This window comes from Zootoca vivipara, chromosome Z2 (genome assembly GCF_965207765.1).
Source record: "Zootoca vivipara chromosome Z2, rZooViv2.hap1.1, whole genome shotgun sequence".
Lineage (NCBI taxonomy): Eukaryota > Metazoa > Chordata > Lepidosauria > Squamata > Lacertidae > Zootoca > Zootoca vivipara.
Genome location: NC_142585.1, coordinates 628401 through 764946, shown reverse-complemented (window position 1 = coordinate 764946; position 136546 = coordinate 628401). Strand labels below are relative to the sequence as shown.

At 47.3% G+C, this 136546-nt stretch overlaps 1 protein-coding gene across 7 annotated transcripts; it reads right to left on the bottom strand.

Moving 5' to 3' along the window:
- Positions 1 to 15199: 15199 nt before the first annotated feature.
- On the bottom strand, positions 15200 to 94572 carry NLGN3 (neuroligin 3). Of its 7 annotated transcripts, XM_088664391.1 has the most exons (8): positions 94297 to 94539; positions 58295 to 59005; positions 56972 to 57031; positions 49967 to 50029; positions 45973 to 46122; positions 42745 to 42930; positions 19511 to 20300; positions 15200 to 18146 (listed from the first exon to the last, which is right to left on the bottom strand). In XM_088664391.1, the coding sequence occupies exons 2-8, from the start codon at positions 58773 to 58775 to the stop codon at positions 17300 to 17302; spliced, it is 2577 nt and encodes an 858-aa protein (XP_088520517.1). In that variant the 5' UTR covers positions 58776 to 59005; positions 94297 to 94539; the 3' UTR covers positions 15200 to 17299. The 7 variants fall into 7 exon arrangements, with proteins under 7 accessions (XP_088520517.1, XP_088520518.1, XP_088520521.1 ...); XM_088664392.1 differs by lacking the exon at positions 56972 to 57031 and having other exon boundaries at positions 16600 to 18146; positions 94297 to 94557; XM_088664395.1 differs by lacking the exon at positions 45973 to 46122 and having other exon boundaries at positions 16600 to 18146.
- Between the last annotated feature and the right edge of the window lie 41974 nt (positions 94573 to 136546).

Sequence of the window (136546 nt, the reverse complement as noted above, 5' to 3'; positions counted from 1 at the left end):
GGGGTGGCCACTGCAAATATCTGAGGACTTAAACTGGGGAGAGAAAGTGAATGGTTTTTTAAAAAAAGAAAAACACACACAGAGGCTTACAATCAGTTGTTTCTTCTAAAATAAGACATACCCATAAAATAAGCCATAGCAGGATGTCTAAGCATTTGTGCAATATAAGCCATACCCCAAAAATAAGACATAGTTATAGGCGCAGTTCTGGATTTCCCCAAGGAAGAGGCAAGGCTGGACGCGTAATAAAAAATAAGACATCCCTTGAAAATAAGCCAATGTGGTTTTTTTTTTAGGAATAATAAATATAAGACGGTGTCTTATTTTTGGAGAAACACGGTAAAGCCTAAGTTAAAAGTGGCACGACTGCCCTTACTTAAAATGGCCGCCGGAGCCTCGCATGTGACACAACGCCCACTAAATTATAAAGCGAAAACCCCTTGCTGTGCCCCCAAGTGCGTGTTAGGAGAAATGATGAACGACTGCCTAATGCTGCCAGGCGTTTATTAATGCAGCCGCCGGGAGAGGCTTTGGGCTTGGGGTGGAATAGCTGTTTTGGTGGTTGCAATGCCTCCTGTTTTACAGGATCTCGTGGCAGAGGCGGGGTTTGTGGGTGTGGTGTGTTGTTGTGCCTAATCCCTGTGACTGGCCACATGTGTCCCGATCCATGATCTATTCAGTTTGCCCCCCCCCCATGACTGGCATATCTCAGGACGTTTTGAAGGATGGTATTTATTTTTGTCTTGTGGATTTTGGGGTGGGGGGGGGTAAAGTAAAAACCCTTGCTGTGCCCCCAAGTGCGTTGATGTGGGTTATCTAACCCCCCACCCTACATCAGCCCATGACCTATTTGGGCTCCTCCTCCCCCCACCTCCCACCCAGGGCTCCATTTGGGATAGTATTTAATGGGCTGTAGACCTGAGGCCTAGTATGTAAAATGGAGCCAAGGCCTCCTGTTTTACAGGATCTCGTGGCAGAGGCGGGGTTTGTGGGTGTGGTGTGTTGTGGCTATTCCCTGTGAATGGCCCCATGTGTCCCGATCCATGATCTATTCAGTTTGTTCCCCTCCCCATGACCGGTGTGGTAGTGTTGCTAAATGGTAAAGTAAAAACCCCTTGGCATGCAGGGGCCTACATAAATCAAAGGCTGTGCTGTGGCCTGTGCCACCCCCCCCCCCAAGGCAGGCCCCGACCTTCACTTGGCAATGTTGGTTTTTTGGTGGGGGGGGTTTTGGGGGGAGGGTTAGTGGTGCTAAATGGTAAAGTAAAAAGCCCTTGCCATGCCCCCAAGTGTGTTGTTGTGGGTCCCCCCCCCGGGCCTGTCAGGGGCCTACATTAAACAAAGGCCTAATGGCCGCCTTGGGGGATTTCAAGTTGCTTGGTTGATGATGATGTCATTTGTTTTGTGGGTGTGGCTTAGATTTCACAGGAAGGGAGGGGGTGGAGGAGGGTACTACGCCACTTGAGGGCGCTGTTTGACTTGGTGGAAAAGCAGGTCTGCACCTGGGCAGGTGTGCGATTTGAGGGATTTTTGCCCCCAACAACGCTCTAGGAGTGGCCCGGATCGTTGTGTCAAAATTTCAGGACGATCGGTCAAGCGGTTACGGAGAAAAGTGTCAAATGGAATTTCACGATTTTTACATTTTTATATATATAGACTAGCTGGCCCTGCCACATGTTGCTGTGGCTCAGTTTGTTAAATGGAGTCTCAAAGTCCCCCTTCAGACTCCCCTGAACATCAGAGTCCCCCTGGTTTTTTGTGTGTTATGTTTACATAGGGGTATCCCTGTGTCTCCCTCCACTCTGTATCGACCCAGTAGGTATCCCTGTCTCGTATTCAGTCCCATCCCACCCATGCAAGGCCTTACCTATCCCTGCCCCCTATTTTGACCCCCGAAGCCCACCCAGTGAAGGACTTACCTATCCCTGTCCCCTATTTCCACCCTCCACCCCACGGGTGTCAAACACAAGGCCCGGGGGCCTAATCCGGCCCGCCAGACCTCATCATGTGGCCCGCGTAGCCACTGCCGACAGTAGCCGCTGACAGTAGTTCTGGAGCCTGCGATTGGCCGAGGGTCAAAACCGGGGGCGGGGCTGCAGGCAGAGGCCGGGGCGCTGGAGCCGCACTGACGGCCTTGGCCAGGGAATTTCAATTTCGAATGAGGCTGAGGGAGGCGGTGGCACAGCGGCCAGACGGGGAAGTGAGATGCAGGAGGAGGAGGAGGAAGCCTGCCGAGGAGGTAGGAAAGCCCTACAGGCGCCGCCGGCAAAGTTGGTGCCGGGACGGAGCAGCGCTGGATTTTTTTTGGCGGGCTTTGCTGTTGTCTCCGAGAGCGAGTGAGGCGGCACTGGGGAGCCGCCGCCCGCCGCTTCCCTTCCTCTCCTCGGCTGCATCCGGGAGGTGGGCGAGCGAGCGGGCGAAAGGGACGCGGAGTGAGCCTGAGGGGGAAGTAGGCGAAGTGCAACAGCCGCTCTCTTGATGGAGCCGGGTTTCTCTTCCCTCTTCCCCCGTTTTCTCCTCATAGACACTCGGGAGGGTGCCTGGCTTTTGCTCTGCCCCCCACCCCCAAGCCGCCCTTTGGCTTCTCAGTTCCGGCGGAGCTGCTCCCCGGGGGGCGGCCGGGAGGGAGGAGGCGGCGACAGCACGGGTTCCTGCTCTTCCCGCTCTGCCGCCGCCTCCTCTCAGCCCCTCGTGATGTAGGGCTCCAGATGGAGTCGTCTCGCGGTTTGAGTAGGTGGGAGGGGAATTTTTTTTTGGGGGGGGGGAGGTTTTCAAGCCTCCTCTGCCTGCAGTCCCGGTAGGGAGAGGCAGCGGCGAAGATGACAACAGCGTGGGTGGGGGGAAGAGCAGCTCTGAGGCGAAGATGCACGTCCGCTGGGGCTGCCGCCGCCTTCCTCCTCGGGAAATCCGCTGCCCTCCCTCAGCGTGAGGGGAAGGGACTCTGGCGCTGAGGAGGGAGGATGCAAAAGCAAAGCAGGGAGTTGGCGCTGCACCGCATGTTCCTGCCCCTCTCCAAAGCATGGGGTGGGTTGCAGCGTGTGGCATCCTGCCTAGCGGGGTTTGGGTGTGCACAGGGCGGGAGAGGGAAGCCCTCTTTCCATCTGCAGGTTTTTAATCCCAGCAGTGGCTTTCTCCTTCCTGCCGAACGTTTAGTTGAGCCCCCCCCTCCGGAAGCCATCGATCCCCACCTTTTGTTCAAATTTCCCTCGTTTACATCCCCTCCCACACACGCGCCACGATGCAGGAATGTGATCCGCGTGGGGGCGGGAATGAGCTTACATTATTACAAAAAACAGTAATAATTGAATGCAGTGACAATAATTTATGATAATAAAGAGTGGACACATAGTCCTACAGACACAACCGGCCCTTTGAGGGTGACCAGACTGCTGATGCGGCCCCCGATGAATTTGAGTTTGACACCCCTGCTCCACCCCATGGAGGCAAGGCCTTACCTATCCCTGCCCCTGGCTCCAGGGGTGGGTGCCTCTCAGTGGGCGGCGGTGGCTTCTGGGCAAGCGGCCTGGTCCAAGGCGGCCTGGATTTTGGCGGAGTGGTGTCTGGAAAGGTATGGATCCAATGACTCCAGGGGTTGATTTTGGTTCGGTGGATGGCAGGGTGGGGTGGATATCACTGAGGTATGTTGATATCGGGCGGCATGGTGGGGTCTTCGGAGTTTGAGCTTGGTGGGGTGGTTGGGGGGTTTGGATCTACAGGGCTGGCTGGATCGTGGGGTGGGTTTGATCAGAGTGGGTTTGGTTGGATCATGGGGTGGGTTTATTTTGGTGCGGTGGATGGTGGAGCAGGGTGGATCTGGGTGAGATGTGTGGATCTCGGGGTCGGGGCTGTCTGGATCGTGGACTGGGTTTTTGGTCTAAATTTCGTTGGTCGGTCTGGATCTCGGCAGACTGCCTGGATCTCATGGGAGTATGCTCCTATTCCGCCTATTCCTTTGATGTCCACTGGAGGTCGCTATTTATTTTGGCACAAAATCAGGTTCTATGAAGACTTACAACACCTTCTAGAAATGACACCAAAGAAGGATGTTCTTCTCATTACAGGGGATTGGAATGCTAAAGTAGGGGAGCAAGAGATAAAAGGAACAACTCGCAAGTTTGGCCTTGGAGTTCAAAATGAAGCAGGGCAAAGGCTAATAGAGTTCTGTCAAGAGAACAAGCTGGTCATCACAAACACTCTTTTCCAACAACACAAGAGACGACTCTACACATGGATATCACCAAATGGGCAGCATCGAAATCAGATTGATTATATTCTCTGCAGCCAAAGATGGAGAAGCTCTATACGGTCAGCAAAAACAAGACCTGGAGCTGACTGTAACTCAGATCATCAGCTTCTTATAGCAAAATTCCAGCTTAAACTGAAGAAAGTAGGAAAAACCACTGGGCCAGTAAGATACAATCTAAATCAAATCCCTTATGAATACACAGTGGAAGTGAGGAACAGGTTTAAGGATTTAGATTTGGTGGACAGAGTGCCTGAAGAACTATGGATGGAGGCTCGTAACATTATACAGGAGGCAGCAATGAAAACCATCCCAAGCAAAAGGAAATGCAAGAAGGCAAAATGGCTGTCCAACGAGGCCTTACGAATAGCGGAGGAGAGGAGGCAAGCAAAATGCAAGGGAGAAAGGGAAAGATACAGGAAACTGAATGCAGATTTCCAAAAAACAGCAAGGAGAGATAAGAGGGTCTTCTTAAATGAGCAATGAAAAGAAATAGAGGAAAACAATAGAATGGGGAAAACCAGAGATCTGTTCAAGAAAATTGGAGATATGAAAGGAACATTTCGTACAAAGATTACCATAATAAAGGACAAAAGTGGTAAGGACCTAACAGAGGCAGAAGACATCAAGAAGAGGTGGCAAGAATACACAGAGGAATTATACCAGAAAGATATGGAGGTCTCGTACACCTCAGGTAGTGTGGTTGCTGACCTTGAGCCAGACATCTTGGAGAGTGAAGTCAAATGGGCCTTAGAAAGCATTGCTAATAACAAGGCCAGTGGAAGTGATGATATTCCAGTTGAACTATTTAAAATTTTAAAAGATGATGCTGTTAAGGTGCTACACCCAATATGCCAGCAAGTTTGGAAAACTCAGCAATGGCCAGAGGATTGGAGAAGATCAGTCTACATCCCAATTCCAAAGAAGGGGAGTGCCAAAGAATGCTCCAACTACCGCACAATTGCGCTCATTTCACACGCTAGCAAGGTTATGCTTAAAATCCTACAAGGCAGGCTTAGGCAGTATGTGGACCGAGAACTCCCAGAAGTGCAAGCTGGATTTCGAAGGGGCAGAGGAACCAGAGACCAAATAGCAAACATGCGCTGGATTATGGAGAAAGCTAGAGAGTTCCAGAAAAACGTCTACTTCTGCTTCATTGACTATGCAAAAGCCTTTGACTGTGTCGACCACAGCAAACTATGGCAAGTTCTTAAAGAAATGGGAGTGCCTGATCACCTCATCTGTCTCCTGAGAAATCTCTATGTGGGACAAGAAGCTACAGTTAGAACTGGATATGGAACAACTGAGTGGTTCAAAATTGGGAAAGGAGTACGACAAGGTTGTATATTGTCTCCCTGCTTATTTAACTTATATGCAGAATTCATCATGCGAAAGGCTGGACTAGATGAATCCCAAGCCGGAATTAAGATTGCCAGAAGAAATATCAACAACCTCAGATATGCAGATGACACAACCTTGATGGCAGAAAGTGAGGAGGAATTAAAGAACCTTTTAATGAGGGTGAAAGAGGAGAGCGCAAAATATGGTCTGAAGCTCAACATCAAAAAAACCAAGATCATGGCCACTGGTCCCATCACCTCCTGGCAAATAGAAGGGGAAGAAATGGAGGCAGTGAGAGATTTTACTTTCTTGGGCTCCTTGATCACTGCAGATGGTGACAGCAGTCACGAAATTAAAAGACGCCTGCTTCTTGGGAGAAAAGCAATGACAAACCTAGACAGCATCTTAAAAAGCAGAGACATCACCTTGCCGACAAAGGTCCGTATAGTTAAAGCTATGGTTTTCCCAGTAGTGATGTATGGAAGTGAGAGCTGGACCATAAAGAAGGCTGATCGCCGAAGAATTGATGCTTTTGAATTATGGTGCTGGAGGAGACTCTTGAGAGTCCCATGGACTGCAAGAAGATCAAACCTATCCATTCTTAAGGAAATCAGCCCTGAGTGCTCACTGGAAGGACAGATCGTGAAGCTGAGGCTCCAATACTTTGGCCACCTCATGAGAAGAGAAGAATCCTTGGAAAAGACCTTGATGTTGGGAAAGATGGAGGGCACTAGGAGAAGAGGACGACAGAGGACGAGATGGTTGGACAGTGTTCTCGAAGCTACGAACATGAGTCTTACCAAACTGCGGGAGGCAGTGCAAGACAGGAGTGCCTGGCGTGCTATGGTCCATGGGGTCACGAAGGGTCGGACACGACTAAACGACTAAACAACAACAACAACCTGCCAGAGGTGTGCAATCTGTCCAATCTAAGTCATCCGCATGTGACGCTGTGGCCAAATTTGATCGCAATCGGGCAAGCAGTTTCGGAGAAAGGTGGGCTTTAACAAAATTTTCTACATTTATATATAGAGAGATTTTATGTTTTTATATTGTGATTTTATCTTGTGGTTGCTGAGATACAAGTTGCTGAATACAAATGTAATAAATAATAATAATAAACGCGGGAGCAGGGATTATTGGTTTGTTTGTGTTCTTATTTTTATTATGTATTTCGTGTGTGTGTGGTGATTTTATGTTGCGAACTGCTGTTAGATCTACAGATGAAGGGTGGCCTACGAATTCAAGAAATAATAATAATAATAATAATAATAATAATAATAATAAGAAGAAGAAGAAGAAGAAGAAGAAGAAAACAATTCCTGCTAAAGGGACCACTGTCCTGCCGGGGGGGGGGGGGGGGGGGCTGGGGCGGGAGAGTCAGATTACATACTGTCTGTGTTCCAGTGTAATTAATGCTTCTTACTCTATCCTCTATCTTGTAACCTGGTGAAGTTTCATAAGAACATGAGAAAAGCAGGCCAAGGGCTCATCCAGCCCACCAACCAGATGCCCTAATGGGAAGCCTGCAAGCAGAATCTGAGCTTGACAGCACTCCACCCCCCATTTGAGATTCCCAGCAACTGACATTCAGAGGCACATTAACTCCGATAGTGGAGGTAGAAGAAAGCCATTGTGTATCTGGTGGCCATGGACAGCCTAATTCCACTTCCTCTGTGAATTTGTCTCACCCTCTTTTAAAGCTGTCCACTTTGGTGGTCATCGTTCCCTTTTGTGGGAGCAAATTCCAGTGTTTAACGGTGCTCTGTGTGAAGAAGCGCTCTCTTTTGTCTGTCCTGCATCTCCGTGGACTGCAGGGGAAGAAATAGCACAGTCATTGTGCCTTTGGGAGCAAGGTGACCGTGGGATTCTGCAGCCGTGTGTGTGTGTGTGTGTGTCCCTAGTATAGAAAGCGGGCCTAGAAGAATATGCAGGATAGAAACACCTGTCCCAAGCTCTTGCCCTGCATGCTCATCGCTCCAAAAATAAGCATTTTAGGATCTTAGTCATGACTGTACATTAAAATTCCCTGTCTAATCACAAAGACACCTTGAAGAGGCAGAAAAAACCCCAATTTGTTCACCACTCTTAAATTGCCATATTGACTGTGAGGCTGCTAAAAGGTTGTTAAGGCTAACTGTTAAGTGATATTGTATATGCAGATTGTGCATGGGGTGTATGGAGTGTAAAGGGGGAGGGGTAGTACCTCTCGTGGGGAACATATTGTGCTCCTTCTGGGGGTAGTTTGTGCACCTTTGGTCCCCACCCTACAATCTGCTTTCACCTGGGGCTCCTAGGTGTCAGCATGAGACAGCGGCCACACCCCAGGAAACAGCTTCAACTGGCCAGTTAAACCAGGCGAGGGGAACAGATGGGTCTTAAACCATTGGTGAGTTAGGGACTTCCCCTGCATGTGAAGGCAGGTTGGATTGAACAAACAAGACCAAGAGTGGGTCCAAAGGTCAAGAAGGAGGTTTTTGCATGTGTTGTAGAGGGAAGTGAGGGGCAGATGGGGCTCGTCCACCTGGGAAGGGAGCCCAACTAGGAGAAGGAAAAGTCTGATCCTAAACCTCTGCTGCCTTGTGGAATATCTTTGGGAGAAGAAGATGCTCAGGAGTAAACCCTACACAAATCCAAAGTCCCTAAGGCAGTTGGATGACACCTTGACCTTGACCGAAGAATGGTACACTCCTTCTATCTGGGATGGTCGTCCTCTTCCACCGAGTGCACAGCTTCGGGAGGGACGCACATGGAGCGGTGACGGAGGAAGGGGATACCCGCCTAGCCAGCCAGATCAGCCAAATCAACCCTGGCGATCAATGGGGTGACAGATGTCGCAGCCAGATCACCCTCACATCCAGATACAATCTACCCGAGTTTAATACTCTCAAACTGTGGAACCCTGATAAAGTTCGGGAATGGATCTTTGAAAAAGACGCCTTTTTAGACACCACGAAGATAAAAAATTATGGGTTTCCTACTGGTTTCCCCGAGTAAAGGCAGTCAAAATCTGTGCCAACTACTTGGTGGATATCACTGATCCCACCCTTCAGAGAGCTTTCACTATGGCCCGGTTTCAAACATTGCCAACTGCATACCTGACCGGTAGATTCACAAAAATCCCAGCAGAACACCGTTTATGCCCTTGCTTCATGAAAATTAAAGATCTTATACATTACCTCCTCTATTGCCCCATTTACTAGAGTAAAATTTTTGTTAGTTGATGCTAACCCACGAATTACCCATGTGGTAGCGGTCTTAGTGATGAAGGCCATGGAAGCCAGGGAAAGATTTATGGATGATAAAGTAAAGACCCCTTCATCGTCTGTTTAACTCATTGCTTGTTTTCTTTCTCTTCCTGTTTTGTGGGATGAAGGTTTTGTTAGGATAGTATGCAATGAATTTTAATATTTTTAATTATTGTTGTGTTGATATTTGTGTGCAGGCATGGTCCTCACAATAAACGGATTTGTTGTTGACAGTTTGTATACCTCCTTCTGGCAACTCTTGCACCCAGGCTGGCGCCAAATGTGTGGCTCCTCTTTCCTTTGGACAACATCAGTGAGGCCAAGGGGTGTGTCTTGTTGTTGTCTGGGCAGCTCAGGACCTCCATTCAAACTGCCCAGGCTTGCGCCTTGAGGTGATCATTTTGGGGCTGCTAAGACAGCGGTTTGAGTTTGACTTCATCCTATTGTCTCTCAGGATAGATGGATGCCAACAGCATTTGCAGATTGACACACATACTGTAGGGGGGGATGTGCCCCCTCATCTTAATATCTACAGAAATGGGGAAGGAGAGTGGCACCCCAGCAGAAGGTTGGCTGAGCCAGTAGCTTCCAAGCATCACAGCTGCTATGGCAACTGCATCAGAAATAGACTGTCAATCTCCATCCAAGTTTGCCTCAGGGCTGGTGGACCACATTACTCACATGGGAATTCTCCATGCTCAGCTGAAAAGCTTAGCTACTGCCAAACCCCCTCATGTGGGGGGGTCCCTTGATCTGTGTGGCAGAGGCTCCTGGGAACAACTGTCTGCTGGCGTGGAAATTCTCCATTTCACTGGGATGGCAAGAGGAGGACCCCATGTCAGTAATGTCAGGGAAAATACATAGGCCACCTCTAAACCGTGGGAAACAGTCTACTCTCAGAATAAGGCACCCACTGGGCCCTTCTGCCTCTGAGAAAACCGGAAGAGTCATGGAGAAGTTGCCAAAATAAATAAATGAGGGGACAGGAGAGGGTTGCTGAAGCAGTCATGGCAGAACATTTGAAGAGCTCCCTTCTCATATGAAAGGTGCATCAAGTCAGAAGCTGAGCATTGTATTATCCCCGCTACCCCCCCATTTATCTTTCTTCTGTCATGGAATGCAAGGCAGTATATGTGTGCTTGCAAGATGGTCTCCCATCCAGACACTGACCAAATTTACACCTGCTTAGCTTCAACACATTGGTTGCAGGCCTTTAGGGCACTTGTTCTCGAGCTTTTTTCTCTGGGCCACACTTTCAGAATAAAAATTTGCACGGGCCTTAAGAAATTTATCCCTTGATGCTCTGGCTCTCAGTATTACTTGATGCTGTTCCTCTCATCTTGAAAATATTTCTACCTGTATTCTGCAAATTATATATATATATATATATATATATATATATATATATATATATATATATAAAACATTACACAGAAATGTTTAAATGATTCTTTGATTGTCCTTTAATCTTTCTGCTACACTTGCTATCCTCTGCTGCCACACCAGGGTGGCATGCCGCAACCTTGGAGAACCACTGCTTTGGGGTCTGGATGGGGCTGGAGACTCTTGGGTCTTCCTGAGCCAGCAGCACCTCTGCACATGCATGCATATTTGGCAGAATGATGCTTGCTTTTGCAACAACAAAAAAAGAGATTCTGGAGTGCAGGAAGCTGCCTTATATAGACTCAGAACATGAGTCTATCTAGAGTGGTGTTACCTACACTGGTTGGCAGCAGCTTACTAGGGTTTCAGACAAGGGACATTGGAGATTCTGGGGGTTGAACCAGGAAGCTTCTGCATGCAAAGCAGAGGTTCAACAGCAAAACTACAGCCTGGCTTCCTATTGGGAACAGAAGAGCAGAAGCAAATAACTGCTGGAATTTCTCCATAGGTAGCATCCCCACAAGAGGAGTTCAGGAAATGTGCTTATATTTCCTCCACACACTTCTTAGCAACCTTTCAAGACTACGCAGGCTTCTCAAGGCAGCTTGCATAAGGACAACTTCACAATATGCAGAGAGCTCTGCAAGTGTTGTAAAAATCTAGCTCTGAAATGCTTTGCTCTTTCACAGTTTGTTAATATTAGACTGTTTAGCACATTTCTAGTTGAAGAAGCTGGGCTATTTTCATTGGCTGCCAGATGGGTGAAACCTGGAAGGGCTGTTATTATTAGGTACAAACTGAGTACACACCAGGGACTGGAACGCCTTGTGAGAAAAATAGACGAACACCCCCCCCAAGAGGAGTACAGTTAGAGGATACATAATATCAAGTCAGGGGAGAGGGAAGCATCTCAATATTGTTCACTCCTCCTGCCCTCCAAAGTGACCGAACAATTCTCAGAGCTGGTGGTCGTAGGATCTATTCTAAAGAGAAGTGCCAGAGCTCAATGGCAGAGCAGCTGCTTTGCATGCAGAAGGTCCCCAATAGTTCAAGTAGGAACTGGCAATGACCCAGATACACCCAGTGGTCTGGCTAGTCTTTCCCTTCCCTCTCTTCTGCACTGAAGGACTCGGCGAAAGCTTAGCCAGTCCTGGAGACAACACAGAGAGCTCCATAACCTGAACTTGTTTCAGAACTCAGAAGGCCATCAGCTTCCATTTGAGCTTGTTGTGAATTCCTGCTGGAGGTCCATTACTTGCCTGGAGAAGGTCCCGGGTTCAATCCTTACCATCTCATGGTGGGTCTGAGAGAAACCCTTGCCAGAAACCTGAGAGCTGCTGCCAGTCAGGGTGGAACCAGTGGCTTGGCTCAGGATAAGGCTGTTTCCTGCATTCTCGCCATCTTCCTAGTGGATTCTCAAGGATGCTGCTCCAGGGCCAGCCCTCAACCTCAACCTCTTGGCCTCGGTTTGGTTTTTTGTGGCAGGATTTGACCACGAGTCTCCGGATGGAGTGTTGGAAGCTACCAGAGGTCTGGACTCTTCAAGAGCCACTGCTGAAGCTTTGTCCTTTTTGTCTTGTTTGCTACCTTTCTGCTTCTGGCCTTCACCTGCTTTGGCTGCAAGCCCCCCCCCCCCAGTTTGTTTGGGCCAAAGTCATATGCAGGGACCTCTACCACACAAAGACTAAATTAGGCGGTGCACTTCTTTCTGAGTCCGTGTGCTGCTCTCCCCTCCTCTGCCGAGGCCGCTGCCTCATGGCTGTGCTGAGAACGTCAGCAATAAGCACATCGATATAACCACAGGGGTCCTCACTGAGCTGTTATTTGGGGGGACAGGTGGCTACTGAGAACAGGGCTTCCTTCAGTCAATTGCATCGTCTCTCAATTGGATTTCAAAGAAAGCTCCCCCACCCCGTCTGTCCATGCCTGGTGTGCCCTGCGCAATGTAGGCCTCCCTGTTAGGACGCTTTGATCTATGCATGTTGGAGTGAGGGGTCTGGTGCCCGTGGGTCACCTTGGCAGGTGTAGACTCCAGCTCCGTGAAGCTGGGAGCTTGTTGTTGCTCACCTGTTGTTTGTGGTGGTCTGGCAAGGGACAACATTGATGCCAAAATCCAGCATCGCCTGAGCTCTGCGAGTGCGGCTTTCTCCCGATTGAAGTGCAGAGTGTTTGAGGACGAGTACATTCGCAGGGAAACCATAATGTTTGTTTACAAAGCTATTGTATTACTGTATGCTTGTGAAACATGGACCATTATCAACGCCATCTCCAACTCCTGAAAGATTCCATCAACAGTGTCTCTGAAAAATTTTACACATCACTTGGGAAGACAGACGAACTAATATCAGTGTACTGGAAGAAGCAACGATCACCAGTGTTGAAGCAATGATTCTTCAACATCAACATCTTTGGACTGGTCATGTTGTGTGGATGCCTGATTATCTTCTTCCAAAGCAACTACTCTATTCCGAACTTAAAAATGGAATGCATAATGCTGGTGGTCAACAAAAGAGGTTTAAAGACTGTCTCAAGGCAAATCTTTAAAAATGTAGTATAAACACTGACAACTGGGAAACACTGGCCTGCAAGCGCTCCAGTTGGAGAACAGCCTTTACCAAAGGTGTCATGGACTTTGAAGAAACTCGTACTCAGGACGCAAGGGAGAAACATGCTAAAAGGAAGGCATGCTTGGCAAATCCACACCGTGATCAACTCCCGCCCGGAAACCAATGTCCCCACTGTGGAAGGATGTGTAGATCCAGAATTGGCCTCCATAGTCACCCATGGACTCATTGTTAAAAGCATGTTTATGGAAGACAATCTTACGCGGCTACGAGTGATTGCCAAAGAAGAATGTGGTTCCTGGGAGCAGGGTTGCCTTCAATGCACAATCAGTTGATCTCTTCAAATTGGTACAAGGGAATGTGTGGGGCAGGGGTGCCTACTTGAATAAAATATTAGGGTGGGGCAGGTAAGGCTCGCTCCACATAAGCAATCACAAGATGCAGCACATGCATACCATATGAATGGCAGAATGGCAGTGCCCATCAACCTGGGAGGGGGCAGTCCCCTCAAATATTTTATTGGGGGGGGCAAAAGGAGCTTGGCCCCCTAGGACATGGCTCCTACAGTGTTGGTTAAGACCTGCAGCTCAGCAGCAGAGCTTTTGCTTTGCATGCAGATGGTCCCAGGTTCAATTCTTAATGGCATCTCCAGGCAGGTCTGGAGAGACTCCCATTTCATTATTTTTTTAAAAAAATCTTATTAATTTCTCACAAAAATACATTTACATATTTTGACATAAACCGTAAATTGCTTTATCTGTTGACTTCTCGTGCTCCCCTTCCATGGCTTCCATATTTACCCCTACGGTAAATGCTGCACATTTCGCCTATACTATTCAATATATCCAATTTAACCTATTTGAATTAGAGAGACTCCTGTCTCAAACCCTGAAGAGCTGCTGCCAGCCAGTGCATGAAATACTGAGCTAGAGGGCCAATGGGCTTGGAATGAAGGCAGCTTCCTATCCCATGAGGTGCCCTTGCAGCAGTAGGTACGGTAGTTGGCAGAACCTAGGGCCTGGGCTGCCCCCAAAGATGCCTGCCTGCAATCCTTTCCCTATCCTGGCCCCCTTGCTCTTGAGAATCAGGGGCCACTCCTTCTGCCCTCTGGGGCTCCCCCTTCCCCAAGTCATGTAGGCAAGTGCCATTCCACCCATGTGCAGAGTGTGCGCCCGGCTCCCTGCCTCTTCCCCCACCCCACGCCACTCGCCTGGTGCAATGGACCATGTGCTCACTGGGAGAGGACTCAGCCCTCAATTCCTGGTTGCCATGGAAACACCATTAGAAATTGCATTAAAAAGAAATGAAACCAGGAGCTCCTTGGCTGGGCACGAAAGGAGATCAGGGAAAGAGCATCTGTGCGTGCATGTGCTGAGGGACCCGGGAGCCCCTTTCGCTTGGGCTGATGCAAGAACAGAGGGATGCAATGCTTCTACCCACCCCCCTGCTCCTAGACAGGCCCAACTGCACATGCCCAGATACATGCAGAATCACCACGTTTGCTCTCAGGGATGTTTTGGTGTAGATGGATCTCCTGCAAGAAAACACAACAGCAGTGGGCTAGTGCTGCTTTACTAAAGTGCAGTAGCTTTAATAGCTGTGGGGTAGGCAGAAACTCAACAGGTGAAGCTTTGCCCTAGGCTTGAAGGGGTAAAAAATGGGTGTTGCCATTTATTTCAGAGTGGAAGGAGTGATAATGTGGGGTCACGCCTGGAGTATGTGGAAGCGTTTGGGTCAGGGCCTTGAAAACTGAAATGTCTCTTTTCTCCCATCCATGCAACAAAGTGGAGCATCTCTCACTTCTCATCCTCTGTGTGCTTTTAGGCAAGGAGTAATCTCTGGTCATTTTTGTGCTTGATGGGACATGGGGGGGGGGATGTTGGGGTGGTTACTAGGCAACCACAGGGCGCAAGGTATCCTCATGTTTCTTGCACTTTTATATATTAAAAAAAACTTTTAAAAAGGTGCTTCCTATTTCAGGGCTATGTTGTCACCGTCTTGCTGGGTGGTGGTGGTCCTCCTCGAATAGGTTGTTTTTAGAGCATATTGCTCAGTGGCACACCATCTGTGTGCAGGAAGGTCCCAGGGGTTCAATTCCCAATGAAAGCTGCCCTCTAGGTGGAAACCTGGGCAGCCTCTACAAGGCAGGGCAGGCGATGCTCACTAGGTGGACTAATTTGGCCTAAGGTGGCTTTCTCTGTTCTCAGTTCAGTCAAAATGGTCTTCTGACACCCTGACAAGGATGTGGGGCAATTCTGGCGAGCGGGAGTTGTTCTCTGGGGGTCCAGATGGACCCTGCTGCACTGCTCTCCCACCCTTTTACCACAACAAGGAGCACGGGGAGCCATGGTCCCCACCCCCACCCACTGCTGTGCCACTCCCCACGCCCACCCCAAGAAGCAGACAGGACAGCAGACGGCTAAAAATACCCCTTCCACTTTATTTGGATTTCTTTTCCTCTGCACAGGTGATTGACAGGGCCACGTAAATACATTCTCAGCCAGAACCGCTCACCTGCACCCCACCTCCCACTGCTGGCTCTGAAAGGTACCCTCTGAAGCAGGTCAGCTCTAGAGCCCTCTTAAATGCCCTCTGCACCCTGCACCCTGAAGTTGACTTTGCAGCTTCCGGGGGGGGGGGGGGCGGCGGCAAACAAGCTGCATCAAACCACCCCAGCTCAGTCCCTACGTGGGTGATTCCTGCAGCCTCCCCAGCCTTGGTGTCCATCTGACCCCATCTGGCTCCTGCCTCTCCCTTATTCCTGCGCAGCCCCCCCCCCCATTGCCACAAGCTGGGCCCAGCTCCTGCTGCCCAATGGCCACCAGAGGACCCCCGCCCCCCCAGACCTCCAAGACCCCACCCCACCGAATGACCAAGCCCCGGTCCAACCATATTTGGACTGTCTGCATCTTAGTCCCTCAGATTGGCCGGTGGCTGAGTTTCTGCCAGCTCTCAAGAAGCAACCCCCCAATAGAGCCCTCTGTGCCTTCCTCCTGCCCTTGAGCACCTGGGTTTTGCAGTGGGTGAAGAAAGCCAATTGTGCGTGAATGCAGCACCCCTGCCATCTCCCTGGGCATGCTGCATTTACACTGTGCTGCCCTGCAGCAGTATTCCCTCCCCCTGCCCAACCCTCCCTGTTGCTCCTCTCTGTGCCCAGCCTGCCCTTGGCCTTCTCCTGCTCCATCTAATGCCACTGAGGTCCATTTGCCTGATCCAACCCAAGAAGGCAAGGTGCTGGGGAGGCCAGGATAGGTGTGTCCGGCTGGCATGGAGCAGGGGGGGGTGAAAGGGCGGGCTTGGCCGAGCTCCAAAAGGGGTTTGAAAACTACGGGAGGTTTGGCACAGCGGGTGAGGAGGGGAACGGGGCAGGCTGGCCAATGCAATGGGGGGGGGGAAGCAGCATGGAGAGGCAGGAGGCGGAGGGAAGTAGGTGATCCCTTGGTTGCCTCTGGGCCACAGGTTGGTTGGTTGACACGCACAGGGATGAATGGCTGCAGAAGGGCATATCAAAAGTACAAAATGACCTGGGGGCCTGCTGGGGGCCACTGCTGCCCCGAGGGAAGTCTTGCTGGTTTCTCGGTTTGGCACAGGTCAGTGCTGGCAGGGCCACGGGGGAGGGCAGAAGGGGGCTGCAGCACAGATGGGGTTGTCAGGTGCATGTCTGTGTTTCCAAGTGTATGGGGAGGGGGTCTCTCTCTCTCTCTCTTTCTGTGTGTGTGTGTGTTTGTGTGTTTGTGGTGTGTATGTGTGTCTAACTGGCTTTTTTATATCAAGAACACTTAAGTTTAAAATCTTTACAAAGGACAAAACACGGCGTCTTCCGTTAGTGTTTTAAAGAACTAAAGATCTGCTTAAAAAACGTCTCTTGGAAAGAAACAGACGGACAGGAAAAAAGTTTTCTCCACGACACGAAGGAGAGGCGTGAGGGTTGCGGGGGGGGGGGGGGAGGAGAGCCACCTGGACAGCATCTGTTTGGGCCCAGGACCAAGCACAGGTTAAATATCCAGGACACAACACTGGGGCTTTCGGCACCGGACTGCACCTGCCCAGGGCTCCCTGGCATGCGGTACCAAGCCGCTGTCTTGACATGGCAACTCAGCCCACGAGCGTTGTTTTCCCATGGAGACCAGTAAATCTCTAGTGGTAAGGAGGAAACGGCAGGCAGGAACCACCCCGAGGCCCACAGTTGGGGTTCCCCAGGAAGTGCCCTGTGGCTCTGGGGAGGTGTTGTTGGGAGAGGGGCCTCCAGCAGGCTCAGAGGGTTCCCCAATCCCCTCCTGCACAGTGTCTGGACTTGGGAGCAGGGAGTGAAGCGGCTCTGGTCGCAGTTTTGGCCTCCTTCTGCTCGGCCAAGACCCTTGCCTGGCCTCCAGGAGAGTCAAAGCACTTGATACAAACGAAATCCCCAAAGGGCGAATAGTCTGGGGACCCTCGCCACACCTTGCTGCCACTCCCCCCTCCCTCCAGCAGTGCCAGGTCCGGCGAGGGCACACGGGGAGTGCACGGGTGCTTGGGGCAGGCTATACCCGGGTGGTGGAGTGTGAGTGCGGGAGCCCAGTACTGGTGAAGCTGGCGGCGAAGGTGTTGTAGGGGTGCAGGGTCTGCAGCCCCACAAGGGAGTTGGGGATCATCGTGATGGTGTTGGGCGTCATGAGTGGGATGTCGTCTGGTGAGCGGCGAAGGGTGAGCGTGTAGTCCGGCAAGGTGGCAAGGCGCAGGGCGTCATGGGGGGCCTCGCAGTCGCCGTGGTGCACCTGGTTCGCCTGCAGTGATGGCATCTCCTCCTCTGGGGTGTGGCCGATGTCGTTGGCGGCGCTGGCGGCACGCTGCGGGCTGGGCTGGCGGTGCGTGTCCTGCCGGCGCTTGTCCTTGCGGTAGTAGAGGGCGGCAAAGGCCAGGACGTTGAGGAAGAGCAGCGAGGCACCCACGGCAATGGTGACGCTCAGCTCGGTGGAGTAGTCCCGGGGATTCTCCACCAGCAAGGTCCCCGCTCCGTCCTGCTCCGGATTCCACTTCTCCTGCGAGCCCTCGCTAGTGTAGGCAGTGGAGATGGCCGGGCGCTTGGTGCTCCAGGCCTTGCCGTTGGGCCGGCGGGTGATGTGGGAGTTCTGGGTGGTGTCGGGAGGCGGCACCTTGGTGGTGGTGGAGGTGTAGTGGAACATGTCGTGCAAGTTGTACAGGTGCGGCACCAGGTGCTTCCAGAAGGCAACCTTGGTGGCGCGGTAGTGGTCTCGCACGCGCGGCTTGAGGCCAATGTGCAGGTAGAGCTGGTCGCGGGGGTTGTATTTCGACCACGCCACCTCCTCGAAGCGGTTGGCCTTGGTGTGGATGAACTTGGTGTCCTGAGGCACCGGCTTGTTGGGGTCCCTGGAAGTGTGAGAGCAAGAGGGAACATAAAGTCAGCAACATGACTTTGGGCAACCTTATTATTATTATTATTAGTTTATTAATAGTTTATTAATATTTTATTATTAGATGAAATTTATATACTGCCCTTCATAAATGGATCCCAGGGTGGTTCACAGAATAAAATACAAGCTAAAACACAAATAAATAATTAAACCAAAACAATAATACACACCCCTCCCACAGATACATTTAAAAAGTCTGTAGGATTTTTATTTATCACATGCCACTTTTTTCTCCTAGGAACCTCAAGACGGGATACGTGGTGCTCCTTCTCCTCTGCACCTCATCCTCACAACAACCCTGTGAGGTAGGCTAACGTAAAAGATGCCCAAGGTTGCACCCAGTGAGCTTGACGGCTGAGTGGGGATTCAAACCCTGCCCTCCCAGATCCTAGTCCAACACTCTAACCACTATACCAGCCGGGCCCGCGAAGGAGAAAGAACCACTATGCCAGCCACAGAGGCCTTAGAAAGACAAGTGGCCTATCCGGGGTAGTTAACATCAAAGCAGAAGCAACAAGCTATTAAAACATAGGCAGTTGATTTAAATGGCAGGCCCTGGAATTCTGGTTCTGTACGGTAAATCTGAGCTAAGTCTAGAGCAGGGATGGGGAAACTTTTTCAGGCCATGTTCCTGCCTAGGCAAACGTCTGAGGAAAACATGCCACTCATGGGTGGGGCCAGAGGTGAAGTGGGCGGAGCAACATGTGTAATTCTAACCTCTGTCCAGTAGGCTGTGCATTCACTTCCCCAACCTCCATCTAAACAAGGACACGTGCCAGCCAATCAGAAGTACTAGGGGTGAGAGGGAAGGCCATAGAGGGGTGTGAGATGGAGAGAGAGTCCCAGGGGCCAGGTGGAGAGCCCTAAGGGCCACATCTTAGCCCAAGGTTCCCCACCCCTGGTCTGGCAGATGGAGACGAGGCTTTTCTTGAGGAACAACCTTTTGATTAGCCTGATGGTTGTTCCTTCTTATTCTGTACTGCCCACTCCAATGGGAAGTGGCCCTCTTTGACTTGAAACCCTTTTAAATGAAGGAGCTGGGGATCAGACCTAGGACCCTCATGCCTACACGGCCTAATGAGCTACAGCCTTTGTCTCAACCTTCTACCCCATCACCAAAAACAACCAATCTGTTTAATGCGCAACTTTGCACAAGGAGGCAGCAAAGTGTCTACAGCTTGCAAGTAACACAGCCCCTGCAAACATTACATATCCCTGTCCTGCAACCCCTCACCTCTTTTTCTGCTTGAGGTCCGTCCACTAGGGAGATGACTGGTACCCCCACCCATTTGGGCCCGGTGTGTGTGTGTGGAAACCTACCCAGTCTTGGCAAAGTTTGTCCAGTAGGTCATGACCACAGCACTCAGCATGACATCGTTCTTGGAGAAGTTGCAGGGGAAGAGGTCAGTGGGCCCGATCATGGGGATCCCGAAGACGTAAGGCACCTCGTCCCCATGGGCGGCGTCGGACCAGGGCGGCTTCATGAGGCTCTGACAGTGGTGGTAGAAGGCGTAAAAGTATGTGGGGGAGCCATAGCGAGCGTGCAGGTCGGCGGTCACCACTGAGGGCTCCACCCACTGGTGGTCAGTGAAGAGGGCCACCAGCGTCTTGCGGCGCGTCTCGGGGTTGTCCCGATCAGCCCAGTCTGTGTACATGAACTTGATGGTCTCGCGGAGCGTGTCCTTGCCCTCTGGGTAGCCATACAGGTTGTCCACGAAGTTGGAGACGGAGTAGTCAAAGTCGCTGCCTGAGACACCATCCTCCGGGTCCACCACGCCCTCCACGAACTTGAGCCCCTCGCCTTGGTTGACGCCCAGCATGATGTCGTAGTTGAGGAACTCGCCCTGCTCCATCAGGATCTCTGGGTCATCGGGGATGACGTCCCCGTCGATGACGGGCCCGAAGGCCACATGGTAGCGCGCTGGCTGGATGTCCTGCTCCACCAGCTCCTTGGCACTCTTCTGCCGCAGGCAGTCCACCATGTCCACTGTGTCCAGCACGTTGCAACCAACCTTGTCAGCCAGCAGGCTGGTGTACTTCACCGGCTGGTAGTTGACAGCCCAACTAGAGAGGGCAGAGCCGCTCTGGATGATGGCCCTCTGGAAGAGGCCTGCAGGGGGAGATACAGAGGTGAGCAGAAAAGGCCTGAGCATCAACATCAACCTTCTCTCTCTCTCTCTCTCTCTCTCTCTCTCTCTCTCTCTCTCTCTCTCTCTCTCTCTCTCTCTCTCTCTCTCCTGCCTGGGCTGAGGAACCCCTTAGGATGCCACCCTGCCAAATGTGCTGAAATGGCAGAATTGACTGCTGAATTAAGAGGATGTCATGACAAAAGTGCTTACGGTGGAACAGAAACCCCTGACAGATCACATACCAAAATACCAGCCATCAATGAAGTTGCGGGCAGGATTTGGCATATGAGCAGCAGATCAATGAAAGATCGAATGGTAGCGAGCTTTAGATAATGAAAATACGTATGTTACGAAACAGCTTATAAAAAGGAGTATAAACCAAACATCAGGAAAGGAAGGGGTGTGAGAAGTCAGGAAGGAACTTTGCATTTTTTAATAAAATGTATAAGATAATTATTATTATTATTATTATTATTATTATTATTATTATTATTATTATTATTATTTATACCCCGCCCTCCCCAGTCGAAACTGGGCTCAGGGCAGCTGACACCAGTAAAATTACAATAAGACATAAAGAAAGAAAAACAATTAGTTAAAATACAGGTTAAAATACAATTTACATTTAAATTTTTAAATGCAGCCTCATTTTTAAAAAGGCCCGTCAAAAACCATAAGGGAGGTAAACATAGGGGTCAGACTAAGTCCAGGCCAAAGGCCAGTCGGAACAGCTCCATCTTGGAGGCCCTGCGGAAAGATGTCAAATCCCACAGGGCCCTAGTCTCCTGTGAGAGAGCGTTCCACCAAGTTGGGGCCAATATTGAAAAGGCCCTGGCCCTAGGTGAGCACAATCTAACCACCTTATGGCTCGGGATCTCCAACGTGTTGTTATTTGTGGACCTTATGGTCCTCTGCAGGGCATACCAGGAGAGGTGGTCTCATAGGTATGAGGGTCCTAGGCCACATTGGGCTTTAATGGTCAAAACCAGCACCTTAAATCTGATCCTGTACTCCACCGGGAACCAGTGCAACTGGTAAAGCACTGGATGAATATGGTCCCATGGCAGGGACCCCGTAAGGAGCCTCGCTGTGGCATTCTGCACCCACTGGAGTTTCTGGGTCAGTTTCAAGGGCAGCCCTGCATAAAGCAAGTTACAATAATCAAGCCTGGAGGTGACCATCACATGGATCACTGTGGCCAGATCAGGGTGAGAAAGGTAAGGGACCAACTGCTTAATGCGGTGGAGATGGTAAAATGCCACCTTAGCTGTGGCTGCAACCTGCGCCTCAATGGAAAGGGAGGCGTCGAAGGTTACACCCAAACTCTTGACAGAAGGCGCTGGCACTAATTGAGCCCCTGCAAGAGATGGGAGTTGGCCCCCCAACCGCATGTTGTCCCGACCCAGCCAGAGGACCTCTGTCATTGAAGGATTTAACTTCAACTGGCTCCCACATAGCCATCCACCATTTATAAGGACACAGGTGGCTTGCTGATCTAGGGCTTGCTGGTCAGAAGGTCGGTGGTTCGAATCCCTGCAACGGGGTGAGCTCCTGTTGCTCGGTCCCAGCTCCTGCCCACCTAGCAGTTCGAAAGCACATCAAAGTGCAAGTAGATAAATAGGGACCGCTCCGGCGGGAAGGTAAACGGCGTTTCCATGCGCTGCTCTGGTTCGCCAGAAGCGGCTTTGTCAGGCTGGCAACATGACCCGGAAGCTGTCTGCGGACAAACGTTGGCTCCCTCGGCCTATAGAGCGAGATGAGCGCCGCAACCCCAGGGTCAGACACGACTGGACCTGATGGTTAGGGGCCCCTTTACCTTTAAATGCTTTGAAACATTGCTGGAGACTTAATAAAAATGATATATGTACACATACAAAGACACAAACAACAAGCCACCCTGTTTTCCTGCCCACAACAATGTGGCAGCCATCAGCCTCTGCGAGTAGCTAGCTCTGAAGGGAGAGAACAGCATAGCTGCCAAGTTCTCCCTTTTTAAAAGGGATTTTCCCTTATGCTGAATAGGCTTCCTCACGAGAAAAGGGAAAACTTGGCAGCTATGGAACAGTTGATGCTGCCCTCTCCTGAACTATTTCTTGGAAACACAAGTAGCCACAAGACACACCCAACAGCCCCTCTTTCTGTTGCTGGGCTCCAGAAATGGGCAGAAACGGTGCCACTTTATTCTTAGATCCTGACCTGGCTGCAGAGTGTGGGGCACCCTGGGGCATTGGCTTAAGCCCCCCCCCTCCAGTGTTCACTAACCCATCGCCAGCAGCCTCTGGCAGGATGCTCAGGCAGGGCTAAGTGTGGCTCTGTCCTGCCCCGCCCGCCACAATAAGCAGTACAGGGAGGGGGTGTTGGCAGCGGCGCCTCTCCTGCATCCTCCTGCCCCAAACCCTGCAGGCAGGGCTCTTGGAGGCTGCAGGCTGGCAGATTGGGGGTTAAAGCCCCACACCACTTAACCCTGTGCATCCTACTGGGAGCAGCCCTTGCTTCCTGCCCAGCTGGGCCCCACTCCGTGCCAATGCCCAGTGGCACAAAGAAGCCTTTTTGCTGGAGGGAACAGAAGCGGCAGGGTTGGGGGGGGCAGCGATGGCGACACAGAGCCTAGGAAGCAGGCCCACAAAGGGCCTGGGGCTGGCAGAGGAATGCTGGGCTGGGTGCCAAGGCCCCTTCCATGCAGCTTGTCCTCTGAATACAAAAAGGCCCCAGGAAACGGCAGCCTCTGCAGCTGAGACAGGGGGAAGGGGCCAGAGGGCAGCATTCCCTCTGCGGCAACAGAAGCGCTCAGCACTTGGCCTGGGCTCCCCAAAAGAGCAATGCCACACGGGGAACCGAGGCCAGGCCTCGTCTCTCTGGATGGAGGAGGGAGAAGCCCCCTGGCTCCCGACTTGGGGGGGGGGGTAGATGTCTATTTATAATCGCATTCTCTCTCTTCGTGCAAAATAGCCCCTCAACCAGCTGCATACCTCGTCAGCGTTAATTGCCTCTCGCCTACATTTTCTGTCGGTATTTTAACAACCGTTGCAAGGCTTTTACCAAAGCTTCCCAGGACATCTGCCGAGTGGAGGTCTTGAATCAGCCACTCAAGCACAGTTGGGCATGCTTGGAAGGCATCCTAGCTCCTGCAAGGCGGGGGCAGCTAAAGAGACCGTGCTATGAGCTGGGGGAAATCCCTGGTTTGACTCTTGCCCCAGCCATGAGAATGTAGTGAGGGCCTGACCACTAGATTGGGCCAAAGTCCAGCACCCTGACTTCACAGTGGCCAGCCGGGGGCCTCGATTGGAAGCCCATACACCGGGCCTGAGCACAACAGACAGCACTCTCCCCACCTGCAATTCCCAGGTATTCAGAGGCACAGTGCCTCTGACCAAGGGAAAGAACACAGCCAGATACTCGGGGATTTGTCTAATCCTCTCTCAAAGCTGTCCAATTTAGTGGCCATTGCTGCATCGCAAGAGAGCAAAACTACATGCTGAGAAGTTTTTCCTTTTGTCTCTTCTGAACATTCTAACATTCAGCTTCATGAGATGGCCTCAAGTTCAAGTTCTAGGGTCACTGAGAGGAAGGAAAAAACTTCCTCTTTTTTCCCTTTCACACCAGGTGTAATTGTATACACCTCTGCCATGTCCCCTCTCACTCATTTTTCTTCTTCTAAACTTATTCACACACCCTCTGTCTTTTTTCTTCTGTAAGCCTCTAGCCACTGTGTTACACAGCGATAACGATGCTCCTCTACCTTACAGAGTTGTTGTAAGGAAGAGCTTTCTAGACTGTGTGTTGCGACATGTTAGCATGTCGGGTGCAGTGTGTAGGTGTGTTGCATGAACTCTACCTGCGCTGCTGCTGGGGCTGGAAAGGGGTTCGTTTAACTTCCGGTTTGCTAGTGAAACTGAATTACTGTGTCACGAAATGACACAGTCTTTTGTTTCATGCTGGCCTTGAACATGGTTTGAACTGTGGAAAAACATACAAATAAAACTACATATGCATGCATGTATGCCATGAGAAGAGGACCATGGGTCCATTCCTTTCACAGATCATATCAGCAAAGTGATAGCTACTGTTTGAGGGCTTTGTTTCTTTAACAAAAGCAGCAAGTTGAAACTTCGGAAGCCCATTAACAACAGAAGGAAACACACAGACACTTTCCTATCAATGGGGGGGGGCAAGCTAGGTGGGCACATATTCTGACCTACAATAAGATATTCCAGTGCCTTTTCGGGAGGAGGGTGGAATAGGGAGCAGCTGCACTGGGGGAAAGTAGTTGTTTTTTAAAAACCCTCCCCTCCCACTTCACAGGCCCAATATAAAATCCACTCCTCCTCCCCTACCAGGAGCTATTATGGAAAACACAATATAGGTATCTGCACGCCCCCTCTCGGGAACTGCAGGTTTGTCGGGTGTGTGTGTGTGTGTGTTAAACCCGGTTGGCAGTGGCCGCGGAAGAAAGGGGAGGGACCCCTTCTTACAGGGCTCTATCCTCAGTTGACACATCTCTTTCTCAGATACAAACACACAGGCTAGCTCTCTCCCCGTATTTGTGCACACACACGTGGTGTGTGTGTGTGTGTGTCTGTTTTTAACCAAAGAAAAAGTCACTGTGAGCTCTCATCGCATCACTGTGTAGTTCTGGCCCCCAGCACTTAACACGTCTCTCTCTGTGCTCCCAAACCAACGCCATTTGTTCACTGTGACTCATCTTGGGCCTTGTTGGATGCAGTCCTGAAAGTTTTGTGCTTTCCTTCTCCTTAGTCACACGTCCTGCCTCCCGTTTCCTGTAAGTTCTGCTTTTATAAAATCTCCAGGCTGCTAGGAAATCTCCTTGTGCAGCCACACCAATCTGCTGGGGAATCGTTCCAGGTTGTCCTTCGCATTGGCAAGCCACAAGGGTGTGCCTCTCCCGTATTGCCCTTCTGAAGAACTACCAGCTCCCTCCTTTCCCCAGAATCAGAACCAAACTTTATTCGCATAGCCGACAGGCCATAGCATCAAAGAATACAAATGGAACAAATAAAAACACTAGGAAAAGAGGCCAATCAGATAAGCAAACATACAATTCACAAATAAAACCAAACAGGAACCCTAAATAGGCAGAAAAATCGTTCGAATAGTGGCCCTCGATCTCATTGCCCTCTCGAAGAGTCTGACGGCCTTGGCCGCAAGTGAGCGGCCTGATAGGGTAAATAGGGGTGATAAGATACTCTCATTCCTCAGAGCTATACAGAATTACAAATAGAGACAAATATAAGCCCTAAATGAAAGGGCCAATCAAGTAGGCAGAATTATCATTCAGATTGTGGCCCTTAGTCTCATTGCCCTCTCAATGAATCTGGCGACCTTCTCTGTTTTCTGGATATTCTGGTCAAATAAAAGGAAAAACAATGTGGCCGCTGGTGACCGACCTGGAATGGTAAGTAAGAGTGGGGTGATAATCTCATTCCTCAGGTCTTTGTAAAGGCAGTAGGCCAGAAGGACATGTGACACAGTCTACAAGTTACCATCTCCACAGGCGCAGAGTCAATTCTCCATTGGTTGTTTTTTTTATATCGGCCTTCAAGCACGGCAGAAGGGAACACATCCAATCTTGCCTAAGTAAAGGCACGTCTATATTTTGGAATAGTTAGTGTTATGCATTAGTGTACGGTACAGTGGTACCTCGACTTACAAAGATGATCCGTTCCGCAGCGCTCTTTGTAAGTCGAAGTCTTCAGTTGCCGAAGTGCCTGTTCTACGCATGCGCGAAGCGCGATTTTGCTCTTCTGCACATGCACCGACCGCGCCCCCTGCTTCTGCACAGGCGCAGAACACGCGCGTGGTGAAAAGACTTCTGGGTTTGTCGACTTCGGAAGTCGAAACCTTCGGAAGTCGACTCATTCGGATGTCGAGGTATGACTGTATATAGTTTTACCTCAGGTCCTTGGCAGTTGTTAATAGATGCTGTGTGTGCAGACTACATGAAATAAGTTTGTGGTGCACAATTTTAAGCCACACGCTTTTATGGTCATCCCGTATTACTCAGGGCAATAGCCCAGATGGATTTATGTTTAGACGGAGCCAATAGTTAAGAGTTCTTTGCCAGATCCGGGTTTCCATGGATGGGAGACTGGCCTCGAGACGTAGTGCTGCATTTGGTACGCATGACAGGATGGCAAAGATTCAGGGGCGTAGCCAGGATCAGAACTAGGGGGGGGCAAGCCATGGTCGTTCAGGGGCGGGGCCAAGGCACGGGAGAGGAGGGGCCGTTAAGTGGGAATGTGGGCGGGGCTACAGGGCCAGCGGGCCTGATGACATCGTGGCGGCGGCAGCAACGGCCACCTTGTGCTTCTGGGGCTGGCAGCAGCGGCGGCTACCCTGCTTGGCTGGAAAGGACGGGAGGGTCGGGCAGGCGAGAGGGGGTGGCAGGGCGGGCGAGGGCGAGGCAAGGCATGGCCGCAGCCACGACGGCTCCGAGGCGTTGCTGCATATCAGCATAATATATAATATTTCAACCATGGTTCAAGCCCCACCTTAGGAAAAAAATTCCTGCATTGCAGCGGGTTGGACTAGATGACCCTTGTGGTCCCTTCCGACTACAATTCTATGATTCTATTGATATATTACCATAGCAAATGCATCATTCTGCTTTCTTGAATTGTCCTACTCCTAGGCATAGCAGCCAACTCGTAGAGGCCTAGGTGCCTCTCCGCCCCCCCCCCCCAATTACTGGTAAATACCGTATTTGAAAGAGTCATCCCCCCATGTTGATGGGCTTTCTATGTGGGGCTTATCTGCCCCCCCCGTATTTTATTAAGGATGGAAGATGGAGGGAAGAAAGGAAGAAATAGAGAGAGGGATAACTCATATTTGTGGGTGCCTCTGGGTGACGCTGTGATGCTGGAACTCTGCATGTACAGGAGCCTTGTAAGCAGCTTTCTCTCTGCTTGATTTACAGCAGGCACGTCCAACAGGTAGATTGTGATCTACCAGTAGATCACTGGATGTCTGTGGTAGATCACTGGTAGGTCACTGACACCCCTAAAAAAAGCTCACCCAAAATTTTCCTCCTCCCTAAAAAAAGTTGAACTATGACCTGAAGCCCTAAACAAAAACAGGCCTCCCTCCCTCCTAAAAGAAGCTCAACAAGTTTGACCTAAACCCCCCAAAACAGGGCTTCCCTTCCTTAAAAAAACTCAACAGCTTTGACCTGAACCCCCCAAAAGGGGGTAGATCACCCCCAGTTTTAAACTCTGTGAGTAGATCAGAGTCTCTTGGGAGGTGGCCACCCCTGATTTACAGTATACAGATGCAGGAGGAGGGGCAGACTGGAACACCACTGCTTTTTATAAACATCACTGTGTCTGTCAGAGCTACAGCCTCCTCCCTTTCTTATTCACTTCTTTTTAGCCTTGCAGAGCCACCTTAGTCAAATTGAATCCTCTGAGTCTGCACCCTCATTAAATCACCAATAGAACTCTTAATGCTCCTGAATGCTCATTAACAACTCCCACTTAAGAACAATAGGGTGAAATGGTCAGCTATCGAAACTTGCCTGGGTATGTCTGCTCCATTGTCTTAACTGCTTAACTACTGGTAGCCACTTCGCTTTATTTATTTGATGTGTTTTTGTTACAGCTGTCCCCCCCCCCCAGCAAACGGAGACTTAGCTGCTCTTGCTAAAGCAAAGCCCTTTCCACTTCAGTTTTTGGAGGGGAAAAGTGCTGGTTATGGTCTGTAAAATACATTAATTTTTTGCTTCTAGGGGGGGCAGCTGCCCCCTCCTGCCCCCCTGCCTACGCCCATGCAAAGATTTGTCTTAAAAATTTGGATTGGACCGTTTCAAGGAAACTACAATGAGTCCCCATCCAGATTTAGGCCCCATATAGTAACTGCGTCAAGGGTTTTTCTTGAAAAACTTCTATGGCTGCTGGGATGTACTTGCCGCCCTTTGTATAAAAAAAGCGGGACAATATCTTGGCGCTTTGAGTTGCTTTTTCTCTGGCACATTTTTGGTGTGTGACCCATTACCCCGTTGACTGCAAGACAATGCCCAGATATTTGAAGGCTTTGACCTGTTTGATTGGCTGATTATCCATTCTTCAGCTATGTGGTCTGTGTTTCCTTGCGAAAACCATAACTTTAGTTTTCTGGTAGTTAACCACCAACTGCTCTCTCCTGCAGTATGCTGAAAATTCTTCTAGCAACCTTTTAAGGCTAATTTTTGTTCGTGATAGGAGAACCACGTCATCTGCATATAGGAGCGCTGAAATTGCAGCCAAATTGGGGGCATGAAATTCCGGAGATGTTAGACATTTAATCACGTCGTTGATATATAGGTTAAATAAGGCCGGGGCTAGAATGCAGCCTTGCTTAACCCCTTTAGTGACTGGAATTGGGCCAATGAGTTGCCCATTAATGGTGGATCTTACAAACAGCTTAGTATCTTTATATAAACCATTGATCAGAAATAATATCCTTTTATCTATACTAGATGTGTTCAATTTGGCCCAGTCTTACTCGTGAAATTGAATCAAAAGCGGCCTTCAAGTCAATGAAGGCAGCATATAACACCCCACAAGTTTTCTTGGCATATTTGTCTATGAGGTGTGCTAAAACAAAACAATGATCTGTTGTTGATCTGCCTTGTCTGAATCCAGCTTGCTCCTCCGCCAATATAGCCTCAGAATCCATCCAACTGATTAATTTGATATAGAGATGTTTAGCATATAATTTGCTGGGTATCGGTAGAAAGCTGATGGGGTCTGTAGTTCGCCGGGTCCGACGTGGGGCCCTTCTTGTAGATTGGAATAATTATCGCCTCAGCCCAACAATCAGGAAATCTCCTTTTCCCACTTCTGTGCCTAGGACCAGATTTGCTGGTATGCTGAAGCCCATGCTATTGAACTTCACATCCTTCACTTGCCAAGCATTGCTCCCACCCCCAACACACACCCTGCCACCACTGCAGGAAAATGCAGAATTATGTGATTTTTATTGACATGTGAAATGTAGGCAATCATTTCAACCTCTCCTGTATACACATTGGCTGGAACCAGAGGGAGCACTGTGCCTCCTGAATTCAGGTTTGGAAGCTGCTGACAGCCCACTAATTAAAGAGGAACCCATAGCCTGCAACCTAGTAGCCACTAATACTGAGCTCCCAGGGCAGAGATGAGGGGAGCCCTCCACATGTTCCTAGGCAACAAACATGGAACATGGAAACTGGTGTTGAGTGACATTTGGAGGGTCAAAAGTTCCACACACCTCCCCTTGAGACACACCGAAAGTTTATGTGCCGTGATTTAAAAACAAACAAACAACCTCCTTGAGCAGGTGTGACCATGAAACCATCTCTCAAATGCTTTCTTTGAATATTTATTGCATTTATTACTATCATTATCATTGCATGTACGGTATGTACCACCCTTCGTCCAATGATCACAGAGCGTTTACAACATAAAAACACAAAATTCATAAGTAATAATTTTAACCCCTTCATGGATCAATGCCTTGTCGTGGCGAAGGGGCTTGAATAACTCAGAGAAGCTATGAGCTATGCCATGCAGGGCCACCCAAGATGGACAGGTCATAGTGGAGAGTTTTGACTAAATGTGATCCACCTGGAGAAGGAACTGGCAAGCCACTCCAGTATCCCTGCCAAGAAAACTCCATGGACAAAGACAACAGGCATATAAAAGTTATGACGCTGGAAGATGAGCCCCTCAGGTCGGAAGGCGTCCAACATGCTACTGAGGAAGAGCGGAGGACAAGTACAAGTAGATTCAGAGCTGATGAAGTGGCTGGGCCAAAGCCGAAAGGACGCTCAGTTGCGGATATGCCTGGAAGCGAAAGGAAAGTCCGATGCTGTAAAGAAAAATATTGCATAGGAACCTGGAATGTAAGAACCATGAATGGAGGTAAGCTGGATGTGGTCAAAAATGAGATGACAAGAATAAATATCGACATCCTGGGCATCAGTGAACTAAAATGGAAGGGAATGGGCGAATTCAGTTCGGGTGACTATCATATCTACTACTGTGGGCAAGAATCCCGTAGTAGAAATGGAGTGGCCCTCATAGTCAACAAAAGAGTGGCAAAAGCTGTAATGGGATGCAATTTCAAAAATAACAGAATGATCTCGATACGAATCCAAGGCAGACCTTTTAACATCACAGTAATCCAAGTTTATGCACCAACTACCGGAGCTGAAGAAAGTGAAATTGACCAATTCTATGAAGACCTACAACACCTTCTAGAAATGACACCAAAGAAGGATGTTCTTGTCATTACAGGGGATTGGAATGCTAAAGTAGGGAATCAAGAGATAAAAGGAACAACTGGCAAGTTTGGCCTGGGAGTTCAAAATGAAGCAGGGCAAAGGCTAATAGAGTTCTGTCAAGAGAACAAGCTGGTCATCACAAACACTCTCTTCCAACAACACAAGAGACGACTCTACACATGGATATCACCAAATGGGCAGCATCGAAATCAGATTGATTATATTCTCTGCAGCCAAAGATGGAGAAGCTCTATACAGTCAGCAAAAACAAGACCTGGAGCTGACTGTAACTCAGATCATCAGCTTCTTATAGCAAAATTCCAGCTTAAACTGAAGAAAGTAGGAAAAACCACTGGGCCAGTAAGATACAATCTGAATCAAATCCCTTATGAATACACAGTGGAAGTAAGGAACAGGTTTAAGGATTTAGATTTGGTGGACAGAGTGCCTGAAGAACTATGGATGGAGGCTCGTAACATTATACAGGAGGCAGCAATGAAAACCATCCCAAGGAAAAGGAAATGCAAGAAAGCAAAATGGCTGTCCAACGAGGCCTTACAAATAGCGGAGGAGAGGAGGCAAGCAAAATGCAAGGGAGAAAGGGAAAGATACAGGAAACTGAATGCAGATTTCCAAAAAAACAGCAAGGAGAGACAAGAGGGTCTTCTTAAATGAGCAATGCAAAGAAATAGAGGAAAACAATAGAATGGGGAAAACCAGAGATCTGTTCAAGAAAATTGGAGACATGAAAGGAACATTTCGTACAAAGATTACCATAATCAAGGACAAAAGTGGTAAGGACCTAACAGAAGCAGAAGACATCAAGAAGAGGTGGCAAGAATACACAGAGGAATTTGGGGTGAGAGTGGGGAAAAAACAATACAAGCTAAAAGCCTTTGCAGACGACCTAGTTTTGACTTTGCAAGATCCAGAAGTTAGTGCAATTAATGCACTAAATATGATTCAGGAATATGGAAGTGTGGCAGGTTTTAAACTAAATAAAAGTAAAACCAAAGTATTGGACAAGAACTTAACAGCAGAGGAGAAAAAGCGGTTGGAGGAGGCCACTGGTCTGCCGTTTGTCAAGAGGGTGAAGTACTTAGGGGTGAATTTGACTTCGAAGAATTTAAATTTGTTTAAAGATAATTATGTAAAGGTTTGGAATGAAATTAAGAGAGACATGGATAGATGGTCTGATTTAAAATTGTCCTTATCAGGTCGAATTTCTGTGGTGAAAATGAATATATTGCCAAAAATGTTATTTTTGTTCCAGTCATTGCCAATTATAGATAAGTTGGAATGTTTCAAAGAATGGCAGAAGGCACTTTCAAAGTTCATATGGCAAGGGAAAAAGCCTAGAATTAAATATAAGTTGTTGACAGAAAGTAAGGATAGAGGAGGCTTTTCCATGCCAGACCTCAGAATTTATTATGAAGCAGCTGCCTTCTGCTGGTTGAAGGAATGGTGTTTGTTAGAAAATGCAGATATATTAGACTTGGAAGGGTTCAACAATGTGTATGGATGGCATGCGTACTTATGGTATGATAAGGTTAAGAGTCATAAAGGTTTTAAGAACCATGTAATCAGAAAATCGCTGTTGAATGTTTGGAACAAATATAAAGATTTATTAGAGAGGAAAACACCTCTTTGGATTTCACCGTTGGAAGCGAAAGCGCGAAAGAGAACAAATTTAGAGACCAAATGGCCTAAATATAGAGAAATTCTGGTGGAGGAAGGAGACCAGTTAAGATTAAAGACATATGAGCAGTTAAAAGGTAATATTGATGACTGGCTCCAATACCACCAGATAAATGAAATGTTTAAAATAGATAAGAAGATTGGTTTTGGACTAGAGAAATCTAAGCTAGAGACAGAAATGTTAGATCCAAAGACAAAAAATCTTTCCAGAATGTATGATTTATTGCTACAGTGGCATTTGAAAGATGAACAGACAAAAAAAGTGATGATAGATTGGGCGAAGGATGTGGGACATAATATTATGATGGAAGACTGGGAAAGATTGTGGGGGAAAAATATGAAATTTACCGCTTGTACTGTGTTAAGAGAGAATATGATGAAAATGATGTATAGATGGTATTTAACGCCAGTGAAACTTGCTAAGATTTACCACAAACAGGACAATAAGTGTTGGAAATGCCAAAAAGCAGAGGGAACATTCTACCATATGTGGTGGACCTGTCCACTAGTCAAGGATTTCTGGGAAAAGATTTATAACGAGTTGAAGAGAGTGTTCAAGAACACATTCATTAAAAAACCAGAATCCTTTCTACTGGGCATGGTAGGAAAAGAAATACCTTTAAAGGATGTGAATTTGTTTTTGTATGCCACAACAGCTGCTAGAATATTAATAGCAATGTACTGGAAAACACCAAAAATGCCTACAGTGGAAGAATGGCAAATGAAGATGATAGATTACATGGAACTTGCTGATCTGACCGGAAGACTACGCAACCGGGGAGAAGAGAAGATGGAGGAAGAGTGGAAGAAATTTCGAATCTATTATGAAAAATATTGTAAAATTGATATTTGAAGAGTAATTTAAGCAAATATGGATGCTGCAGGTTAATGATTTAGAAATTGTGTTTTGGAAATTTAGAGTGATAAACGGACTTTAATAGTAAAATACAAGGGAAATTGAAAAATGTATATAGGGAAAGAAAATAGGATTAGAATCTGTGAGGTTTGATATACAATGAACCGGTAGAGGGGGACCTCGAGGAGGTCCATTATAGTTAAGATAGAAAATTTGAAATATGATCAGTGGATTTTTCTTTCTTTTTTGGTCTTTTTTTTCCTTTCTTTTTCTGTGGTGTTTTTGATGCTTTTGATGTTGTGATTTTTTCTCTTTGTGTATTTTTCTGTATTTAAATTTTGAAAAAGCTAATAAAAACGAATTTAAAAAAGAATACACAGAGGAATTATACCAGAAAGATATGGAGGTCTCGTACACCCCAGGTAGTGTGGTTGCTGACCTTGAGCCAGACATCTTGGAGAGTGAAGTCAAATGGGCCTTAGAAAGCATTGCTAATAACAAGGCCAGTGGAAGTGATGATATTCCAGCTGAACTATTTAAAATTTTAAAAGATGATGCTGTTAAGGTGCTACACCCAATATGCCAGCAAGTTTGGAAAACTCAGCAATGGCCAGAGGATTGGAGAAGATCAGTCTACATCCCAATTCCAAAGAAGGGCAGTGCCAAAGAATGCTCCAACTACCGCACAATTGCGCTCATTTCACACGCTAGCAAGGTTATGCTTAAAATTCTACAAGGCAGGCTTAGGCAGTATGTGGACCGAGAACTCCCAGAAGTGCAAGCTGGATTTCAAAAGGGCAGAGGAACCAGAGACCCAAATAGCAAACATGCGCTGGATTATGGAGAAAGCTAGAGAGTTCCAGAAAAACGTCTACTTCTGCTTCATTGACTATGCAAAAGCCTTTGACTGTGTCGACCACAGCAAACTATGGCAAGTTCTTAAAGAAATGGGAGTGCCTGATCACCTCATCTGTCTCCTGAGAAATCTCTATGTGGGACAAGAAGCTACAGTTAGAACTGGATATGGAACAACTGAGTGGTTCAAAATTGGGAAAGGAGTACGACAAGGTTGTATATTGTCTCCCTGCTTATTTAACTTATATGCAGAATTCATCATGCGAAAGGCTGGACTAGATGAATCCCAAGCCGGAATAAAGATTGCCGGAAGAAATATCAACAACCTCAGATATGCAGATGACACAACCTTGATGGCAGAAAGCGAGGAGGAATTAAAGAACCTTTTAATCAGGGTGAAAGAGGAGAGCGCAAAATATGGTCTGAAGCTCAACATCCAAAAAACCAAGATCATGGCCACTGGTCCCATCACCTCCTGGCAAATAGAAGGGGAAGAAATGGAGGCAGTGAGAGATTTCACCCTCTTGGGCTCCTTGATCACTGCAGATGGTGACAGCAGTCACGAAATTAAAAGACGCCTGCTTCTTGGGAGAAAAGCAATGACAAACCTAGACAGCATCTTAAAAAGCAGAGACATCACCTTGCCGACAAAGGTCCGTATAGTTAAAGCTATGGTTTTCCCAGTAGTGATGTATGGAAGCGAGAGCTGGACCATAAAAAAGGCTGATCGCTGAAGAATTGATGCTTTTGAATTGTGGTGCTGGAGGAGACTCTTGAGAGTCCCATGGACTGCAAGAAGATCAAACCTATCCATTCTGAAGGAAATCAGCCCTGAGTGCTCCCTGGAAGGACAGATCGTGAAGCTGAGGCTCCAACACTTTGGCCACCTCATGAGAAGAGAAGAATCCTTGGAAAAGACCCTGATGTTGGGAAAGATTGAGGGCACTAGGAGAAGGGGACGACAGAGGACAAGATGGTTGGACAGTGTTCTCGAAGCTACGAACATGAGTTTGACCAAACTGCGGGAGGCAGTGCAAGACAGGAGTGCCTGGCGTGCTGTGGTCCATGGAGTCACGAAGAGTCGGACACGACTAAACGACTAAACAACAACAATAATTTTAAAAACACACACAGAAAAAAGCATGTTTAAAAGGCCATAGATTGTCTAACAGCCAAAGGCCTGGTTGAAGAGAAATGATTACACCATGTTCAGCTGTGGATCGTGGTTGTGACATCTGTGATGAAGCCAGTGAGCAATACGAACAGATGAAGCAAAAACAAACAAACAAACAAACAAACAAACCCCACAAGCTTTTCTATATCCTCAGCATACAAGGATGCTAACAGAAACCAACTGCCGGCTGCCCAAATGGAAAGTTTGTACAAGTGGGACACTGACTGTCTCCACCAAAGGGACAGCCTACCAGCAGCCGACTTGCCCCCTTTCTCAGGAATGGCAAAGGTTTGTGTCTATTCAGCTGCAGAACAGAGAAACCGAAAGGTCCCTGAGAAAAGGGCCAAGCCTGTAGCTATTTCTGAAAGAGGGTGGTGGTGACAATAGTTTTGTGGGGCTCATTAAACTGCATCGACATCTCTCCCGCCCATTCTCTTGGTTGGCCCTGAAAGGATCACTTCAAGGATCCCAGGGCAAGGAAGTGTTCACTATGCAGTAGTTTGGTCACCTCTGTGCGCTCATTAAATTAAAGGTGGGGAAGCTCAGGGCCCTGGTAGTTAGGCAGCCCTCCAGGTCCCTAGGACTTTCCCTAGGACACATTCCTCACTGCCCCTGCTTTGCACCTTCCTCCTCGGGTGCTTTTGCCTGGCTGGAATGTGTCCCTGGACTCTTGATTGCCTGCATGGAGGACAGAGAGGAATGCGCGTGCATGCGCGTGCAAGCTACCCAACTACACAAAGGTAAACCTGGCATTCATTGCTCTGCGCACTTTTGCCTCCAGCCCTGCTCGCCACTGGCTTGTGGCACCTGGAAAGCAGCACAGAAAGGAATGTGGTCCTCAAATTGAGCATTATTCCCCATCCCTGTAGCATGTGCAATAAGAGCAGACGTACTAAAACTGTCCATTGTATCTGCCCACCTTGTGCTCACCACTAAGCTGCATGTTGGCCCCTTTTTTTTGCTTCCGATACATTTCTCCAGCATTGGGACACGGGTGGCGCTGTGGGTTAAACCACAGAGCCTAGGGCTTGCCGATCAGAAGGTTGACGGTTCGAATCCCTGTGACAGGATGAGCTCCCATTCCTTGGTTCCTGTTCCTGCCAACCTAGCAGTTCGGAAGCACCTCAAAGCGCAAGTAGATAAATAGGTACCACTCCGACGGGAAGGTAAACGGCGTTTCCATGCGCTGCTCTGGTTTGCCAGAAGCAGCTTAGTCATGTAGCCACATGATCTGGAAGCTGTACACTGGCTCCCTTGGCCAATAAAGCGAGATGAGCGCCGCAATGCCAGAGTCGGTCAACTGGACCTAATGGTCAGGGATCCCTTTACCTTTACCTTACATTTCTCCAGCACGGTTTCATTGGGTTCCAATGGCCACAGGGGCATCCTTTGCCTTCCCAGCTCAACGGATAACAGATATTGCCTTTCACTGATGTAATATCCACAAGGAAACGTTCTCCCCGGTGCAAGCACTGGTAGGGGGAGGCACACCACACCTGCTGCCATGCCATTAGCAAATGGTCTGCTAGCTCCCTCCTGTCTGGTCCTGGTCCCCTCCCCTGGCTGGCTCAAAGAGGCCTGTTTATTCCCCGAGTCTGGCATATTCCTGCCAGCTTGTTTGCTAGCAAAGGATGGTACCACCTCTAGCTTGAGTGACAAGTTTTTCAGTAGCTGAACGACAGCAGCAGAGGACCCAGTGGCAGAGACCCTTTCTGTGTCTGCTGGTTTATGACCCTAGGTAAAGAGTGAAGAGGTTCCACCACAGACGTACAAGAGCCTGTTTGGAATCAGTTCCCTGCAGGCAGGAGTGAGGAAGCCCAGGGTGAGGAGAGGTGTATTGCTGGCTCCTGACAGAACCATCAACGGGCCAGAGAGTGATGGAGGCAGCCTCTCACCGAGCCCCACAAACGCCGCAACCACCCCACTAGCCAACTCCCCCGTTGCCACCGCCACAAACCAGACCTTCGCCGCAAACACCCTACTACCCAAACCACCACTCCTCCCACAAACTGGACCTCTGCCACAAACACCCCACTAGCCAACCCACCCCCCGTCGCCACCCCCACAAACCGGACCTCCACTGCAAACACCCCACTAACCAAACCACCACCCCTTGCCGCCCCCACAAACTGCACCTCACCATACCAACAGAAATCCCAACAAGGCAGGCCAGGCCCCACGGCCCCTGCTGCCACCGCCTACACAGCCTGGACACCACCCCCTACACACCAACCCCGCGCCGCTCGCCAACGACGCCAAAAAGCGCACCTCCCCACCGCTGACAAAACAACTTCAGGCAGACCAGGACCCTCGGCCTCTGCTGCCACTACCACCACCACTTGAAGCAGGACCTCACCCTCAAAGTAGCAACCCTGCAGCAGGCCATGGCCCACGCCCATCGCTGCCGCCGCTGCCACCATCACCCGGACCTCGCTGCCAAAGCACCAACCCCTCAGCAGGCCAGGACCCGCTCCTGCCGCTGCCCCCACCGCCGCCACCAAAAGCTGAACCTCACCGCCTCACCAACAACCCCGCGAGGCAGACCAAACCCTGAAGGCACCACCACAGGCAAACCACAGGACAGGACAGCCCCTGCCACCGCTGCCACTGCCAAAACAAAACGGACCCCACCACCCCCACACTAACCCTGTGAGACGAAGCACCCTAGGTCCCGCCAACACCAATGACAAATCCAATGAGGACATCTAAGGTAGGCCACACCCCCAAACCACCAACTTCAACATGACAGCCACCCCAGCTACCCACCACCACCAAAGCCAAAACCCACAAAAACAACACTCTAAACACAACACCAACACCAACCCCCACAACCCCCCAAAAATATTCCAATCCACAGAGAAGAAACCACCTAAAACACAACATCTCAAAACCATTTAACAGACTAAACCACAGCAACAAATACCTGACATACAGGCTGGGATACACCACCATCGCAACCGGGGAAATCACAGGGATCTGCCGTGGAAACGGGCAGGGGTGGTGGTGGGAGGAGTCACAGGGATAAGCTGAGGAGTGGGGGGGGAGGGGGTACAGGGAGGGGACTGGGACCAGTCACAGGGATGTGATGGGGGAGGAGGGGGAGTGATGCCTCATGTGTCAGGACAGGGTGGGGATAGTCACAGGGATGAACAGGGTGGGTGGGTGGAGGGGACAGAATAGGTCATGGGTTGGGACAGAGTGGGGGGAGTCACAGGGATGAGCCACAGCAACACGTGGCTGGCTAGACAACAACAACAACAACACCCTTTATCCAAAGATCCCAGGGTGGTATACAACATTTAAAAAATAATTTAAAGGTAAAGGTACCGCTGACCATTAGGTCCAGTCGTGGACGACTCTGGGGTTGCAGCGCTCATCTTGCTCTATAGGCTGAGGGAGCCGGCGTTTGTCCGCAGACAGCTTCCGGGTCTTGTGGCCGGCATGACTAAGCCGCTTCTGACAAACCAGAGCAGCACATGGAAATGCCATTTACCTTCCTGCCGGAGTGGTACCTATTTATCTACTTGCACTTTGACGTGCTTTCAAACTGCTAGGTTGGCAGGAGCAGGGACCAAACAACAGGAGCTCACCCCGTTACAGGGATTCGAACTGCTGACCTTCCGATCGGCAAGCCCTAGGCTCTGTGGTTTAGACCAGTGTTTCTCAACCAGTGTGCCTCCAGATGTTTTGGGACTACAACTCCCATCATTCCTGACCACTGGTCTTGCTAGCTAGGGATGATGGGAGTTGTAGTCCCAAAACATCTGGAGGCACACTGGTTGAGAAACACTGGTTTAGACCACAGCGCCACCCGCGTCCCATAAAAACATAATTTACACAGCATAATAATATTGACCAAAGGTCTAGGTAAAGAGGAAAGTTTTCACCTGGCGCCTAAAGTCCTGCAATGATGGTGCCAGGTGAGCCTTTCTAGAGAGAGCATTCCACAGATGGGGAGCCACTGCAGAAAAGACCCACTATTGTGTTGTCACCCTCTTAACCTCTTAGGGAGGGGAGGACACAGAGAAGAGTCTCAGATGATGAGCACAGGGTCTGGGCCAATTTGCAAGGGGAGAGTTAATATGAACTACCTGCCCTTGCCCCACTCCCGTCTTGCTAATTCAGTTTCTATTTACATATTCAATTAACACACACACACACCTCTGAAGATCCATGCAGTGAAAAGCAAACAATCATGGATCATGAAAGACTCATTAATGCTTCTCCTTATTTACATAACTGGTGCTAAAACATAAATACTGCATAAGGACATATGAAACTGCCTTATTTCAAGGTCACCTGCATTGGATCAGTCCTGTCATCTCTGACAATGGCTCTCAGAGGTCAACTTGGACAAAGGTGTTTCCTAGCTCTGTTGCCCAAGAATATTTTAACTAGGGTAGACTGATTCTGAGATTTTAGTCACGCAAATGATATGCTTTCCATTAAGCTATGAGCCTTTTCCATAAGTCAGCCTCTTCTGTAGTGCAAGCTCACAGACATAAATGACTGACAGCCTCCATCATGCCCTATCTCTTTTAGCAGCAGCCAGTTTGGGTTTTTCTTCTGGAAAATAGCACAGGCCATTCCACACATGCATCCAGAGACTCATGCATACATGAGTCACATTCCAGAAGACCAACAGCAACCCTGCAAATTCAAATTCCTAGCAGAATTTCTGATTCTGCATTGCAGCTGTTTCCTAGTCCCAAACAAGTTAATGGAAAGATGAAATTAACTACACCAGAGTCAAGCAGCTTCTGGTCTAGTTAATTGCAGCCCAATTAAAATAGCTCTTAAATTGTGAGACAGCGCTGAGAAGGAAAGTGGCATGGCATTACTTTCTTCAATCTGTAAAAACAGATCATATGATTGCTTAGTCAGTTAATACATGGACCCAACACCCTTCTAAGAAAGTTGTGCAAAGCACTGGTGTATCTGCTATGTTACCCATCTTTGGTGATATCACAGCCACTGCCCAATATGGTCTGCTGACAACTGTTCACACACGAACAACAGCAGTACCAATAGCGCCACCGGAGCTGTACTGGTGCCTGTGATGTTCTTGATGTTGGCACCCATCTGTCTCAAGACAGAATGTTCTTGATGACCCAGCCTTGAATCAGCTCTGATGGATTGCAAGGACAGTTTACTAACCTCATTCTGCCCAACCTCTGCTTCAATTGTAAGATACTCTCTCTGCAACCTGGTCAGCCAGGATTTAGCGTAAGTGAGAGCGTGAAGCCTTTGACCTAATTAAACCGCTTGAGTATAGCATTAGTCAGCTCTACAGGTTTTGTAAAATAAAAATAAAAATAAAAGACTAAGCAGGTATTTTGTTCACAGCTTCGTTATACATGGCAAGCTTCCAGACCTGTTTTACAAGGTCACTTGGAATGGATGGATGGGCAGTTCTGGTTCTTTGCCGATGCTGAGCAGAAACATCTCACAACAGACCTGACCTGCTGCAGCTGTTCTTTTTAGACTTGAAAAATGCCTCTACAGCAGGCATGTCAAACCTGCGGCCCTCCAGATGTTTTGGACTACAATTCCCATCTTCCCCAACCACTGGTCCTGCTAGCTAGGGATCATGGGAGTTGTAGGCCAAAACATCTGGAGGGCCGCAGGTTTGACATGCCTGCTCTACAGCACTTTTAACCCCTATCGGCCTTGACTATTTCATGGGCTATCAAGCTGTTTCCCCCTCACTGCAGCTGATTTCCCCTTTAGGCCCATTATAGAGCCAACATTTCTTTTAGCATGGCTCCCTCTGGGGCTTGGGAGTTTCGCATGCCTCTGTTCAACTCCTCATGCCTGGTATGAACCTGACCCTAGGAAGGTCCTCAGACCATCTTCAGTCCACCCAACTCCTTTTTTCTTCTTCTGACAGGAATAGTTCCTTCTGCCACATTTGAACTCTACCCCCAAACCATTCCACACCAGCAAGTGTTTTCATTTCTTTGCAAGTGTGCAAAGCACAGCACAGGGCACCAAACTAAGGCACCCTGAGAATCATCCTCATTACAGAGATTTTCTAAGAGAAATATCAAATGTAGAATGCTAACCCTCTTTCCAAACCATTCCAAACAGGAGTTTTTAACTTGGTTAAAATATATTACAAACGTGCAGAAGAACTTAAGAAGAACCAGCTGCCTGTAGGAAATCCGCGAGCAGGAGCCTGATGTTTCTAGCAACTGGCATTACTGCCTCTGACAGCGGAGGCAGGGCAGAGCCATAATGGCTAGTGGCCACTGATGGTCTTATTTTCCATGACTTTGTCTAAGCATCTTTGAAAGCCATCCAAGTTGGTAGCTATCCCTGCTTCCTTTGGGAGCAAGACCTGCAGTTTAACTATGCACTGCACGAAGAAATACTTTGTCTGCCCTCTGCCTCTCACACATATATGTGGATTTGCACTGTTGTACCTATGCACCACTTTAGCTAATGGGGCCTCCTGCTGCATGATTTCTATTCTCATCCTGAAGCAAAGTTCTTAACCCAAGGTACTATTTCTGGGTTAGCGGAGTCTGTAACCTGAAGCGTCTGTAACCCGAGATACCACTATAGATTGCTTGTTAATTTCATTTACCTGTTTCCAGGAAAGCAGAGGAGCAGCTTAGGCACTTCCTGATCCCTCAGTGCCGACACTTTCAGAAGCCTTTGTTACCATGCGCCACTCCTCCTTTCCTGAATCTACTTTGCATTTTACTTAGATCTCTAAGATCTGGATCAAGGTACAAGAGACACACACTTAAGGGCATGGTGCCTCTCAGCACTTGCTGGGTTAAAAACAGGGTTTTGTTCTGAGCACCAGGACTGAGCAAAGGCCACTGTATTTATTATTATTATTATTATTATTATTATTATTATTATTATTATTATTATTATTATTTCTACTATCCGGCTGGGTTTCTCCAACCCCTCTGGACAGCCTTCAACAGAACATTAAAAATTTCCACACAAAAATCCTTTTCCTTTTCCCCCAAGGTCTCTTTGCTAGTCTCATTTTGAGTGGAGGGCACTAATTTTGTGGTTGATATTGTTAGAACAATTAGGAGTCAAAAATCCTTGCAAATCACCCAGACCTCTACAAGTGGAGCCTGATCTGCTGACGCCTATGGTATATCTTTGCAGTCAAGATTATGGGAGCATTAATTCAGAATTACTTTAACAACAAGAGCAAAGAGGCATACGCATACTGGCTAAGCACCCTGGAACCTGCCATTCCCAGAGGAGGAAATGCATCAATGGGAGGTGTGCAAAGAATCCTGGGAGCTGCAGCTTACCCCTCAGAACTACGGTTCCCAGCACCTTCGACAAACTACAATTCCCAGGATTCCTTGGGTTTAGGTGGAATTCATGTGCCTTAAATGTATATGGCATGTTTGTGCACAGCCATACACAAGGATAAGGAGGGGTGAAAAGCACAGCTTCTCACGTCAGCAAGGCTGGAGAGGCAGAGAAGCCCAGTAATTTCAGGATGGAGATGGGGAAACATCCAGGCTCTTTCCAAATCCTTCCCCGACACACTCCACATACTTGGCAAACGCAGAACTGGGTGCTGGAAAGATGCCGGTCTCTTACCCTCGGAGTGGTGTGACAGCGTGAGCAGGCTAACGCAGGAGGCACCAATGCCCGAACCGAAGACAGTGATGCGCAAGGGGTCACCGCCAAAGAAGGCGATGTTTTCGCTGATCCAACGCAGAGCCTGGATCTGGTCCAGCAACCCATAGTTGCCCTTGGCAGCCTGGTCCCCGGTGCTCAGGAATCCTGCAGGCAAGATGATAGTAGTGAAATGGGCAGCACTGGCCCCAAGGCAATTCTCGCCTGCCCTCGCCCCTCATGCTATGCACTACAAAGGGCAAAGGCCACTGCCATGGGTCCCAGTTTCTCAGCTGCGACTGACCCCTTCCCTCCATCCCCTCTCAATATTGCAGAGATCCCCCATTTCCCATACTCTGCACACACCGTGCATTTGAAGCACACCTCCTCACCCTGGCCCAAAGAATCTTGGGGATTTGTCATTTACCCCCACAGAACTGCTATTCTCAGCATGCCTAACAAACTATGGTGTTACTGGGATTCCTTTAGGTGGCGGTGGAGATAATGTGCTTCAAATATATGGTGCATACACAGCCAAGACCAAATGGGTGTAGTCTGCTCTGCATGTGGCTGTGGCTCCTTTGGTATCTGCCTGTGGCGTACAGCTATTTTTGAGGGCTTGCCTCAAGAACGAGCCACCATATTTTGGGTGAAGTGATGGTTCGTGTTTGTGTGGGTGTTGGGTCAAAACAAGTCAGCCTCTGTGAGAGGGGGCAGCTAGCAGCAGGGAAAGGAGACCCTTGTCTGGGGTCAAGACGTCCTTTATTCCCTCACAGCTGACCCAGGCCCCCTCTGCCATCTTGGGCCTGCTGAGGGAATCTAAGGCCTCTAGGACTTAACTAGGTCAGAGCCTTTCCGTACTTTGGCGCATTGAACAAAGCAGTTAGCCTATTGGGGGAATTTTCATCTGGTTCCTTTTGGATGCTTTTTTTTAAATAAAGCAATTGATATATTTTATAGACATACTTTCCTGCAAGCCACTTTTGGGCAACATTTAGAAAAGCAGCTTTTGGACACTAGTGAGTCAAGTGGGATGTTTTACTTTTTCGTGTATACACACACACACACACACACACACACACACACACACACACACACACACACAGTGGTACCTCTGGTTAAGAACTTAATTCGTTCCGGAAGTCCGTTCTTAACCTGAAACTGTTCTTAACCTGAAGCACCACTTTAGCTAATGGGGCCTCCTGCTGCTGCTGCGCCGCTGGAGCACGATTTCTGTTCGCATCCTGAAGCAAAGTTCTTAACTCGAGGTACTATTTCTGGGTTAGCAGAGTTTGTAACCTGAAGCGTTTGTAACCTGAGGTACCAGCCAATGAATCATAATGAGCTAGGTGGGGTTAGTCCTTCTCCCCCGATTTTGCGGTAGATATTTCCTTTGGTTCCTGGCCCAGGCCTTCCCTCCCCATGCTGTGTGATTCTTGTTTTATTTATTTATTAATTAATTATATACGATATATATCTTAAGAGCAAATGTCTCTAACAAACATTAATTTGCCATTAGGTTGCCAAATGCACAAGTTGACCCTAGAGCTCCTGCTTAGTAGGGCTGCCAACTTACTAAAATCTTCTTCTAAAGTGGCAAATGTATCTTATTTCCAGACAGTGCCCCAGATTACCACACAGGCACCCACAAAATCAGAGATGTAGTTGCCATGAACAGTGGCCACGGTCCCTCCGTCTTCTGGTGCAGAAGAAACAGGTCCTTGGGTAGGGACTTGTTAGGGAGAGTGGCTTGTTTGTTTTTTTGTAGGGCAGACTGAGCTCCAGCGTACAGTGAGCAAGACTCCCTTCGGGAAAAGGTAAGGCCCATATTCAGAACGCAAAGGAACATGGAAGCCGCCTCAGGTCCCCCAAAAGGTCTAGCAATGTTGCCTTTTTAGCGATCACCCATTGCCAGTCCATTTCCAGAGGAGGCTTGGCTGCACCCCAGCGCTGGGGACATAGAATACTCCCTCTGGTGCAGCTCCTTAGTGGGGCTTGCCAGGCCCTGCAGGAGGGAGGAGGCGAGTAAACACGTTTATTCAATATTTAACCGCAGATCAATATTTGCTCTGTGCTGTGCCAGGATGTGTAAATGAGAAAGAATTCCCAAGCAAGGGACCTAACGCCCTTCTGCACAGCTGGCCAGCCACTGCCACAGCTTCTAGCTTGGAGAGAAATGTTGCCTGTAGAGAAATGCCCCCACGCCAGCTATACAGCAGGTATGGGGCAGGGGACCTCCCCCCCCACCTTCTCAACATGCCTTCGGCATGTAGGTGGAGCAGTTGGGGGAGGGGATGGAAGAAGGCGAGAGGGTCCCCTGTCAAGGAAACAGCATTGGGGAAATGTCTGTGCCCCTCAAACATTTGGAATAAACCCCTGGTCAGACATGCCCTTCCCACCCTGCACAGATACATACACTGCTAGCAGGTGATCGTGTATTTATTAGTATCGAGGTTGCAAAATTTGCTCTGGCTGTTAGAAAATTAAGGGCGAGGCATTAGAAACAAACCAACCTAGAAGTGCGGGTGGGATGTTCTTTTGCTCCATCATGCACTAATTTATATGATGTCCCTTTTGTTCTGGAGAGGAAGTCTTATTTTAATTCTGCCCCCCCCCCCGTTCTTTTCCTTATTCCATCTGATGAAATGTTCCTGGTGCAATGTGTTAAAACTGACTATATTTCTGTGGGTATCGGACTGCGGCAGCCTAAGTCTCTAAGCGATAAAAGGTTCAGTTCAATTCACCAGGCCAGGTCCTGGGGTGGGGGTGGGGTCAGCATGAAGCATGGCATTTGGGAGGAAGGGGTGGCTACTGAGAAGAAGGTGGGTTTGACCAGTCTTGCTTGTATCCAGGCAGCAGCTCCATGCAGAGCAGAACAGGACACCCCCTTCCTCATCCTTGCAAAGTTTGCTCCTAACATGGAAAGGAGCCTACAAGGATGTGATGGAGATAGGCAAGGACAACTTGCTGAATGGCTGCGGTTGTGGCCATCCACCAATGTGGCTCTCACGGTGTCAAAAGAAGCCACAAGGAAACCAGCATGCCTTTGGTGCAGCAGGGAAGTTGGGTCACCCAGATCCTGACCCACTCTGGTCTTGAAGGCACAGGCCGAAGCACCTAGATGCTCATGGCCTACTGCAGCACCTCTTTCCCCACTGCCCCCCACAGCACCTCTGCCCCCCCTGCGAAGCGGGCCCATTGGATCCATACCCAGCACTCCCACACGGTAGTTGAGGGTGATGACGATGACATTGCCGTAGCTGGCCAGCACGCTGCCGTCAATCATGTTGCCTGTGCCTTCCATGTATGAGCCGCCATGGATGTACACCATCACCGGCTTGGCCCCACTGTCTCGGATGTCTGCAAGGGGGAGAAGCTAGAGACAGGAGTCCGACAGAACCACCTCCTCACTTCCAGCCTCATTGAGCCAATGCGGGGGGGGGGAGCCCAATGCTCCTGGCACAGGGGTGTGGGGAAAGAGACCCAGCCCACCCACCTGCATCCAGAGAGACCCTGGGCTGATGCTCAGCCCAATGACTTTTCCAGCAAGGCAGCCAGCATGAGGAAACCCTGAGGACTTGGCAGGACGCACAGCTCGGTTGAGTCTCAAAATGCTGCACTTCCAAAGCCAGACCCAGGATGGAATAGGGCCAGTGGCGGTCAGCGCAGGACCAGCGTTCCACCTTGCGAATAAACCATTGTGGTTTGCATTGCCTCCTCTGGGAGGGGGCATGGGGAGCCAGGAAGGGAAATGGGCAGCCCGTATACCCCCCCCCCATTTAAGTGTGATAAGAGAGTGATTTGAAAGGTGGGATGATTGGGCCCAATAAGGTCTCAGGGCCAGAGGGAGAGGACAGAAAGCAAACATCACCTCTTTGCTCTGCCAGGGAACCAGCCCTTTCCACAGATGCTGCCAGAAAAGGCTTGCACCAGAGTGATCCCACCTTGCTCAGTCTCCATCCCCCCCTTCTCGGTGTGGGTGTTGCTCCTTAAAGACAACACATCCATCACAAGCAAGCTTTGTACTGGGAAGAGGCTTGGGAATGACTCCTCCCAAAGAGCCCACCCATTCTGCTCTCATGGCCCCATTGCATCCACAACAGCTGTGCCTGACCCAGCTTCACAGAGCCAGACTCTACACCTGCCAACATGCATAGATCAAAGCGTCCTAACAGGGAGGCCTACATTGTGCAGGGCACACCAGGCATGGACAGACGGGGTGGGGGAGCTTTCTTTGAAATCCAATTGAGAGACGATGCAATTGACTGAAGGAAGCCCTGTTCTCAGTAGCCACCTGTCCCCCCAAATAACAGCTCAGTGAGGACCCCTGTGGTTATATCGATGTGCTTATTGCTGACGTTCTCAGCACAGCCATGAGGCAGCGGCCTCGGCAGAGGAGGGGAGAGCAGCACACGGACTCAGAAAGAAGTGCACCGCCTAATTTAGTCTTTGTGTGGTAGAGGTCCCTGCATATGACTTTGGCCCAAACAAACTGGGGGGGGGGGGGGCTTGCAGCCAAAGCAGGTGAAGGCCAGAAGCAGAAAGGTAGCAAACAAGACAAAAAGGACAAAGCTTCAGCAGTGGCTCTTGAAGAGTCCAGACCTCTGGTAGCTTCCAACACTCCATCCGGAGACTCGTGGTCAAATCCTGCCACAAAAAACCAAACCGAGGCCAAGAGGTTGAGGTTGAGGGCTGGCCCTGGAGCAGCATCCTTGAGAATCCACTAGGAAGATGGCGAGAATGCAGGAAACAGCCTTATCCTGAGCCAAGCCACTGGTTCCACCCTGACTGGCAGCAGCTCTCAGGTTTCAGGCAAGGGTTTCTCCCAGACCCACCATGAGATGGTAAGGATTGAACCCGGGACCTTCTCCAGGCAAAGAGGACGCTGTGCCACCAAGTAATGGACCTCCAGCAGGAATTCACAACAAGCTCAAATGAAAGCTGATGGCCTTCTGAGCTCTGAAACAAGTTCAGGTTATGGAGCTCTCTGTGTTGTCTCCAGGACTGGCTAAGCTTTCGCCGAAGCTCTGGAGTCCTTCAGTGCAGAAGAGAGGGAAGGGGAAGAAAGAAGAGTGTTGGCTCCTGGAATGGCTCTCCCAGTCCAGTCCCTGTTTGCTTTCCACAGAAGCTGCCCACCATCATGGATGGCGAAGTTGCTCCATGGGGTTGGTGAAATGACTTATCACAGTGGTGTTTCATGAAGAACTCAGAATTTTGACCCCCTGCTGGGGGGGAAAGGCAAGACTGATAATCAGCTTCCAACATGGGTACAGCTGGGTGGAGGTCAAGTTCATCTGTCTGAAGTAAAGCCACAGGTCCTTGTCAGCAGTGGGCATGATATCAATGCCTGCCCACCCACCCACTTGCCTCCAATATTCATTGCAACACCTCCCAAACCTTCCATGATGCAGAATGCTGTTCATGCCTGGTTTTCATTCTGCTGCTTTCTGGGGATTACAGAAAGCTGATGCCTCAGTACCCTGATTGGGGTTGTGGAAACAGTTGGGAAGTTACCACCTAGAAGGAAACACATAATGCTCCCTAAAGCATTATGAACCCAGATGGGAGGAAAGCCAGGAGAGGCGCCTGGAAAATGGTTGAACGTCTCTTGACATTTGCAGCGTACCCAAAGAGTGAACCAATACAATGGGGCTTACAGTGTGTCCCCAACATGGTAGCTGCTTTGTAAACTTTGGTGCCCATCAAGGAAGGCAAGCTTATCCCTTGATTTTGATTCAGGAGTGGTGGGTGGCAGGCATGAGTTACCATGTGCTCTTTCAAAGGACTACACCACAAGGTATCCAGTGGTATTCAACTTGAGCCTTCCAGATGCTGTGGATTTGAATTCCCACCAGTCCCAACCAGCAGAGCCAATGACCAGGCATTTTGGGAGTTGTCGTCCATAACACCTGGAGGGCACCACCCTGACTACAGTCTCCCAGACTGGCAACCATTCTGCAGTTATTGCACGGCATCTGGGGTAATGTCTGATGGCTACTTGCGGCTGTTGGTTCCAAGTTTAGTAGCTTCGGCTGTTGAAAGGTGGCTGCACACACACGCAATTAATTCATGAGTGATCTCTTCATTGCAATGAATCTGCCAGTGCCCCAAAGAGGTGCACATCTTGCCATTCAGGAGGGGGACCTGGGATGGCCTGCTGCAGTCTCTGGCGTCTCCATCATCCACTGCTTTTACCTGCCCTAAATACAGCCACTGCCTAAGGACAGCTTCATCCTCCACACCTGGGTGTGAGCATTCCATCTGCTGCAGAGTGATTTGACCTGGACCTTGGGCACACGAAGGTCTGTCCCCACCCCCACCCCACCCGATTCTGCATCTCCTGATTGCTTTGTCTGCCCTCTCGGCAACGGGATGGCTGCGTCCTCAGGATGCCTGCCTGGGTGCAAAAAAGAACAAGTCTCTTTTCAGCAATTTTTTTTAACAGTCATGTGGCAATGTCCTCCTGCCCCTGGCAGATGCACAGCCCCTTCTGACCAATGTGAGAGAGGCTGTTTGCTCCAGGTATAGTTGCTTTGGGAAAAGATGCTGGCAGGCACAGCTGAGTGGAAGGCTACTCTCCCTCCTTGGGGGGCGGGGGCAGGTGTCAAGTGTGTGAGAGAGAAACAGAGAGAAAGAGCCGTGAGAGACACACATTGCTGGTTGCAGGGTAGACAGAGGTTCCTCAGACCTGAGCCTTATCCTGCTACCACAATACATGTTCCCTGAAACAAGCCAGCAGGCAGCAGGCCTTTGGGAGACCAGACCTGCTCAGCAGGAAATCCAAAGGGGACACCTTTTTGTCCAGACAGGAGATCAGCGACAGCTGGTATGTAACATTTATCCCAGCTCACCATGCTACCCACATCGCCAAGTGAGACAATGTGGGGTTGGGGATGGGGGCAGTGAGCAGGCTCCCATAAGCAACCACACGCCCAGAGCTGGGTGCCCCTTCCATCTCCCTCCCTCCCTCCCTGCCCTGCCCACCCCCCTGGAAGAGGCCGAGGCTCAGAGAGCATCACCACCATGCCCCTCCCATGCAGCTGCTCAGCACAAGGAGACAGAAAGACACACACAAAAAAAGAAAAAACCAGCAGGGACTTCCTGGGATGGCAGCAAATGAGGAGCGCACATGAAAAGGAAAGCGTGAGAGAGAGAGAAAGAGCAGGTTCATGCAGCCACAGCCACCTGGTGCGCACACAAATACCTTCGTCTTCATCCCCGTCATTATCTGCTAAGTCCTCGCCCTGTTTCTTAGCGCTGGAGCCGCCTGGGGGGGGGACCAAACATGAAGGAGACAGAACCAAAAAAAGGGGTGGGGAACAAAGAGAAGGGTGGAGGGGAAAGGAAGAAAAACAAAAAAGGAAGAAAAAGAGAAACAAAAGAAAAAAGAAACAAAAAGAGAATTCAAAAATAGCATGATTGCAGAGAAGGTGGCATGTTACCTGGGTAGCGCTTGGGCTCCACACTAAAAAGCATATTTTTGCCCCCCACTCTCTCTGACCTCCAATAGCAGCACTGGGGGGGAGGAAGGCAGGGGCTGTCTGGAGCAGTTTTCCTTCCATTTCCAGGTGAGGCAAGAGGCTACTCACAGCAAGAGGAGAAGGGCAAGCAGGGACACCTTCTTTGGGGTGCCCACCTACCTACCTGTCCTCTTCCAGGCAGGGGATTCTGGAAGTCAGGCCCGAGGAAGGCATGGGAAGAGAGGGGTTGATAGAACCCATGGGGACCCTCCACACTGCGGCTTCAGGTCAAGTACCCACCTGTTCCCTTCCTTATCTCGGGGGGGGGGGGATAACTCCAGGACTGATGCCCGAGTTTTGGGAGGTACCAGTTCTCTTGGAAAAGTCAACAACCCTCAAGAGATAGGAGGGGAGGTTGTGGGGGAAGGAGAGAGAACTGCCACAGGTGCCTTTGCTTGGGGAGGCAGCAGTGTTGGGTGGATTTATAGGCAGCAGCATACATGGTCAGCATATGCCCTGTGATCAGACTCAAGAGTCACCGGTTGCTTGCACGTGGGTGCCAGTGAAGAAGAAGGCCCTCACTTGCCCATTGCCAACCACACTGTACATGCATGATTCCAGTGTGTGTTTGTGGGAGGGAGGGGAGGAAGAGGTGTGTGTGTGCACATTGGTGTGAGCATGCTCACATGCATGTGACAGAGGCTGGTGGGGCAGTGGGAAGTCCTAGCAAGGGACAGAGAGGAGCACCCCATCTTCCCTAGGTTCCTGGGGATAATCTCATCTGACCAATAACTTGGTTGCTCATGGCAGTTGAGCCTTCTATGAACATATGAAGCTTCCTTGGAGTGTTGATGCACCAAGCCCAATATACCACCTACTCAGACTGGCAGCAGCTCTCCAGGGTATCAGGCACAGGGGGAGGTCTTTCCTGTCCACTTGCTTGATCTTTTCTACTGCAGTTGCCAAAGACTGGGAATTTCTGCATGCAATGCATAGATACAATATTCGCCACAGGGAGGGCTCATTTAACTTTCCATCACTTTGCGGGGTGGTGTTGTGGAGGAGGCAGGCAGATTGCTACTATAGGAGAACTGCAGAAAGGTAGTTCAGCAAGTCACTTCTTCACCTGGCCAATCACGGGATGGCTCCTAGCAAGTTCACACACATGGCACCACGGAAGCCTTTTATTCTCTAATGCCTGAGCATTCTTCATGCACTCCAGAAAGCAGAAATGAGTCACTTGCTGAATCAAAGACATGTATTCTAGTATGAATAGCCCTTTCATTAAAAAAAACCAAAAAACACCCCTAAAATTTCCCTTATTTTTCACTTCCCTTGAGAACCCACCCTCCAGAAAGCCACCTAGCACAGACTAACTTTCTAGTTTCCCTTGTCTGAGGCCAGCTTGGTTTTCCAAATGTAGGCAGCCAAGGGCTCTTTGCCTTGCAGGCCCATCACTGGCATGGCTGTCAGGAGACAGCTAGGAACAGAAACTTGGCTGTGTTCATCTTAAAAGTTATTGCTTGTTGGAAAACAGGCAAGCCAAAGGATATGCAGAGAGGGAGCCACGGGCTCAGGGAGCAGCCACAAGCAAAGACAGGCCAGCATATTTTTACCCAGAAGAACTAGGTTACCAGTTCAGTTTGCAGGACCCATTATACTGCTCCCCACCACTGCCTCTGGAAGACAGAAAACCCTGACCTTAACCATCCACACAAGAGCGCAGGCCAACAGCCCCAGCCACCTAGCCCCATGTCGCAGAAGCAATGAGTGACTTTTGTCCATTTGTTTCTCCCAGTTTTCATTTTTGCAATGTTCAGTGAATTGGTATTTCCACATCAGTTTGCAAAAATCTTTGGGAAAGAAGTCCTCATTTATCCTAATGTAAAGATTTTTGCAAGCAGTTTTTCTCAATGCAACGTATTTCTGCATGCTATTTCCAGAAATTTAATGCAGACTTGCCCTTAGTTTCTGCTTCCTTCTGCACCTTTCTTTTGGCTGGAGAACTGCATTTCAATATTTGGAAAAGCACAGACTCTGGAGTATAGCAGTCTTTGGTTTGTATAGCATCTTGGGAAGTATGAAGTACACAGGTTTGCTTTACAGTGTGAACCAAACTGAATTTATCCCCTCCATTTCTACTCTGCACAGGTGTCACTGTGACTGAGCCACACTTCTCTGCTCAGAGGGGATCACCTGCCTACAGACTTTGCAGCAAACCATTCTGATTTTCCAGGCTGCAGGAAAGCTAGCGGCAGAAAAAAAGGGGCTACAGTTTAACTAGTGACCCTGGGCACCACCATCTCTCTCTGGTCAGCTGCAACACAAATGGGCTCCCAATGCCCACCCCCACCCTGGCAATCTGAAACACATGCACCACCGTGCAAGGGAATCTGCACAGAAAAGCATGAGGCAGGGAGGTAAGAAATACCCTGCAACTCTGGGGGGCAGGAGATAGGCTGGGGCCAGAACAAAGCCTTGCCTGGACTGAACAAAGCTCCCCTGTCTGCAGCCGCAGCTCGGATTCCAGGCCTGCTCTGTTGCCATGGAAACCAAGGCAGAAAGAGACTGCATTTCCCATCAAGGAGCACCAGAGTCCCTCCCACCTTCTGCTCGCTCCTATAGGGACCTCCATCCTGCCAGGGCTGGGCACAACATCTACCTGTTTCCCCTCCTGTTGGCACCCCCCCTTCCCTCAAAAGGAGTGGAATTTTGGAGCCAGAGGAATCCACAGGAGGTGGCAGCGTCTTGTTCCCGCCACCACTCCTCTCCCCGCATCTCTGCTTGCCGCATGCAGGACATGGCAGCCTTTGGGGACCCCGAAGGCCTAGACAATGTACTGCATCATTCCCAAGGCCCGCTGCTGGCAGCAGAGAGAGAAAGGCACACTCACACACCAGGAGACCAGTCTCTGCTGATGGGCTGGGGCTGCTGCTGCTGCTGCTGCTGCCACCCCGGAGAGCCAGGCAGAGATGGGAGAGGAAGCTTAGGCTGCACCAGGCAAAGGAGACAGGCATGCAGGGGTGAAGGAGGGTAGACAAAAACCAGGGGCATCAGCCAAAACTTCCCATGGCATCTTCAGCAACAAAGTGGCCCAGAAAAACTGCCCTTTTATTTGCAACTGCAGTCAAGAGTTGTAAAGGACATGCCTCCCTGTTGTGCTCCAGCATGGGGGCCTGAGGAATGGCTCATTGCCCCACTGCCCTGAACTGCCTCTGTGTGCGCAGGCACATGTTTCCAGCAGAGGGTACGCACCCTCCTAAGTACAGTGGTGCCTCACAAGACGAAATTAATTTGTTCCGCGAGTTGTTTTGTATTGCAAAAAAAATTGTCTTGCGGTTTTCCAATTTAAACAAAGCAAAGCAAAAAAAAGCAAAAAAAATTCGTCTTGCAAAGCATGGCCATAGAAAAATTTGTCTTGTGAGTCAACAAAAAGATCACAAAATGCTTTCATCTTGCGAGTTTTTTGTTGTGTGAGGCATTCGTCTTGCGAGGTACCACTGTACTTGCCAGCCCAGTCCTGAAAGAGGGTGGGGGGGGAATGGTGCCACCCCAGAGCCCTGGGCACCTCATTGGCTAGGTGAGTTCCTTTCTCCCAGAGAGGGTGGGTGAGGAACAAGTAAAAACGATCCCAGTCATTAGAACATAACAGATCTCTCCACTTACAATCAGAATCAGAAGCACGAGTGTTTGTGTTTGAATGGAAGTGTGCAAGGCTAAACTACTTGAAATGACCGTCTTGGTTCCTTTGTTTGTGAATGGTACACAATGGTGAGGCCCTCAACTTGAAATATCACCACACAGGAGCAAAAACTAAGCAGTTCATCAAAATGGTACAGAATCAGGGTTCATTCCAGTTTGCAGACTGATACGCAAGACTTGCGTTTCTCTTCAATGATTTGAAGGTGGTTGTTGTTTCGAGTTAACTTTTGCAGAGTAGCCAGGATGTAAGGACTGACAGCAAGGGACACATGCAGCCTGCTTTAGCCAAAGCCTTCTAAACCAGAGGCAAGCAAAATGCAGTATCTCATCTTGAAGAACAGTAAAGGCTGCTGCCAGTGGAATGAAGGGTTTAACACTTTCTCCCTGCATTGCAGTCCTGATCAGAAACGCCCCTCCCACAAGCTGCTGCCCAGGGCCACATTATTCCTGTAAAACAGAGAAGGACATAGACTCCAAAGTGGCAGTCAAGGGACACGGCCTCATGGATAACACCAGCTTCAGAGTCAAGTTTCTGCCCTCCCGGCACCAAAACCTCCAATGCAATTCTACTTCAGCATTAGTCAACAGAAAAGTTAACATTTCTGCAGCTGAGCAACCCTCATCTCTTTCTCTCATTGGACTTCCTCTCAACAGACCTATAATCTCAGAACCAAAGAAGTGTAGAGTTGGAAGGGGCCCCCAAGGGTTATCTCATCCAGCCCTCTGCAATGGAGGAATCAAATAATCCCTGACAGATGGCCATCCAACCGCTGTTTAAAAACCTCCAATGAAGGAGAGACCACTGGCTTCCAAGGGAGTTGGTGCAACTGTCAAACAGCTCTTACAAGCTCATTCTAGTGAGTCTTTGAGCAAATCTGCAAAGTTTGTTTCCTAAGCTTGGCAAACTTTGAGGATAGCAACCTGCTCCCTCCTCCACCTTTCCCTTCAAATCTTGCCATAAAACTCACCTTTTCTGCAAAGTCTTCAAGCACAATCTCATTGTTCCCATCCTAGGCTGAGTAAACAGACTCTCACATCCACAGTGTACATTTAAAGCACTCTTCAACAACTTTAACAGCCCTGGCTTCCCCCAAAGAATCCCAGGAACTGTGGTTTGTTGAAGGTGCTGGGAACTGTAGCTCTGCAAGGGGTCTCTCAATAACCCTTGGCACGCTTAGAAAACTACAGTTCTCAGGATTCTTTGGGGGAAGCCATAACTGTTTAAAGTGATATCATAGTGCTTCAAATGTAACCTTGAAATATATGTTCATTTCCCCACTTTAACCCATGCTCCCTTCCCCTGTTGCTTCTTTGCTGAATATTACGACCACATCCTCCCTTGGGAAAGTGACCTGTTCTCCTATCCTTCATGATGCACCATGCAAGTTCATTGTGCTGCAACAAAAACGAAGTGCACTTACATGCAGTTTGGGGGACTTTGACAACCTCCCAAGTGGTTTTCCCCTCTTCCCCCACCCCAGGTGCTTTAGGTCTCTTGCCATGCATAGAAGGATATGAACACAGGACATTTCGAGGGGACTTCATTAGCTGTGGGGCTTCTACATTGACACCTCAGGGACTCGGTTGAGGAATAATGGACAATATATCCTGACAATATTTTTACTGTTGCATTATCCATCTGGAAGCTGCCGCTTCATTGCTAAAGCTGGGCCAAATGCTTGTCAAGGAAGAAGGGAACAGGGTGTGCAGGCCATTCTGGCTCTTTGTGGATCTCTGCCGATTTGGCAAGTGCTTGGAGGACCAGAGATCACTCTGAGGGGCAGTGCTGGGAGCCTCTCCAGGCAGAGCTGGATCTCCCCTCCCTCCCTGCCAGCCAGCCTTTCCTTGCCCACTTCTGCACACCTGGAGCTAACAGGCCCGGCCAAGGAGCTTCAGGAGGTGGGCCAGAGCTTTGAAGTGGCTATGACAATGTGCCAGTGCTGGCCCCTTGAGAAACAGCCTTGGTGCCCAGAGAGATGCTGTCTGAATAGCTGGGGCAGGCAGAAGCTGGCAAAGCAAAGTGAAGAGTCCAAAGAGGACCAGGGCAGGGTGAGGAATGGGAGCAAAGGCAGCTTGCCTCGTAAAGTACCAGCTGAGGAAGAGAAGGCCAAGCTCACCATGGCTCAGGTCAGGACCCCAACCTCTCAGAGGAGATGCACACGCTGCCTTGCCCATCTCTGCTATGGCAGGAAGGAGGGGAGATAAGGAGGAAACCCCCCCCCCAAAGTGAGGCGTGTTGAGAGGAGGGTCTCTTGGGGGAGCATGTGAAAGAGAGGAAAGGCAGGGAGGGGGTTGCAGCTGGGTGCCCAGGTGTGTTTGGCAGCACAGCCAACAAATAAACTGGGGGGGGGCAGCAGCTCTACATAGGATGCAATGCCAGGACAGAGATGGCACACGCAACAAGGTGGTTCCTATGGCAACCAAAGCCAGTCACGTCCCCCCAGCCGCACACCCAATATACAAAGCTTGGTGCCTGGGCAGGAAAGGGGGGGGATGTCAGTGGAGGGGAACAGACTCCATTTTGTCTGGCCAAATGTCAAGCCCCCTCTCTGCATTTCTGCTACGCTGCCCACCCACCCCCATGCATGACATTCCTGGTCTGCTGCTGGAGAAGCAGCAGCATGGTTTTTGCCGGAGACGGATGCTGTTGGGTGTTTCTCACAGTTCTGCCAGTGGGGAGGGCAAAGGGAACCCCCATATCTGAAGGCCCCTCCCTTCCCCAGATGACAGGCAGCCCACACCTATAGGGCAGCTTTGCAGCACTAGGAAGACCAGCCCTGATCAGAGTGGGAACGGCAAAGGGAGAGAGTGGGGTGTTCCAAGGGGGGATGCCTCCCTCCCAAGAGGAGGTGGACAGACAGAAAGATAGACAGATCCCCTCCCCTGTGAGCTCCGGAGGAGGGCCCTCCCCTTCCCTCCCAGAGAATGAGGGGGGGGACGCTACAGTGGCATGGGGCAGGCCAGGCGCCCCCTCGCGCTCACTCCCTCTCTCTTGCCTCTCTCTGCGCCCCTCTTGCCAACCCCGCCCCCCCCGGCTCGCTACCTACCTCCTTTCCTACATATTTTCTTGTTGGGTTTTCGGGCGCATTCCTTGGAAATCCGTTTTACTGTAAAATGAATAAAAGACTACAAAATAACAGGAGGCTCCAGCGGACGGTGCAGGCATGCAATCCAGCCTCATTGTAACCCCACCGGTCCCCCACCACCCGCACCCTGTCCCCCCTCCGCCCGCAGCCTTCCCCCCTCCCACCCTTGGGACTGACCGCAGGAGGAAGGAGAGGGGGAAATTCAGGGTGGGGGTTGCTGCTGCTCTAGGAGAAAAACTCTGGAGCCAATAAAAAGTGAGCTGGGAGGGGGGAAGAGAGGAGGGCACACTAAGCAAGAAGCTGCCACCTCACCCCGGGGGGAGGGGAAAGGGGTCACCAGCCCTCCCCAGTGCTGCTCTGTACAGACAAAAGTCCCACCCCACCCCTGCCCTGCCTCCCCCAACATCTCTATGGCTGGGCTTCCCCTTCCCTTGTGGTGAGGCTGAAAAAAGGTCCTTTCCATGCTGTGCTACTTACGGTTCGAAGAAGGAGAACCCCCTGGAAAGGAAGGGTTAAAGGAGAAGGGCACCCAGCCTCACCACAAAGGGCCAGGTCCCCTTGCACTCCCCCCCCCCCAATGCAAGCCCTTGTCACTAACAGTGGCACCAGAGAGAGAGGGAAGCCCTGTAACTCAGCCTTGGTTTCTGGGGAGTTTCAGAAGCAATGCTGTCCCAGCAAGAAAGAGAGAGAAAGTAGGAAAGGGAAGAAAGGGAGAAAACGAGAGACAGTCCCTACTCCCCACCCTCTGCAGAATAACAGCACATGAAACCTCAGGAAAGGGGGGGGCAGAGAAAGAGAGAAAGAGAAAGAGAACAGGAAGGAGGGAAGGACAACCCCAAACCAAACTCAGGGCCGAACCTGGCCGCCTGGGAACCAGCCACTTGCCATGAAGATCTGCAGTCAGCCAGAGAGTTTTCTTTGTTTTTGTTTTGTTGTTGTTGTTGCAACACAAGAGAGGAGGCCGTGATGAGGGTGAGGATGCCATGGCAGGAAAGGGGCATGATGGGCAGAGGCACAGCACGTATGAGACAGAGAGAAAAGAGTGTACGCGGAAGAGAGAGAGAGGGGGAACAGGGAGAAAAAAATGTCAGCCAGGAAGGCACAATGCAAGCAGCGTGGGCAGAGAGAAGCATCTCCACAAACAGACAGACATGCTGGGCGGCCGAGGAGGGAGGAGCAGGAAGGGAAGGGGGTCAACGCTGGCATGCTGCAACCGCATGAGACCAACCACCGAGAAACAGAGAGCCGCCGCGTCTCCTGGAGGCAACCCCGCTGGGGACTCACCATCCTCGGTGGGGATATAGATGTTGAGGTACAGGCAGTCCTCATTGGGGTCCTGGATGTAAGTGGCTACAATGTCCAGGTTCGAGGTGAACCAGATGGGCAGCATGATCTCGGGGACGGCCGTGTGGATGTTCTGCGGACACACTGGGGAGAAGTGTGTGGCGTTGCGGATACCTGACCAGGAGGGGGGCGGCTCGGGGGGCATGAACCGCTTCTCCCCGGTGGGTGGGGCTGCGTAGGGGACCCCCAGGTACTGGTCCACGGGACCCAGGATCTCGCTAGGCAGGGGCACCCGCACGCCCCGCAGCTTCCCATAGTGCGTGTTGACGGTGGGAGAGTACGCCTGGCTCTCCATCTGCACCACGGCCGAGGCGAAGCTGAGGATCCACAGCGCCAGGCGGGCCTCCCAGCCGGTGGCAACTTCGGTCACTTGCAGAAAGGGGGAAAGGAGCGGTGGGCCTCGGAGGAGTGACCACCACATGGTCTGAGGAGGGCAACACCGGAAGCCAGGCCTCAAGCAGATTCTTGGGGCTCACAGAACCCCCATGGCAGAGAGGGAAGGTCTTCTGAGAGGGGGTGGGGGTGCGTCGTCCAGAAGCGAGGCAGAGCAAGGCAGGTGGCAGCCAGCGGGTTCGTCTTCAGAGTCCTCGGTGTGCCCACAACAACCTCTCCCTTTTGGCAGGTACTGCAGCTCCTCCGGTGCCGATGGTTCTGCGAGGAAGAAGAAGAGGACACACAGGAGTTCAATAGCCACGGCCTCGTTGTGGGTGACATCGGGCACTAAACATGCACTATATTCCAGCATATTTATAGAACTCGCAGCTCAAATACAATGCAGATATTAACTGTTAGGGGGAAATAAGTAAAACAGGGTAAGCTGCCATGTGAATGCAGCCTAAGATGCATTCTTGCTGATGATATCCCCAATCATTATACATTGCAGCGATGCCAACCTATCAGGAGGTCCATGCGCTACAATGAAAGAATTGGGACTTTAGCCTGGTGGCACCTAACCTTTGGATCTACTGGCTGCTTCATATCAGACAGGCACCAGACCCCCTCTACTGTCTTTTTTGCACCCTAAAGACTTCCCTTTTTTCAACAAGCCTTTTAAGTGGAGGCCCGTATCCTAGTCTGCAACCACATTGGACTTTAAATGGCTTGTGTTTTTATTGTTGATGTTTTTATTGATTCTTCTATAAATTTTTTTAAAATTGTTAATCACTTTACAGAATCGTAAGAGTTGGAAGGGACCTCTCCCGAGGGTCATCTGCTCCAACCCCCTGCAATGCAGGGATCAGCTAGATCATACATGACAGGTGGCCAGCTGATATCTGCTTTGAGATAAACGAAATGGAACGAGATAAATAAGCAATGATAATGTATAGGTTCCAGGTTGTGTGGTGAGCAACCTTTCAGATAAACAAACACCACATGCCCCTCCCAAGGAGTATGCCCCCAGCTCCCTCCGCCTACTGAGTGGAAAGGGCAGGGCAAGTCTGCTCAGGGCAGCAGAGGTGTAGTCCAAACAGGTTGGGCTGGTCAAGCAGAACTACCCCTGCAATGGCCGGAGACCACACTACTGCTTTGCCAGCCCAACCTGCCCAGGTGCCCTGAGAAGCCTACTGGGGGGCTGGCTGGACCTATATAACTGTTGCCCCAGGCTTGGATCCTTCATCTGAGCAACTTAGCTGTGAGAGCAGGTGCTGAGCCAGGGTAGAAAGCCTTCCTTTGTGGCTTCAAAGGAACAATCAGGAGGTTAAAATGAGCTCCTGGTTGTTCCTTTGCCGGTCTAGGGTGCACTCCCACCCACATATCAGCTGAAGGGCTATGGGAGGTCACAGAATTGCAAGGGGAAGCAGCTTCTCCCTCCCAGCATTGCTCCTTGAATTTCCAAGAAAGCCAGAGGCTTAAAGAGGTTCAGGCGTTGCTGTGCTTTCAAGCCCGCTTGCCAGGACTACAAAGTGCAGTGTGAGGCACTTTTGAAAGCATTTTGTAAATAGCACACTAATAGATCATTCAACACAGTTTGGCCCTAGCTAGTGGGAGAGACGGATTAGAATAAAAAAATAAGAAGGAAGGCAGGATTTAAATTTAAATCAGCCCTGAGCGCTCACTGGAAGGATAGATCGTGAAGCTGAGGCTCCAATACTTTGGCCACCTCATGAGAAGAGCAGACTCCCTGGAAAAGACCCTGACATTGGGAAAGATGGAGGGCACAAGGAGAAGGGGATGACAGAGGATGAGATGGTTGGACAGTGTTCTCGAAGCTACCAACATGAGTTTGACCAAACTGCGGGAGGCAATGCAAGACAGGAGTGCCTGGCGTGCTCTGGTCCATGGGGCCACGAAGAGTCGGACACGACTAAACAACATAGCGACAAACATCAAGGTAACAAGTGAGTTGAGCAGCTGGTTATGTGCAGCAGTAGGGCAAAGATGTGAAGGCAGTTTCTCCTCAAAGTGTCCTAACAATACCAACTGTGGGTGAATGGCAGAAGAAGTTGATAGAATATATGGAACTGTCTGAGTTGACGGGGAGACTTTGGGATCGGAGTGAAGAAGCAGCGGAAGAAGATTGGAAGAAATTTAAAATTTATTTGGAAAATAAGCACGTAATAGATTGACTCAATGGCAGTGAGGGAGATACAAGGAGGTTGTAGATAATACTAGGGTTTGAAAATATGTATTGTTAGAAGATAATGATATTTTAATTAAGAAGTAAGATACAGATTGAGGGCTTAAAGGAAAGATATAATAGATGAAGTAAAATGATAACATTGAAGTAAATTTAGAATTTATATAAGATTTAGAACTTACTAAATGTGAAATGCTAAGAAGCGCAGCAGGAGGTGGGAGAGGAAGTCAATAGATTAGAATGAAGGTTTATGAGTAAGAATTTTTGTTATGCATATTTTCTTTTTTTGTATTTTTTTGTATTTTGTATCTTATTTGTGTGTTTTGTATTTTCTTTTTGTGTTTGGTATTTTTTGTATGTTTTTGTTGTCTGAAAAAATTCTTCATAAATATATATTTTTTAAAAAACAAAGTGTCTTAACAAATCCCAGGCTTGCAGATAAATCAACCCAATAAGCTACAGAAACATATATGCAGGTAGAAAGTCAACAGGGGTGTGGGAGCTATAGTGACCTGTCTGCTGAACAGAAGTTGTGTGTGCTCAGTGCAATGAGCTTCAGGTCTTCAGGGAATGAGATTGTTCCTCCTGAGGCCACCAAGGGTGGCTGACCTTGAGAAGCTGAGAGGCAGAGAGGCTGTTGGGTGAGGCCTCTAGGGTTGTGATGGCTTGTGTCCTGCTCCCACAGTACGACAACTTCCTTGCTGCCATGGAGAACAAGCGTCTTGGTGAAGGAGAGCATCAACTCAGGTGAAGAAGTTATTATTCCTTAGCAGGGACTCATTCTTTGGGGAGGGGGAGCAAGTTGTTAGCCTCTCATGCCAAGGGTTATCCTCCAGAGGCTGGAGCTTTTCTAGTAATGGTAGGAGCCCACCGTTAGGGACACAGAGAGCTGTGTTTGTGATGGGTGTGCAGATTGCAACATAACAGGCCTGCCCTAGTTGTAGGTGTCATAGGTGATTTAAACAGCCTGGTGGATAGTGCCCAGGAGTAGTGTGTGGTCATGGTGCATGTTGGGGAGTTGTGGAAATGTTAGTTGTGCTGTCCAGGAAGCAAAGTATACACTAGTGGCCAAAATTGTGGAAACCTTTTTGGGAAAGTGTATTTCTGAGGTTTGATGGCTCATCAACACTACTTTTTTGGAGTAATACCATAAAATTATATATCAATGGAAAGATAATTTAATGAAGAATGTAATGCAGCAAAGTTTGTTCAATAATCTGTATTCTATCAAAAGATATAGCCAAATAACCAGAAAAGGGAAGCATAACTTGCTTAGGTTGATATGCAGTAGCTTTCCTTCATTTGAATGTAGCCAATGAGCATGAGTGTTTAGAGAGCCAACCAGGTGTTATGAGCCATCAAGCCTTGGAAATACATTTTCCGCAAAAGGTTTCCACAATTTTGGCCACTAGTGTAGGCTGCTAGGTGGGAGGTTGGTAGCCATAACCTTCAGGGTAGCTTTCTCAGAGTGCTTCTTGTGTTCACGTGCAGAACCAGCTAATAACAGGCACAGAGATGCAGTCTCAATGCATGGATGAGGTGGTGGCATCTAGGGAGTTAGGATTTGTTAAGTTACTGGGCAATGTGTTCAGATGAAATGGGCCTGTGCAAAAAAGATGGGCTCCACTTGAACCAGGACAGAGCCAGGCTGCTGTACTTAAAACCAATAGATTTTAAACTGATTGCGGAGGGAGGTTTGGAACAAATTATCCTCACCCACCCCCAGAATGAACATGAAAGGGTTGTGGTGCTTTTGAAGAGGTAGCGATGGCCACCAAATCCGATGGCTTTAAAACAAGGTCAGATAAGTCCATGGAGAATAAGGCTACCAGTGGCTGTTTGCCACAACAGCTATATGTTTTCCCTCTATCATCATAGGTGGTATGCTTCTGAATACCAGTGCTAGGATCCCAAGTGAGGAGAATGCCACTGTGCTCTGGTCCTGCTTGAAACCACTCTATCAGAATCTCGGCTAGAACAGAGTCAAGGAAGCTATTAGAGGTAAGAAGACTTCCTTCAGAAAATGGACATCTTACCCAAGAGAGAACAAAAGGAATGTGGAATTTGGCAAAAAGAAATGGAGACAGACAATAAGGGGTGCAAAGAAAGATTTCAAGGAGCATATGGCTAAAAATAAAGACCCACAACGTAAAAAAATTATTTAGACACGTTAGTAGCAGGAGACCAGCTAGAGAGGTGATTGGAACTTCGGATGACACGGGAGTGATAAAGAGTGCTGAAGGAGGAAAAGGAGATTTTAGAGAAGCCGAGTGAACTCTTTGCATCTGTCTCCACAGTGTAAAATGCACCCTTACTGACAAATTTGAAATTGACAAATCACTGGGTCGAGATGGTATTCACGCAAGAGTTATTTAAGAAATCAGATGTGAATTTGCTGAGCTTCTAACAAAACTTTGTAACGATCAGCTTCCGCACCTGAGAGAAGTGGCCCATTTAGCATCTGCTCTGGGAAACTGGTGGTATGCATTATTAAAGACAGAATAATAAAGCACATAGGACCACTCTCACTGACCTTTTAGAGTTCTTTGATAGCTTCAACAAGCGCATAGAGGCGATCCAGTCAACACTGTGTCCTCAGACTTTCAAAAAACCTTTGATACACTACCTCACCTAAGACTCCTGAGTAAGCTTAGCAGTCATGGGATAATAGAAGTCCTCTTATGGATCAGTAACTACTTAAGCAAAATGAAGCACAGAGCAGGAATAAATGGTCATTTCTCCTAATGGAGGGATGTAGAATGCCAAGTCCCCTAAGGATCAACATTGGGACCTGTGCTTTTTAACTTCTTCTAAATTATCCAGGGTTGGGGGTGAGCCATGAGATGGCATAAAAGTGGGCTGGATGGCCCTTGTGGTCTCTTCCAACTCTATGATTCTATGTGCTGATGATACCATATTGTTCAAAGAGGTGAGTTTTCTCTCTCTCTTGTTTCTTGTTTTAATAAAGGGATTGTGAGGAGCTCCAAAATGACCTCTCCAAACTGTGTTGGCAGCAATATGGTAAATGCAGTTCCATGTAAGCAAGGGTAAAATGGTGCACAATGGGGCAACACACACCCCCGCCCCCAAGTTGGAGCATAGTGTTGTACCTCCGCTTACATATCCCTCTGGATACATAAACTTCGGGGTGCGAATGCAGCAAACCTGGAAGTATTTTTCCAGGTTTCGCCCAGCACACATGCGCAGAAGCACTCTACATGCCGCAAGCATGGACAGAAGCGGTCCTCTGGTTGCGAATTCCTTGGGATGCAGCCAGACCTTCGGAATGGATCCCATTTGTAACCGGAGGTGTCACTGTCTTTGACCCCTCAATATTTGCTGGCAGGGGGCCAGCCCCCTTAATGTTGAGGGGGCAGAGGACAACAAATGCGGTTCAGTGGCTGACCCCTCCTGAGCACAAGAGAGGAAGCCCTGGGCTCTGCGTTGGGCCTCCTCCCGATGTCATGTGTTCATGACATGATGCACATGCGATATGAGTCAGCCCCCCCCCCCAATCTTGGGCACAAGGCACAAACGGTATCTGAGCTGGTGGTGAATGAGCAGGAACTGGGGTGACCTTAAAGTCACACTGGACAGCTTAGTAAATTGTTGACCCAGTGTGTGGCAGTTGCTTAAAAGAAATAGCATGTTTAGGGATTATTAGGAAAGGGATTGAAAATAAGCTGCCACACTTTTTGTAACTGCTTTTCTGGTTCCCATCCAAACCAATTTGCTTAAAGGTACATCAGAACTCTCTGTGTTCCCTGCTCCCCATTGTTACCTGGCTGCATGATAAAGCCTTTGAAGAGCTCTGTCGTTAAACTAATGTCTATTTGTTTAACAAATATGCCACTTTTCACAGAGCTCACTTCTGAGTAGAAAGGTTTGGAATTATATGAGTATTATCAACACCCCACTCAAATTCCTTTCATTTTAAAAAAATCTCCACCTTTCCCTCCCCATCATTATCTGGCTGCATGCTTAAGGCTTTGAATAGTTGCTAAATATCTGTTTGTTTAACAAATATGCCACTTTCTCAGGAGTAAGCTGCACAGAATTCAGTGGCAGTTCATTTTGCATAGGCAGGCATGGGGCAGGAGAGCAGAGATCAATGAGGACATTTTCAAGCGTGGCAGATCAGAGCTCAGCATTAGAACTGAGATCGCTAACAATGTTTTTTGTGATGGGCTGAGCGGTACCTCTAATGCAAACTGCATTTTGGAACCACCCCAGGGGCATGACAAAAAAACCATGAACATTAGCTGAGCACAGACAAGCAACAAGCCCCACCCCCACCTGGGACTCACAAGTGGGGAGAGGTGCTGTTTCATGCACATCCTGCTTTCACACTTTCCATTAGGACATCTGATTGGCCACTGTGAGAACAGGATGAGGGACTACTAGACAGGTCCTCTTTGGTTGTGATGCAACAGGGCCCTTGTCACATTCTTATGGCAGTCACAAAGGCCTAAAAACTTTCCCTGCTGGCTTTTCTTAAGACAATTTCAGTAGTCTAATTCAGCGTCTCTCATGGCTCAGTGTTCTCAGCTCACACATGACACTAAGTTATGGTTCATTAAACCATGGTTTTGTGCTATGTGTGGACACTGTCCAGTGGCCTAACCATGGTTTGTTTACTGCCAACAGACAGGACCTGAAGCTGTGGCTTGTTGCTTGCTTATGACCCTTACTCTGCTTAAACTATGACTTGGTGTTACAGGAGAACCCAGCATCCTTCTTTTAACCATGGTTTGTTTGGTGCATCACCCCGGATGCTCACCAAGTTCACAAGTTCACAAGGCAAGACTGGCGGGAAAACAAAGCAAACTCTAGGGAAACAAGTTATGGTTTGTTTGACCACCTGGTTTCTTAAAGAAGCCAGACCTTAGTTTTATGAGCAACCAGGGGTAGTTTCCAACAGTGCTCAGAATAGACCCATTTAAAACAAGTTTTTAGTGTTTGATGTTTTATTGTGCTTTTATCATTTTTTGTTGGGAGCCACCCAGGGTAGCTGACCCAGTCAGATGGGCGGCATATAAATAATAAGCTGAGAAGGGGACGACAGAGGACGAGATGGTTGGACAGTGTTCTCGAAGCTACGAACATGAGTTTGACCAAACTGCGGGAGGCAGTGCAAGACAGGAGTGCCTGGCGTGCTATGGTCCATGGGGTCACGATGAGTCGGACACGACTAAACGACTAAACAACAACAACAACACTATTATAATGCACCTAAGTTAGTCATGTCCATTAATTGAAACAAGTTTATTCTGAATAAAACTTGTACTGGATACAACCCCAGGGCACTGCTTCTTATTCTGCCTGAGATTCTATTGATTTTATTTAAAAATCTGTATAGATCACTGTTATGATCAGAACACTTTCAAGGCAACCTGCACACAAATAAAAATGCAACTTTTAAACAGTGATAAAAGAAAATGCAATACAAAACTTTCAAAACAAGCATAACATTGCTATAACCAGGAACAGCACGTACATATCTAGCATGGAAACAAAAGACACTTTTAGCAAATCTGTCAAGCAAAAGGAGTACAATAAAGCAAAGGGAATATCACTCGTGAGAACAAGTGGGTATTCAAGGCCATTCTGAAATCCTGAAATGTGGCAACTTTACGGAGGTCTGCTAGAGGCAAATTCCAGAGCTGTGGGGTCAAAGAGCCCTCCTATTCCTCTCTGTAAAATGCTTTGAGAGAGACTTGATCTGAAAAGCAACAAGCAATTAACTGGAGTCAATCAATCAAAGAATGACCCAGGGGCAAGAGAGATGTATTTTGTATATGCTCATATGCCTTCAGCATAACTCTGTAAGTTTCAGGGCTAATCCTGCCAGCTGAGTTTAAGCCACTATCCAAAGTTTTGCACTAGGCAGAGTTTGCAATGTCAACCCACGCACGGTTTGCACCAACGAAATTGAATCCATAAGGACTCAAAAGGAAAGCACCGAGGGCTGGAGGGGTCTGACACAACCACAGCTCAGAGCCCCCACAAAAACAGCTCCTGGTGGGTTCCTACATATCTTATTACCTGGCCTGTAAGTTTTGCACACAGAGGGGTCTCTCCCTAACCCACTGTTCTGATCAATATTCCCCTGGATCATTTTTACCAAACAAACAGCTTTAGTGTTCCACAAGGATAACACAATTTAAGCACTTGACTGGCTTCACTCAGGTGTCTGAAGGTAAAATTAGCATCCTTAACTTCACCTGGAATGAGCCCACTTCCCCCCGTCACTTGTTAAATGAGGTTTTTGGCCTGTGTCCTTAGTAAGTCCAAATCTCAGTTGCAAACATTATGTTCTTCCGCCTTATATTTTAGATAAAAGCTTTGCCATGCCAGGACTTTCTTTTTAAAAAAGATCTCTGAATCTGGCAGTGTGAGATGTGTTCCTGTGAGTCTTTGTGCTTTGCAGAGATGCCAGCCAGGACATGCAAAGCAGATCAAGTGATACATCTTAAAGCTTATTAAGTTATATATTTTGGAGCTTGGGCAGGAAAGCATCCATCAGTCTCCATCAGGCAGTGGCTCACCAGTCCAGAAAATGGAACCTTTTTGCTTAGCTTCTTTAGTTTGTAGAAAGAAACTGTTCAAACGAGTCACTAAAAAGAAAAGAAAAAAGCTTCTGGTAGGTATTTTCAGTCTGTGCAAACTTTATCCAACTTATGTCTTCTTGAGATGGAATTTTATAGATGGGGAGGGGCTGGGATTTTAAAACCTCTTAAAAATGAACACTGGCCTACCTTTCAGTACTGCAGTTGTAAGGCATGCCAAGATAATGCACAGGATGTGCACTTGGGGAAAGCACCATATATTGATAGCCAAAGTGGCATAGTGGTTAGTGCTGGGATAGAAACCTAAGAACCTAATAAGAGCCTGCTGGATCAGGCCAATGGCCCATTTAGTCCAGCGTCCTGTTCTCACAGTCAGTGACCAGAAGCCTGTGGGAAACCTGCAAACAGGATTTGAGCACAAGAGCCACTCTCCCCTCCTGTGGTTTCCAGCAGCTGGTATTCAGCAGCATTACTGCCTCCCACTATGAAGGCACAGCCTGGCCGTCATGGCTAGCAGCCATTGAAAGCCCTCTACCTCCTTGAATGTGCCTAATTCTCTGTTAAAGCCACCTAGGCTGGTGGCCATAAATATGCACCACACAAAGAATCCTTTCCTTTATCCATCCTGGTTACAGGTAGGTAGCCATGTTGGTCTGGGTCGAAGTAAAATAAAAAAATTCCTTCAGTAGCACCTTAAAGACCAACTAAGTTTTTATTTGGTCTTTAAGGTGCTGCATACCAAAATAAAAACTTAGTTGGTCTTTAAGGTGCTACTGAAGGATTTTTTTTTATTTTATCCATCCTGAATCTTTCAACATTCAGCTTCATTGGATGTTCCCAATTCCTACCATTATTCTCTAAACCAGGGGTTCCCAAACTAAGGCCCGGGGGCCGGATGCGGCCTAATCGCCTTCTAAATCCGGCCCGCGGATGGTCCGAGAATCAGCATGTTTTTAAATGAGTAGAATGTGTCCTTTTATTTAAAATGCATCTCTGGGTTATTTGTGGGGCATAGGAATTTGTTCATATTTTTCCCCAAAATATAGTCTGGCCCCCCACAAGGTCTGAGGGACAATGGACCGGCCCCCTGCTGAAAAAGTTTGCTGACCCCTGCTCTAAACTAAAAAGTCCCAGACATTGCAACCTTCGTTTATAAGAGAGCTGCTCATCCCCTTGATAATTATGCTTGCTGTTTTCTGAACCTTGGGAAAGCAGAGAAATCCCCGCTCAGCTATCAAGTTCACTAGTTGGCCTTGGGCCAGCTGTTATATCTCAGCCTAACCTACTTCACAGGGTTGTTGTGACGGTAAAATGGAAATGGGGTGGGTGTGAGAACTATTTATGCCACCTTAAACTCCCTGGCAGAAAGATGGATAGAAATTTATCTATATATATATAAATGTAGCATTGCACGAACAGATGTCCCAGCCGTTCTCCATAACTGCTGAACAGTAATGTAACAAATTTGGCCACAATGTTCCATGCCAATCAGGGAGGGATCTGGCATAATTTTCCCCCAAAAAACCCCACACCTTTCACACCTAAAATAATGATTAAACACAAAAAATGGCGCCCAAATTAGACGTCACCACCAGAAGCGCTGAAGACTCCAGCAGCTGCGCTGCCAGATGACATCACAAAATTCCACAGCAACCAACTGAAAACAGTCCTTTTGCAGCAACAAGGCACAGCTTTTTCAATAGGCCGCAGCATTGCCAAGCAAGGAAAAACGAACAGAATAGGGCCTTTCACAATTGGGGATGGCCCACAGGGATGAGGCACAACAAAGGGAGGGGGAAACACATAGCCATGGGGGGAGGGAGGACCCTGGGTCAGCCAAAGCAGTGGGGGGTGGGTTGGGACAGGGAAAACTGAGTAGGCTGCAGCATTGCCCAGCAGGAAAAAACAAGTACAGTGGCACCTCGACTTATGAATAACTCTACTTACGAAAAATTCGACTTACAAATAAAAAAACCTGGCGCGTGCTTACGAATTTTTTTGACATCCGAAGGCCAAATCGGGCCCTTGCCACTGCCACCGCCGGTCTCCCGGTCTCCCGCCGGTCTCACCGGTCTCCCGAACTGCTGATCCGGCCATAGGGCCGGATCGGGCCACAGCCGCCACAGCCGCCAGTCTCCCACCGCCCCCCCCAGCTGCCGATCCGATCGCTCCTTTTTTGCGATTTTCCCCCTCCCTCCCTCACCCACACCGCGGTGGTGTCTCCTCCCTCCCTCTTCCTTGGCTTCTCCCCACCCTGTGGAGGAAGGGGTCTGGGCTTCCTCACAGCCACCCACGCAAGATCGGGCCCATCGCTGCTGCCACCAGCCTCCCGCCGCCCCCATAGGGCTGGATCGGGCACATCGCCGCTGCTGCTGCTGGCCTCCCGCCGCCCCCCCAGCTGCTGATTCGGCCATAGGGCTGGATCAGGCACATCGCCGCTGCTGGCCTCCCGCCCCCCCAGCTGCCGATCTGGCCATAGGGCTGGATCGGGCACATCGCGCTGCTGCCACTGGCCTCCCGCCGCCCCCCAGCTGCCGATCCGGCCATAGGGCCAGATCAAGCCCTCGCAGCAGCCGCCGCCAGCCTCCCACCAGCCTTTAAAGTGCCTTTTTTTAGGCCCCAGAACGAATTAATCCATTCCCAATGCATTCCTATGGGAAACATCATTTCAACTTACGAATGTTTCTACTTACGAATGTGCATTCGGAACAGATTAAATTCGTAAGTAGAGGTTCCACTGTAGTCCTCACCATTGCCCAGTAGGCCACAGGCAAAAACAAAAAAATATGCGGCTTTCACAATGGGGGGGGGGGTTGTCACAGGGATGAGGCACAACAAAGGGGGGGGACACATAGCCATGGGGGGGGGAGGAAGAATCCTGAGTCAGCCAAAGCAGTGGGGGGTGGGTTGGGATTTGGCATAAAAAATATCAAAAAAACCACACCTTTCACAGTTAAAATAATGATTAAACGCAAAAAAGTGGCATGCAAATTAGACGTCACCAGAAGCTCTGAAGACTCCGGCAGCATCCAATGGAAAGGCAGATTGCACGCTGTCACCAGCAAAAGCTCTGAAGGGTGGCACCAAATAATTACATCATCAACCAAGCAACTGAAACCACCAAGGTGACCATTACCAGATCCCTAGGCCCCTGCCAGGCTGCTAGGCCCCCACTAGGCCCGGGGGCGTGAGGGGAGAGCCTGGATCGCAGGACACAGCACAACCTTTGTTTTATGTAGGCCACTAGGTCCCCACTAGGCCCGGGGGGAGGGACAAAACAGTTTTTAAAAAACAATCCACAAACAAATACACAACAACACATACCACAATCTCTAAAACCACACACCACACCAACTACCCACACTACAAATACACCACAACACACAAAAGCTGCACCTTAAACCCTACCCACTTCTGACCCACAAACAAAAAAACACCCTATAAAACTAAACAAAATACTACCTTAATAAACAAACGTCTAAAAAAAGCCACCATAAAAAACCAATTAGGCCACATCTATTTATCTCTCTCTCTCTCTCTAGATATAGATGTAGATATAGATATATGTAACAACTGCATGCGGGAGAGGGGGAATCACATGGATAAGCCGGTGGTGGGGAAAGGAACAGGAAACTTCATGAATCAGAACAGGGTGGGGGAAATCACACTTCTTAAAATTAAAAACACAAATAAAACTACCAAAACAAACGAAAATGCACAATCATAAGAAGACCAAAAAAATAAAAACCATAAATACAAGCACAAAGTTGAAACATCCGGAAAAGCATATTACATCAAAACACTAACCAAAAACAAGTTATGCAACCATTACCATTCAAAACACATATGACATCAATACCGCCCCCCCCCCAAAAAAAACCACAGCAACGCGTGGCCGGGTCAGCTAGTCTATATATATTAAAATGTAAGCATTGCGCGTGCAGAGGTTACAGCCTTTCTCCGTAACCGCTGAACTGTAATGTAACAAATTTGGCCACAACGAACCTTGCCCATCAGGGAGGGATCTGGCATAATTCCCCCCCCCCAAAAAAACCACACCTTTCACACCTAAAATAATGATTAAACACACAAAAAAGTGGTGTGCAAATTAGACATCACCAGCAGAAGCTCTGAAGACTCCAGCAGCATCCAATAGAAAGGCAGATTGCAAGCTGTCACCAGCAAAAACTCTGAAGGGTCGCGCCAAATAATGACATCATCAACCAAGCAACTGAAACCACCAAGGCAGCCATTACCAGACCCCCTAGGCCCCTGCCAGACTGCCAGGCCCTCACGAGGCCCGGGGGAGGAGAGGGCGAGTGCCCAGATCGCAGACCGCAGCACGGTCTTTGTTTTATGTAGGCCCCTGCCAGGCTGCCAGGCCCCCACTAGGCCCGGGGGGGGCGAGAGGGCGAATGCCTGGATCGCAGGCCGCAGAATGCCTTTGTTTTATGTAGGCCCCTGCCAGGCCCCTACTAGGCCCCGGGAGGGAGAGGGCGAGCACCTGGATCGCAGGCCGCAACACGGCCTTTGTTTTATGTAGGCCTCTGCCAGGCTGCCAGGCCCCCACTAGGCCTGGGGGGGAGGGGAAGTGCCCGGATTGCAGGCTGCAGCACGGCCTTTGTTTTATGTAGGCCCCTGCCAGGCGGCCAGGCCCCCACTAGGCCCGGGGGGAGGGGGAGCGCCCGGATCGCAGGCTGCAGCACGGCCTTTATTTTATGTAGGCTCCTAGGCCCCTGCCAGGCCATCAGGCCCCCACTAGGCCCGGAGGGAAGGTGGGGGGAGAGGGACAAAACAATTAAAAAAACACTCCACAAACAAAAACATACAAAATACACAACAACGCTTACCAAAATCTCTAAAACCGCACACCACACCCACTACCCACACTACAAATACACCACAACACACAAACACACCACATCCACACCACACCACCCTAAAATAATGATTAAACACAAAAAACTCGTGCCCAAATTAGACGTCACCACCAGTAGCTCTGAAAACTCCAGCAGCATCCAATAGAAAGGCAGATAACACGCTGCCGCCTCCAAAGCTGCACTGCCAGATGACATCACAAAATTCCACATCAACCAACTGAAAATAGTCCTTTGGCAGCAACAAGGCCCAGCTTTTTCAATAGCTGCAGCATTGCCAAGCAGTGAAAACTGAGTAGGCCGCACAATTCAGTTGGCCACAGGCAAAAACAAACAGAATAGGGCCTTTCACAATGGGGGGGGGTCACAGGGATGAGGCACAACAAAGGGAGGGGGAAACACATAGCCATGAGGGGGGGAGAACCCTGAGTCAGCCTCATTATCTGCCAGCTCAACACCTCCTCTCTGGGAGGCACCTGGCTCAGAGATGGGCACAACCATCCCTCTCAATACGAGGGAAGCAGTGGAACCAGGTCAGTGTGACAACTTCAAGAACAATTACAACAGAAAGTAAACACGCCTGTCTTTGGCAGCCCTTCAATAAGGGGGTGGGGAAATTCATTGATCTGGGAAGGCATAGGGTGGTGCTGAGTTTGGATGGGTTGGGCAGGGAGATGCCAGCGAGACCACCAGTCTATTTAGACCGGCAATGCCAAACCTCACCTACAATCACCCCGAAGCATCTCAGCATCATGCAATGAGCAGCAAGCCAGGTTTCCCCTCACCCCAGACAAGAGCTGCCTTCTGCAAGGAAGCAGGCAAAGGGAAGGAAATTGATCTGGTGAACACTGATTGGTATTCGCTATTGGTGGTGGACGGGTTAAAGTCCATAAATTATAGTGTGTGGGGGGGGGTGTTTCCCATTTAAATTGTGTGTCCTTTGCATTGAACTGAACAGCCTTTGCATTGAAAGGAGTGGTGTGGAATTAATTATGTCATTCATGACATTAAATTCACAGCTTACATAAATAATTAGGTGAATTACATTAAATAGCAGGCAAAGAGATGAATAACGTCGCATTTGGCAGGCACCAAACTGCAGTGGAACAAAACAGTGATGGTTGTGAATGGGAATAGCTGCTGCCTTATATCCCTATGGAGAAATGCATGTGGAGAAGTCTGCCATCATTCCTCTGGTGAGGCTGTAAGGGGACGAGGGCCAAGCCAAACCTGCTTAAATTGTGCCCTATGTAGCAGGTGTGGACCACTGTGCACCAAACCACGCGAGGCTTCCCCATGACTGCTGCTATAACAAGAACACCATTGTAAAAATCTGTGGTGCAAACCGCACCTGGGCTACTGTTCATTTCTGGATGCCTTTTCTCAAAAGTGGTAAGGTAGAGCTGGAAATGATTCAGAAAAGGTTGTATATTGTCTCCTGCTTATTTAACTTATGTGCAGAATTCATCATGCGAAAGGCTGGACTAGATGAATCCCAAGCCGGAATTAAGATTGCCGGAAGAAATATCAACAACCTCAGATATGCAGATGACACAACCTTGATGGCAGAAAGCGAGGAGGAATTAAAGAACCTTTTAATGAGGGTGAAAGAGGAGAGCGCAAAATATGGTCTGAAGCTCAACATCAAAAAAACCAAGATCATGGCCACCGGTCCCATCACCTCCTGGCAAATAGAAGAGGAAGAAATGGAAGCAGTGAGAGATTTTACCTTCTTGGGCTCCTTGATCACTGCAGATGGTGACAGCAGTCACGAAATTAAAAGACGCCTGCTTCTTGGGAGAAAAGCAATGACAAACCTAGACAGCATCTTAAAAAGCAGAGACATCACCTTGCCGACAAAGGTCCGTATAGTTAAAGCTATGGTTTTCCCAGTAGTGATGTATGGAAGTGAGAGCTGGACCATAAAGAAGGCTGATCGCCGAAGAATTGATGCTTTTGAATTATGGTGCTGGAGGAGACTCTTGAGAGTCCCATGGACTGCTAGAAGATCAAACCTATCCATTCTTAAGGAAATCAGCCCTGAGTGCTCCCTGGAAGGACAGATCGTGAAGCTGAGGCTCCAATACTTTGGCCACCTCATGAGAAGAGAAGACTCCCTGGAAAAGACCCTGATGTTGGGAAAGATTGAGGTCACTAGGAGAAGGGGACGTCAGAGGACAAGATGGTTGGACAGTGTTCTTGAAGCTACGAACATGAGTTTGACCAAACTGCGGGAGGCAGTGCAAGACAGGAGTGCCTGGCGTGCTATGGTCCATGGGGTCACGAAGAGTCGGACACAACTAAACGACTAAACAACAACAACAAAGTAACATTTGAGGCTTTTTTTGTTTAGAGAAAAGCAGAGCGAAAGGAGACAGGACAGATGGGCATATTACCGGTATGTATGTTGCAGAGAAAGTGGATTGGGATAAGATTTTTTTCCCTTTTCTCTCTCTCTCTCTCCTAATATGAGGGACATCAAGTGAAGCGGGATGTTGGAAGGTTAAAGAAAGAGTCCTTTTTTCACCCAGCAAATAGTTCAAACAACGACATTCACTCACAAAGGAGGTCGTGATGTCCACCTACTTGGATGGCTTTAAGCAGTAGACAAATTCATGGCGGACAAGGCTAACAGTGGCTACTAGCAATCATGGCTTTGCTCTGTCATTGCAGTTGGAGACAGCAATTCTTCTGAACACGCAGGATGTAAGAATTGCTCCTGCACTTTGGTGCTGTGCCCCATTGTGCCCAGCAGCCATTTGAGAGTCCTTTACACATCACATAATTAAACTGTGGAACTCACCGCCACAGGAAGCAGTGAAAGCAGTCAACCTTTAAAAGGGGATTTAGATAAATTAATGGAGAAGGCCATGAACTATGGTAGCTGTGACTCCACTCACTATGGTAGCTATGCTCTGCTTCCACTGTTGGAGGTGCTAAGCCTCTGAATGCCTGCAGGTTGGGAAAGAGCTGTTGCGCTCGGATTTCCCAAAAGAGGCCCCTGGTTGGCCCCTGTGAGAACAGGGTATTGGGCTGGATGACCCATTGGCCTGACTCAGCAGGCTCTTCCTATGTTCTTGTGAGGGCGCTAAGACACGGGAGGACAATGGGAGGAGGAGGAAGAGGTTAATTTCCTTGAATCCGGCAGATGATTCTTTTGGGAGAGCTCAAGAGACTTCCGCCAAGCCACTTCTGAATTACTAGAGCATGAGAAAGTGGCCTGCCGGCTGCAGAGGCAGCTCTGGGGTAGCGGAGTTGCTGGGGTGGGGGTGGGGAAACAGGTCCGAGGAAATTGCATTGCAATGGAGCCAGGACTAGGCCAGGACGAAACCCAGGGAGGCATGCTCAGTGCTGAGCACCACTGTGCCACCATTGGTGCCAACAGGGTCAGCTAGAGAGGCAAGGAGTGCTTCCAGGCGGAGGGCTGGCCAGGTGGCAGCCCTGACAACCCAGGTTCAGCATGGTCCAAACAATCCATCCAAATGCTCTATCTCCATTGTACACAAGCTGGCCTGCACATGCTCAGAGGCCACAGTCTACAAAGGAGGTGGGGGGCCATCTTCCAGCCCCAGAGGCCACATTCCATTGTGGGCAGCCTTCCAGTGGAGGAGCAATGGATTGGACCCTTCCCTATGCATGGGAGGCAACATTACAGCCACGTGCAAAATCCAGAGGTTTCTACATCAACACACCCCTCTCCCTATCTGTCCAGGCATGGCCTTCAGAGACTCCCAGAGAGGCACCAGGCTGAAGTTCTCAGTGCCTGGCAGCATGGCTGCAGAAGCACCAGTTGGCTGCTAGGCCAGTGGTTCTCAAGCTGTTTCCTGTGGGCCATGATTTCAAAATAAAAACTTTCTCGCGTCACATTGATTTTTTAATTGGTAAGAAATACATTTGAAAAACAAGCAAGGAGTAACTTCCAAGCAGGGCTCGATTTATACAACACAGAACACAACTATCTGATCACGGAGCATCCAGAAAGTATAAAACAGTTACCTAAGCAGGTTACCTAAGAACATGAACTGTGCCCAAAATATAACTATAAATGAGCCTCTTACATACGGTATGTACCTTAAGTATGTAGACAAACTCAGTGAGAGGTGTGAGCTTGCTTTTGCCGGGTGATCTCATTTATACAAGGTCTAATTTGAGACAGTCAAGCTTTCGTCTCCTCATCAACACAAAGAAGCCTTTCTCTTTTCTGATCATTCATATGTGTCGAAGTTGAAAACCCCTGTTCGCAACAAAATGTTGTGGAGAACTGTAGAATAGACAATGCCATTCTCCAGCACTGAACGGCGACTGGATCACAACTAGGATTGTCCACAGTATCCCTTGATGCTCTCATTTTGGGGGGAGGGGAGAATTAAAATCTATCCATATTCTGAAAATAAGAATATTTCCATACTGTACTACACTGAAATGTTTAAATGTTTATTTGACTGTCCTTGAATCTTCCTGCCATGTTTGCCATCCTCTCCTGCTGCACCCTTTGAGAACCACTGGCCTAGGAAACTGCCCAGCAGAAAAACCCCAGTAAGACAAGGGAAGAACAGGGAACAAAGGAAATATGCCGAATACTAGGCTGAACTATTCATCCCACTAGCCCAGGACTGTCTACTCTGACTTGCAGCGGCTCCCCAGAACCTCAGGCAAAGAAGAAGGGTCTTCCCTGGCGCCGGCTGCCTGGAGGTGCAGGGGGTTGAACCTGGGGCCTTCTGCACCCAAAGCAGGTGATCTCAGTGGTGGCTGGTGAACATAGGGACTGGGAGGGCAGAAAGCAGGGAGGCCAGCTAGAGGGGGAGATGGAGCCAAGGGCAGGCAGAGCCAAATGATTCTCTTTTTATCGTTATCCCAGGGCTCCTCCCTGCTGAGTTCTGCAAGGGCAACACTGGGACCAAGGAGGAGGAAGAGGGCAGGAAGAAAGCAAAGGCTTTCCCAAACTAATGAATAGCTTTGCACATCTTTCCATCAGGATATGCATGTAGCCCAAGGTGTTACCACCTCAAGTCAAAACCCACTCCCTGTCCCTAATCTCAGCTGGAGGAGCAGCTCCTGGTGAAGAAGCACCAAGCTCTAAAGAAAGGCACAAATTATCAGTGTCCACCTTAATTTCCTTGCTTAAGCAGGCTCCCTGCTTAACCTCAAGACACAAGCCCCAGCCTACCACTCCTCAGTTGCTGAGCAAAGCAGCCATTTGGTGCCCTCAGTTAAGATGGCCACCATTTCTTCACAGCCATTGGAGAGCACCCTAGAAGCACTGGATCTCAGCCTTTGCGAAGGCAGTTTACCCTCAAGGGACATGGCTGAAACTGCAGTCCCACAGAAAGCATGTTTGGTCTTTGTTTTAAGACTGCCTGCCAACACAACAAATACATTGCTTTAACTGTGGCACACACCCTACCTTTAAGCACATGGCTACTTCCAAAGAACCCTATGGGGCTGTAGTTTGTTGAGCATGCTGGAAATTGTAGTTCCATGGGTGTGTGTGTTAAATTACAGTTCCCATGATTATCTTAGGGGAAGCCACATGCTTTACATGAGCTGCACACAGTGTCTAATGCCTGGGTCAGAAAACCACAAAAAATCCACACACCCCAAATCCCACAGCCCTCTGGGAACAGTTAGCTTACTGATGGCCAAGTAATACTGCCTGTCTCCAATGGGGGTGGGGACTGTTTATACAATCAAGAGTCACTTTGATCTTTAAGGGTTATCCTAATATGGCAGTATCTGACAGTTCCAGAATTTTTGTCCACATTTATCACTTGTTTTTACATATTTATATCCTGCTTTGAAGGAGGGGGGGGGAGTTTCACAACAAGGCATCTTGCAAAACAGCTTAAGAATGATCACGACGATAAAAGCAACAACAAAACAAGTCAGCCTGCTGCAATAAAAATCCTAAAAGGCTTTCCTGACTAAAACCTCTTGGGTTACCCCCAGCCCTCCTGTTCTGTTGCAGAGCTGTGAGCCTTGGATCCCTTACCAAGCCTCCATCCCTTGCCTCCATCCCCACTTCCAGGGCTGCACCCAGGGACGGATTGAAAACAAGCAAACACAAAACCCCATCCTGGCTTCAGCAGAGTGGCACCCCCTCTGGTCTTCCACAGTTCTCTGTAGCAGGATGGCAGAGAATCTTACCGCCTGCTACATATGCTCGTGGGCCACAGCGCCAGGCCCTGCCAGAAAGAACCCTGGGCTAAGCAGCAGCAGCAGCAGCTACCCCTTCTCTCTTGGGCTGCAGGCATCCCCAGCGACCAAGAATTTCCAACCCTCAGAAATTGCTATTTAGTTAATCTGCTAGTCACCTAACAGCTCAGTCAGTAGAGCATGAGGCTCTTAATCTCAGGGTTGTGGGTTGTAGGTTGTAGGTTCGAGCCCCACCTTGCGCATAGGATTCCTGCACTGTAGGGGGTTAGACCCTTTTGTTCCCTTCTAAGATTCTATGAAAAACACAGGGGTGTGTGCATCTACTTTGGCGTGTGTTCTACTTTGAGTAGGGCTTTGCTGGATACAACCCACACATTATTATTTTTTGTAAGAATACAAGTGTAAAAATTTAAGCAATTGAATCAATGCATAAAACACTAAGTTCTGCTGGGTCAGCAAATTGGGGTGAGGAATGGGACATACTGTAGTAGCAACTAGAGTGGCAACAACATCAAGGTTTTCTCATTGAGCAGAGTTTTTAGCATACAGGAGTGGGTTTTTTTTAAGCTACAGTATTAACTTGCAGTTCAAAGTGTTACAGTCTGTTCTACTAAATGTGGGGAAATTCTCTCTCTCTCTCTCTCTCTCTCTCTCTCTCTCTCTCTCTCTCTCTCTCTCTCTCTCTCTCTCTCCCACCCACCCACATACGGTCAAAGTGCAAAGTAGGAAACAGTTTTATGTTTCCCCAGAACTGGCCACTCTCTTTGGGCCAAGATGATCCTCTGCTTTCCAACATTCAAAACCCCTGACTGCCCATCTAAATATTTACCTAGGAATACTCAAGTAAAGCAGAAGGTCCTTCTCCCTACAGAATGAGGAAGCTGACAGCAGGGATTCTAAAAATATGCAGGACCCCTGGAACTCAGATTTTCAAACCAATAATGCAGCCCTCAAGATACTACAGATTACTTAGATAAGTACGCCCAAACACACGCTGCTGCAGAAAGACAGGGAAGAACCTCAGCTACTCTCTCTGTAAGATTTTCAGGAATTACCCCAAAGGTTAAGGCTAGGGGCGGGGAAACTCTGGCTCCCTAGATGCTGGACTACAACTCCCATGTGCTATCATCGCTGATCACTGGCCATGCTGGCTGCAAGGACCAAAAGCATCTGGAGAAGCCCAAGAGGTTCCCCACCCCAGGTCTCACCCTCTGGAGTAATCCCCGAAAATCGTACAGGGAGGGTCTCTCCCTACCTGTTGGGTATTTTACAGTACCTGTTTCTCCGAAAATAAGACGTAGCAGGATTTTTAAGCATTCAGGGAATATAAGCCATACCCAAAAAATAAGACATAGTGATAGGCGCAGCAGCAATGCCGGCTGTGGCAGGAGGAGGAGGAAAAAATAAGACATCCCCTGAAAATAAGCCACAGTGTGTTTTTTGGAGGAAAAATAAATATAATACAGTGTCTTATTTTCGGAGAAACATGGTATTACAATCAAAAAGATATAAATCTCATGAAATAAGCAAATGCTGCTTGGGTTAGACCTTCAGTGTAAAGCAAAGCCCATCTTAGTAAGTCAAACCATGAGGGAATCTTACTTAAATGGCCCACGACTATCAACTGACGCCTAAGGATATGTTGAACACTGCATCTGCTCCAAGGCACAACCAAACCTGGCCTTGAACCCTTCTCACAAACAGAGGTGAAGTGGCCCAGGGTCATGGGGAGTCGTGGATCTGTTCCTATTTCTGCACCATCTCCAGCACCCTACAGCTGTCCAATCAGCATGAAAGGGGAGCCTTTATAGCTGCTGCAAAGAAGCCTTCACACCCAGAGTGAGAGGAGGTGAGTCAGCCACTGAATATTGGCTCCCGGGGTCATTCCAGAGGAAGCCTGTGGCAAGAGCCCTGAGGAGGAGTCATTCTGTGTGCTCCAAACCTGAGGAACACTTCAGTTTCAAGAGTGTGGTGTGCAAGTGCTATTGCTCATGATGGAACATCAAGGAAAACACAAGTTAAAGCACTCTGAAATAAGACACTCGAGCACTTGAAACCATTTGCCCATTGCTGTGCACTAGCTCTAGCAGAAAGGTAGTGCAGAGAAATCTGCCCTGATCACTGCAATGCACCCCTAGTTATTATCATTGTATAATTATAAGATTATTGCATAATCTTGGGAGGGTGTATAATCTCAGAAGGGAGCATGGCTGTGGCTACCACTTCTGAATTTGCCACAAGCAGCCTGTACCACTTTAGACCCATGTGATGGATTGCTCCTCCATACAGAACAAGAAAAGAACACCCACTGCAGAATTAGGTGTCAGGAAGGGACCCATATACTGTATAGCCTTTTCCCCAAGATGCTACTTCTGTTATCTGCATGGACTTTCTTCGTTTAAGGAAGACATTAAGGTTATGGTGTGAGGCTCTGCTTGCAGTCTGAAGTGGCAAAGGCTAGAGACACGTTCTGCAAGTTTGAGAACAATAAGAAAGTTCACCCTTCTTCCTCACACAGCAATGGGCAGGAGGGGTCCTTTCAGTGCCACCCAGTCCTGTCTCAGTAGAAAACAGAAGACAGCAGGGAAAAGAAGCATGGGAGACCTACCTGGATATTCTCTGTCACCTATTCAGCCCCTGGTCAAGTTAGGAAAGCACAGCTACTGCTTTATTTCATTAGGAACACTTTGCAATGCAAGGTGAAGACTAACAAAAGAAGAGGAGCTATACATTGCGCACAGTAGACCCCAGGTCTAGTCCCCAGTGACATTTCCAGGTACGAACAGAAAAGACTTGAAGCCCTGGGGAGCCACTGCCAACCCATGTAGACAATATTGGGTGAGGTGGAGCCATGGTCTGACTCAGTGTAAGGCAGCTTCCAATGTCAAAGACATTTGCCTAGAGGAACAGTCATACAGGCGAACCTCAGAAAATTAGAATATCGTCAAAAAGTGCATTTATTTCAGTAACGCAACTTAAAAGGTGAAACCAATATATGAGATAGATGCATGACATGCAAAGCAAGATATGTCAAGCCTTTGTTTGTTGTAATTGTAATTATTTGTCGTTAGGCGGGTCAATTATAAATGGAATGTAATTAATGAAATGTAATAGCGATGTTTATTTTGGTTTATTTTTGTATTATTGTAACTATTTGTTTTATTACTGTGGAATTTCCAAAAGAAAGCATTTGTAAAAATTAAAAGAAAAATAAAAAATAGTAAGGTGCAATACTGAAATAAATGCACTTTTCGACAATATTCTAATTTTCCGAGTTTCACCTATAGCTCTGTAACAGAACATCTGCTTTGCATGCAGAATGTTCCAGGTTCAATCCCCAATGGCATCTGCAGGTTGGCCTGGGAGACTCCCTGTCTGAAACGCTGGAGAGCAGCTGCCAGTTAGTGCAAACAGCGCCAAGCTTGATGGAGCAATGGGTCTGGTTCAGTATCAGGTAGCTTCCTTTGCTCCTGAGAGATCTCCAAAGATCTCACCAACAGATAAAGAACAATAAAAGCCAAACGGCCTTCGTGTGATTAGGAGAGGAGCCACGGAGAGTAAGAATGGCAATTTTTGAGCCCTGGTGGACAGAGAGGACCAGTCCACCTTCTCAAACGTGGGAGACGAATGTGGTCAGATGTGGGCATGATGAAAGGAAACCAAGAGCTTCATCCTCGTGTTCAAATTAGTCACTGCAGCCATTGGGGAAGTGGCAGGAAACCCCCAGCCTCAGCAGGACACTAGTCTTGACCATCTTAGCGGAAGGAAAGACCCACAGCAGCAGCAAGCTTCCCCTTCAAGGCTTCCCAGAGGTTCCTGCAGCAGCAGCAGCAGTAGCTGCTGCTGCTGCTCCTCCAGCATGACGTAAGGCTCCCCGGGGAACATAGGCAGCAAGGCTGCATTTCGCATGCAGCCAGCAACCTGCCCAGACTCGGTTTAAAATCCCAGGGAAAGAGGCCTGGTCTTCACTAGCCACAGGATGCCTACAAATTGAATTTCACATTTGTGCACCCTTGAACATAGCCCAGGTGGGTTGGAGGGAGGGTGGTGGCGGTGGCTGAATCAGGCTTTCTTGAGCGGTGCTGGCCTACATACTCACTGGAGGCCCAGCCTTTCTGCCACCTGCGGTGCCCCTTCCTCTGAACCACAAGCACGCCTTGGCTGACCTGCTACTGGGGAGAGAAAGACCTGGCTGAGTCGCAAATCTGTTTTAGGGGATGGCTGCAGAAAAACCCACCTCACATGCAGAAGGTCCCAGGTTCAATCCCTGACATCTCCAGTTAGGATCAGGAATGTCGCCCTGGCCTGAAAGCCCCAAGAGCTGCTGTCAGTCAGCAGAGATCACTCACTAGTCTACAACTGGAGGGCAGTAGGCCACGGCTTGGTCTGAGGTGGGTTGCAGCAGCAGCAGCAGCATTTTCACCATGCAAATATATGGTAAAGGATTGAGAAATGCCCCCCCATGCATGTTTGGTTTAAAAGTGGGCCCTGGGTTCAAGAAGGTTGAAGGCTACTTGCATAGGCAATGCAGAGCTAGATGGACCAATGGGTAGCTTCCCATGAATCAGCTCTTCACTCAGAACCATGAGGACTAGAATCTTACTTTCTTTTTAGGTCAAGGACCGTAGCTCAGTGGCAGAGCACCTGCTCCACACCCAGAAGGTCCCAGGCTCAGCTCAATCTGTGATGGCATCTCCCAGTAGAGCTGCAGGTGCCCCCTGCTCAAAACTTCAGAGAGCTGCTACTGGTCCGTGCAGATACTGAGAGAGACAGGTCAAAAGGTTTGACTCTGCATAAGGCATCTTTCCATCTTTCTTTGTGTTTTTTAGGCATGCTCGTGTTGACCTGCAGTAGCCAGGGCAAGGGCTGAAGCCTCATTGCCTCACCTGCTCCGCAGGACTCAGGAACTTCCTCTCATTCCCTTGGAGGGCAAGAAATGCTCCTGGCAATTCTCTGCCAGTGCTGCAGGCCTCCTTATGCTTTAGAGCCATGTTTCCCAAAATTGGGGTCTCCAGCTGTTTTGGGACTACAATTCCCATCATCCCTGACCACTGGTCCTGCTAGCTGGAGATGATGGGAGTTGTAGTCCATAAACAACTAGAGACCCAAGTTTGGGAAGCCCTGGTTTAGAGTAAGGGTGGGGGCCTTCCTGGCCCCAGGGAACCTTCTCAGGTAATATGCTTCACTGTCCCTGCTTCCTACCCCCCCAAGTGTTTTTTGCAGGACTGGTATGTGCCCTTCAACTCCAAAAATGCTTCTTGCTTTGCTAGGATATAGGGGTGTATGGGTAGGCTATATACAAAGGCCAGAATTGCATTGGTTCCTTTATACACTTTGCCTCTAGCCCTGACTGCCCCTGGCATGTGGCTTCCCAAGAGGGAAGGTGGCCTTCAGACTGAAAGATTTTCAACATCCCGGATGCAGTGGAATTAGCACGGGGAAGAGGGTCAGACGAAGCAGCCAGGCAATGAGCATAGCTGCCAAGTACCCCGTATTTCCTGGAAAAACCCCGTTTTTCCTTACCGTTTCCCGGCGGTCTCCTGTTTCAGCTCCTCTCCCGTTAATCTCCCTTATTTTGGTTCCTGTCGGCGGCCATTTTTCTGGTGCTGCTTTGCCCATCTATGGGCACCATATGGGCATATCTGGGATCGGCAGCCACGTAGACGCAACTTCCGGCCAGCACCAGAAGTTGCGTCTACGCACTTCCAGACATGCGCAGGTGCGACTTCCAGTGCCAGCGCCGGCCATTTTCGGTACCCATAGATGGGCAAAGCGACACCGGAAGTTGAGTCTACGCAACTTCCGGTGTCGCGCGACTGCCGATGCCAGATTTCTCCGTGAGAGACTTGGCAGGTATGCCAATGAGAAGGCACACAGGCAGCAGGAAGGCCAGCCCTTCAAAGGAAGTGCAGCAACAGATAAAAGCATGGGTAGGCAAAGTAAGGTCCGTGGGCCGGATCAGGCCCAATTGCCTTCTGGATCTGGCCTGCTGACGGTTTGGGAATCGCCGCGTGGATCACAAGCGTGTGCGTTCTTTCCCTCTCCCTCCCTCTCCCTCACACGGCGCCGTCACTTCATCCCTCCCTCCTCCTGCCTTCTCCCTGCCCTGCCTAGAGGAGGGAGGGGGCTGGGCTTTGATGGTGCCAGCAACAGTAGCAGCATTCGAGCAGCCGCCATTTTAAGCAGCCCCTCTTTGGAGCCCTTTCACGCACCGCTCATTGTCCTGCCGCTGCCACCAGCCCCTGCTGCTCGCAAGACACAGGTAAGCAGCCACCGGGGCTTGTGGTGCTCTTGCATCATCCCCCCCCCCCAAAATATATAGGTCTGAGGGACAGTGGACCGGCCCCCTGCTGAAAAAGTTTGCTGACCCCTGGATAAAAGGGCCTTGGGCCAGGGACATCTGCTTTGCATGCCGAAGGTCCTAAGCTCAATCTCCAGCATCTCTGGGTAGGGCTAGGAAAGACTTGAGAGCTGCTGCCAGCCAGTGTAAACAGTACAGAGATAGATGGGCCAATGGCCAGAAGCAGTATAAGGCAGCTTCCCACTCTCTTCCTCCCATGTTTGAACAAACTATAGTTTGTTGAGATGTTAGGCAGGGTTAAAACCATTCTCTGCCTCCAGAAACCACTGCTTAGGGAAGGTGCTCAGTGGCAGAGCATCTGCTTGACGTGTTTCAGGTCTGAGCTCTAATCCCCGGTATCTCCAGGTAGAGCTGGAAATGTCCCCTGCCTAAAACCCTGGAGAGCCACTGCCAGTCAGTGTAGGCAGTGTTGAGCCAATGGTCTGACTCAGTAGGTCAGGCTCCTAAATTCCAGTCTTTCTGCATAGAGTCTGAGACCAGGCATGCCTTATTCCAAGTCCACATCACACTTTAATAGAAAGCAGTTCACACTTTCGGCTGAGACTCATTAAGAGAAGCAGGGAGACATGTCTGGACCAGCCTTGAGCATCAGCTTAGCACAACAACATGTGGATGGGACTCAGTGTCCTTCTGATATGCCAAAGGAAGTCGGGCAACTGGCACAGAATCTGTATTCTTGGGGAAACTCAGCTTAAATCTCTCCCTCTAGCAAAAAAAAGGGGGGGTGTTTCTGGCTTTACATCTGCAAAGCTGCAGATAATGCTGCCCAGTGGCCAAATCTGCCTGGTGGCTTCCATCACTCCCTAGCCTCTTTCCTTCCAGCCTCTGTGCCACTCTTGGCCATGAAATCCCAACTCCTGCCAAGGCCCAAATCCTGGTGTCAGAGTCAAGCACGAGAGAAGGGAGAGCTAATACAAAATGCATGAGTCAACGGATTAGTACGCGAACAGGGTCTTTCTTTTCACAGGGTGCCAAGCGAATCATCCCCGTGCACAACACAAGCTGGTCACTGAGTACATCTAAGTCCCTTTCCGCCTCTCTCTCCCCAGCAAGCAGCCAGCCCACCTGGGGCAGCCACCTGTGCAGATCAGGTGTGGGGAACCGATGGCCCACAGGGTGTTGTTGAACTGCAACACCCATCACCCATCCTTGGCCACAGGCCATGCTTGCTGAGGCTGATGGGTGTTGTAGTTCAGCAACATCTGGAGGGCCAAAGGGTTTCCACACCTGGAGGCAGAGGCTGGTTTAGGTGGCAGCAGACATACTTTGCATTTCTGCATGTTTCATACACAATGAATCCTAGAGTTGGAAGGGACCACAAGGGTCATCAAGTCCAACCCCCTGCAATGCAGGAATCCTTTTGCCCAATGTGGGGCTCAAACCCACGACACTGAGATTATGTTCTACTGACTGAGCTATCCAACATTGGTTGCTCTCAGTAATCTTTACAACAATCACATAGGGTAGGCAAGCAGCAGCACCCCTACATTGTGGACTGGAGGGCAGAGCTAAGAGGAGAGTACTTTGCCTTCCCAAATATGGGACCTTCCAGATGTTTTGGACAATATTGCTGGTACTGATCAAGAGTGCTTATTCCAAAACACATCTGGAGGTCAGCAAGGTGGGGATAGATACTTTATTTTTGCTAAAGTTAAGAGTTAAATCTAAAAATTATCAGCTCATTTGTACGCCTCCACAAATTCCTAATAGGATGTATCCTAATTGTAAACTGTTTAGAGAAGAAATATTGTGTAAAAAGTGGGGTATAAAATAAAGAGGAACAACTGTTTTTTTGAACTGTGAATAGACTGTCCATCTGAGCAGGTCATTGTAAGAACCCTGTAACATCAAACATGTGGTGCCTGAGTTTAGCTCACTTTCCTCTTCTCTCCTCATCCTGTTTTTCCTTTTGTGTCAAGTCTGTTTTACACTGCAAGCTTGGTGGCATGCTCTGTGTCATTTTACTGCTTTGCAAGCCGCTGTGTGAGCTTTTCCAGCTGAATGCTTTCAATGAAAGAATGAACAAGGGAAGGAACGCTCTCAGTCACTGCAGTTACATAAATTCTCCTGTGGTAGCTGTTAGTCTGGGCTTATCACCCCAGACTCTGTAATCTGAGTGCATGAGTGAAACCAGTGGCCCAGCTGGCTTGCTACCGGACACTCTGGCCAGCAGAAACCACACACCCCTGCCCCGCCCAGCAAGGTCTCAAGCAAAGAAGAGGCACTTCCAGATCTGCTTTAACTGGAGAGGCATGTCCTTCACCACTAAGCAATGGACCATCCCTGAGAAAACACCTTTACAATAGCACATCACCACAATAATCCCCCTTTTTGGACCATTTGCAGTGGTGCACAACCATCTCTGCATGTGGCAACTGTGATCATGAGGAGCACCTTAAAGCAACCTCTACATCACACCTACAAAGCCTTTGCTCCTCTGAGGCAGAGAAATAAGCTATGATCTTTAGCTGAAGACTCTTTGGGTGCATCCTGGGCAGGGCCCTGAGCAGCCACCAGGATCAGTCAATATATGACAAGAGCTCGCTGCTCATGAGGGGGAGGGGCTCAGTGGCAGAGCACCTACTTTGCATGCAGAAGGTCCCTGGTTTGATCCGCAATGGCAACTCCATGTGGAGCTGGGAGACAACCCTGCTTGGCACACTGGAGAGTTTCTGGCAGTCAGTGTAGACCAGGGGTGGCCAACTCCCAAGAGACTGTGATCTACTCACAGAGTTAAAAACTAGCAGTGATCTACCCCCTTTGGGGGGGGTTCAGGTCAAACTTGTTGAGCTTCTTTTAGGAGGGAGGGAGGCCCATTTTTTTAGGGCTTCAGGTCATAGTTGTTCAGCCTTTTTTAAGGGAGGAGGAAATTTGGGGGTGAGCCTTTTTTAGGGAAGCCAGTGATCTACCACAGACATCCAGTGATCTACCGGTAGATCACGAACTACCTATTGGACATGCCTGGTGTAGACAATACAGAGCTAGGCAGACCAATTGTCTGACTCAATACAAGGCAGGTTCTTGTCTCTCCAAGCCCTACCTGCAGATGCCAGGAATAGAGCCTGGGACCTTCTGGAAATGGCTTCCCCTCCCCTTCTCGCCTGCCTGAAACCCTGGCTGTCAGTATAGACCATCCTGAAGCACAATCTTACCATAAGATGACATCCACAGAGAGTGCTACTTGTTTATCCGACCAAGGTGGGCCTTTCCTTCTCTGACCATGGAAGCTGCAGGCTGCATATTCCAAGACATTTTGGTGGCAGCTTGGTTGGCCTAAGCCCTAAGGGGTTGCTCTAACCCTGAACTTTGGAATCTTCCTTATGGGCCAAGGTTGTCCTGCTGCGGTTGACTTGTTTACCATCTAGCCTGAGGAACAGTTCTGAAGAACTTGGAAGTTGGCACACTATTTTGTGATGCTGTGGTTATCCTAAAAGGGGTGTGTGTGTGTTGCTCTGATAGCAAGAGAATAAGCTTTTCTGTTGGAATCGGTCTGGCATTATCATGCACATCTTCCTGCTGTGGCTGCCATCCACCCAGATAACCTGGCCCCAAATGCAGACTCCTTCTTACAGCTCTACTAAGGTTCCAAACCTGCTACTGCAGCTGGGAGGAGAAACTTCAAATGGCACTGATACAACAAACACACCCAGGAGAAGAAGGCTCTTTGAAGTCATGTGGTGTATCACCTGCTGGGGACAGCAGAGAACAATGCATGGGGGGGGGGGAATCTCTGGCCCAGGGGCCAAAAGGCTCTCTATCAGGTCCTCAGGGCCTTTTCAAAGGTGCATCTCCCACTTGTCCACAGACCACATTCCTCCCTGGGTCTGTATGATTCTTGGGAGCTTTCCCCTGGCCAGAGATGTGCCCTGGAAGTCTGTTCATACTGTATCACTTAGTTGCCTGGATAGAAGACAGGAACTGTGCAGTGCTAGGAACTAGCCAGGTGCCGGGTGCATTTTGCAACTGACGTGGGTCAAGTTGTGACTATGTGGAGCTCTCTGGGTGCCAGGCTGGTGACAGGGGGAAGCAAAATGTCACTTAGAGAAGGATCTGAAATATTTTCCTTGAAGCTTGACTTTATTTTATTCCAAATTATTTTTTTGATGCTTTAATGTGTTGCAAACCACTTTGAGATCTGTTCTTTAAAATATAAAGCGCTATAGAAATGACATTTATCATAATTATATACTCCATTGTGTGGCCTATGGTTTAAGGTGCCACTTGGCAATTGAATTATATACCAGAGTTTATGAGACTCTGTGTGTGTGTGAAAGAGAGAGAGAGAGAGGAGTGTGTGTAGAAACTAGCCTTCTGCACCCGCTTTTGCCTCTGGCCCTCCCTACCGCTGGCATGTGGCCCCTGGAAGGTTAAGGCAAAGGGAACGTGGCCCTTAGGCCAACATGGAGAATGGTAGGGAAGAGGACATCAACTCCCTGACTGCCTCTGAACATATGTAGACTGAGTCAGACTGAGGAAGGACTAATAGGAGGAGCGCAGAGTTCACCTTCATCTTCCCCACCTGAAACAAAACACGTCTCTCCCCTATCGGTCTCTGCAGCCACAGCAGGCGCTGTGACTCTCCAACAGCTTGACTTTACCCCCAAATACATACTCCTCCATCATCTCCTGAGATAGACAACTTAAGCATTTTCATGGCAATATTCCTACTGCTGCCAATTTATCTTTTTTGGAGGAAGTGAAAGAAAACAAGACATTCCAGTTAAGCAAGTATACAAAAGTCACTGACCAACCAAAAATACTAACCAACCTGCCCAACTATAGTATAGTCATACCTCGATTTGCAACCGCAATCCGTTCTGGGGAGCCAGTCGTTCCCCAAATCGGTCGCTCCCCGATGTACGCTTCTGCGCATGCGCGAAGCGCCGACAGTGCTTCTGTGCGCACACACGCTGCTCAGATCGCTTCCACACATCCGAGCACCATGGAACCTGGATGTAAATACTTCCGGGTCCGCGGTGGTAGGAAACCAAAAGGGTCGCAAACTGAGGCAGTCACATACCAAGGTATGACAGTAGTCATTTGTGGCTTTCCAACAGCTTCAATGAGAAAGGGAGAGGGAGAGGATGAACTCTTTTGCATGCAGAATGTCGCAGATTCAATCCCTGACATCTCTAGGAAGGGCTGGGAATGTCAACCACTTGAAACCCCATAGAGTCGCTGCCGGTCAATGTTGACAATACTGGGGTAGATGGACCAATGGTCTGACTCAGGATAAGGCAGCTTCCTATATAGAGCTCAGTCAGTAGAGCATAGAATCCTGGAATTGTAGTTGGAAGGGACTGTAAGCAGTGGAGGAAGCCGCTCGGGCACCTAGGGCGGCGTGCCCAGGGGTGGGGCGAGCTGCCCATAGGGGTGGGGGAAGGGCCGGATTTCCGTTTGATGAGGCCCTAAGCTACTGAAGGTAATGAGGCCCTTTATATGTCCAGCTGTCCTTTGTCAACAACAAATTGTCACTTTTTGTTGTTGAATATATTCTATATGGTAATTTATGGACCTGATAAGTATCTAAAGCCATTTGCACATAACAAAATATGTATTTTATCAAAGCAATTGTTGAACTGAAATACAACTAAGAAGTATATTAATAGTGAAATTCTTTTTAGTTTTTTTGGGGGGCCCTAAGCTATAGCTTGTTTAGCTTATACATAAATCTGGCACTGAGCAGGGTGAGCCGCCCATAGGGGTGGGGCGCACCACGGGACCTCTGGAGTCTGCCTTCCTCCTACCACTTAGCTGCCCTACAGCTGCGGGGGGGGGGAGGCAGCAGGTGGATCATTTGGGCAGCGCAGAGCCTGCACACACCCAAGCCACCTCATCTCTCCCAGGAGAGTACCGCCCAGCATGTTGTCACTGGTGACACCTGGGGCGGACCTCACCCAGCACACACCCCTTCCTCTGCCCCCTGCCCTGAGGATTGTCTAGTCCAGGGGTCGGCTATTTTTTTAAACCGTGGGCCAGTCCACTGTCCCTCAGACCTTGTGGCGGACCGGAGAAGCAGCACAGGGGTGGGGACTGGAAGAAGAGGTGAGGGGGGCAAGTAGTCCTCCCCACTCCCACCCCCTGCGCTAACTTTCCCAGGGGCCACCACTGCCACAGCCACTGCTTCTCGTGGGTAAGCAGAGCACCAGGGCGCCAGCGGCGGAGGGACAATGAGAGGCGCAAAAGGGTTGGCTCCGTAGAGGGGCTGCTTAAAATGGCGCTCAGCCAGCCCCCCCCCTCTAGGCAGGACGGGGAGAAGCCAGGAGGGAGGAGGCGCTGCCTGGTCTGTCCAACCTCCTGCAGTGGGAAGAGGGTCAGGGTCGTGTTTCATGGGTTGTACGAGAGCAGGGCGGTCCAATAGGTGGATCACGATCTACTGGTTGATCAGGAGGTGTCAACAACTTTGACTTCCTAAAAAAAAGCTCAACAACTCTGACAGTGGGTAGATCATTGCCAGTTTTTTAATACTGTGAGTAGATCACAGACTTGGAAGTTGGACACCCCTGGGCTAGAGGATCTTTGTAGTCCCTTATAACTCCACAGTTCAAGGATTGTATGATTTATAGGCTTATCCCAAGCTTGAGTTTGGCAGTCTCAAACCCAAGATTAACCACTGTTTGCCAGGGCCTGACTCAGGCCCTTTTGCACTGGCTAGTTGCCTTTTGACCCTCACAGTAACCTCTGTGTGAGCCTGGCTACTTACCTGCATGGAAAGATCCTTGGACGAGGGCTATGAAGCCCTAGGCTTAGCACATGCTGTTACTGCTCAAGGTTTTGGACTACCGAGCCTTGAACCACATCTAGTTCTCAGCTTCTGAACAACACCAGCACAATGCAAACATTGGGGCTGGCCTAATCCAGTACAGGAGGCATCTTATTATAGCAGGAACCATGGGGGAGGGGGTTTATGGGGGAAATCTTCTGGGGTGACTGCCATCCCCACTGCCATCAGCAAAGCCTTGTGGCAACAGGGTGTGCATGAGGACAACCGTGTCTCTTTCATCCATACATGTGAACTAGACCTAAGCTTCTATTCACTTCCATGGAGCAGGGAGTCAGGCTGCAGCTGGAGAATCTCTTTAATCTCCTTCCCACAGCCTGCTATGCTGACAGTGAAGAGTGGAGACACTCACAATCTTTCCGATTGCAGCCCTTTCCTTTTGCTCCAGTTGCATTTGGAAAATGAAAAGGAATTTTGTTTGGAACAAGGAAAAGGAATTAGAAAATGGGAACACCCTTAAAAAAGGAGTAAATTTTGTACACACACACACACGTGTAAATAAAAGGACTTGGTGCTGGATTAGGACAAAGGCCTCTCCACTCCAACAGACAATCCTCAGGGTCCCATCCAACTCTACAATTCTATGATTCTATGATATATGAGGTATCCCGGACCTAAGTTTTTGGATAACTCAGTTGGTTAGAGCATGGTGCTGATAACACCAAGGTTGCAGGTTCGATCCCCATATCGGACAACTGCATATTCCGGCATTGCAGCATCCAGACTGGTGGCCATCACTCCCCCCTCCCCTGGTATCCTGGCAGAGAGGCAGCCAGGAAACTTCAGCAAGTCCTAGTTCACCGGCTATGCCCACGCAGCTCTAAGACAGAGTGGCAGGAGCCCCCTCGTCCAGCCAGCCTTCCCTCATCCTTGCTTCCAGAGAGTCTCAGCAAGAAGCTCTACCCAAGCGGAACAAGCCCTTTTCTGACAAACACGTGGAGAATCAAATCGAAGTTACTAGTCCCTCGGGAGGAGAGAGACACCGACCTAATTCTACAGCACACTGGAGCATATCTTAACATACACCACAGTGTGGTGGCAAGCATGAAGCCAAGAGTAACTGCTACAGCTACTCATATCTGGTCTTCCCTTCAGTTTCACTCCTGAGAAAGGTCTCCAGCGCTGACATCTAGGAGACTGAAACAGCCAGTTGGAAGGGCTGCAAAGTTTTCTGCCCTCTCCTCGAGGGAGTGAGTTGTGTAACCATGGAAACTAGGCCGGAAGGAGGGCCAGTCAGGTGCCCTCCAGGTGTTTTGAACTACAGCTTGCAGCTGCCCCAGGGAGAGTCGGGCTCCAGAGTGGGGCCCCAGGCAGAGTCGGGCTCACATGGCTCAGCTGCAAGAAGGAGATGCCCCTGCTGCAGCCCATCGCTCTTTCTCTACAGAAGCCCAGCAGTGCAGGCTTCCCTTCTGCCGCTCCTTCTCTCCTCACCCACCAGGTGAGGGGAGGGTGTGCTCGTCTGCACCAACACACGCACAAATGGAGGCAGGGGTACCTAAGTACCTCAACCAGGATAGGACCATGAAGGCTCCCAAAGGCAGCCAAGAGGGAGCAAATGAGAAAGGCACTCTCTGCACATGCTCCTGGGCCCCTGGCTCTCCTACGCCCGCCCGCACCACTGCAGGGGGAGGCTTCTGCCTGGACCAACCTTGGAACTGATGCACAATCCAATGGCCACACTCTGCCAGCTGTCTGCCAGCTTTGGGCCCCGAGTCCGCACCCCACCCCCATTAGTCTGCCCGCTTGCCCCGAGGCCCTCCGTACCCCAAGATCGAGGCCAAAGGGCCGGAAAGCAGCGTCCCAGCAGGCCTCGCCCGCCGCGGCAGGAGGAGGGGTGGCGAGGCCTGCTGTCGGGGCTCCCCAAGGAGAAGGGAGGGATGGCGCGCGACGGGGACGCGCAGGGGAGGCTGTGCACCCTCGTGGGCAGGCCCTCCAGCCATAATCATGGCGGATTGGGGCCACCCCACGCGCCAAGCTCCCCCTCCCCCGCAAGCTGAAACCTTGATGCCGCCCACCCACCCAGACCCCTTCCTCGGCAACAGGGGGCGGGGAGTGAGGGAACGAGCGCCCGGTCACGCGCCCCCAAGGCACAGACACACCGACAACCATCGCCGGTTATAGAAATTTCGGGGAGGGGCGGGGGGAGGGTGCGCGAAGAGGTGATGGAGACGCGCGCCTGGATGGAGGGGGAAACCGCCCCCACCCGCGTTTCAACCTCTAATGCCTTTTTAAAAAAAAGAAGAAGAAGAATGAGGGGGAAGGATCTCCTCTATGCCATCCTCCTCCGCACCGTCTCCATGGCAACGCCACAGAGACCGGTCACAGCAGCAGCAAAAGCCCCCCCTCCTCCTCCACCACCCCCGCACTTGCTCCCATCCTCCACCCAGACCGACGGACATCGCCCCTGAAATGGAGACGGGAAGCGGGGAGAGCGCTCGAAGCTGCCGCTGCAGCCGGAGAGAAGGATTGCGGAGGGAGATTCCCGCTGTCTGCAACCCACCCGGCGGCGCTGGGCGGGTGAGTGGGTGGGGGGAAGCCGTCGCTCTGCCTGTCGGTCCTCCTGCCGTCCGTCCGTCGGTCGGTGCATCTCCCTCCCTCCCTCCCTCCTTGCTCGGCCACTCACCCGACGCGCTCCTGCTGCGCTGGGCTGGGGCGAGGAGAAGGAGGCAGTAGAGCGGGGTATCCCACGGCGGCAGCCATGCCGGGCTAGTCCAGTCCAAGCCGTGGCGAGCGGTGGTGGCTTGGCGGTGGCGCGGGAGAAGGGGCGGCTAGGCGGGCGCGGGAGGGCTCCTGCAACGGCCGCCGTCAGCACCTCCAAAGTCCCCGCCCCGCGCGCGCGCGCGCGCACGCGCGCCTGCCTCCCCTCGCCAGGCGCCTCGTCGTCGGCGTCTTTTGGTTCTCGCCTCTTCGCCTAGCCGGTCCCGAGAGCGCGCCCGAGCGGTGCACGCGGGTGCGAGGGGGCGCGCGTGCACGGCGGAGAGAGGGGCGAGGAGGAGAAGGGGCTGCTGGGCCGGTAACCCCTTCATTGCCGCTGACCGATGATGCAAGGGGGGACCACCTCCCTCTCCCCAAAAAAGGGGCCCCCTCTTTTTGCAACTCAACCTTGCGGGGGGAGAGGCTTGTTTATAGCAGAGGAGGGTCATCTGGGCATCTCCCCCTCCCGAGATACCCCCTTCAGAGCATCCTATTCCTTTTTGCAGCTTACCTGGAGCACAATTCCTGACAGTCTCGCCCACCGCCCAGAGACACCTCCCGCTTTTAGGCTCGGCCTATGACTCTCCCCCATTCCCCCTGCGTCCCATGGTTGCACAAGCGATTCATACTGGTACCGAGGGGTGGGGTGGTTAGAGGGCAAGCAAGTTCAACTTCCTGCTGTGGAACTCTGAGGCTGCTCCCACCTTCTCCCAGAGGGCCCCCCCCCCAGCCTTGGAGGTGAGTCGCCCATGCAGGACAGGATGTGCTCGGCTCTGCCTTTGACTCTGTGGCATCCCCAGCCCCTTAGAAAGGTACAGACTCTGGTTCTGTGCAGGAAACATGGGGACTCAGTGGGAGAGCACCTGCTTTGCCGCAGACGGTCTTGGTTCTGTGCAGGAAACATGGGGACTCAGTGGGAGAGCACCTGCTTTGCCGCAGACGGTCCCAAGTTCAGTTCCCTGCAGCATCTCCAGGTAGGCCTGGACTGGACATGTCCCCTGCCTGAAACCCCAAAGTGTTGCTGCCAGTGAGCATAGGCAGTACTGAGCGAGATGGACCAATGGTCTGACTCAATATAAGGAGGTTTCCTGCACTCCGATTATCTCCCTCCCTGGTTTGAGCAAGCTGTAGGTTGTTGAGATGTTCAAACAGGCAAAGCAGAATCAGAAACCGCTGCTTAGGAAAGTTGCTCACAGGTAGAGCACCCGCCTTGCATTCAGAAGGCCCACCCTTGGCATTTCCAGGTAGGGCTGGACAAGAGCACTCCATGCAGACAACAGGTGTACCAATGGTTTGACTCTGTGCAATGCATCTTCCTAAATTCCACATGAGACTAACTTGGCCATGTGAGAGGGGATATGTTGCACCCCACACGCAGTGCCACAAGCACGGACACTTCGCAACATGTGGTGGTCATCCCAATATCTGGAAGGTGTCTAGAATGTCAAGGATGGCCACAGGAAGAAGAGCCAGGGAGCTGCTGGTGCTGCCTGCCCCCCTCCCCCCACAACATCTGCCACCTGAAGCATTTACCTTAATGGTAGGGTCGGCCCTAATCCTAGTTACAGAAAGGCAGGAGTCCCATGGGGAACCAATGCAAGAATGTGACTGGGATCTATTCCAGATCAATCATCCATAAATGTGATACCATCTGGTCAGCCACTTTAAAAGTGCCCACCAGGGGAGTGCTGAGAAGAGCTGGAATGGAGCGAGGGTCCAAGTTGGAACATCTCTTGCCACTGGGTTAATGTAGTGCTGTCGCCCTCTGGTGGCTGACACACAGGTGGTGAGTTACTGGTGGTCTATCTTTCTTGTCCTCGGGTGAGCAAGGTTTAACCTATTGGGTCTCTTGGCTTGAGCCCAAGATAAGGACCTTGTTGTTGGTATCCATCTGCATTGGGAGACAATGGAGTTGCCTCCAGGGGTGAAATCAAACTGCTAGAGAATCACAGTGGCTGCACAGGCCAGTAACTCATAACTCCTGCCTCCTGTGTAGCCTTTGCTGCATTAGCAGCACCAAAATGACCTCTCCAGGGTGCAAGCCTTGGCAGTGTGTCTGGAGGTCCTGGGCAGCCCAGAGGACAAGATCCCCTCTCGGCCTCGCTGATGTGGTTCAAAGGAAAGCAGAGCAAGATGGTTGGCATCAGCTTGGCTGCAGGAGTGGTTGGAAGGAAGTGTACCATTGAATCAGCTTAGGGACTGAATCAGCTTAGGGACTTCACTCTGAATTTGCATAGCGTTTACTCCTTAGCCTGTTCTCCTCTCAAAGAACTTGCTGAGTAGGTAACAATATGGCATTTTTCACATCCAGATTCACTTTGAAAAGTAAAAGATATTTTAAAAAGCCAATGTTCTTGATCATAGAATCATAGAGCATAGCTGCCAAGTTATCCCTTTTTTAAAGGGATTTTTCCTTATGCTGAATAGGCTTCCTCGCGAGAAAAGGGAAAACTTGGCAGCTATGTCATAGAGTTGGAAGAGACCACAAAGGCCATCCAGTCCAATCCCCTGCCAAGCAGGAAACACCATCAGAGCATTCCTGACAGATGGCTGTCAAGCCTCTGCTTAAAGACCTCCAAAGAAGGATGCTCCACCACACTCCTTGGCAGCAAATTCCACTGCTGAACAGCTCTTACTGTCAGGAAGTTCTTCCTAATGTTTAGGTGGAATCTTATTTCTTGTAGTTTGAATCCATTGCTCCGTGTCCGCTTCTCTGGAGCAGCAGAAAACAACCTTTCTCTCTCCTCTATATGACATCCTTTGATATATTTGAACATGGCTATCATATCACCCCTTAACCTTCTCTTCTCCAGGCTAAACATACCCAGCTCCCTAAGCCGTTCCTCATAAGGCATCGTTTCTAGGCCTTTGACCATTTTGGTTGCCCTCTTCTGGACAAGTTCCAGCTTGTCAGTATCCTTCTTGAACTGTGGTGCCCAGAACTGGACACTCCAGGTGAGGTCTGACCAGAGCAGAATACAGTGGTACTATTACTTCCCTAGATCTAGATGCTATACTCCTATTGATGCATCCCAGAATTGCATTGGCGTTTTGAGCTGCTGCATCACACTGTTGACTCATGTCAAGTTTGTGGTCTACCAAGACTCCTAGATCCTTTTCACATGTACTTCTCTCAAGCCAGGTGTCACCCATCCTGTATTTGTGCCTTTCATTTTTTTATTTTATTTTTTTGCCCAAGTGTAGTACTTTACATTTCTCTCTGTTAAAATTCATCTTGTTTGCTTTAGACAACTGGGCCAAAGCAAACAAGATGAATTTTAACAGGGAGAAATGTAAAGTTTAGACATCGGTTAAGGTCATTTTCAAGTGTGATCCTGTCCTCTGGGGTATTAGCCACCCCTCCCAGTTTGGTGTCGTCTGCAAACTTGCTCAGGATGCCCTCAAGCCCATCATCCAAGTCATTGATAAATATGTTGAATAAGACTGGGCCCAAGACAGAACCCTGTGGCACCCCACTAGTCACTTCTCTCCAGGATGAAGAGGAGCCATTGATGAGCATCCTTTGGGTTTCGTCAGTCAGCCAGTTACAAATCCACTGAATGGTAGCATTGTCTAGCCCACATTTTAGTTCATCTGGCCCTGGAGACTTGAATACATCTAAACTAGCCAAGTATTCTTGTACTACCTCCTTACTTGTTCTGGGCTGTGTTTCCCCTGCTGAATCATGTGCTCCATATTCTTCAGGTCGGGCATTGTTTTCTTTTTTGGAGAAGACTGAGGCAAAGAAGGCATTGAGGAGTTCTACCCTTTCTCTGCCCCCTGTTCACATTTCACCATCTTCTCCTCTAAGTGACCCCACTGTTTCCTTGTTCTTCCTTTTGCTACGGACATACCCGTTGCTCCTTTCCACTGTATAATAAACTCCAGAAGAGCATGGTCACTCCCACCTAATGATCCTGCCACTTCTACCCCGCTAACCAGGTCATCACTATTGGTTAGGATCAGATCTAAAATGGCTGATCCTCTTGTTGCTTCTCCCATTTTCTGGACAATGAGGTGGTCTGCAAGGCCAGTGAGGAATCTGTTCGACCTCTTGCTTTTGGCTGAGTTTGACATCCAACAAATATCAGGATAGTTGAAAACCCCCATTACTACTACCTGTATCTCATTTCCTTTTGAATGCTTGGTCATCTGTTCCAGGAAGGCATCATCTGTGTCCTCAGTTTGGCTTGGGGATCTATAGTAAACTCCCACAATGAGATCACTGTTATTTCTCTCTCCCTTAATTCTGACCCAGATACTCTCAATATGGCTTTGAAGTTTTAAATCCTGGATCTCTTCACAGGTATACACACCCCTGACATATAACTCCACTCCTCCTCCTTTCCTATTTGGTCTATTTCTCAGAAATAGATTGTATCCCTCTATTACTACATTCCAATCATGAGACTCATCCCACCAGGTTTTAGTGATGCCTATTATGTCATATTTAGTTTGCTGTACCAAGAGCTCAAGTTCATATTGTTTATTTCCCATGCTCTGTGCATTAGTATACAGACATTGAAGACCATTGGTCATTCCCCCATGTCTCTTATTTAAGGATTTTTTCCTCCCACCACTAAGTCTGCGTGCTGTTTGCTCCATTTGGTCCTTGACATTAGATAGAGGCTAAGAAATAGGAATGCTCATACACAAAAGGAACCGTGCTGGATTAGACCAAGGGCCCATTGGATTCAGTCTGCTGCTTCCCCACAATAGAATCAGAGTTGGAGATCATCTTGACCAATCATATGCAGCTGTCCCCTACAGGGATCAAACCTGCAACCTTGGTGTTATCAGCACCACACTCAGCTATCCAGGCTGGATGCCTCTGGGAAGCCTACAAGCAGGATATGAGTGCAAAAGCACTCTCCCAATGTAACTAGTATTCAGTAACTAGTATTCAGTGATATGTTGCTGGTGGTGGTAGTATTCAGCCATCATTATGACCAGTAACCACTAGCCTTGTCCCCCACCATGAATTTATCTAATCTTTCCTTATTGCAAAGAGCCTGATCTTTGGGGGAAGGTGGTTTTTTTTGCATAAGCCTTCCCAATGAACTTGGATTGTGCAACCTAAAGTTGCCAGTATGTGAGTGAATCCCACCCCAAAATAGTGACAGTTTGGAAGCACCCTGTGTTTGCTCAGGAGTAAGTCCTATAGAATTCATTGGGGTTTACACCCAGAAAAGGGGGGGGGTATGATTGCACCCTAAGCTGGGGGAGCTGGGGACAACAAAGCTGTGCATCCTAGAGAATACAGTATACAGAAAAATTAAATAATCCTCCCATTGGGGTAAGAAACCAGGGAAGGTGTTCGATAAGCTTGGTGCATTTCAGGGTGGGAGAGGAACTCTCTTGACCTTCCTTTTGCCACAGCAGTTGGAGAAAGTCTGACACACAACAGGGTGGGAGAAAGCAAGCCCCTGCTGTGTGCCCTCCAAAGGCCCATTTATTCATTTAGACTCTTTCTATTTTGCTTATATAGAATATATTCTATGTAGAAATATCTGTAAGCAGCGGGCAGAAAACTAAAAACACCAACAAATGTTGCAACACACACACACACACACACACAAATACAAATTACTAATAAATATATGCAGCTACTACTTCCTTTGACACACTTCTCGGCCTCCTGCCTCTTGCCCAGGGGCCCAAACTAACTCACCATCACAGGCCCTAGTTGCTGGCCCTAGTCACTTTTAGGTTTGCTTTTATGGCACCAAGGTGGGTGGAACTTCCTGAGGCTGCCCCCAGGCATCTTTCCTCAGAGGCAACTGCACCCCAAGGCCCCCACCACCAAGGCAAAGGAATGGACAAACCTGGCCGGGGGGGGGTCATTGGAAGAGTCAGTTTGGTTAAACTATCACAGATTCTGTCTAGAATTTTAAGACAACTGGAGACATAAACAGGGAAGGGAGACTCCACAGAGCACCTCTATTTCGGTTAACAGCCAATTAACCTTCCCTTGTCCATTTTCTGCTGTGTGAATTGAGTTTATTAGGATCTTCCATGAAACTGAGCCTGCAGGACCCTCAGCTGAAGAGTGCTGGTTTCTGCCAGCAGTTGCATCAGAAGCAATTGACTCTTTGGAGCAAAGGTTTTCCATTTTTACCCTGATGGTGCTTCTTGAGTCACAAACAATACGACGCCCTCTCTCAGCCTTACCTTCAGTCTGAATGATGCCAAGCTGTCAAAAGCAGCGTTTCTCAACCACTGTTCCGTGGCACACTAGTGTGCCGCGAGACGCTGGCTGGTGTGCCGCGACGTGCGGCGACGAGAAGGGCGATTTGCATTGTCACGTGCCTGGCGGCCGCCAATACACAACACTAACACGCCGGAAAGGAAGCCGGCCGGGTCACGACGTGGGGCGAGCGCAGCTTTCAACAGCCACCACCACCACGGGAGGGTGGTTTTAGACAAACTTAAAGAAGCTGGCTGGATGAGATCAACCTGAAACTTGCTGAGCAAAGGATTGTGCTGGCAGAGAAATCAGCGGCTTGTGAAGCCTTATTACAGGAGATTGCAACCAACACAGCAATTGGCAAGTGTTTCTTACAGTCATAATTATATAGTCAATATAGGGCGGCACAGAGTTAAATTTTTTAACTTTTTTAATGGTGGTGTGCCTCGTGATTTTTTTCATGGAACAAGTGTGCCTTGGCCCAAAAAAGGTTGAGAAACACTGGTCAAAAGGAAAGTGGGAAACTCAAGTGTCCTAAGTTGTCTTTGAAACACATGCAAGGGATGTGTGTGTGTGTGGGGGGGAAATCTATCAGAGACAATGCAGCCACAAGGGACAGCTTTGCTCCTGCGGGAGGGCTCACCTTCATCTTCCAAAACAGCAGCTTGACAGCTTTTACTTTGAGGAGATGGCTAACACAGTGGGACATTTTAGAAAAAGTTCTGCTAAGCCAGCCCTGCAGTGTCAGAGGCCATATGTCTCCGTATACTAGATTCTAGGAATCGTACCTGGGGAGAGCACCATTGTGCTCACATCCTGCTGTGGGGCTTCTCGTGAGGGCAGGTGCAGGAGACCGGAGGCTCCAGGTGCTGCTGAACTAGAACTCCCACTAGCCTTGCCAGCATGTGCAATGACCAGGGAAGGTGAGTGTTGTAGTTCAGCCACATCTGGAGGGCTACAGGTTATCCACACCTGCTTTGGGGGATCTGGTCAGTCCCTGTGAGAACAGGATGCTGGATGGGATGAACCACTGATCTGACAACAGGAGAGGAGCAACAGCTGGGACAACTGCGAAGCAGAAAAAAGTCACCAGAAACCCTGGATCCACTCATTACTGATTTGAAGCAGATAGCCTGATGTGAGACTTCTGGGTATGGTGGGGAGGCTAAAAAAAGGGGGGGGAATGTTGGGTTGACATGAATGGTGTTGGAGTAGAGGGTTTTTATCTGCTAGTTAGTGGGTGGGAATATTGCTTTGTTTATTGTTTGAGTATTGCTAATGTTTTCGTTAATGTTTGAGTATTGCTAATGTTTTCGTTACTGTTTAGGGGACTGGGGTGTTGTGTCGTTCGTACGTTGTATGAAATGTCAACATATCATATGATTTCTTTTTTCCTGTGGTATAATGTATTCACATATATCTTATATACTGTATAGATATAGCCTATCTTGATTTCAGCAAGGCCTTTGACAAGGTGCCCCATGATATTCTTGTAAAGAAGCTGGTAAAATGTGGGCTAGACAATGCTACCATTCAGTGGATTTGTAACTGGCTGACTGACGAAACCCAAAGGATGCTCATCAATGGCTCCTCTTCATCCTGGAGAGAAGTGACTAGTGGGGTGCCACAGGGTTCTGTCTTGGGCCCAGTCTTATTCAACATCTTCATCAATGACTTGGATGATGGGCTTGAGGGCATCCTGAGCAAGTTTGCAGATGACACCAAATTGGGAGGGGTGGCTAATACCCCAGAGGACAGGATCACACTTCAAAATGACCTTAACAGATTAGACAACTGGGCCAAAGCAAACAAGATGAATTTTAACAGGGAGAAATGTAAAGTACTACACTTGGAACAGCTGGTTTTAATAAATGTGTATCTTCCGCCGTCAGAGGATGAAACTATTCTAAATGACAACTGGTCTAGGATGACAGATATTATGCTCTCTCTTACAAAATCTCTGCCTTCTGCCCAATTCATTATTATGGGTGATCTAAATGCACGAACAGGGGCCTCTAACCACCAAATTATTTTACAGCTGGGACTGGAAGACCATGATATCCTACCCCCTCCTCTTTCAGTCCCTCGCTCCTCTAGAGACTGCAAAGTGAACAGAGCAGGCTTAAAGCTCCTGGAGTTTTGCATTGTTCATAATGTTGTCATTCTAAATGGTATGAACAACTTCCCAGACGATAATGAATTCACCTTCATTTCACCAAGGGGCCGTAGTGTCATAGACTACTGTGTCTGTTCGTTAAATCTCCTAACAATTGTCAGTCATTTCTCAATTGGAGTTCGTACCGAAAGCGACTACTCTCCTCTACTGCTGACCATCCAATGTGAATCCGATACTAAGGCCTCGCAATCTAACCACTCTGATCACTCTTCTTACAACGTCCTTAAGCGAATTAGGTGGTCAAACGAATCTGAAGGGGCGATTACTAAACTTCTGACTTCTGATAGAATGCTATTCTTGAGAGCTTCCCTTATTAACTCTGACTCGCCATATACAGCACTCTCAACCTATTCGCAAATGATAGATCGGTGCGATACAATAGCTAAACCTATAATGGCTACCCCCTCTATTCGTCTTTCTTGGTTTGATCGGGAATGTTATACAGCGAAAAGATGCCTTAGAATAGCTTTCAGTGATTTTCGCAAAAAGAGTGATGAGATAAGCAAAATAACTTATTTCGCTAGTACCTTAGGAAGATATACAACGAACTTATAGTCAGGAAAAAACACGCATATTATCTTAAAAAATGGTCACGCTTAATTATCGCTATAAATTCGAATGACCATAAGACATTTTGGCAAATAACCTCCAGTCATCTAAATAATAATCTATTACCTACTGCCCCCATTATTTCCCAACAATCCTGGGTAGATTATTACAGCAAAATATTCAATGACTCAGTTTACCACTCTCCTGCTGATGATGAGCCTATTCCTTTAAACACTCCAAACTGGCCCCCAGTAAGTATCGATGAGATAAAGGTTTTGATTGGAGAATTAAAATCTGGAAAGGCCCCAGGCCTTGATGGGATCCCTGTTGAGATCCTGAAAAAGTATGTCGATTGGTGGGCATCTCCACTTGCTAATCTGTTCACGCTTATTGATAAAACAGGACTAGTCCCGAACTCTTGGCTGACCTCCATAATATTTCCAATATATAAAAAAGGTGACCCTGAGCAGCCATGTAATTATCGACCTATTAGTTTATTATCTACCATATGTAAACTCTACTCAAAACATCTAGAGAGATACTTATTAGACTGGATGAAAAAGAAAAGGATTATTGGTCCTGAACAGATTGGCTTTACAAAACACAAATCAACAATAGACCACTGTCTATTATTGGCATCCCTAGCTGAAAAATACACGAAATGGGATAGGGGGAAGCTGTTTGTGGCCTTTATCGATTTAAAGTGCCCTTTCGATTCAATACCTAGAGGACTATTATGGGATAAATTGAAAACTACTGGGATGGAAACCCGCTTACTCTGTCTAATTAAAAAACTACATACCAACACTAAAGGTCAGGTGAAGTTTTCCCTTGATGGTCATTTATCTACCAGCTTCACAATCACCAAAGGGGTTAAACAAGGTTGTATACTTGCCCCACACTTGTTCAACCTATTCTGAAATGATATGAAACATCATTTATCTGCTGTAAATGGCCACCCTCCCAGACTAGATACCAAAGCAATCCCTATCCTCTTGTACGCAGATGATACTGCTCTTCTCTCCTATTCCAGAGTTGGGCTACAAAGATATCTAAGAGCATTCTCCAATTATTGTGAAGTGAATCACCTAGCAATTAATTACTCCAAGTCAAAGATCCTTGTTTTCTCTAAAAGTTGGTGTCCACTCAACTGGTCGATTGGAACCCCAAAAATGGAGCAAGTTAAATGCTATAAATACTTGGGTGTCACCTTTCACTATAACTTAAAATGGGCGACCCATCGCAATAGAACAATTAATTTAGCAAGATGCTCTGTTGCACAAATCAAGCGTTTTCACTTCCTTGGTGGGAATCAATTTGTACCTGCAGCAATTAGTGCCTATAAGGCAAAATCTGCCTCCCAGCTTCTATACGGGATCCCCTTATGGATATCCAGCTTTAACAACAAAGTAGAAGGAGTCCAATCATCCTTCTTTCGGCAAATTCTTGGAGTACCAAAATGTGTGCCATACCTGGCTATCTGTGCAGAATTGGGCCAACACCTTCTTGAGACAAGAGGTTGGATCATTACTTTTAAATACTGGTTAAAAATTCATTTTAATACCGATCCAGATAGCCTGATATCCTATCTTCTGAAAGACAGCCACAGCTTTATATGGTTTTCTAATATTTCCAACAAACTGAGGCAACTAGGCCTTCCAGTGGACTCCCTCCTGACATATGAGGACTCATACATCTTTACTCTTATTAAGCAGAGACTGCTTGATATCGAATTCCAGAAACTTCATCCTGCCCAACCTCTAGTATGCTCGCCTGCCTTCCTGGGGCTGCCGCCGCACCAAGGATTGATACCTAATTATTTATATGACCTGGTATCTCCTTTTTATCGCAGAATATTTATGTTGGCCCGCCTAAATGCTTTACCATCCTCTGTGCTATCCGGAAGACTCAAAGGCATCCCTTACTGGAATAGATTATGTCCTTGTGGCCAGAAAGAGGTAGACTCTATGGCTCACATGATTCTGGACTGTCCCCTTTCCAATTTTTTCGACTTTGGCCCCCCTCTATCCCTTACAAGACCTGGAACCCTCCCCAACAAGGAAACAGTGGTCCAGCTCTTGTTGAGGGATGACTTCCCCGAAATTACCAGAATTATGGCCCACTACTTGTCCAGAATTTATGTAATTAAAATCAATACATCTAGCCTTCAACAATGATAGCTGAGGATCCCTTGTGTGCCTTTTCCTCCTCCTCCTGCTCTCCATTATTTCTGTATGATGTAGAGTGACTATTTATACTAATGACCTATATGTGATGTATGTTTTGTCTTTGTTTTTATATTATATATATATATGCCAATAAAGGTGTTGAAATTGAAATTGAAGTACTACACTTGGTACTATCTGTATTATAAGGCCCAGGCATAACACCCTAACCCAGAAAAGTAAAGTAGATCACTTTGATGTTGATGGAATTTAATTCCTAGTTTGGGTGAAGCCAATCAGCAGCTCTACATCTTCTGTCTGGTGCATATGATCTGGGACTCTGCTGTGAGAAGCGCCTTAAACGAAAATGAAGTGAGAGGAAAGTGTCAGGACCTTGGAGAGCACCATCGCACAAGTGGAAAATCTACTACTGTACCTTAAAAAGCATAACCAGAAAAGATGAAGATTCCAGACCTATAAAAGAAAATGCTTCTTATTTTTATTTATTAATTTAATTGTTATACTACTGTTCATCTGTTGATCTCAGGGTTGTTCACAACATAGAAATACAATATAAAAACACAAAATGTATAATATAAACAACAGCAAAACACAAACCAGCAAACCCATCCTATCCCACAAACACATATAAAAGGGGTATAAGATGTCAATCAGCCAAAAGCCTGACTGAAGAGGAATATTTTCAAGTGGTGCCTCATGGCATATGGCGGTGCCACTCTTTTCAGCTGAGCTTTCCCCAGCCCTGGTTTTTGTGAACACACTACCTCTTCCTAATAGGATTTCCTCCCGCAGTATCCTTGTGCCAGTTTTCCATTCTTCTGAAACAGGGGCACTGAGCTTGTGTCCTTCCTACAGTTCCCATCATTCCTCGCCTGCAGCTGACGGGAGCTGGAATCCAGAGACCTTCAGATGCCCAAAGATTCTCTGCTGCTGATCTAAGCTAAACATAGCAGGTTCCTCTTTGATCCTTCCCTTCTCCTTTCTTATATCCCACCCACCTCCTCCAATTTATCAACATTTCTCCTGAAATGCACTTAACACTGTGTTTCAAAAGGCCTCTCAATGAGCCATGCTGAGTGGAGCAACCCATTTGGTTGCCTCCTGTATCTTAGGTACATTCCACCTGCTAATGCATCCTTAAAGCACATCACCTTCTAATCTCATGTAAGTGGCTGAGGCTGGCATTGCTCTGCCCTGGCTACTGTTGTTGGTGTGGGTGTGCAGGCACGTGTTTTTGTGAGAGAGGTTTGTATGAACATCAGTTGCGGATCTGATGCCATGCTGATAATAGCTCTCCATCCCCAAAAGGGTACTTGCTTTCCATTCAGGAATGCCTGATTTTGGAAGAGACAACCTGACAGGCAGTCAGCAAACCTTGCACAGAAGGTGCAATTCCTCTTCAAAGCCTGCAATTGATGTAGGTGGACGGTGCTGTGTCTGCTGCTGAGGCAGAATCTACTGCAGAGCACAAGGGCCAGAGACAATGATTTATCTGGGGCAGCCAGCTGGGGATAGCAAAACAGCAGAGGCAACTCCATTGGTATTTTGCACCACCAGGAGCTCAGTAGATTGCACACATTACCGCAAACGATCAGGTCAGGAGTCAACAGCAAAATAACCACAATCACCCACAGCCAGAGGGAGAGGGAGAGGAAGGCACCTCCTGCCTGGCTTTCACATGCACAGGAGAAGGAGGAGACTCCACCATCACATGTGCTTAAGAACAGGATCTTGGCCAGGTGGGCAGAAGGGGGTGGCATCAGAGGAGAGACTTTGTGGCTGTCTCAGGGGTCCCAAGCCCTGTAAGCAGAATGCAGCGCACCTGAGCTGCCTGTTACCAGGCCTAAAGGACCAGGGCTTTGCCAGATTCACGCTTTCCCCCTCTCCCATCCATCTAGGATGAAAGTCTCTGTGCTAGTTTAAAAGAGTACAGCCTCCAAATGGAGAGTGCCAAATAGCATTCCGCGTGGCATAACTCCATGTGGGTGGGTGCAGTGTACATTTGTGGCCTTCCACCAGCGTTGACGTCCCTTTCTCCAGTAAGGGGTGTTGAGCTAAGAGCTGTTGTCCAGGTTTATTGTTTGACTCAATTTAAAAGTGAGGAGCAGCCTAGGCAGCCCCTACTCCCCACTCAGCTTCCCCACACATCCATGGCTGGGCCTGCAGGATGGCCAACTTAGCCCTGCCTTGCCTGGTTCCAAATCCTCTGCCTGCATTGCTTTGGAAAACCCCAATCAAGGTTGTTTTATGCCCTGCGCTGTGGGAGAATCCGGAGCAGCTGCCAAGAGGGAGGCTGGTTTTCTCTCTGCATGCACGTGGGAGCCCCAAGAGATGGCCCTTGCAGGAGCTCGAGCAATTTATCCTGATTAGCGGCTGCTATTTGAAGGGATAATTGTTACATAATTATTCCATGTGCTCAAAACACTGCTGTACATCTGTGGTTCCCTTGTTCTTTTCCCTGAACTAAACCAATTTTTTTCCTGCATAGAATGGGGTCAGAGGAGCCATTCTCTGGGCAGGCATTGTCGGAGAGGTTAAGAAGAGGCTGTAGCACAGTGGTAGAGCATGCAGAAGGTCCCTGGTTCAATGGCAATATTCAGGTAGGGCTGGGAATGTTCCATGTCTGAAACCCACAGGAGCTGCTGGCAGTCAGTGAAGACAAAGAGTGGAAAGTGCTAAAGCAATTGTTCCATCAGCACGTTTGCACAATGAAATGTTTTCCCCCTCTCTCACCCAACACTGCTCCCCTTAAATCTGTCTTAAATCCTCAACCCTCTGGAGGAGATTGTGGGGACAAGGAATGCATGAGGAAGAGGGACTCACATTGCACAAGGAGAATCCCTTGCACTTATGGGACTTATATCACCCAATTTTAAGCTAGATGGACCATTGGTCTATAGCAGTGGTTCTCAAAGGGTGCACCACCCTGGTGTGGCAGGAGAGGGTGGCCAGTGTGGCACAAAGATTCAAGGACAATCAAAGAAACAGTAGTATAGTATATATAAATATGTTTTTAATTGCAGAATATGGATAGATGTCTTTTCAAAATGAGAGCAAGAGCATCAAGTGATAGTGAGAACAATCCCAGTTGTGATCCAGAGTTGTTGTTTGAACAGAGTGCAACTCTGAGGGCTTTCCCCAAGCAATCAGAGGTAGTACCTGTGTGCCATCTGTCTTTGCTCTGCCAGGTTCATGCCTCTCCTGATTCTAGGAGACAACCAAGGAGGGGAGCTTGTTGCAGCAGGAGTGGGAGACACCTGTGACTCTTCACCAGCTTCTTCACTGCCTTTTGGCCTCCCTCCTCCCACTTTCCTGTTTCAGCTTCTACCTGATTCTGGATTTCTCTCTGCCACAGACCCTGTTACCCCTTTAGCTTCCAACACCACCTCCCACACCTCTCCCTCTGACTACACATCATCCCACCACCACTCCCTGGGCTCTGAGCCTTCTTCTTTTGGGGGTTCCATAGCTAGTTCCTCCCACCATTCCTCTGCATTCAACTAGTCCATGACACTCATGGAGGGTGCAAAGCAGAGCCAGTGAGGGCTGTGGCATGGGGAGGGTTCCCAGGGCCATTCCCCACCTCCAGACCTGAGGCACACTATCTTTGCTGTAGAGGTATAAGGATTCCTGGTGCAGAGACTTTGCTGGTGCCCATCCAGACTGGGAAGGCAGGGAGCCCAACTGCAGGTAGAACCAAAGCCACAGATAAGCAAAGTCAACTCATCCAAGTTTTGTCCCCACCCTCCTGCTCTCTGCTGAGTTCTGCCAGGGCACCACTGAGACTAAGGAGGAGGCAGCTGGCTGAGAGCAGTCTGAAGCTGGTAGTGCAGTGCCACCCTCTGCCCTAAATAGGCCAGCTTCCACTGGGTGAAGCTGAACAGGTCTTGGTGCCTGGATAGGGGACCACCTGGGAGCATCCTCACCTAGCCCATTGTATGCTGCCTTGAGGTGCGTGGGAGAAATGTAGGATATAAATGTAACAATTGTTTAATTTTTGCTTCTGAAAACATGTCGAGTCTCTAATTTCATCTGACAATGCTGGAGGCTTTGCTACAGCAACAGCAACAGCAGGAAGATGCACCACACAATCCAGGAAGATGCCCCATGTTTGTCCTCTTTTCTGGAAAGAAGTGTTGCAGGGCAGGTTCTTTGTCTCATTCTAATGAAGACAGAGGCCTCGCACACACTTCTGCATGCTTTCTAGGCATGTATCCAAGTGGTTTTCCATTTGCCCCACCGTCTTCCCCAGGAAAATCCACTCTTTTCTGCTGAATCAGAGTAAACATCAATCCACAGAAAACCCAACTGACGTTTGCTCTGATTCAACAATAAGGAGCTGGTTTCTCCGGGAGGAAGTACCTGGACAAGAGGAAGCATGGGTGAGCGCAGACACTGCTATAAGCTTTAAACTGGATCCTTTTACTTAACAACACCCACCATTATTGGTTACGGCAGCAGCAAGGAGGAACAATGTAAGAGAAGCTAATTTCACAGCTCAGGAAAGCCACACATTAACCATTTAGTTTCTATTTTCTCTCAGTACTAATTAATAAATTAAAAACTGTTGCTTATTCAAGGAAGGTGTGAGCTTGCTCTCTCCATCACTTGGACAACTGGGTTGTTGTTGTTGTTGTTTTGTGGCATGGGTGGTTCTGGAACACTGATTTGAGGCCAAGACCAATATTGCGGGCCTACTTAACCTTAAGCCCAGTGCCAGATAACAGAAAACAATTGTTATCTCAAGGTATTTGTTGGCCTTTACATATCAGGGTAGTTGAAGCCTCCCATCATGACTACTATATCTCTCATTTTGGAATGTTTGGCAATCTGTTCTAGGAAGGTATCACCCGTGACTTCAGTTTGGCTTAGAGGTTTATAGTAGACTCTGACACGCAGCGGTATTTATTTCAGCAGAGTCCTTTGTTTAAATAATGAAAGCTTTATTAAATCATTGTTCTTCATAAAATATAGTTTCAGAAACACAGACTCAGTTACAGAAACACAGAGGCAAAGATGTTCATGACTGTCAGGTTACACAGAACTGGATGGAGACTCAAGCCTAGAATGGCAGTTGACAGTTACACTGTGGCAGTTGGGATTTGACAGTTACAGCCTGCCTTGCTGTCCCTGCTCCCATGTGTCTTTGTCACATGACACCCAATGAAGTCACTGTTGTTTCCCTCTCCTAAAATTTTTACCCCAGTACTTTCAACATGCCTTCCAAGCCGGAACCCCTCACAGGTGTACACATCCTTTACATTTAATGCTATTCCTCCTCCCATCTTTTTGAATAGGTTATACCTCTCAATTACTGCATTCCAGTCATCAGTTGCATCTCACCAGGTTTCAGTAATGCCCATTATGTCTTATTTGCCAACCTGTGTTAAGAGCTCAAGTTCATCTTTATTTCCTATGCTCTGTGCAATAGTACAAAGAAAAGTAAAACAATGAGTCATTTCCCCTCGTTACTTTATGGTCGCGCCCCCTCATCCTTTTGCAGGTTCTTGTGCCACTGCCTCAGTCTCTTTGATGTAAGTGATTATCTCCAGTACTTGGTGCCACTCTAGAGCCCCAGCCTGTCTATTACTGAGAGTAGCAACTGGGATGAACAGGCACCCAGAAGGGCAAGGAGACAGCTCTTACAGTGGCATGCAAGGAGACTGTTCATCCCCGCTGGCTCTGGCACAAGTAGTGTTTAGCAGCAACTTGGAGAAGATGGGAGTCAAGAGAGGCTGGGATCTGTCAGTCCAGCTTAACATAGAAGCTGGCTGGTGCTAATAGACAGGGTACCAGCCCATCCTGACAGCTAAGCTGCCAGAGGCCTGGCCTTGGTGTGTCTGTCAGGACAGAGGGGCATGGCCCCTGCACGGGTCAGGAAAGCCTTGGCCCAACATCAGTCCCCCAAGCTGGGACAAGGGGAAATGTTTTTGTAGTTGGAGTGCAAGTGAGTATTGCAGTTCTGCAATCTCAGAAAGAAAGGACATTTGGCTACCACGTATGATGTTGCAGGCATGGTCTGCTATAAAGCAAGTATACCAGTACTTCCAGCAAGGCTGATGGTGCATTGGCAGGGGGAAGTGGGTATCCACAGCAGGGGAGAGAGGAGGCTTGCTTGAGCAACTGGAAACAGCATAGCTTCCTTCTGCACTGAGTGTTTCGTTTTGTACTCAGATCTTGTCTTGGCATAGGTACTCATCCTTTACCCTACGTCTGTCACGTCATAACAAACTGGGATCTGGACATGTAAAAAGCAATATGCAGTGGGCTAGTTTAAGAATTCGGCACACATACTGAATATGCGCTGCCTAGTTGAGGACTGGGGCTGATGTCAGTCTTCAGCTGCTCCTCCCCGCAGAGTTCTTTTAACATAAGAACCTGCTGGATCAGGTCACAGGCCCATCCATCTTAGTCTGTTCTCACAGTGGCCAACCAGAAGACTGTGGGAAGCTTGCAAGCAAGATTTGAAACCAACAGTGCTCTAATCACCTCCAACACTAGAGGAGCATAACCATCAGCATGGTGCTGCTAACACCAAGTTTGCAGATTCAATCCCCTTATGGGACAGCTGCATATTCCTGCATTTCAGGGGGTTGGACTAGATGGTCCTCAGGGTCCCTTCCAGCTCTACAGTTCTATGATTCATTGTGGCTAGTAGCCACTGATACTTTTATGCTCCATGGATTTATCTAACCCTCCTTTAAAGCTGCCCTTGTTGGTGGCCATCAGGAATACCTTGGTGAACTGTGTAGTTTAACTACGTGCTGAGCAAATAAACATACCGTACTTCCTTTTGTCCATCCTGAATCTTCGGCTTCATTGAATAGATTCATACAGTTCTAGTATTGTGTGGCATACTGGTTAGTGTGTTGGCCTGGGACCCGGGAGACCAGGGTTCGAATCCCCACTCAGCCATGAAGCTCACTGGGGGATCTGGGCCAGTCACCGTCTCTCAGCTTAACCTACCTCATGAGGAAGGGAGAACCATACACCCCACTATGGAGGAAAAGGCACTATATAAATGTAGTAAATAAACATAAATAAACTTCCACCCACTTTTCTCTACACTTTGCATAATCTTATGTGCCATTTCAGCTTTGCATAGGGGGCAAGTTGTAATTGAGCATGCAATTACTTTGGCAAATAACATGTAGTCTGCAACTCAAATAGCCTCTTTTATGTGGCTGGGATCACTTGATTAAATACATCCAAACTGTTTCCCCGAATTGTATTTTGGTGGAGATCAGGAATGGGGAATCTGTGGTTCCCCCATACGTTCCTGGACTATAACTCCCATCACCCCTGCCCACTGGGTCATGCTGGCTGGGGCTTATGGGAGATGGAATACAACAACACCTGGAGGGCACAGGTTCCCCATTCCTGCTGAAGTAGGTAGACTGAGCTTCACCAGAAGCTATTTCCATGGCCCAGCCCTGGCCCTCATGAATTGTAATGAAAGGAAGTGCACTTGAGCATGTGCAGTGCTTCCCCTCACCCACTTCAGTAAATTGACAAAATTCCATCACACGTGGAATTAAGAGGCAGGACTTCCAACGCTGAGAGCCTAACCTCTCACTGTCTTTCTGGAATGTCACTGGGGACCACGGACCACAGCCACACCAAAGTGGCATAAATGGTAGAAGAACCCTGAGTGAAAGACAGGGAAGTGAAGATTTCTCAGAGTGAGAGACTGGGAGAGAAGAAGAAAGCTCCAAGTAAGAGCTGGGAAGTTCTTGCATTTTCTGTAGGGGTGGAGATTAAGACCAACCTTTGGATAGGGAGAAGGTTCTATAGTTGTGCATTTTTTGTATTTTAGATGCCCGTTCTCCTTTCTAATTTTTAACACTGTTGCTGTTACACTAATAATAATAATAATAATAATAATAATAATAATAATAATAATATATTATTTGTACCCCACCCAATTGGCTGGGTTACCCCAGCCACTCTGGGTGGCTTCCAACAAAGATTAAAAAATACATTAAAATGGCACACATTAAAAACTTCCCTAAACAGGACTGCCTTTAGATGTCTTCTAAATGGCAGTGTTCTCAAAGCCACCAACATGAGTCTAACCAAACTGCGGGAGGCAGTGGAAAACAGGAGTGCCTGGCATGCTCTGGTCCATGGGGTCACAAAGAGTCGGACACAACTAAATGACTAAACAACAAAAAATGTCAGGCAGTTGTTTTTCTCTTTGACATCTGATGGGAGGGTGTTCCAAAAGGCGGGCGCCACTACCGAGAAGGCTGTCTGCCTGGTTCCCTGTAGCTTTGCTTCTCGCAGTGAGGGAACTGCCAGAAGGCCCTCGGTGTTGGACCTCAATGTCCGGGCAGAACAATGTGGGTGGAGACACTCCTTCAGGTATACTGGGCCGAGGCCATTTAGGGCTTTAAAGGTCAGCACCAACACTTTGAATTGTGCTCGGAAATGTACTGGGAGGCAATGTAGGTCTTTCAGGACCACTGTTATATGATCTCGGCGGCTGCTCCCAGTCACCATTCTAGCTGCCACATTCTGGATTTGTTGTAGTTTCCAGGTCACCTTCAGAGGTAGCCCCCCACATAGAGTGCATTGCAGTAGTCCAAGTGGGAGATAAATAGAGCATGCACCACTCTGGCGAGACAGTCTGTGGGCAGGTTGGGTCTCAGCCAGCGTACCAGATGGAGCTGGTAGACAGCTGCCCTGGATACAGAATTGACCTGCATCTCCATGGACAGCTGTGAGTCCAGAATGACTCCCAGGCTGCGCACCTGGTCCTTCAGGGGCACAGTTACCCCATTCAGGATCAGGGAGTCCTCCACCCCAGCTCACCCCCTGTCCCCCAAGAACAGCTCTTCTATCTTGTCAGGATTCAACCTCAATCCATTAGCCGCCATCCATCCTCCAACTCACTCAGGACCACCACCTTCACTGGTTCCGATTTAAAAGAGATGAAGAGCTGGGTATCATCTGCATACTGATGGACACCCAGCCCAACCCCCGATTTCTCCCAGCAGCTTCATGTAGATGTTAAGAAGCATGGGGGAGAGGACAGAACCCTGAGGCACCCCACAAGTGAGGGCCCAGGGGTCTGAACACTCATCCCCCACCACCACTTTCTGGACATGGCCCAGGAGGAAGGAGCGGAACCACTGTATAACAGTGCCCCCAGCTCCTCTAGACGGTCCAGAAGGATGTTATGATCAATTATATCAAAAGCCGCTGAGAGATCCAGCAGAACTAGGAAACAGCTCTCACCTTTGTCCCTAGCCCGCCGGAGATAATCAACCAGTGTGACCAAGGCAGTTTCAGTCCCATGATGAGGCCTGAATCCCGACTGGAAGGGATCCAAATGATCCGCTTCTTCCAGGCGTGCTTGGAGTTGTTCAGCAACCACCTGCTCAATCACCTTGCCTAAGAATGGAAGATTTAAGACTGGGCGATAGCTGGCCATACTGGCCGGGTCTAAAGATGTTTTTTTAAAGAAGCAGTTTAATGACCGCCTCTTTCAGCAGGTCTGGGAACACTCCCTTACCACCCTAGCCCTTCCCGGCTTGCTTTTATTAGCCAGGATGGGCAAGGATCAAGGAGACAGGTGGTTGGTTTCACACGTCCAAGCAGCCTGTCCACATCTTCGGGGGTAACGGATTGAAATTGATTCAATGCAACTCGATCAGACACTCTCCCGCCCCTTCCGAATATAAGCAACTTTATCTGCAAAAAACTTTGCAAAATCATTGCAGGAGATCTTGGGGTCTTTACAAGGCCCCGATGGTAAAGGTGGTTCCATTAAATTGTGAACCACCTGAAAGAGTCTCCTGCTACTATTTTCTGCAGATGCAGTAGAGGCGATGAAGAAAGTCTTCTTTGCCGTCGCTATTGCCACTTGGTAGGCTCGATGTTGAGCTCTATCCTGTGTCCAGTCCGATTCAGAGTGCACTCTAGCCGCCTCAGCAATTGTTTCCTCAACTCCGGAGAAAACCACAGGGCTGTCCAGGCTCCATGCAATCGGAGAGGGCGCTTTGGAGCCAAACAGTCGATAGCCCTGGTTAACTCCGCATTCCAGTGGGCCACCAGGGAATCAGCTGAAAGGCCATCAACTTGGGATAAAGCATCCCCTACAACTCTCTGGAAACCATTTGGATCCATTAAGTGGTGGGGGCGGACTATCCGAATTGGTCCCACCTCCCTGCAGAAGGGAAGGGTCATGGAGAAGTCCAGTTGCGCTAGGAAGCGATCTGACCATGGAACTTCTTTTATTTCACTTTTACTTACTGTCAGATCACCCACGTCGCTAGAGGTGAACACAGGTCTAAGGCATGTCTGCAACTATGAGTTGGGCCAAACTTCTTCAGGGAGGCCATACTTTCCACAAAGTCCCGAGCAGCCCCTTTGTAATGTCCTGTCGGCATGGATGTTAAAATCCCCTAGGACAATCAAACTAGGTGTCTCCAAGAGAACATCCGCCACGACCTGAAGCAGCTTGGGCAGGAAATCCTTGGTACAGCGGGGAGGTTGGTACACCAAAAGGAATTCTGTACTGCCCCTATTGCCCAACTTCCAGAACATGCACTCAGAGAACTGGGTCTTCCCAGTAGGATGCCTGGTGCAAACTAGTGAGTTTCTAAAAATCACTGCAACCCCCTCTCGCCACCCACAAGGCCTGAGTTGCTGTGCGTAAGAGAAACATGGTGGACAAGCAGCAACTAGGACAGGCCCATCTGCATCATCCAACCAAGTCTCTGTTACATATGCCAGGTCAAGTCCTCCATCCACGCTGTGGTCTTTTGATGACAGATACTATATCAATTTTAATAATAATAATAATAATAATAATAATAATAATAATAATAATAATAATAATAGCATCAAGCAGCAGCAGTAGCAGCAATGCTGATACCAAATTAGGTATGAAGTGAACATGGAGTTCTACTCAAGAGTAAGCACGTAAAGGAAATAAACCCCTAGAACGCTTATTAGTCTTCTATCTATGCATTCTGACACTCCAACAATGTGTTTCACTTCAAGTTGGCTTGTTTTACAAAGGTCCATATTTCTGGAGTGCACATGCATATCTACTCAAGAGTAAGCAAGTAAGCGAAATAAACACCTAGAAAGCAAGTAAGCGTAATAAACCCCAGGAACGCATATTTGTCTTGTATCTATGCATTCTGACACTCCAACAATGTGTTTTGTTTCAATTTGGCTCATTTTACAAAGGTGCTAATTTTTGGAGTTCACATGCATATCTACTCAAGAGTATGCAACTAAGCGAAATAAAACGCCAGAACGCTTATTTGTCTCATATCTATGCATTCTAACGCTCCAACAATGTGTTTCACTTCATGTTGGCTTATTTCACAGTTGCTTGTTTCTGAATTGAACATGCAGTTCTACTCAAGAGAAAGCAAGTAAGCGAAATAAACACCTAGAACGCTTATTTGTCTTCTATGGATTCTGACTGTCCAACAATGTGTTTCCATTCAAGTTGGCTTATTTTACAAAGGTGCTTATTTCTGGAGTGCACATGCATATCTACTCAAGAGTAAGCAAGTAAGCGAAATAAACCTATAGAACGCTTATTTGTCTTCTATCTATGCATTCTGACACTTCAACAATGTGTTTTGCTTCAATGTGGCTCATTTTACAAAGGTGCTTATTTCTGGAGTGCACATGCATAATCTACTCAAGAGTAAGCAAGTAAGCAAAATAAACCCCTAGAACGCTTATTTGTCTTGTCTATGCACTCTGACACTCCAACAATGTGTTTCACTTCATGTTGGCTTATTTCACAGTTGCTTGTTTTTGGAGTGAACATGCATTTCTACTCAAGTAAGCAAGTAAGTCAAATGAACCCCTCGAACGTTTATTTGTCTTCCATATGCATTCTGACCCTCCAACAATGTGTTTCACTTCAAGTTTGCTTATTATACAAAGTTGCTTATTTCTGGAGTGTACTCAAGAGTAAGCGGAATAAACCCCTAGAACGCTTTTTTGTCTTGTGTCTATGCATTCTGACACTCCAACAATGTGTTTCACATGATGTTGGCTTATTTCACATAGTTGCTGGTCTCTGAATTGAACATGCAGTTCTTCTCAAGAGTAAGCAAGTAAGTCAAATAAACCCCTAGAACGCTTATTTGTCTTGGGTCTATGTATTCTGACACTCCAACAATGTATTTCACTTCATGTTGTTTCACATAGTTGCTTGTTTCTGAAGTGAACATGGAGTTCTACTCAAGAGTAAGCACGTAAAGGAAATAAACCCCTAGAATGCTTATTTGTCTTCTATCTATGCATTCTGACACTCCAGCAATGTGTTTCACTTCAAGGTGGCTCATTTTACAAAGGTGCTTATTTATGGAGTGCACTCAAGAGTTAACAAATAAGCGAAATAAGCCCCTAGTACGCTTTTTCGTCTTGTGTCTATGCATTCTAACCCTCCCACAATGTGTTTCACTTCAAGTTGTCTTATTTTACAAAGGTGCATATTTCTGGAGTGCACATGCATATCTACTCGAGTAAGCTAATAAGCGAAATAATAAATTACAACTCCATTGTGGGAGTTTACTATAGATCCCCAAGCCAAACTGAGGACACAGATGATGCCTTCCTGGAACAGATGGCCAAGCATTCAAAAGGAAGTGAGATAATAGTAATGGGGGATTTCAACTATCCTGATATTTGTTGGATGTCAAACTCAGCCAAGAGCATAAGGTCGTACAGATTCCTCACTGGCCTTGCAGACAACTTCATTTTCCAGAAAGTGGGGGAAGCAACAAGAGGATCAGCCATTTTAGATCTGGTCCTAACCAATAGTGATGACTTGGTTAGTGGGGTAGAAGTGGCAGGATCATTAGGTGGGAGTGACCATGCTCTTCTGGAGTTTATTATCCAGCGAAAAGGATCAACCAAGCATACTAAGACTCAAATTCTAGACTTTAAGAAAGCCGACCAGAAAACTTAGGGAAACACTGGGTGAAATCCCATGGACAGTAATACTAAAAGGGAAGGGAGTTCATAATGGTTGGGAGTTTGTTAAAAGGGAGATATTAAAAACACAACTTCAGGCAATACCAATGAGACGGAAACATGGAAGGTGCCTAAAGAAGCCAGGGTGGCTATCTAAAGAACTTTTGACTGAGTTAAGATTTAAAAGGGATATGTACAAAAAATGGAAAAGGGGGGAAATCTCCAGGGAGGAATTCAAACATATAGCCAGCACGTGTAGAGACAAAGTCAGAAAAGCTAAAGCACAGAATGAACTCAGGCTCGCCAGAGAGGTTAAAAGCAACAAAAACGGCTTTTATGGGTATGTCCGTAGCAAAAGGAAGAACAAGGAAACAGTGGGGTCACTTAGAGGAGAAGATGGTGAAATGCAAACAGGGGACAGAGAAAGGGCAGAACTCCTCAATGCCTTCTTTGCCTCAGTCTTCTCCAAAAAAGAAAACAATGCCCGACCTGAAGAATATGGAGCAGATGATTCAGCAGGGGAAACACAGCCCTGAACAAGTAAGGAGGTAGTACAAGAATACTTGGCTAGTTTAGATGTATTCAAGTCTCCAGGGCCAGATGAACTACATCCAAGAGTATTAAAAGAACTGGCAGAGGTGATTTCAGAACCACTGGCAGTAATCTTTGAGAATTCCTGGAGAACAGGCGAAGTCCCAGCAGACTGGAGGAGGGCAAATGTTGTCCCTATTTTCAAAAAGGGGAAAAGAGAGGATCCAAACAATTACCGCCCAGTCAGCCTGACCTCAATACCAGGAAAGATTCTAGAACAGACCATTAAGCAAACGGTCTGTGAGCACCTAGAAAGGAATGTTGTGATCACTAAAAGTCAGCATGGGATTCTGAAAAATAGGTCATGTCAGACTAATCTGATCTCATTTTTTGACAGAGTCACAAGCCTGGTAGATGAAGGGAACACTGTGGATGTAGCCTATCTTGATTTCAGCAAGGCCTTTGACAAGGTGCCCCATGATATTCTTGTAAAGAAGCTGGTAAAATGTGGGCTAGACATTCAGTGGATTTGTAACTGGCTGACTGACCGAAGCCAAAGGGTGCTCATCAATGGCTCCTCCTCATCCTGGAGAGTAGTGACTAGTGGGGTGCCACAGGGTTCTGTCTTGGGCCCAGTCTTGTTCAACATCTTTATCAATGACTTGGATGATGGGCTTGAGGGCATCCTGAGCAAGTTTGCAGATGACACCAAATTGGGAGGGGTGGCTAACACCCCAGAGGACAGGATCACACTTCAGAATGACCTTAACAGATTAGACAACTGGGCCAAAGCAAACAAGATGAATTTTAACAAGGAAAAATGTAAAGTACTACACTTGGGCAAAAAAATTGAAAGGCACAAATACAGGATGGGAGACGCCTGGCTTGAGAGCAGTACGTGTGAAAAGGATCTAGGAGTCTTGGTAGACCACAAACTTGACATGAGTCAGCAGTGTGATGCAGAAGCTTAAAAAGCCAATGCAATTCTGGGCTGCATCAATAGTATAGCATCTAGATCTAGGGAAGTAATAGTACCACTGTATTCTGCTCTGGTCAGACCTCACCTGGAGTACTGTGTCCAGTTCTGGGCACCACAGTTCAAGAAGGATACTGACAAGCTGGAACGTGTCCAGAAGAGGGCAACCAAAATGGTCAAAGGCCTGGAAACGATGCCTTATGAGGAACGGCTTAGGGAGCTGGGTATGTTTAGCCTGGAGAAGAGAAGGTTAAGGGGTGATATGATGGCCATGTTCAAATATATCAAAGGATGTCATATAGAGGAGGGAGAAAGGTTGTTTTCTGCTGCTCCAGAGAAGCGGACACGTAGCAACGGATTCAAACTACAAGAAAGAAGATTCCACCTAAACATTAGGAAGAACTTCCTGACAGTAAGAGCTGTTCGGCAGTGGAATTTGCTACCAAGGAGTGTGGTGGAGTCTCCTTCTTTGGAGGTCTTTAAGCAGAGGCTTGACAGCCATCTGTCAGGAATGCTTTGATGGTGTTTCCTGCTTGGCAGGGGGTTGGACTGGATGGCCCTTGTCGTCTCTTCCAACTCTATGATTCTATGATTCTAACGCTTAATTGTCTGGTATCGGTGCATTCTGACACTCCAACAATGTGTTTCACTTCAAGTTGTCTTATTTCACATAGTTGCTTGTTTCTGAAGTGAACATGTTCTACTCAAGAGTAAGCACGTAAAGGAAATAAACCCCTAGAACGCTTATTCTGTCTATGCACTCTGACACTCCAACAATGTGTTTCACTTCATGTTGGCTTATTTCCCATAGTTGCTTGTTTTTGGAGTGAACATGTATTTCTACTCAAGAGTAAGCAAGTAAGTCAACTAAACCCCTAGAACGTTTATTTGTCTTCCATATGCATTCTGACCCTCCAACAATGTGTTTCACTTCAAGTTGGCTTATTATACAAAGGTGCTTAGTTCTGCTTAGAACGCTTTTTTGTCTTGTGTCTATGCATTCTGACACTCCAACAATGTGTTTCACTTCATGTTGTCTTATTTCACATAGTTGCTTGTTTCTGAATTGAATGTGTTTCGCTTCAAGTTGGCTTATTTTACAAAGGTGCTTATTTCTGGAGTGAACATGCGTATCTTCTCAACAGTAGGCAACTAGGGGAAATAAACCCCTAGAACGCTTATTTGTCTTCTATCTATGCATTCTGACACTCCAACAATGTGTTTCACTTCAAGTTGGCTCGTTTTACAAAGGTGCTTATTTCTGGAGTGCACTCAAGAGTAAGCAAGTAAGCGAAATAAACCCCTAGAACGCTTATTTGTCTTCTATCTATGCATTCTGACACTCCAACAATGTGTTTCACTTCAAGTTGGCTTGTTTTCAAAAGGTGCTTATTTCTGGAGTGCACATGCATATCTACTCAAGAGTAAGCTGGTAAGCGAAATAAACCCCTAGAACACTTATTTGTCTTCTATTCATGGATTCTGACACTCCAACAATGTGTTTAACGTCAAGTTGGCTTATTTTACCAAGGTGCTTATTTCTGGAGTGCACATGCATATCTACTCAAGAGAAAGCAAATAAGCGACATAACTTACATCGCTTAATTGTCTGGTATCTGTGCATTCTGACATTCCAGCAAAGTGTTTCACTTCATGTTGGCTAGCAAAGTGTTTCACTTCATGTTGGCTTATTCCACATGGTTGCTTGTTTTTGGATTGAACATGCATTTCTACTCAAGAGTAAGCAAGTAAGTCAACTAAACCCCTAGAACGTTTATATGTCTTCCATATGCATTCTGACCCTCCAACAATGTGTTTCACTTCGTTGGCTTATTTATACAAAGGTGCTTATTTCTGCACTCAAGAGTAAGTGAAATAAACCCCTAGATCGCTTTTTTGTGTTTCACTTCATGTTGTCATGCATGTTCACTCCAAAAACAAGCAAGCAACTAAGCAAAATAAACCTATAGAACGCTTATTTGTCTTCTATCAAGGCATTCTGACACACCAACATGTTTTGCTTCAATTTGGCTCATTTTACAATGATGCTTATTTCTGGAGTGAACATGCAGTTCTACTCAAGAGTAAGCAACTAAGCGAAATAAACCTATAGATCGCTTATTTCTCTTCTATCTATGCATTCTGACACTACAACCATGTGTTTGCTTCGATTTGGCTCATTTTACAAAGGTGCTTATTTCTGGAGTGCACATGCAGTTCTACTCAAGAGTAAATAACTAAGCGAAATAAACCTATAGATCGCTTACTTGTCTTCTATCTATGCATTCTGACACGCCACCAATATGTTTTGCTTCAATTTGGCTCATTTTACAAAGGTGCTTAATTTCTGGAGTTCACATGCAGTTCTACTCAAGAGCAAGCAACTAAGCAAAATAAACCTGTAGATCACTTATTTGTCTTCTATGTATATGCATTCTGACACTTCAACCATGTGTTCTGCTTCAATTTGGCTCATTTTACAAAGGTGCTTATTTCTGAACATGCAGTTCTACTCAAGAGTAAGCAACTAAGCGAAATAAACCTATGAAACGCTTGTCTTCTACCTATGGATTCTGACACTCCAACCATGTGTTTTGCTTCAATTTGGCTCATTTTACAAAGGTGCTTATTTCTGGAGTGAACATGCACTTCTACTCAAGAGTAAGCAACTAAGCGAAATAAACGTATAGAATGCTTATTTCTCTTCTATCTATGCATTCTGAAACCAACAATGTGTTTTGCTTCAATTTGGCTCATTTTACAGAGGTGCTTATTTCTGGAGTGCACATGCATATCTACTCAAGAGTAAGCAAGAAAGCGAAATAAACCCTTAGAACGCATATTTGTCTTCTATCTATGCATTCTGACACTCCAACAATGTGTTTCACTTCAAGTTGGCTCGCTTTACAAAGGTGCTTATTTCTGGAGTGCACTCAAGGGTAAGCAAGTAATCGAAATAAACCCCTAGAACGCTTATTTGTCTTCAATTCATGGATTCTGACGGTCCAACAATGTGTTTCAATTCAAGTTGGCTTTATTTTACCAAGGTGCTTATTTCTGGAGTGCACATGCATATCTACTCAAGAGAAAGCAAATAAGCGACATTAGATCGCTTAATTGTCTGGTATCTGTGCATTCTGACATTCCAGCAAAGTGTTTCAATTCATGTTGGCTTATTCCACATAGTTGCTTGTTTTTGGAGTGAACATGCATTTCTACTCAAGAGTAAGCAAGTAAGTCAACTATACCCCTAGAACGTTTATTTGTCTTCCATATGCATTCTGACCCTCCAACAATGTGTTTCACTTCACGTTGTCATGCATGTTCACTCCAAAAACAAGCAAGCAACTAAGCGAAATAAACCTATAGTACGCTTATTTGTCTTCTATCAAGGCATTCTGACACACCAACGTGTTTTGCTTCAATTTGGCTCATTTTACAAAGGTGCTTATTTCTGTAGTGAACATGCAGTTCTACTCAAGAGTAAGCAACTAAGCGAAATAAACGTATGAAACGCTTATTTGTCTGCTCTCTATGCATTCTGACACTCCACCAATGTGTTTGACTTCAAGTTGGCTTGTTTTCAAAAGGTGCTTATTTCTGGAGTGCACATGCATGTCTACTCAAGAGAAACCTGGTAAGCGGAATAAACCCCTAGAACGCTTATTTGTCTTCTATTCATGGATTCTGACAGTCCAACAATGTGTTTCAATTCAAGTTGGCTTATTTTACCAAGGTGCTTATTTCTGGAGTGAACATGCAGTTCTACTCAAGAGTAAGCAACTAAGCGAAGTAAACCTAAAGATCGCTTACTTGTCTTCTATCTATGCATTCTGACACTACAACTATGTGTTTTGCTTCAGTTTGGCTCATTTTACAAAGGTGCTTATTTCTGGAATGGACATGCACTTCTACTCATGAGTCAGCAACTAAGCGAAATGAACGTATAGAATGCTTATTTGTCTTCTATCTATGCATTCTGACACCAACAATGTGTTTTGCTTCAATTTGGCTCATTTTACAAAGGTGCTTATTTCTGGAGTGGACATGCACTTCTACTCAAGTCAGCAACTAAGCGAAATGAACGTATAGAATGCTTATTTGTCTTCTATCTATGCATTCTGACACCAACAATGTGTTTTGCTTCAATTTGGCTCATTTTACAAAGGTGCTTATTTCTGGAGTGGACATGCACTTCTACTCAAGTCAGCAACTAAGCGAAATGAACGTATAGAATGCTTATTTGTCTTCTATCTATGCATTCTGACACCAACAATGTGTTTTGCTTCAATTTGGCTCATTTTACAAAATGCTTATTTCTGGAGTGAACATGCAGTTCTACTCAAGAGTAAGCAACTAAGCAAAATAAACGTATGAAACGCTTATTCGTCTTCTATCTATGCATTCTGACATTCCAAAAATGTGTATTGCTTCAATTTGGCTCATTTTACAAAGGTGCTTATTTCTGGAGTGAACATGCACTTCTACTCAATTGTAAGCAACTAAGCGAAATAAACCCCTAGAACGCTTACTTATTCATGAATTCTGACAGTCTAACAATGTGTTTCAATTCAAGTTGGCTTATTTTACCAAGGTGCTTATTTCTGGAGTGCACATGCATATACTCAAGAGAAAGCAAATAAGCGACATAATAACTTAGATCGCTTAATTGTCTGGTATCTATGCATTCTGACATTCCAGCAAAGTGTTTCACTTCATGTTTTCATGAATGTTCACTCCAAAAACAAGCAAGTAACTAATCGAAATAAACCTATAGAACGCTTATTTCTCTTGTATCAAGACATTCTGACACACCAACGTGTTTTGCTTCAATTTGGCTCATTTTACAAAGGTGCTCATTTCTGGAATGAACATACGTATCTTCTCAACAGTAAGCAACTAAGCGAAATAAACCTGTAGATCGCTTATTTGCCTTCTATCTATGCATTCTGAAACTCCAACAATGTGTTTTGCTTAAATCTGGCTCATTTTACAAAGGTGCTGATTTCTGGAGTGAACATGCAATTCCACACAAGAGTAAGCAACTAAGCGAAATAAACCTATAGATGGCTTATTTGTCTTCTATCTATGCATTCTGACACTCCAACCCTGTGTTTTGCTTCAATTTGACTCATTTTACAAAGGTGCTTATTTCTGGAGTGAACATGCAGTTCTACTCAAGAGTAAGCAAATAAGCAAAATAAACGTATGAAACGCTTATTTGTCTGCTATCTATGCATTCTGACTCCACCAATGTGTTTTGCTTCAATTTCGCTCATTTTACAAAGGTGCTTATTTCTGGAGTGCACATGCATTTCTACTCAAGAGTAAGCAACTAAGCGAAATAAACCCTTGGAACGCTTATTTGTCTTCTATCTATGCATTCTGACTCCAACAATGTGTTTTGCTTCAATTTGGCTCATTTTACAAAGGTGCTTATTTCTGGAGTGAACATGCAGTTCTACTCAAGAGTAAGCAACTAAGCGAAATAAACGTATGAAACGCTTATTTGTCTGCTATCTATGCATTCTGACTCCAAGAATGTGTTTTGCTTCAGTTTGGCTCATTTTACAAAGGTGCTTATTTCTGGAATGGACATGCACTTCTACTCAAGAGTCAGCAACTAAGCGAAATGAACGTATAGAATGCTTTTTTGTCTTCTATCTATGCATTCTGACACCAACAATGTGTTTTGCTTCAATTTGGCTCATTTTACAAAGGTGCTTATTTCTGGAGTGGACATGCACTTCTACTCAAGTCAGCAACTAAGCGAAATGAACGTATAGAATGCTTATTTGTCTTCTATCTATGCATTCTGACACCAACAATGTGTTTTGCTTCAATTTGGCTCATTTTACAAAATGCTCATTTCTGGAGTGAACATGCAGTTCTACTCAAGAGTAAGCAACTAAGCAAAATATAAACGTATGAAACGCTTATTCGTCTGCTATCTATGCATTCTGACACTCCACCAATGTGTTTTGCTTCAATTTGGCTCATTTTACAAAGGTGCTTATTTCTGGAGTGAACATGCAGTTCTACTCAAGAGTAAGCAACTAAGCAAAATAAACGTATGAAACGCTTATTTGTCTGCTATCTATGGATTCTGACACTCCAACCATGTGTTTTGCTTCAATTTGGCTCATTTTACAAAGGTGCTTATTTCTGGTGAACATGCAGTTCTACACAAGAGTAAGCAACTAAGCGACATAAACCTATAGATCGTTTATTGGTCTTCTATCTATGCATTCTGACACGCCCACAATGTGTTCCGCTTCAATTTGACTCATTTTACAAATATGCATATTTCTGGAGTGAACATGCAGTTCTACTCAAGAGTAAGCAACTAAGCGAAATAAACGTATGAAACGCTTATTTGTCTGCTATCTATGCATTCTGACTCCAACAATGTGTTTTGCTTCAATTTGGCTCATTTTACAAAGGTGCTTATTTCTGGAGTGAACATGCAGTTCTACTCAAGAGTAAGCAACTAAGCGAAATAAACGTATGAAACGCTTATTTGTCTGCTATCTATGCATTCTGACTCCAACAATGTGTTTTGCTTCAGTTTGGCTCATTTTACAAAGGTGCTTATTTCTGGAATGGACATGCACTTCTACTCAAGAGTCAGCAACTAAGCGAAATATACGTATAGAATGCTTTTTTGTCTTCTATCTATGCATTCTGACACCAACAATGTGTTTTGCTTCAATTTGGCTCATTTTACAAAGGTGCTTATTTCTGGAGTGGGCATGCACTTCTACTCAAGTCAGCAACTAAGCGAAATGAACGTATAGAATGCTTATTTGTCTTCTATCTATGCATTCTGACACCAACAATGTCTTTTGCTTCAATTTGACTCATTTTACAAAATGCTTATTTCTGGAGTGAACATGCAGTTCTACTCAAGAGTAAGCAACTAAGCAAAATAAACGTATGAAACGCTTATTGGTCTGCTACCTATGCATTCTGACACTCCACCAATGTGTTTTGCTACAATTTGGCTCATTTTACAAAGGTGCTTATTTCTGGAGTGAACATGCAGTTCTACTCAAGAGTAAGCAACTAAGCAAAATAAACGTATGAAACGCTTATTTGTCTGCTCTCTATGGATTCTGACACTCCAACCATGTGTTTTGCTTCAATTTGGCTCATTTTACAAAGGTGCTTATTTCTGTTGTGAACATGCACTTCTACTCAAGAGTAAGCAACTAAGCGAAATAAACGTATAGAATGCTTATTTCTCTTCTATCTATGCATTCTGACACCAACAATGTGTTTTGCTTCAATTTGGCTCATTTTACAAAGGTGCTTATTTCTGGAGTGGACATGCACTTCTACTCAAGAGTAAGCAACTAAGCAAAATAAACGTATGAAACGCTTATTTGTCTGCTATCTATGCATTCTGACACTCCACCAATGTTTTTTGCTTCAATTTGGCTCCTTTTACAAAGGTGCTTATTTCTGGAGTGAACATGCAGTTCTACTCAAGACTAAGCAACTAAGCAAAATAAACGTATGAAACGCTTATTTGTCTGCTATCTATGGATTCTGACACTCCAACCATGTGTTTTGCTTCAATTTGGCTCATTTTACAAAGGTGCTTATTTCTGGAGTGAGCATGCAGTTCTACTCAAGAGTAAGCAACTAAGCGAAATAAACGTATGAAACGCTTATTTGTCTGCTATCTATGCATTCTGACTCCAACAATGTGTTTTGCCTCAGTTTGGCTCATTTTACAAAGGTGCTTATTTCTGGAGTGGACATGCACTTCTACTTAGTCAGCAACTAAGCAAAATGAACGCATAGAATGCTTATTTGTCTTCTATCTATGCATTCTGACACCAACAATGTGTTTTGCCTCAATTTGGCTCATTTTACAAAATGCTTATTTCTGGAGTGAACATGCAGTTCTACACAAGAGTAAGCAACTAAGCAAAATAAACGTATGAAACGCTTATTCGTCTGCTATCTATGCATTCTGACACTCCACCAATGTGTTTTGCTTCAATTTGGCTCATTTTACAAAGGTGCTTATTTCTGGAGTGAACATGCAGTTCTACTCAAGAGTAAGCAACTAAGCAAAATAAACGTATGAAACGCTTATTTGTCTGCTATCTATGGATTCTGACACTCCAACCATGTGTTTTGCTTCAATTTGGCTCATTTTACAAAGGTGCTTATTTCTGTTGTGAGCATGCACTTCTACTCAAGAGTAAGCAACTAAGCTAAATAAACGTATAGAATGCTTATTTCTCTTCTATCTATGCATTCTGGCACCAACAATGTGTTTTGCTTCAATTTGGCTCATTTTACAAAGGTGCTTATTTCTGGAGTGAACATGCACTTCTACTCAAGTCAGCAACTAAGCGAAACGAACGTATAGAACGCTTATTTGTCTTCTATCTATGCATTCTGACACCACCAATGTGTTTTGCTTCAATTTGGCTCAATTTACAAAGGTGCTGATTTCTGGAGTGAACATGCACTTCTACGCAAGTCAGCAACTAAGCGAAATGAACGTATAGAACGCTTATTTGTCTTCTATCTATGCATTCTGACACCAACAATGTGTTTTGCTTCAATTTGGCTCATTTTACAAAGGTGCTTATTTCTGTTGTGAACATGCACTTCTACTCAAGAGTAAGCAACTAAGCGAAATAAATGTATAGAATGCTTATTTCTCTTCTATCTATGCATTCTGACACCAACAATGTGTTTTGCATCAATTTGGCTCATTTTACAAAGGTGCTGATTTCTGGAGTGAACATGCACTTCTACTCAAGTCAGCAACTAAGCGAAACGAACGTATAGAACGCTTATTTGTCTTCTATCTATGCATTCTGACACCACCAATGTGTTTTGCTTTAATTTGGCTCAATTTACAAACCTGCTGATTTCTGGAGTGAACATGCACTTCTACGCAAGTCAGCAACTAAGCGAAATGAACGTATAGAACGCTTATTTGTCTTCTATCTATGCATTCTGACACCAACAATGTGTTTTGCTTCAATTTGGCTCATTTTACAAAGGTGCTAATTTCTGGTGAACATGCAGTTCTACACAAGAGTAAGCAACTAAGCGAAATAAACCTATAGATCGCTTATTGGTCTTCTATCTATGCATTCTGACACGCCCACAATGTGTTCCGCTACTATTTGACTCATTTTACGAATATGCATATTTCTGGAGTGAACATGCAGTTCTACTCAAGAGTAAGCAACTAAGCGAAATAAAGCCATGGAACGCTTATTTGCCTTCTATCTATGCATTCTGACACTCCAACAATGTGTTTTGCTTAAATCTGGCTCATTTTACAAAGGTGCTGATTTCTGGAGTGAACATGCAATTCTACTCAAGTAAGCAACTAAGCGAAATAAACCCTTGGAACGCTTATTTGTCTTCTATCTATGCATTCTGACACCAACAATGTGTTTTGCTTCAATTTGGCTCATTTTACAAAGGTGCTTATTTCTGGAGTGAACATGCAGTTCTACTCAAGAGTAAGCAACTAAGCGAAATAAACGTATGAAACGCTTATTTGTCTGCTATCTATGCATTCTGACACGCCCACAATGTGTTTTGCTTCAATTTGGCTCATTTTACAAAGGTGCTTATTTCTGGAGTGAACATGCAGTTCTACTCAAGAGTAAGCAACTAAGCAAAATAAACGTATGAAACGCTTATTTGTCTGCTATCTATGGATTCTGACGCTCCAACCATGTGTTTTGCTTCAATTTGGCTCATTTTACAAAGGTGCTTATTTCTGTTGTGAACATGCACTTCTACTCAAGAGTAAGCAACTAAGCTAAATAAACGTATAGAATGCTTATTTCTCTTCTATCTATGCATTCTGACACCAACCATGTGTTTTGCTTCAATTTGACTCATTTTACAAATATGCATATTTCTGGAGTGAACATGCAGTTCTACTCAAGAGTAAGCAACTAAGCGAAATAAAGCCATGGAACGCTTATTTGTCTGCTATCTATGCATTCTGACTCCAACAATGTGTTTTGCTTCAATTTGGCTCATTTTACAAAGGTGCTCATTTCTGGAGTGAACATGCAGTTCTACTCAAGAGTAAGTAACTAAGCGAAATAAACGTATGAAACGCTTATTTGTCTGCTATCTATGCATTCTGACTCCAACAATGTGTTTTGCTTCAGTTTGGCTCATTTTACAAAGGTGCTTAATCTGGAATGGACATGCACTTCTACTCAAGAGGCAGCAACTAAGCGAAATGAACGTATAGAATGCTTTTTTGTCTTCTATCTATGCATTCTGACACCAACAATGTGTTTTGCTTCAATTTGGCTCATTTTACAAAGGTGCTTATTTCTGGAGTGGACATGCACTTCTACTCAAGTCAGCAACTAAGTGAAATGAACGTATAGAATGCGTACTTGTCTTCTATCTATGCATTCTGACACGCCACCAATATGTTTTGCTTCAATTCGGCTCATTTTACAAACGTGCTTAATTTCTGGAGTTCACATGCAGTTCTTCTCAAGAGCAAGCAACTAAGCAAAATAAACCTATAGATCACTTATTGTCTTCTATGTATGCATTCTGACACCAACCATGTGTTTTGCTTCAATTTGGCTCATTTTACAAAGGTGCTTATTTCTGGAGTGAACATGCAGTTCTACTCAAGAGTAAGCAACTAAGCAAAATAAACGTATGAAACGCTTATTTGTCTGCTATCTATGGATTCTGACACTCCAACCATGTGTTTTGCTTCAATTTGGCTCATTTTACAAAGGTGCTTATTTCTGGTGAACATGCAGTTCTACACAAGAGTAAGCAACTAAGCGACATAAACCTATAGATCGTTTATTGGTCTTCTATCTATGCATTCTGACACGCCCAAAATGTGTTCCGCTTCAATTTGACTCATTTTACAAATATGCATATTTCTGGAGTGAACATGCAGTTCTACTCAAGAGTAAGCAACTAAGCGAAATAAACGTATGAAACGCTTATTTGTCTGCTATCTATGCATTCTGACTCCAACAATGTGTTTTGCTTCAATTTGGCTCATTTTACAAAGGTGCTTATTTCTGGAGTGAACATGCAGTTCTACTCAAGAGTAAGCAACTAAGCGAAATAAACGTATGAAACGCTTATTTGTCTGCTATCTATGCATTCTGACTCCAACAATGTGTTTTGCTTCAGTTTGGCTCATTTTACAAAGGTGCTTATTTCTGGAATGGACATGCACTTCTACTCAAGAGTCAGCAACTAAGCGAAATATACGTATAGAATGCTTTTTTGTCTTCTATCTATGCATTCTGACACCAACAATGTGTTTTGCTTCAATTTGGCTCATTTTACAAAGGTGCTTATTTCTGGAGTGGGCATGCACTTCTACTCAAGTCAGCAACTAAGCGAAATGAACGTATAGAATGCTTATTTGTCTTCTATCTATGCATTCTGACACCAACAATGTCTTTTGCTTCAATTTGACTCATTTTACAAAATGCTTATTTCTGGAGTGAACATGCAGTTCTACTCAAGAGTAAGCAACTAAGCAAAATAAACGTATGAAACGCTTATTGGTCTGCTACCTATGCATTCTGACACTCCACCAATGTGTTTTGCTACAATTTGGCTCATTTTACAAAGGTGCTTATTTCTGGAGTGAACATGCAGTTCTACTCAAGAGTAAGCAACTAAGCAAAATAAACGTATGAAACGCTTATTTGTCTGCTCTCTATGGATTCTGACACTCCAACCATGTGTTTTGCTTCAATTTGGCTCATTTTACAAAGGTGCTTATTTCTGTTGTGAACATGCACTTCTACTCAAGAGTAAGCAACTAAGCGAAATAAACGTATAGAATGCTTATTTCTCTTCTATCTATGCATTCTGACACCAACAATGTGTTTTGCTTCAATTTGGCTCATTTTACAAAGGTGCTTATTTCTGGAGTGGACATGCACTTCTACTCAAGAGTAAGCAACTAAGCAAAATAAACGTATGAAACGCTTATTTGTCTGCTATCTATGCATTCTGACACTCCACCAATGTGTTTTGCTTCAATTTGGCTCCTTTTACAAAGGTGCTTATTTCTGGAGTGAACATGCAGTTCTACTCAAGACTAAGCAACTAAGCAAAATAAACGTATGAAACGCTTATTTGTCTGCTATCTATGGATTCTGACACTCCAACCATGTGTTTTGCTTCAATTTGGCTCATTTTACAAAGGTGCTTATTTCTGGAGTGAGCATGCAGTTCTACTCAAGAGTAAGCAACTAAGCGAAATAAACGTATGAAACGCTTATTTGTCTGCTATCTATGCATTCTGACTCCAACAATGTGTTTTGCCTCAGTTTGGCTCATTTTACAAAGGTGCTTATTTCTGGAGTGGACATGCACTTCTACTTAGTCAGCAACTAAGCAAAATGAACGCATAGAATGCTTATTTGTCTTCTATCTATGCATTCTGACACCAACAATGTGTTTTGCCTCAATTTGGCTCATTTTACAAAATGCTTATTTCTGGAGTGAACATGCAGTTCTACACAAGAGTAAGCAACTAAGCAAAATAAACGTATGAAACGCTTATTCGTCTGCTATCTATGCATTCTGACACTCCACCAATGTGTTTTGCTTCAATTTGGCTCATTTTACAAAGGTGCTTATTTCTGGAGTGAACATGCAGTTCTACTCAAGAGTAAGCAACTAAGCAAAATAAACGTATGAAACGCTTATTTGTCTGCTATCTATGGATTCTGACACTCCAACCATGTGTTTTGCTTCAATTTGGCTCATTTTACAAAGGTGCTTATTTCTGTTGTGAGCATGCACTTCTACTCAAGAGTAAGCAACTAAGCTAAATAAACGTATAGAATGCTTATTTCTCTTCTATCTATGCATTCTGGCACCAACAATGTGTTTTGCTTCAATTTGGCTCATTTTACAAAGGTGCTTATTTCTGGAGTGAACATGCACTTCTACTCAAGTCAGCAACTAAGCGAAACGAACGTATAGAACGCTTATTTGTCTTCTATCTATGCATTCTGACACCACCAATGTGTTTTGCTTCAATTTGGCTCAATTTACAAAGGTGCTGATTTCTGGAGTGAACATGCACTTCTACGCAAGTCAGCAACTAAGCGAAATGAACGTATAGAACGCTTATTTGTCTTCTATCTATGCATTCTGACACCAACAATGTGTTTTGCTTCAATTTGGCTCATTTTACAAAGGTGCTTATTTCTGTTGTGAACATGCACTTCTACTCAAGAGTAAGCAACTAAGCGAAATAAATGTATAGAATGCTTATTTGTCTTCTATCTATGCATTCTGACACCAACAATGTGTTTTGCTTCAATTTGGCTCATTTTACAAAGGTGCTAATTTCTGGTGAACATGCAGTTCTACACAAGAGTAAGCAACTAAGCGAAATAAACCTATAGATCGCTTATTGGTCTTCTATCTATGCATTCTGACATGCCCACAATGTGTTCCGCTACTATTTGACTCATTTTACGAATATGCATATTTCTGGAGTGAACATGCAGTTCTACTCAAGAGTAAGCAACTAAGCGAAATAAAGCCATGGAACGCTTATTTGCCTTCTATCTATGCATTCTGACACTCCAACAATGTGTTTTGCTTAAATCTGGCTCATTTTACAAAGGTGCTGATTTCTGGAGTGAACATGCAATTCTACTCAAGTAAGCAACTAAGCGAAATAAACCCTTGGAACGCTTATTTGTCTTCTATCTATGCATTCTGACACCAACAATGTGTTTTGCTTCAATTTGGCTCATTTTACAAAGGTGCTTATTTCTGGAGTGAACATGCAGTTCTACTCAAGAGTAAGCAACTAAGCGAAATAAACGTATGAAACGCTTATTTGTCTGCTATCTATGCATTCTGACACGCCCACAATGTGTTTTGCTTCAATTTGGCTCATTTTACAAAGGTGCTTATTTCTGGAGTGAACATGCAGTTCTACTCAAGAGTAAGCAACTAAGCAAAATAAACGTATGAAACGCTTATTTGTCTGCTATCTATGGATTCTGACGCTCCAACCATGTGTTTTGCTTCAATTTGGCTCATTTTACAAAGGTGCTTATTTCTGTTGTGAACATGCACTTCTACTCAAGAGTAAGCAACTAAGCTAAATAAACGTATAGAATGCTTATTTCTCTTCTATCTATGCATTCTGACACCAACCATGTGTTTTGCTTCAATTTGACTCATTTTACAAATATGCATATTTCTGGAGTGAACATGCAGTTCTACTCAAGAGTAAGCAACTAAGCGAAATAAAGCCATGGAACGCTTATTTGTCTGCTATCTATGCATTCTGACTCCAACAATGTGTTTTGCTTCAATTTGGCTCATTTTACAAAGGTGCTCATTTCTGGAGTGAACATGCAGTTCTACTCAAGAGTAAGTAACTAAGCGAAATAAACGTATGAAACGCTTATTTGTCTGCTATCTATGCATTCTGACTCCAACAATGTGTTTTGCTTCAGTTTGGCTCATTTTACAAAGGTGCTTAATCTGGAATGGACATGCACTTCTACTCAAGAGGCAGCAACTAAGCGAAATGAACGTATAGAATGCTTTTTTGTCTTCTATCTATGCATTCTGACACCAACAATGTGTTTTGCTTCAATTTGGCTCATTTTACAAAGGTGCTTATTTCTGGAGTGGACATGCACTTCTACTCAAGTCAGCAACTAAGTGAAATGAACGTATAGAATGCGTACTTGTCTTCTATCTATGCATTCTGACACGCCACCAATATGTTTTGCTTCAATTCGGCTCATTTTACAAACGTGCTTAATTTCTGGAGTTCACATGCAGTTCTTCTCAAGAGCAAGCAACTAAGCAAAATAAACCTATAGATCACTTATTGTCTTCTATGTATGCATTCTGACACCAACCATGTGTTTTGCTTCAATTTGGCTCATTTTACAAAGGTGCTTATTTCTGGAGTGAACATGCAGTTCTACTCAAGAGTAAGCAACTAACCGAAATAAACCTATAGATCGCTTATTTGTCTTCTATCTATGCATTCTGACACTCCAACAATGTGTTTTGCTTCAATTTGGCTCATTTTACAATGGTGCTTATTTCTGGAGTGAACATGCAGTTCTACTCGAGTAAGCAACTAAGCAAAATAAACGTATGAAACGCTTATTTGTCTGCTATTTATGCATTCTGACACTCCAACCATGTGTTTTGCTTCATTTTGGCTCATTTTACAAAGGTGCTGATTTCTGGAGTTCACATGCACTTCTACTCAAGAGTAAGCAACTAAGCGAAATAAACGTATAGAATGCTTATTTCTCTTCTATCTATGCATTCTGACACCAACAATGTGTTTTGCTTCAATTTGGCTCATTTTACAAAGGTGCTGATTTCTGGAGTGAACATGCACTTCTACTCAAGTCAGCAACTAAGCGAAACTAACGTATAGAACGCTTATTTGTCTTCTATCTATGCATTCTGACACCAACAATGTGTTTTGCTTCAATTTGGCTCATTTTACAAAGGTGCTTATTTCTGGTGAACATGCAGTTCTACACAAGAGTAAGCAACTAAGCGAAATAAACCTATAGATCGCTTATTTGTCTTCTATCTATGCATTCGGAAACTGCAACCCTGTGTTTTGCTTCAATTTGGCTCATTTTACAAAGGTGCTTATTTCTGGAGTTCACATGCAGTTCTACTCAAGAGTAAGCAACTAAGTGAAATAAACGTATGAAACGCTTATTTGTCTGCTATCTATGCATTCTGACACTCCACCAATGTGTTTTGCTTCAATTTGGCTCATTTTACAAAGGTGCTTATTTCTGGAGTGAACATGCTGTTCTACTCAAGAGTAAGCAACTAAGTGAAATAAACCTATAGATCGCTTATTTGTCTTCTATGTATGCATTCTGACACTCCACCAATGTGTTTTGCTTCAATATGGTTCATTTTACAAAGGTGCTTATTTCTGAACATGCAGTTCTACTCAAGAGTAAGCAGCTAAGCGAAATAAACCTATTGAACGCTTAATTGTCTTCTATCAAGGCATTCTGACACACCAACGTGTTTTGCTTCAATTTGACTCATTTTACAAAGGTGCTTATTTCTGTAGTGAACATGCAGTTCTACTCAAGAGTAAGCCACTAAGCGAAAAAAACCTATAGAACGCTTATTTGTCTTCTATCTATGCATTCTGACACTCCACCAATGTGTTTTGCTTCAATTTGGCTCATTTTACAAAGGTGCTTATTTCTGGAGTACATGCACTTCTACTCAAGAGTAAGCAACTAAGCGAAATAAACCTGTAGATCGCTTATTCGTCTTCTATCTATGCATTCTGACACTCCACCAATGTGTTTTGCTTCAATTTGGCTCATTTTACAAAGGTGCTTATTTCTGGAGTGAACTTGCAGTTCTACTCAAGAGTAAGCAACTAAGCGAAATAAACCTATAGATCACTTATTTGTCTTCTACCTATGGATTCTGACACCAACAATGTGTTTTGCTTCAAATTGGCTCATTTTACAAAGGTGCTTATTTCTGGAGTGCACATGCATATGTACTCAAGAGTAAGCAAGAAAGCGAAATAAACCCCTAGAACGCATATTTGTCTCCTATCTA

Bases quoted from the DNA above. Each gene is read 5' to 3' on its own strand.
- NLGN3 (XM_088664391.1), bottom strand. From the start codon at position 58,775: ATGTGGTGGTCACTCCTCCGAGGCCCACCGCTCCTTTCCCCCTTTCTG. The intron at 50,030-56,971 runs GTAGGTAGCGAG...TCCCCCCCCCAG, and splicing joins GAAAATATGTAGGAAAGGAG to GCGGCTCCAGCGCTAAGAAA. The intron at 46,123-49,966 runs GTATTTGTGTGC...TCCCCCTTGCAG, and splicing joins TGACGGGGATGAAGACGAAG to ACATCCGAGACAGTGGGGCC.